The sequence below is a fragment of the Rhipicephalus microplus genome, chromosome 4 (genome assembly GCF_043290135.1).
Source record: "Rhipicephalus microplus isolate Deutch F79 chromosome 4, USDA_Rmic, whole genome shotgun sequence".
Taxonomy (NCBI): domain Eukaryota; kingdom Metazoa; phylum Arthropoda; class Arachnida; order Ixodida; family Ixodidae; genus Rhipicephalus; species Rhipicephalus microplus.
In genome coordinates, this window is record NC_134703.1 from 44,127,556 (window position 1) to 44,271,734 (window position 144,179).

At 44.3% G+C, this 144,179-nt stretch overlaps 1 protein-coding gene and 1 pseudogene across 3 annotated transcripts; both read left to right on the forward strand.

Annotated features, from left to right (window-relative positions):
* Positions 1-10,410: 10,410 nt before the first annotated feature.
* On the forward strand, positions 10,411-76,408 carry LOC119172630 (kin of IRRE-like protein 2). Of its 3 annotated transcripts, none has more exons than XM_075892653.1 (14): positions 10,411-11,038; positions 43,777-44,130; positions 45,885-45,995; positions 46,745-46,951; positions 48,304-48,621; positions 52,443-52,697; positions 57,007-57,291; positions 58,008-58,340; positions 59,258-59,383; positions 60,150-60,180; positions 68,956-69,047; positions 71,099-71,226; positions 73,251-73,424; positions 76,240-76,408. In XM_075892653.1, exons 1-13 carry the CDS (start codon positions 10,936-10,938, stop codon positions 73,254-73,256), a joined length of 2,349 nt encoding a protein of 782 aa, XP_075748768.1. In that variant the 5' UTR covers positions 10,411-10,935; the 3' UTR covers positions 73,257-73,424; positions 76,240-76,408. The 3 variants fall into 3 exon arrangements, with proteins under 3 accessions (XP_075748768.1, XP_075748770.1, XP_075748769.1); XM_075892655.1 differs by having other exon boundaries at positions 60,153-60,180; XM_075892654.1 differs by lacking the exon at positions 76,240-76,408 and having other exon boundaries at positions 73,251-74,192.
* On the forward strand, positions 64,175-68,013 carry LOC119171388 (ATP-dependent RNA helicase DDX39A pseudogene; annotated as a pseudogene).
* Positions 76,409-144,179: the final 67,771 nt, after the last annotated feature.

Here is a 144,179-nt window from a genome sequence, read left to right on the forward strand (position 1 = left end):
TGCGTTGCTTTCTGGCAGTCGACTGCAGGGGATATCTGTAGTTCTGGATTTACAAGCAGCGTTAGTGCATCGATGGATGCGAGTTTTATGGCCTTCAGGGCCGACTGAGTGAACGTCAAAAGAAAGAAAGGTCGGGGCATCGAGGATGCAATCATTCTGCACTGTTTCCGCTCCTCCACCAGATTACAGAATGATTGCCTTTGAAGGCGCCTTGGCCCGACCGCCGTGCAAGTGACCGCTACATGCACCTCACCGAACTCTCCTCTGCTTCCGGCTTTCATTACACTCTTGGGTGTCATCCATTATCTCGAAAACCGTATATATATATATATATATATATATATATATATATATATATATATATATATATATATATATATATATATATATAAGAGAGAGTGCAAGTGCTAACCCAATGATGGTCAGTGCTGCTGACCATAAACCATCTCTGCCACTAAATATTATTGCACACTATATGGGCAATCAGCTGTTATAAAAACTACCGCTTACGACACCGCTCAGTTCAAGAAAGAGAGCGTTTGCGCGTATGGAAAATAATTAAGAACCGAGTCTGCTCTAACGTGAATAAATAGCTGTTTTGAATACCAGTATGGACGTGGCCTTTCGTTTGAAGCTTGCAGTCATTACAGAAAAGACGGCACCGATCACGAACTGGTGGACAAAGACAATGAGAGCACATTTTATTTCCAGAGAATCCACAGGAAAAAAATCGTAATATGAAAAATTGTAGTTACGTACCTGCCCTCCTGAGGGCGTGTTCTCTCCGTGTCCATGAATGAGAGATCCCTTACGGTGTTCTAATAAAAATTTTAAGCTTTCAAATACCTTTTTAGTTTAGCGGCCAGCTAGAAAATAGAAAAAAAAATGTCAGAGTTTCACCGCAAGGGTGAAGCAATTAATGTGATAGCAAGAGATTGTAAGGTCATACGAAGAATGGCAACGACCTGAAAATGGCGGTGCGTTTCTCAAACACAATGAACCCACGAAAAGAACTCACGCAATACGCGCAAAGAGCTACCACTGCTCGACAATTGCAGCGAGCTACTGAAACACAAGAAAACGCGCACGAAAAGAACGCACATGTTAGCACAGTACAAGCGCCAGCTAACAACTGTCTCAGATGTTACTTCGTTGCGTTTTAGCAACGCCTCTTTTATTTCTCTCAATGGCAGTGCAAATATGCGCTTCTCAACGGGAGCTGTCGCTCCACCTCAGTTCAGGTTGTGGCCATGATGCGACGATGCATGAGGGGTAGCGCTGCCTACATCACACGTACTTCTGAGTACTTTCCCTCAGAGATGCGATAGACGTGTTTCCACCTCCAATATCATATGCCTGTCAGATGTCTTCTTTCGTGCTCCTTCTTTGTGGATGGAAGCAAAGTCACCACCACATCACAGCGCTATTTATGCAGCAGCATCGCCTTGACGAGTCCCCATTGGTTGCCCGCATAGCGCCACGGACGGCGCACGCTATCACAAAACACCACATCACTTACAAAGCCAGCGTGGCCGCCACCATTGTGATCACAAAAAATGCAAGACGGCACCCCACGGATTTGTACACAACAGAACAAAAATTACTTTATATTATTGCCGTCGTGAGGCACTGCATGAGAGGTTCTCTTCCCTACGACCGCAAACACACGCGGTGGCTATTGGCGATGGGTGAGAGCAGGAAAGGGCTAAAGAAGGGGGTGGTGAACTGCAGGATCAGGTGCATCTGGCTGGCATTGATAAGATAAAGGAAACGCTGGTTTGACAGCGCATTGTGAATTCCAATTATATGCACCACCAACTAGTCCATGTTTTGGCTCTTTTGACTAGCAGCTTACCCCTTCAACAAACGCTGCTGCTGCAACGAATGAAGTTACCTCCGCGTGGTCTATAGCTTCAACGCAAACTATGACACCCCTTTTCCTACGCCCCATCCTGTGTGACTGTGCACTATATGATGTTTAGAGACAGTCACTAGCGTCCTCTCTAGAGTACCGTGACAATAGACGAGTGTCTGCTTAATCTATTCTTGAAAGTTGTCCACAGAGCACATTGCAGCGGAAGGTGACCATGCAAGGAACTCTTGAAGTTTCTAAAAACAAAGAACTTAGACAAGTTGCTGTGACAGCGATGTCTCGTACAGCGTGAGTGTGATGGAAATGTAATTGACTGCATGTTTGTGTGTGTGTGCTGTGTTATGTTTTATTTTTCAGCTCTTTTCTCTACTTCTTTCCGTCTACTCCTTCCCGCTTCCACGTGTGTTGTAGCAAGTCGACTTTCCTGGACTGGTTCAGGTCTCTGCCTTTCATTGTCTAACAATGAAAGGCAGAGACCTTTCATTGAACCCCTCTTCTTGAACCCCTTTCCAGGAAAGGGGTTCTTTTTGAACCCTTTTCCTGAATCCTAGTGTTGGGTAGCATACCAGATTCTTGCATCTAGATAATCTTCCTGCCTTCTTCTTTTTCTCTTTCTCTTGATGTGAAAGTACAGGGTGTACAAACTTCCTCTCTCACGAGGTGAGTGGGTCAGCACTAGTGACAATGTCATAGAAAGCAATACACAAGTCCGAAGCAGGCAGCGCGAATCTCAGCTTATGCGAAACAAGCGACTGGTGATGACCTTTAAAGCGTACCAATCGCGCCATCTCGTGGGTGATGGTGAACACGCTGAAGCACCTCCGCGCTCCGCGTACCACCAGTGGTAAATGGTCTATGTAAATAGCTCGCCGTTAGTTGGGTGAAGAATATATGCTGCGTGACTTTGCTGTTTAACGCGGCGCACTACTACGGGAGGTGTCGCAGGTTCGAATCCCTGGTAGAAACCCATTTTTTAGGGGCGAAGCTCTTTAGGGGGTTGTCTGTTCATCCTCCGTCGTTGTACGTAGCCACCGGGATGCGAGATGGGAGATGGCGGTACTTTGAGTGTTCACTAGATAGACGCACGGACGTATGGACAGACAAACTAGAAGACGGACGGACAGATGGACGAACGCGCGGACGCACGGATGGATGGACCCCCGTACAGACGGACCGACGCATGGATGGACGCACATGGTCGCGCGGACCTACGGAAGCATGGGCGGGCTGATGGACGCTTCACCCCGCTCATCATCATTCACTCCGTGGATATGCTGCGATTTTTTTTTTGTAACTGAAGCCCTTTAGTGTACACTTCTTTTCTTCATTCATAGCGAGGGTCTCTTTGTGGCAGACTTGATGCCTTCAGGTAGTACACGAGCGAATACTGGTCAGCTGTCAGAATGCGTAATCAGCAGGCAGATGAAGGCAGATAAAGGGTGTTCCACACTCGACTTCATGGCTACTAGTGGCGCCCACCCGCGCTACCACGTTTAATGCCCATATATACTCCGCAAAGTGAATGGGAAACAGCCGCCGTGGTCGCTCAGTTTGTAAAGCATCGCTAGTGTTACTCGAATGTCGCAGGTTCGGTCCCAGCCCAGGGCAAGTTATCTTTTCGTCCACTTTGTTTTCTTCACATTTACATTACAATTACTTCTAATAACACCCCCTGTAGTTTCCTTGGCGCGATTGTCTGTTGGAGGTAATTATTATTGTGTCTAACACAAAAAACGAGTCCCTAAATGTACACTTTAATATATCTATATAACATCACAGCAGAAATCTATCGAGATAATTCATGTAATTGCAAGGGCAGTAAGCCTGGGAAGGTAACCAAAATACTATCCAGTTGTGTTTTCCAGACTGCAGGGTGGATGAGGAGACCGACAGTATAAAGCTGGGAAAAAGTATTCAGGGATGTACATGAGGATATTGCCGCATGAATTCGCGTGGTTTATGAGGGGTGTTTGACCGACTCTAGATGAAGAGGCGAAGCAAGATTTAAATTCCTTCAGCAGGGTATGCAGTGCGGCCTTCTTCTCGTCCGAAAGCTTCGAACTGACGTCGATGTGGTCCAGAAACTTATCTCCATCAACCATTTCCTCGGATGCGAAGCACTCGGTGACATCCGCTACACGGTCTCCGAAGGCCACGGTGGTGCCGCGGAAAAGATGTCGGTGCTCGAAGTTAAAATTTGTGACGAGTATCTGCGACCGTCCGTCACGCACACGCAGAATGCTTCGCACTGCACACACACCTTGAAGCAGTAAAAGGGATACGTTGCTCTCGGCGACCACGTCACCGTCTTGGAGGTCTTCACAGGTGACTTCTACGAAAGCAGTCGCTCGGGGAGGCAACGTCACGCTTTCGTCGGCAACACGCAGCGCAGGTCTACGACAGCTATCAGCGCCTCGATCGGTTGCAAGTTGCGTCGAGAAAGTCACCATTCGCTCGCGGAGATTTATGATCGCGCCATTCTCTCGAAGGAAGTCCATTCCAAGGATGAGCTGACGAGAACAGTCGCGTAGTACGAGGCAGGTTACCACAAACGTTGACTCGCGTATTTCCACTCTTGCGGTACAGCGACCCAATGGAGTAATAACGTGGCCTCCAGCAGTGCGAATACGCGTCCCATTCCAAGGTGTCATCACTTTCTTAAGACTGGTTGCCAATTTTCCGCTCATAATAGAATAATCTGCACCTGTGTCCACCAATGCGCTGACCTGAAGACCGTCTATCAGCACGGGAATGTCGAGTGAGACTCGGCCACTGGGTTCAGACGCACAATCCGGCATTTCTCTCGCACTGCACTCAGACGTCAATTCAATGTCTGCAGCGTTTTGTGGAAGCGTCGATAGGAGGTCTTCCGCACTTTTAGTCCCAGCGACCTCGCCCCCGAAGGTCGCTGCCTTCAGTTTTCCCGACGAGGGCTTGGGGAACGTCCCCGTGCCATCGTACTGAGACGTGGTCCAATAGCTGCGGGTCGTCGTGGAGATGGAGACCGCGATTGACGCCGTGGGAAAGGCAGACGTTGCTGCGCGAGGTAGTCCTCAATTTCTCTTGGCCTCTGACCAACTAGGGGACGAGGCGAATGAATAGAGAAACCGCGCAGTCCAAGTTGTCGGTATGGACATTCCCGGTAGATGTGACCGGCTTCACCGCAATGGAAGCAGAGGGGTCTTCTATCCGACGTACGCCAAATATCGGACTTCCGCGGAGGGGCACGGCGACCGTCGATGTCCAAACCAGCATGCGCAGATTGAATTGAAACTGGCGGCATCGTCTGGATTGGGACTGCAGGGCTTGAGACCAGCATGGAAGTGCGCAGAGCTTCGGCATATGTGCGGTTCCCAACATCAGTGGACGCAGGAGGTGGTTCTAGATTTGTAACCGTTGGTTGAGGGCGACGGCTGTGAAGCACCTGCTGGACCTCGTCCCGAATAATATTGGTGATGCTGCTTACCTCCGGCTGTCTCGCCCCGTGTAGTTTCGCGATTTCCTCGCGGACGACGGAGCGGACGATTTCGCGAATCCACTCAATGCTGTTGCTCCCGAAGCTGGCGGAAAATTCAGTAGGTGATGCAGAATTCACTTGCCGGTTGAGTAGGGCTGACCGCTGATGAAGTACCCTCTCCATCGTAGTGGCTTCGGTCAGGAATTCTGCTACACTCTTCGGAGGACTCCGCACTAGACCAGCAAAAAGCTGCTCCTTCACGCCTCGCATCAGATAGCGTAGCTTTTTTTCTTCTGGCATTGCCGGATCCGCTCGCCTGAAAAGCTGCGTCATGTCCTCCACGTACATGGTGACGGTCTCATTAGGCATCTGGATGCGTGAATGCAATGCACGTTCAGCACGATCGCGGCGGTCGGGGCTCCGGTAGGTCTCCAAGAGGCGATGCTGGAACTCGCGCCAGGATGTCAAGACATCACTTCTGTTCATGAACCACGTTCGGGCGCCGTCTTTCAAACACGCGTAGACGTTGCGGAGTTTGGCGGCTTCGTCCCAGTAGTTGATCGCTGCGACGTGTTCGAACTCGCTCAGCCAGTCGTCCACATCCTCAAACAGCTCTCCGTGAAAGGGACTAGGCATCAGCGGGTTCTGGACAGTGCAATAAATTGGTGCCGACGACGTAGGAGTTTCCATGACGCCTTGAGGCGAAGTCATAGTCGCTCTATGGATAAGCTGTGCCGGTGTCTCTGGTGGTAGGCCTCGTTGGCGGCGGCTTGTTCTGTGAACTGGCGTGTCCACGGGCACAGGGCTTGTGTTCCGGCTCCTGGATGGGCTCTTGTGCATGGGGTGCGTCGTCAGTTGTCGTACCCAGCAGCTCCACCAATCTTGTCACCAATCTTGTCTCACTCAAGGAAACCTTCCGCAGAACTGCTCGTCAAGCTAGGACAAAAAGAAAAACTGCTCCAACCCAACCTCTTCGTCTTCTTCCACACGAAAACCACGCGGCTATTGGCAGATAGAGGTCGATGAGCGAGACAGAGAGAAGACAGCGTTTGTAACTCCCGATGGGCTTTATGAATTCAGAGTTCTTCCTTTCGGCCTCTGTTCGGCTCCCGCAACATTCCAGCGAATGATGGATACCGTCCTCGCTGGCTTGAAGTGGCAAAGCTGCCTTGTATACCTTGATGATGTGGTCATCTTTGCCGAGAGTTTCGAAGAACATCTGAAGCGTCTAAGAATGGTTCTGGAAGCTATTCGTTCGGCCGAACTCACGCTAAAACCCCAGAAGTGCCATTTCGGCTACGATGAGCTGAAATTTCTGGGACATGTTGTGAGTGCGGATGGAGTGCGGCCTGACCCAGAAAAAACTGCAGCAGTCGCCACCTTTCCTGTGCCGTCAGACAAAAAAGCGGTACGGCGTTTTCTCGGCTTGTGTGCTTATTATCGCCGATTCATTACCAACTTCTCGACGATAGCCGAACCGCTCACGCGACTCACCCGAGATGATGTACCGTTTGCCTGGACTACAGAGCAAGAAGCAGCTTTCACAGAGTTACGGCAGCGAATGCAAGAGGCACCTGTTCTTGCGCATTTTGATGAGGACGCTGATACCGAAGTTCACACGGATGCAAGCAACGTCGGACTTGGCGCTGTCCTTGTACAACGGCACAACGGCGTAGAACATGTCATAGCTTACGCCAGTCGTACTCTCTCTCGAGCCGAGGCCAACTACTCCACTTCAGAGAAGGAATGCCTCGCAGTCGTGTGGGCAACGGCAAAGTTTCGACCTTACCTCTACGGCCGTCCCTTCAAGGTGGTGACCGATCACCATTCGCTGTGTTGGCTGGCCAATCTCCGTGACCCGTCTGGTCGTCTCGCTCGGTGGAGTTTGCGCTTGCAAGAGTTTGACATCATGATTGTGTATAGGTCTGGGCGCAAGCACGAAGATGCCGACGCACTTTCTCGAGCACCCGCGGGACATCCTGATATGGACTCGGAATATGCTGATGGTTTTCTCGGAGCCCTCAGTGATTCTGACTTTATGTCTAGACAGAGAGCCGATCAGGAATTGCGCCCTATTATTGATTCCTTAGAAGGCCGAAATTCTCACACTCCTCGGCGCATCGCTCGCGAATTGTCATCCTTTTGTCTAAGGAGGGGCATTCTTTACAAGAAAAATGCTCGAGGTAGCAACAAAGCCTTCCTCCTCGTTGTACCAGCCGACATGCGGGATGACATCCTCCTCGCGTGCCATGACGAGCCCACGTCGGGACACTTGGGCTACTCGCGGACTCTCGCCAGAGTGCGCCAGCAGTACTATTGGCCACGACTTTCGACCAGTGTACACCGCTACGTGCAAGGCTGCCGCGAGTGCCAGCGTCGCAAGACGCCACCCGTGAAACCTGCGGGCCTTCTCCACCCTATTACACCACCACGGACACCTTTCGACCTCGTGGGAATGGACCTTCTAGGACCCTTCCCTTTGTCGGCCACTGGTAACAAATGGATTATAGTGGCAACCGATTACTTGACCCGGTATGCTGAGACAAAGGCATTACCCCGCGGCACGGCGTCTGAAGTGGCGAAGTTCTTCGTGCAGCACATCGTCCTCCGGCACGGCGCGCCGTCATGTGTGATTACGGATAGAGGAACATCATTTACGGCACAAATGCTAGAGGACATTTTCAGACTGAGCTGCACGAGTCACCGAAAAACAACGGCTTACCACCCACAAAGTAATGGACTGACGGAAAGGCTCAACAAGACCATAGCGGACATGCTGTCAATGTACGTGGACGTGCAGCACAAAACCTGGGACGATATCCTCCCATACGTCACGTTCGCATACAATACGGCAATGCAGGAAACAACCCGATTTTCACCTTTCCACCTTGTTTATGGACGCAACGTACAAACGATGCTTGACGCTATGCTGCCGTACGATAATAGCGATGCTCTTTCTCCAGAAGCCGAGCAATACACGCAGTACGCCGAAGAGGCTCGTCAACTGGCTCGCGTGAACATCGGTCACCAACAAGACGCAGATGCACGACGTTACAACCTTCGCCGTCGAAACGTCGCATACCACCCGGGTGAACGAGTGTGGGTGTGGACTCCTGTCCGACGACCAGGCTTGTCTGAAAAGCTTCTGAGCCGTTATTTCGGACCATACAAGGTTATCCGACGTGTGAGTGACCTTACATACGAAGTACTTCCGGACGGCACAGTGTCGTCACGTCGACAACATCGGCCCGAAACTGTGCATGTCGTACGACTCAAGCCGTACTACACACAATAGTCTCTGTGCTTGCGAGTTACTTCGCAAACGTGACAGTGATCTCATGTGGTGTTTTTTTTTTTTTCTTGACTCTTCCACTGGTGCTGTTGTGTTCGCGCATGGTCCAAGTGCTTGTGCGCCCTCTTTGTTTTCCCTGGCACTCACTTTGTCATTCTCTACGTCAACGCGTGTTCTAATTATGGGTTTTTTTTTCTTCTTCTTTTTATTTAGAAGCATCGAGTCGATGCTTTTTAAAAGGGGGGACTAATGCCGCATGAATTCGCGTGGTTTTCGTGTGGAAGAGGACGAAGAGGTTGGGTTGGAGCAGTTTTTCTTTTTGTCCTAGCTTGACGAGCAGTTCTGCGGAAGGTTTCCTTGAGTGAGACAAGATTGGTGACAATATTAAAGAGAGACATGAAAGCCAAGAATAATAAAGACCCCCCGGCAAGCATAGTAGAAGCTATTCACAATTGGAACAGCCCGAAGGCTCAGCTTCATTTACCAGCCTATTCAGATCTTGCCGAGACGAGTGATGAATGCAGGGAAGAAGAGCAAGGTACAATGAGAATTCGAGGCAACTTAACCTTGTTTCTGGGACTTGTTAAGCGTTGAGGTACACAAGGCCTTTCCTGCATATGCCCTTATTACCATAGGTTCACCTCCAATTGAGGGATACCGAGAACCAATTGAATTAGCTCACTCGATTTCACAGTACGTAAAGTTCAGAATTTGACAGGACAGGTATGACAAAAAGGCAAAAGCCTTAAGGCTACTTACATTTTCACAAAACTTTTATTGCAATGAAAAAGATGGCCCTTATATTCATTTTGTTTATCTATTTTGGCCCCATGTTTCTTTTTTTTTCGGTTTCGCGCAGAAGGCTATATTGTCGAAGAAAAATTTATTGGTTAGACGACTATGTCTTTTGGTGATGATGTCTGCGACATTATTTCTTTTATAGTTTATCAGCATTGCGCAAAAAGCTTAGCATCTCCTTCAGGTCATTCATTTTTTTTCGAATCATTAAACCTACTGTAAATGGTCGCTCACTTGCTAATTTCTGTAGTAACTCATTTTCATAATCTGCTACGGAATCTTGAATAGATAACTAATGTGGTTAACATATAATTTCTAATGGTATCACACTCGTGCCATATATAACATGCTCTGTAACATGCACTCTGCGTGCGCTCTAGAACACCGGATAAAACATTTAAGAATGTGTTTATTTTTTTATTTTTAATATTTTTCAGAATGTTTTTAATTCAGAGCATGCCGAACACTTCCCTTGTTTTTCAAACTGAACATAAACAAGTATTTCGCCTCACTTACACGTCGCCAGTGTCTGCGTCACTCATTTATTATTGCTAAGCGATAACCAAAACGCAATAGTTTTTTTTTTCACATTCTAATATGTCCCTTCAGATACGTTTGATAACAGTCCGAAAACAACAAGATGAACCAATCAGCTTTCTGCACCGTCTGTCGCAAAACGTTTTCAGAGCGGCTACGAAACGCGAAACAATCTATAATACCGTCGTCATTCTACGAGCCCTTGTGCCAATATTTTTCCATGCTCTCTCTCTCTCATTCAGTCGTCTTCGCGTTTTTTCTTTCCAGCCTCTCCGCAAGGCCGTGAGATGGCGCTTGCGTCGCCCATTCGGCAAGCCCTCGCTTCCCACTTTCCCGTACAGTCCCTCTGGTCTCCGATAAATCCCTCTCCCCATTCATCCCCTTCGGCCTCTTTACAACCGCGCTTCGCCTCACCGACGAAATTCTCGCACTCACGTACGCGATCGCCACGCTGCGACTGCCGCTCCTGCCTGGCAATGCTCCGTACATGTTCCGCGCCGGGATTCTGCAGCCGGGTCGAGTGACGGGGAGCGGATTGGCTCGGCTAACAGACTGATAAAGCTTTTTCGTAGACAGCCTGCAGCTATCTTGCTGGCTTGGTAAGCCCTTTGCTGCTAAGGTAGTTTTTCTAATCCCATTGACTATTTAGGGAAAAAAAAACAGAGTTTAGCTCTGGTTGTCATAATCTTTGCTCTTGTCTACAAATTTTGACTAAGCTACTTTTCAGTGAGGACTTCTATTTTTTACTACTAAAATCTGAATATTTCCGATAATAATTAAGAAGTGCCTCACCAAAATGAAAAGACAGCTCGCAGATGTTGGCCAAATTTACGTTAGATTTATCGTGTGACGCTCGCAACGTAATCTCAGTGTTACGCTTGTGATGTGCTTCTGGAAGTCCAGCTGTTCTCCTTGAGGGACCATACCTGGACGGCAACAAACTGGGCACAACGGACTCCGCAAGTTAAAACAAGAACAATGCCGAAATTTGGGTGGATTTTGGAAACGGTGGATGTACTTTTCTCGGCGGTCGTGTTTTGCTACGTCCTGCTACTTTTTGAGCCAACAAGCGCTGCTAGTGGTACGTATCAGCTTCTATGCTGGCTTGATTTTCTTATGCATGGTCTGTAAACTAAGCTGTGTTTAATAATATTGCTTGTAATTGATCAAAAGTATGTTTTTGTGCATTCAAATGCTTTGCCCTATTTGAATGTACACCCCACTTTCCCGTTTACAGGGCTGTAAAGTCATTTCATATGTCTAAAGGAACAAATTTTCCTCTTACAATGCCGTAAAGTTTATTTATTTATGCTAACAACTTTCTTTGGCCCCATTATTAGTCCTATGGCAGCTTTGTGTGTGGCGAAAAATTCGTGTTCATCTATTCTTGCGGCGAATACGTTGGCACAAGCCGTTGTTTTTTTAATCGTAGGCATTATCGCTATTTTGGCAGTTATGGTTGAATTGCGAACGACAGGTGAGAATTTTCGAAGAACTCTGTTGGTATTTCAGTTATAACAAACTAACGTTTGAATTGACTTTTATATCATCACTAAATTGTGCTCGCACTCATTTGCGTGATTGATATGTAAAATCTCAGATTCTTCGGCTGTTTAATTTGCCAAGAAGTTCAGTTTGGAGGGAGAACGACTGATTTGTGCATGGCTGCTGTTTTTTGTCCTTACTGATACTTCATTGTAACAATCCAAGATTGGAGAATTCTGGATCGAGACGTTGCTTCAGCAAGCCAAGTGCATGCCTGTTTGTTTTTTTCTTAACAGGAAATCCGATCAATAAGCGAAGTGATATTGAATCCCTGTTTTTTAGACGATACTAATAAATATGTCCCGAAGACAAGAAAGAACTCGCCACCACTAAGATAGAAAGAAAATAAAAATAGTGTAGAGAAAAAAATAAAGGGGTTTAGTAGTCTCATAGAAACAAACATTCAATAGGCAATGAATGCTGGTGTAATTATGATACCCATGATTCCTGGCTCATTGTGGTTTTAAATGTGAAACGTCTTAAGCAGCTTCCAGCTCTTTTAATGAAATTCATCAGGTGCACCTGACTTCAAGGTTGCTCTTTCGGAGACGCGTTTGAATGATTGTATTTGTGGAGGATTATCCCTAGTATATGCAAACGAGTTGTGTTTATTCGATAAATAGGCTCCGGAGTATTTAGTATTTCCAGAAAAATTATTTACCATGGTTGCACTGGGATAGCTGTCCCACAGACGTGGATAAGGGCAAAGAAAGAATGACAAAAGTCACGGTGCGATATTTCACGCCCGAGTCTTCTTTATCAGGCTTCGTTAATGAGTCACTTGCAAGGTTTTGGCAATAAAAGAGATCGTTAAAATGACGATGATGATGATAGTGTGTAGTATATAACAAAAGATAACAGAAAATAACAGATATCTTTGTCATATATATTTACCTTTTTCCTTATGTTGTTGGAAGGTGCATATTTTCGGTGGTTTCTGTTATTATTTCTCCTGTCGTAACGAAAGTTCTAATCGTACTTTTAGGAGCATTCAAACACTCAAATCGTCATGTTTGTTTTGGGGATGAAAAACTGCACATCTACAAGGTGGCATAAATGTAAAGTCTGGCGGAACAGAGCTTTCAACTCGCGTTCTTCGCAGTGTGGAGCAAAAGTATTTATATGTTTGGAGCAACTTTATTTATGCGCCTTCAACGGTAATGCGTAAAAAAGCATTGGCACCCAGCTTAACCATCTTGCGTCTACATTGCAGTGTTTCTTTTCCTACCATTCCCACTCAAATTAGGTAATGCCAAGTGGCCGACAAGAAGGGGCCACTCCCTGAATGAATTGGTAATTTCAAAGCTGTCTGTGTGTTTTTGTCGCTGTGTCGAGCCTCTTCATGCGTCTTCTTTCTTCTTTAGTTTTTAGCGCTGCTTTTCTTATTTGAAACTTCGTGTGTTTTTTTTTGCATCACGTCTCTTTTTTGTACCCCTCTTTCAAGAGTAATGCTACAAAAACTTAAGAAAATGAAAGCTTTCATTCAATCACGGCTACATACATTGCTTGTAGCTCCAGAGGAATGAATGTTGCGTAATCAAACGTGTCAACGTATGGTCGTCGTCCTCAAGCTTTACATTCATTTCTTTTTCTCGATGATACATCGCAAGAGCTCGCACAACGTCAGCAGTGCTATCTCAAAAGAAGAAGAAAAAAAAAGTGTGGCACATCGTCGCAGGAGGTGCATATACTCGCTGAAAGAGTGCAATTCTGTACTGCCTAAACGACATGGCCCCGCCGTTCTATAGCTGCCCTCGCTATTCTCATTTCAGGGCTTTTTCGTCGGTGCGCTCATTCAGTCTCCTCTTGTTGAGCGCAAAGGGGCGGAGAGGATTTGGCCCTATCATTATTCATTAATGCACCCGAGTCTTTGTAAGCCGTTGTTCCAAAATTAGGCGGCCGAGCACTTTTTCGCAGATTCAATCTCTACTTCTTGCCGCGTTCCATTCTGCACAGTCCCGAAGCCGTTCTCTACGTTAGCTCGGGTCTTTTTAAGTCTGTAAAGCGTATGTAGACGCAGACGGCACCCTTGGTGTCCGCATGACGCGTTATGAGGGTGCCTTTAATTAAACTCTCGAAAAGGACTGTACATGCGCGGCCGACTGTATATATCTCAAAGACAATGTCGGGGAAGTTGGCATATACTTGTGTCTACGGGTGTTGTTTCCGTCAGGGAACCTGTCAGTAGACGCGCCCGGGTCTTCAAAACCCCATTGTGCTTACTAGCCGGTTTCCTGTTTTTACTTACGCCTTTTCTTTTTCTAGTGTACAGCCGTCACGTGCCGCGCTTTTGTTAGCATCTAATGTGTGCCTTCTGTACAGCATCGGGTAACTCCGCAAGCACGTCATTTGTATTCATGGGCGCGATATTGAGTCACACGGCTATTCTCCCTCCCCTCATGGGATGAATAATCCAATGGGCGAATCATTTGAGGATGCCAGGTTATAGGCGAGAAGTCAAACAGGAAGGAAGCTAGAAAAACAGGCTGCTTCCACACAGTGTTAGTGATCAAGATAGTATGGCCAAGAGGAAGAACCGCTTCAGGTGTCTCATTGGGATATCGAGGTGAATAATTTAGGGAGGGAGCCACGTGACCATGGCGCAGGGGTGAATAACGCCGCGTCCCGCTATGCCGATTCCGTGTTTCAATTAGGTCGCGTATATCGCTCGACATTTTGGCTATGCGAGAGCAAGAAAAGGAGAATCGACTTCGAGGAGGAGATTGGGGCTTTCGCAAGGTGTCGGTGATCTCGCGACTGCTTGTGGAAATTCGTTTTCTTGTCCCACGAAGACTGTTAGGAAAACAGAAACAATCAGCAAGGCCCAATTCTTTTGCAATCAGCTGTGATGAATATTTTAGCAATAGCAACGTGGTAAGCTCCTCAACCTAATATTGCAATGCTCGCTCACTTTTTGTCAATGCAGGAATTAAATTGCTCAGAAAAAGTCAGCTTAATGAGCTTTCGAAGGGACGTTGCGACGTTGTATTTCGCGAGAGTATGCCGGTGCCTCACGACTACAAAACTGTCTTATACCATGATGATGTAGAATGAAATTAAAATATTTAAGTAATAAATTGTTTATTGTTTTCAATACGCATAGTTGCACGAAGTACATGAAAACGTGGTTTCGCTAAAAGCGTCAGTGTATTTAGATAGGGCAAATGTAGTTTCCAAAAGCTCGTTTACTTAAGTTATATGTCTCCATTCAAACGTGGACTTTGATTATAACGAAAAAATATCTGTTTAATTCTTGATATAGAATACTAATAAACAATTATAATATAAAGTAGAAACTGCAACAGCGAAATTTTAATTTTGCTGCAACATGTTTTCGAAAGGAGTGCACCGGTCAGCATAAGTTTTTTAATAGCGCTAAAATGAAGGTCAACATCGTTTGCTGGCAAATGGTTTCCGGTGTTCTTACATGTAACAAGCTTTCGTTTATCTCAAAATTGGTTCCATACGTTTGATAATTTGGCCATATTTAAATGTGCGCCATATATCCGTCTTATTTATACACACATTTTCGGTTTGGATTGTAGAATGCAAAATTGAGCTTAGATTTAAACCCATCATTTTTGATGCACGATGGCATTGAGGTTGTTGCTAGCTGTTAGAAACTGATAAAAGAGGGAAGAAGGAAGCAAGCAACAAAAGGGAGAAGGCAGGAAGTTTAACCAGAAAGACATCCTGTTGGCTACCCTACACTGGGGAATATGAAAGGGGACAAGACAAATGAGAAAGAGGGAATAAAATGAAAAGAAAAAAGAGGAGATAGACGGGCAGGCAGTTAACACATATTGTACGGGCTCTTTTTATTTGTGTTGACTCAATCCGTCTTGACTCTCGGGTTCGTGTCAAATATAATAAATTGTGTGTGGATGTGTGTCAACACGAACAATGCAGGTAAAAGTTTACACATCAACACAATCTTCAAGGGTAAGCCTGCTCACTATTATTAATGTACTCTTCGTAATAAAAGATAACGCTAGCCTAACCCCACAAGGGCTGGAAATAGTTCTCAAGCAGCTAGGAAACAGCGGCGTTAATGGGAAAAACAGGTCGAGGGAAGGTGAACTCTCCACACCCCTATTCCCTTATCTCTTTCCAGCACGCCGCGCTCTCGACGTTTACCAAGGGGCGCAGTTAGACGATGTTGACACATACCACAGACTTTGTAACCACCACGACCTAGCCCGTGCTCAGGACAAAGGACAGACTTGAGCCACCACCCCACTTCAACTATGACGATGGACTGCTCTACACAACTAACACGACGCACATGATGTGTGCTGTTCCTTAGTATGCACGCTTGTGTTAGAACTTCCGTGTTTTTGAGACAACAATGAATAAATCATTGGCATGAAGCATATTTCCACAAAAAAAAAAGCGTTGAATATAATACAAATTCCATTCGCTCACAAAGCATTCCCGACCCACTATCACCCTAAATATAAACATATGAGTTGTGTAGCAGCTTGAGTAGAGTCATTATACAAAATTATAACCACGATTTTTTGTTCTGATCCAGACGGTGCTTCTAATATTACACTAACATAATAAAAAAGGCCAATGAATCGAGAGGCCTATCTCCTTGTTACATGAAACCTAACAAATTCGAGCAACAATGGAGTCAAGAAAAGCAAGGCCGGGTTATTTGTAGTTTTCAGTTGATTTGTAATACTATATGACATTAATGTACCTGAATTCATGGGGAGCACCGCCGTGTTGGTCCAGTGTCTAAGGTATACTCGGCTACGCACCCGCAGGTCGCGCGATGGAATCCCGGCTGCAGCGGCTGCATTTTCGATGGAGGTGAAAATGCTGTAGGCCCGTGTGCTCAGATTTGGGTGCACGTTAAAGAACCCCAGGTGGTCGAAATTTCCGGAGCCTTCCGCCACGGCGTCTGTCATAATAATATGGAAATTTTGGGACGTTAAACCCAGCATATGAATCAATCAATGAATTCATGGGGACGGAGGCACAACTTACCGCCTACGGCCAAACCCCACTCGAATGACACCGCCTCATACCGCACCGGCGGCAAGTTCTCTCTTCGTCGACTTAAGTTGGGTTTCAGAGAATTCAAATTTGGATTTAGTGGATCGGCTAATCCATAGGCAGCACAGCTGCTTCTTTAACGCCTTAAAAGACGAGTGTCACTGCGGAGTTATTCAGCAGAGCAGAACTAGATATTATAAGGGAGCACGTTTTACGTAGTCTGGTCTAATTAGCCCAACTTTATTGGTAGATTCCATCGGAAGGTTTGAGTTCGTGCGTTATTGAAACACTTCGAGAACTTCCATACGTGTATTGTCAGGGCACAGTCGAAGGGAAGAATTTAACGAAATGACGTGGCGTCGCAATGACATAAGGCCAACTGATGGGTTCATTACGAGCTTAACATACACCATTATGTCCAATGTCCTAAATCTATAGTGCACAGAAGGATTAAAGCAGGGGTCGACCGACTTCTGAAGCAGAGGGCCGAGTTGGATATAGCCGACATTGTGGGGAGCGGAGAAGTAGCAATAATGTACAAAGCTGTAGTAGAAATTATGATTACATTCAAGACGTATGTTACAAGGTGGCAAATTACATAGTTATTAGCAAAAATCCCACTTAAGGCCCAAACTGCCAAGTCGGCTTTCAAGTAAGACACGAGAAGGGGAGGGTCCGTGTTTCTGACTTTGTGCTGGGGGACCGTAGATTTCTGACCTCTGGATTAGAGTAAGGAGGGAGAAGCTGGAACACCTCTTGGGAGACAAACCTCGAAGCGACGATGGCAGCTGTTTCAATTAACCGGCGGACATGTCTACGGCGGATGGGCATGTCATCCATAAACACAATTTCGACACACTATTCATAACTACAGTTGCTTTAGCGTCTCTACTTTCGCGGCCAGGCCAAACGAAGAACAGCCGTTCTCTCATGAGCCTACAGTTCAGACAGTAAATAGAGGCCGTGAGCAGCCTGACAAATGATAAAGTTCAGCTATGCTACCGAGGCACGTTCACCGAAGGCCTAATGAAACCAGGTTGAAGACATCAACTGCGCGGCAGCTCTGGGCGTCAGTGGGTTGCGGCGCTGCTGTCAATGAAAAGAGCTGTTGCAATCTGTTTCGCCGTCACGTCTTTGCACACGCGCTGATTGGAACCTTTCTGGCGCTCGTATGAGACCAGTAGTTCCGGCTTGTTTACGCGGCGCTCTGAAAAGAGGCTCGGCAATGCCGTTCCGCGCCACCTTCTTTCGTCCGCACTTCTTGCTCCTAATTGATGCTTTATTCTGGCTTTCACCCCCGTGTATACCTTGCAAACACCCCGGTGCATTCAACATACGCAAGATAGAACGAAGGAGATATAGCCTATTCCATTCGCTCAGCTGTGGGGCGAAGCAAAACAGTGAGGCGATTGAACGGGGGATTAGGGATGTGCCGTGGACGAAGAGTACAAGAAACGCGGCAAAAATATGTGCAAGATGCAGGATGCTAAATAGACTTAGCAAATGCGTCAAGAATGCCACGAAAAAAAATTATGAAAGAGCAGACGGATTCAGACTGGGAAATTCCTAAATGTCATCTTCCGTTGCAAATTTAAATGAAGCAAATAAATAAATAACATTAGAAATACTCGTGGTCCCTTATGCATTCGACTAAGACGACTTCAAGGTGAAAACAATCTGTTTCTTTACTTCTCAGCCGGCTTTAATGTCACAATGACGTCACAGATTTGGTGACATATGACGACATGACGACGTCATATGGTGTAGTCATCACATGATGATGAATTTTTCGCATTACTGAAGTCGACACAAACGGTCAATTTTCACGTTTGACGAGCCATACAAAGCTTTCCCATTTAAAAATAAGCGCAAAGTTCCTAAACGGGAATCATCCGAGGTATACTGCGGACAGCATGCAATTCATTATTCATGCTTCTGGTACTGCTGCGAATGTTTCGTACGAGTGTTGTGTAAAGTGCAATATCTTCGCATGAGTGCGGCAGTGATGCCACATTCTATCGAGTAAGCAAGCGAATACCTGTCACAAAATAAGCCCCCCAAAAAGTGGGAACATAATGAGTTCTTCCATACTTGAAAATGTTTTTAATTGTAATTAAATAAATGTAACTGAAGTACGAAGGGGAGTTCGAAAATTTCACCTAGTTGTTTTTTACAACAAAATAATGCGCCACTATGAACGAAAGCACATAATTTTTTTATATTGTTTTCGGGGTAGCCTCCATTCGGTTGAATGCACGTTTTCAAGCGCATGATTAACGTTACTTATCGTTCACCCGAACGTGTGCTTGACTTCAACGCTGAACCATAGGCATGCACGCGGGATAAGTGGGGTGGCCTCTTCCCCTAGTTACCTAAAGGGGGAGCGGGGGAAGGGGGGCGGTACGTTAAGCCTTCGCTCTTCTCGATGAGGATTGCTGCTCATGCTTAAGCAGTCACCTTTCAGTCATCGACACACACACTATTAGTAAATTAGAAAGGCGCGTTAGACGTGATAATCTTATAAACAACTATATTGGCAGATAAAATGCAAATAAGCCCCCCAAAACGCGACAGTTGACAGGAAAAGTTCACAAGTGACCTGGAGAAAAAAGAAGCCCAAATCCACTAATTTTAAGTGACACTGGCAACCATGGAGTGCGGTATTATAGGCAGCGTATGCACTCAGTCGATGATGATGATGATGAGGATTATGATGCACTCAGTCGTGTATTTCTCATTCGCTCTATCTCCCCCACCCCCACCCGCGCGCACGCACTCACACACACACACACACACACACACACACACACACACACACACACACACACACACACACACGCACGCACACACACACACACACACACACACACACACACACACACACACACACACACACACACACACACACACACACACACACACACACACACACACACACACACACACACACACACACACACACACACACACACACACATACACACACACACACACACACACACACACACACACACACACACACACACACACACACACACACACACACACACACACACACACACACACACACACACACACACACACGCACACACACACGCACACACACACACACACACACACACACTCACTCACTCACTCATTCACTTACTCACACACTCACAGACACACACTCACTCACGCACACACACTCACGTACTCACTCACTCACTCACACACACGCACGCACTCACACACATACTCACTCACACACACACGCACGCACTCACACACATACTCACTCACACACACACGCACTCACTCACTCACACACACACACGCGCACTCACACACGCACTCACTCACACACACATACGCACCCGCACACACACACAGACACTCTCTCACACACAAACGCACTCATACACGCACTCACTCACTCACACACATACTCACCCGCACACACACACACACGCACACACATACTCACTCACACACACACATACTCACCCGCACACATACACACATGCACTCACTCACTCACACACACATACTCACTCACACACACACACTCTCTCTCTCTCACACGCACACACAGACACACACACACAAATACACATACGCGCAGGCGCGCGTGTTTGTGTGTGGGACGAATTTTTTTTTCGCGTCTTGTACTCCCTCATATGTTCCTTTGTAGACCAGTTTGCGAAATGCGGGCAAACGGCAAGCGTGCAAGCGGTGCCAGCGGAGTGATGTGCAGAGAGGCTACATTTAACTATATCTGAACCACAGGCTTCTATCAAAACAGAGATTTTTGCGATCATGTACAGTATCGCTCACCAGAACCGACGGCCGTGCACGCATTAATGGGCTTGTGGCGATCCACTGGCATGTTATGCGAATGCTGTGTGATCGAGAGCTTTCCTCATTTACATTTTTTTCTTTTTCTTCTGCTATTCATGTTCTCCAGTCCTTTCTTTTTAGCCCGTTTTCCAACCTCTCCTTTGTATAATTTATCTAGGTTTATTTTTTACATTATATATGTAATCATCTGGTCTTGCTTTTCTAGGGAAGTAGCTAACTGAAACATGTGTTTAGTATCGCAGAAGCGCACCGAAACCTAATGGGCGTATCTGAGCAGACTTCAAATGAGTTTCGAGATTAATCACGAGAGGGATCAGGCTGCGGGGGGTGGTAGGCGTTGAAGCCTTCTTTTTTCTTTTTGATGAATATTAATAGATGAATAGAGTTAAATTTACCAGCCGTCTGAACCACTCTGCGGATATTAGATCAGAAGAAGACGCAAGAAAAAGGTGGTTAAGGAAACTGATTGTTAAACTTCGTTCTCTAAGGCAGCTTCCGCAATATTTTTTTTTATCTTATCGACATGATTGAACATAAAGAATGAGGCTGGGTCTCTTTGATGTCGTACGCGATTGCGGGTTTCCCACAAATATTTGAAGCACTGAGGGCAGGCTATTTGCAGCAAGTTTTTAATTACACCACTTGGTAGATGAGACTTCAGAACTTAGCAATCCCGTGTTGTTCCGTCATCCGAATTTCTAACGCTCGTTTTCCGTTTCCTGTTTATTTGCTGTGAAACCAAAGCCATCAAGATATGCCTGATTTTGAATTTCCTTAAAGCTAGCCTACAATTTATGTTATAAAATAGAAGACGTGAGTTGAAACTCTTAAACGTATGGGAAGATGGCGACTTGATTTTTTTGTCGCTATAATAAACCTGCAAGGGTATTTCTTTATGTTACTTTGCTCCGTTACAGTTACTGATTAATCAAGCAGACTCTTTGTAGTATATGTAATTGTAGTATATGTAATTGTAACGTCGTAATAGAGAGAGAGCGATGCAAGGAAAGATAGGGAAGTTAACTAGGCCTACGTAGAATATCTTGCATATACACTACAGCGTTTCGGTGATAGAAGAAACGTGAACTCTTTCTTTCTTGTCGTTTGCTTTTTTTTTTCTATCAATTACAATATGCCTGAAGTGAATTCTGAAGAGGGGTATATGCAAGGGCGTCGAAAGACTCAAACAGGCGTCTAAATTTTTCATCGGTATGCGTAATCACGGGCTTCCATAGTAACGTCGTGGGGTTAGTATTGGTGTTTCGAACTCCTAGCAACGCTGATGCAAACGCGGGTTGTCGATGGCCGCAGCGTAGGGGTGGTTTCCTTCGTTGCGGCAAATTTGCATCTCAGTGCATCTGTATTCCGCACCCGTAGAGCCAAAGTACAATTCGAGTTCGTTTCCTTTTTTTAAAAGGCCTTGCAAGAATATCTCTCTTTTTATCTGTTTTCTTACTCACTCAACCATACAAAAAGCATTTGTTACATATGCAATATAAAGGACCGGTCAAGTGAACAAGGTAGGTGGCTCGTGTTTCCGGACTCGATAGGCTGAAATCACTGTACACTGTGAGCGAAGTGAATGCTCTGCTTTGTTTGCTGCTTATTCCTTCCCTCGAGCAATGAATTCAACAGCATTGTTGTGTTTACGTGTTTCCTGTTTAGTTGCTGGCGTGTCCGTGTCTGTACAAGTGGCGGGAAACGCGCAATTGTGTATACAATCAATCGACCGATTGATCCATCGGTAGGTGAATGAATAAATCGATTTGTGGTTTGATTGATCAATCAACCAATCAATCAAGTTGCATATTTTAGTGTGTGATTAACTGTAGAACAGTGATAGCCGCAACAACTGTAGAAAGTTTAGCAGTGTAGCAGAAGCTGTACAGATGGTGCACATTCAATTATTCACGCGCTTCATTGGGGTTCTCATGTCATAATGCGCCATGTACTCGAATATAGCCTTAATGCGAAATGTCATTGCGTAACTGCGTTAAAAATTCACACTGACGCTACAAGCATAGAAAGATTTATAAAGGTTCTGAAAGATTATACAGAAATGAAAAGGCCGAGTGCTAAATTGATTGGCGTTCAATTCTGGCGAAAACGCTGCCTTTATTTACGACCCTCATTTTGATGCACTTTTCTTCCCTTTCTCTTCTTGTATTAAAAACGAGAATAACTCCGCTTTAGGTACCACGCGGAAGTTCAAAACATGTTCAAGTTCAAGACAAAAAAGCTGCTATAGCGCAGCTTTTTTCCTACTTTCCATGCCACAATTGTTTCTTGTTTGTGTAAATCACGGTGTATCGTTGTGGTGAAATAAATTTCAACTTTCAACTTTCAACATTTGAGTGCTCTCTCAAAGAGGGAAAAATATTCGTTGCTTTCTTTGAGGAGACCTGATTTGTCACATATTGAAACCTCCGGCACTCCACGCTTGCAATCAATCCATCGCGTGGATCGGACGTACCCGGTGGCATAACTAGCCGAGAGGAGGTTGCGCTTAGTAGGACTCGTAGCATCGTGCGGGCGCCGCCTCGGCATCATGCCATTCGGGCCTCGCGGACATCCGAAACACCGCCTCTCCCAACGACATGCCCCTTCTGCGTTGCCCCAGCTACAGATGCAACACTCGAGAGGCAATGCTAGGGAGCTGTTCGGGCCTTCACAAGGTTCGCATTCAGCACCTACCCGGCGTTATTTACCAACCTGGTCGGCCACCTGACTTGACCCACTGGACGCACTGTCCTTGTATTGCGTGCTCTTGAACTTAACACAAGTCGTCCAACTCTTACTAATTTAACTTATGCCGCATAAAATACTCGTGCCAACCAAAAAAAAAAACATTTTTACTTACTTCTGAGTGGCATGCATGCGTGAATTTCTGCAAGGGGAATAACGTCTGCCTTTAAATTTAAGTAAATCAAGGCCCACCAAAGGGCGTAACAGGTACACAGGTAATCTTTTGCCTTTTTTGTTTGGCGTATATCCGTGTTTTATTTGGTCAGAACATTTCTCTATTTGAACAGCCGTTTTGGTGAAAAGCTAAAATGAAATAAAAATCTCCGCCATACAGCTTTCGTTATTCGCGCTGAGTTCGATCCGCTGCCGATGAATAAACGAGCGAGGGGTCAAATAATCTAACGAAGTGCATGGGCGGAGCGGACCTATAGAAATAAATACAATACATCGGGCGTCCACGTTTGATTTAGAGCATAAAGCGCACGGTACCCGGTACATTGCCAACCGACTGTTGTATACGACACTTCTCTGTGTCGTATGTATATACATATATATTTAGGGCCATGTAGTGGGTGCATAGCAAGTTAAATAACGTTACATGAGCTATAAGTGTTTCAAGTATGCACTAAAAAGAGTGCATGGCTATCGCGTTGAAGCTTAAAGGCGAAGCTTAAAGCTTAAAGCTTAAAGGTTCCGTTTTTTTTTGGGGGGGGGGGGAGGGGGGGTGTTTATTGTCAAGCGTGTGTCCATGAGTGTGCGCTTTATGAATATTGCATGCTTTCGGTAACACAGAAATCTTTACCATTTAACTGTATCTTGGGCCTTTTAGACCGCCTCGCGCAAAATAGGTATGTGATTAAGATTCTATTTACACATTTGGATGCAGTTGGCAAACTTCAACTGCACCTTGAATGCAAACAATGAAAGACTCTACTTGTGCATGTCATCTGAAAAGGAAAAAAATACTGTCTCAATTTTTAAATTATATTTTACCGTGATTTCCGTGAATGTTTCTTCTCTATATCCCTGTCCTTCCGTCCCAAATACCCTGCTCTATGCAGTGTTACAAGTGGGTGATTTGTATACGCCGGCTAAATTATATGCCATTCAATAAACGTTATCTCTCTTCCTTAGGCCAGGGTGTAGATACGGAGTTCAATACATGCTGAACCTACAACTGCAGTAAGAACACAGAGTAAGAACACATGACCCTACGTGATTTATGTCGACGAACGCCTCTGAGACCTGTCAATGGCTTGCAAGTTATAAAGTATTCAACTTCGACTAACGTGTTCGATGCTTTAACCAAAAATTATTTAATTAAATAAAAGCATTAAACCATCCTTTAAATTGGATGCAGACATTTCTGTGCATGTGTAGTTAGAATACTTCTTTGAAAACTTAGATTAGACTTGAATCCAAGAGAAAACTTGAACCCAAGAAAAAACTTGGATTAGATTGGAACAACTGAAGAGACCCTCAGCACTTCTATGCATCATCAAAAAGAATAAGAACACCGTAAAAAAGTGACCGAGTCAGAAAGTAATCAACCCATGGCATCATCTTGACGTGCAGTTGAAAATTCTCACGATGACGGTAGCAAATGAAACATTGGGGTTTCTCTATCCTCGTAAAAAGAGCATACTCAAAAGTTCAGGCGATTTCCTACAAAAGTGACACACATAAGAAATCCGTCACAAGTTGGCTTCAATAAAGGCAGGGGCCGCAGGCGTCGACACTGCACTGTGGTGTTTGTGAATTGACTGCTCGGATGCTCCAGGTTGGCGCCGATCCAAACCCATACAGCTCGATTCAGATGTCGTGGGCAACGCGCTTCAAATTAGGCCATGAAAAATGATGCCACCCCGCTTGAACCAGGATAAAAAGAGAGAAAGGAAAAGAATGGTGTGAAACCAAACAGGATCGTTCAAAAGAACAACAGGGGAGATGAAAGCCGCGGAGAGTGTCATCACCACCATCGTTGTCGTTTTCGTGGCACTCGACAAACGACGTCTTGCCCGCCACTACCGTTTTTCTCGCGCCGACGTCAGTGCACTGCCCCAGCGTTCTTCGATGTGTCTAGAAAACGTCCAGAAAGTCCAGAAAACGCGGCCCTAAAGGTGCCCCGTCTTGCAGCAGTGGTTTTTTCGTTTACAGTGCCACCGACGGTGCCTCAATATTTTCTTAGGCTCATATGACTGGGATATGTACGTTTGTAATTTCAGCTATGCATGCACTAAGCTTTCATTCAAAGAAGCGCTCACTTCCCTCTTCAAAAAAAGAGCTCATTGCGCGTAGCGCCAAACAAGGTCCGTTATATATATATAACGCGGACCAGCAGTTAAGAATCCATAAGTCCTTACGATATCCTTCCGACCTTTATAGCAACTCTTCATTGTGACTTTTCTATTTTGTCGGTTTTCGAATTGCGCTCCATGTACTATGTGTCGCATATATTCTAAGTTTGTGAACGTGTGTTCGAAGAGCACGAGCTCACCAGTCAAACACCATCACAAACTTGCCCAAACGCACCTGCGTAAATATCGCAACCTTGAAAAACATCAGGCACCGAGTATAGTAACGTCATTACGTATTACAGTTTTAGCTTGATCATTTCACAATTGCTTGTTCACCCCCTCCCCCCATTCTTATTTACGCACGCACGCAGCTGTTGTTTATGCACGGCATATTAAATTATTTATTGGCCATGAAGGCGTCAGAGTCGGCAAGAAAACAAGAACGACTCTGTTACGGAAGCCCTCATTCCTATTTGCTTCTTTAGCCGCTTAGTGAAAGTCGTGCAGTGGGGCTGTACCCAGGCCTCTCACCTATAAAATGTCACGCAGCTCAATTAAATGGCTACTGACACAAAATTGTTCACTTATTGTTTTTGTGTGTGTGTGTGTGTGTGTGCCAAATGATAGGCCGAATCCGAGAACGCAGAAACCATACCGGTAAGCGTGAGTGGTGCGCCTTTAAAAATTGATTACAGCATGCTTTTAGAAGCTAGTTTCTGTTATTGCTGTGCACTGACGTCACGACATGACATGAGCAGTGCCAGCAGGTCCTAGTATGCGTACGCGCAAGATTTCGTGACCTATCCTCGCCAGCATGTCGCTTTTTCGATCGTCTGCTTCTTCCGCTGCGCGCCGCACGTGTTGCAACTGTCGCAGCAGGGAGGTCCAACGTTTGGATGACGGCACTTTAGCGCTGGACAATCGGTGCGAATTCAGATGCGATTTGTCGATCGGCTGTTCGTGCCAACTGTCGCATCTGCGCGGGAGTGTGACAAGGGGCGCCACTGGTGGGAGCCCGTCGCAGATTTGTTCCTCGCTATCTCGATAGCCCCGATCGCCCTGGTATTTGTGGATATCACCGTTGCTGGTGGCATGAAAAGTATTGGATAAACTGTTTATGACGGGAAATAACTCATGATTGATTAAAGTGATGCTTGAAGTGTGCTATTTCAGCAAGGCAACGTTTGTTCCCGAACCACTAACGAGATATTGAGCCGTAATGGCAGGCCATTTCGCAGGCGCACAAACAGTGGCCCCGACTGTCTCGGCAAACCGGCCCGCTTCGTTCCCACCTTTGCTTTTTACATCGAGGCCGTCAAGAAAATCAGTTGCACGTGTAGAAGCGTCCTATAAGTGCACAATTTTTATCATGTTTGCAAAAAGAAGCGATCAACAATGAGCTCACGTTGGAAAGCGATGGCGCCACGAGAACGTCGGCCTTGCTATAGGACTACACTCGTAGTTGAGAATGAATGTTGACTGCGGCGATGTCTCTCGCTCGCGAAGGCATAGCTTTTTTGGCAATGTTATTAGACAACGAAGCATGGCTGAGCGAGGTTGTTTACTTTGTGTTTATTAAAGAAGCTGCGATTTTTCCGAGCGTGCAAGGTGTGGTGCCGTATGTGGGCGGAGACAGAGCGCTGATGACTCTTTCTCCCCATACTCGTGAATCGTCGTACGCCGCGTGCGCCGTCGCAAGTCGAATCGAATGTCGAATCGCACCATGTGTCCAGCGCTCTTTAAGGTGCCGGTACTTCATGAAAAAATGCGATGTCGGTCAGCAACTGAATGTTGTGCGTGTACGCGTCCGAAACGACCAGATTAAACTCCGCTTGGTTGGCTTCCAGTCTACGCCTCAGCCGCGGTGCACAAGGTTGACCCACGCTTGCCTCAGGGCCGGAGAGAAATAAGATCGGTGGAACTTGTACCTATTGTCTCCCGTTTCACTGGCGCAAGCCAATTTACAGAGCAAAATATGTGTGTCACTGTAACGAATTTGAAATAAAATGATTCCTAAATTTGCCCTCTGATAAGCGTAATACTGTATTCTTGCGCACGTACACCATATTTTAGATTGTTACATGCCCGCAAGTGGCGGGATTGAATTCCGGCTGCGGCGGCTGCATTCCCGGTGGAGGCGGAAATGTTGTGGGCCCATGTGCTCAGATTTGGGTGCACGTTAAAGGACCCCAGGTGGTCGAACTTTCAGGAGCCCTCCACTGCGGCGTCTCTAATAATCATATGGCGGTTTTGGGACGTTAAACCCCGCATATAAATCAATCAATCCACCATATTTTAGATTCCGCTAGCTCGCTTCACAGGTACGCTGGATGTGTGGCCGCACGGCGCTTAGAAGATGACCGAGAGATCGATGCGCAAGTGCAATTTTTGTGTTTTTGTTCTTGACGTCATCACAACTTGCCAAACTGCTGCGTGCGAATTCAGATGTACGTAAAATCACTAGAATTAGCACTGTAGCTTGACGTCAAATTAGTGTCGATGTCAGTCGGTGCGCCACCAGAAATCTGAGTTTAATATCAAAATAAATTATCTTATCAATCTTTGCTCAGCGTCATACTTGTTCAGAGCCGTCTCTGTACACAGAGTGTGTGCGCGTGTGCTTCTTAATGTGCTGTATTTCTCTTCCTTCTCTCCTCTCTATCTTTCATCTACCCTATCCCCCCTGCGCAGGGTAGCAAACCGGCTGCCTATAGACTGGTTAACCTCCCAGCCGTTCTTTTGCTCCTATTTTCCTTCCTCTGTATACAGGAGATTTGTATGGCAAAGTGAACTCGCCACCAAAAAAAAAAGGTGTCAGTACGACTTCAACGTCAAAGCATAGGCGAAGCAGTGAAGCGATAGATTCACGGAAGGGACTGGCGCTGGACAATGCGTGCCGTTTTCTTTATTGTCGACTATGGAGTTTGTTTGGCAAGTTGCGCAAGTGTGGTACGCAAATACGGGGAGGTATTAGCATTGCGTTCCTCCCTCTTTGTTTGTTGTGCTTGAGCCACCCTCAGTTCCAGTGGCTGCGACCCCGGAAGGAAAGGTTTCTCGTCGAAAACACATAAGCAGACAGGCAACAATGAGGCACGACAGCGCGCAGCATGTTTAGAAATGAAGCCTTTAGGGTGTTAGGTTGTATGCTGTCTGGGGTTTAACTGAATGTACGAACAGCGCAACCTAAAAGTAGTAACAGCGTGATTACGGAAACGTAAAAACAAAAGTAGAAAATCGCATTTTTTCTATTCTTGTTTTTTCGTTCTCGTAGTTACGTTGTACCTACTTTTAGGTGGCGCTGTTCGTACATTCAGTTGTGTCCTACAAACTTGCCCAAGTTTCCACGCTGTCTGAGGTGTCGAATTGCATGCTGCACAATGAGCGGGAAAAGAGGAATCGTACTGTGATACCATCCCGTATTCCTCAGCTTGCTTAACGACCCCAGGAAAGCTGGAGAGGTTTTATAATGCGATGAAACGTGGAGGTGCGCAAGGAAGGACACTATTGTTAATTATGCCGTAATTTTTTCCCGCGGTTGTTGCAACAGGAGCTTCGAAATGCGCGAAAGAAAAGTACATACTTGTTCACCCATGCGAGCGCGCCGAAAACTGAGGGCTTGAAAACCTAAATTATTTTCAGTTCCTTTGGCGAGCCATGATGCACTTCGACAGGTGGTATCCGCCACTCGTTTATTCGTACTGCGAGAGCGCTGTTTATTTGGCAGAGGCTTAAGTAAGCTTAGCGAAACTGGCAGTTCTGCAGCTGATGTACGATATATGGAATAACGACCAACAACAGAGCGCTACGTGAGCAAGTGCCTCTCGTATCTTCAACCATGGCCTTCGTGATCAACTAGCGACGTACCGTTGTCCGGGTTAATCGAGAAGGCTACGCTTCAGCAATGCGGTTGCTGCAGATACCTCGGCGTACCGAACATGACGTCGCTTTGTTCGCTGATGATCTCAAGAAATTCAGCGGCAACAGCTTTTTCAGTTTTTAACGACGATAGACCTTCGATGCAAAAATTTTGCTCTGTCTGTCTGTCTGTCTGTCTGTCTGTCTGTCTGTCTGTCTGTCTGTCTGTCTGTCTGTCTGTCTGTCTGTCTGTCTGTCTGTCTGTCTGTCTGTCTGTCTGTCTGTGCACTCTTAACGGCACCAGGTACTTGAAACGGCCGACCTCATCCGCAGCGCCCAACAATGTTGCTCAAGATTTAGCGTTCATACTTGTGCAATAGTCAATTAAAAAGCAATTATTGCGCATGTCTGTGGCACCATAACAACACGTATATATTCTGCATGCGAGTCTTTTACTAGAAAAGGCATACATAAGTAATTTTAGGACCGTAGCGTTTATCACGCTGCGCTGATCATGCAACGCTTGCACGAAAAGGCGAGTGTTTCCAACGCTTTGCTAAGACGAGATGGTGGAGGTACCTGCCCGTCGCTTTGCGTTCTACACCTTATCATCTCCGAGATAGGCACTCATCTTTCTCCGCGGGCGCGCACGCCTTCGTTTTCGAAGATAGCTACCAGGTGGCGCTCGTATCTAACGTGCCTCGTTGCGCTTGTTCACCTCCTCTACACGCTCGAGGCACTCTAACACAGCGCCTACAGAATACCATTCACCGATTTTGTTGCGCAGAACATCAAATAAATGCTTTGTTCACTCTCTCCAGACGCAAGACTATCGTCTTTGGCGACATTTGCAGTGTAACATGCAGATTCAGGGCCAATTTTTTTTTTCGCTAAATCTTTCTATTTTCCCTCACTTTTGAGAAGTTTCACGTCTCTTGTTCATTTCTACAGAGATCAAACTCTCTCTACACACTCCAAAGTCATGTTTTTATAACGTGCTTAGGGTTTTCTTCAACAAATTCACTGGCCTTGGTCACTCATGACACGTGCGCCTACATAACTGCAATGAGCGCAATTCATGCTAGCACTGGTTGTACCTTTCACGGTGCTGCACTGTTTTTGTGACAACGCATAAAGGCCAGTTATCACCGGCCACCAACGCTGTCGAGGTTGCCTCCCCAGACGCGGCCGCTTTTTTCCGACGTGGAGGCGAAAATCGTCGCGCCAGCCTGCATTCTCGCGGCGTACATTATTCGTTGCTCGCACTGTGCTTTCCCCTTTTCAAGCAGACCTTCCCACCTCGCATCTTGCCATTTCATTCAGCGTTAACACTTCTGATGTTCGCGATAAATGTAGTGCTCTTATGACCCCTTTTTCGCACTCCTCTTTTTTTACGACTTGCTGGGGCTCTGAGAACGACATTTTCTTTTTTCTTCTCCTCTCTCTGGGTATCCTTTTCCTGAGTGCTTGAGCCTAAGGGTAAAGTATTGGGGCAGCTTCTGCCATTATACATAGCACGCTTCGCAGTGTCGATATCTCTGTATACAGAGATATTGACACTGCGAAGCGCGCTATGACGCCACAAATGAATGGCTCAGACGCCGGAAGGACAGCAAGGCGTGACGTTTGACAGACGCCGTATATGCGTGATCGATTCGTTTCGAGATATGCCCTCGTGGAACAACATTGTTGCTGGCTCTTGGCTCAAGGCTCTACACAATCACAAACTGAGGCCAAAGAGGAACGTTGATGGACAGCCTTGCTCAGTCATTTTGATAGAGGTTGAATCTTTTTTTTTATTTTACTTCACCATTGACGCACTTGCACAAAACAAGGCAATACTGCTGTTGACCTACTTTTGTCGACTTAATGGAGTTGCTGCTGTTTATTCCATCATTGCTGTCGATAACTGCTGGGACTTAGAGTTGTCGATCGGCCTACATGTAGCCTACATTTTGTTTTTTTTTTGCGGGCGCCTCAACTGTTAGCTGTTACAGTGTCTAGGCGCTTCCTTAGACTGAATATCCGGTAAATGATCGACCAAAAAAAATTTCCTATAGGGCTTAGCTGCACAGTGGATATATACAGTCATCCGCTGACTTAACTTGGATGCTCCCCGGCGTGTACTGAAACGGTTTGATTTACGTCAGTGGCCCAAAACTTCCGTCCCGTTGCCGAGATGTTGCCCATGAATGCTTACATGCTGTCCAAGCATTAGGAAATATTATTTCGGCAACAGCAGCTAGCGCTTCACGGCTGGAATTTGTCAAACTTGTCAGGGTCACGTTGCAGAGCGTTTGAGTTAAGCTTGCTGACGATTGTAGATAGTACTGCGGCACTTTCACACAGCATCCAACTTTATGCGCAAGTAACAAACACTCACGCACAGTGTAAACTAGAGATCATTATTCGGGCATTCCTGAGTTCTGCGAAAGAGAGAAGAGACGGGGAGGCAGGGCGGTTAACTAGTACTGAGTAACCGGTGCGCTACCCTGCACATGAGAATGATTTGGGACAGATAGGAAAAGCGCTGTTTAGGTGTTGATTACGATTGGGGCTAACTGTATATTACAGGTGTTTAGCGGTTCTGAGAGGAAGGCTTCTTTCTCTATTTGTTTTTTTTTATTTCGAGGGTATTCAATACGCTGGTAACTCATGCTACCAGCTCATCTGACCATGCGACCGCAGCCGTGCCATGCTTATGTGGGCATATGGAGACGCGGTACATGTAGCAATGCGGCGTGGTACATCATCATCATCATCATCATCATCATAATCATCATCATCCCGACTAGGTCCACTGCAGTGCAATAAAATATTTTAAATGCCTGAAGTGCTAGGAACGATGAAATCATCTTGCTACCCGCTGGTGCCATTTCGCTGATTGCATCTGAGGCTCGAATGAAATGAGAAGGAGCCGGCAAATTTCGTATTACATTTATTATTTAGCCTTTCGCCAGTGCACCTCATTTAGTATATGCCAATAAAAGGCAACTGGTACGATTTTTACGATTGGAATAGGTGGGGGGGGGGGAAGCGTAGGGTTGGCACAGCTAGGATCTTAAAAATATTAAAAGTTAATATGAAGCTACTGAAACCTGCTCAGTCTGACAGTAGGGGAGGCAAAGGTCTCTGGCAATCCCACTCCTGCCATAAATGAACCACCTGCACGGAGGCATTAGGAACCAAAGAAAAGTCTGCGTCGTTAGACTTACGACCAAGTACATGTTTCTCGCATAGCAAGAATTGGAACTTCAGCGATGAAAAAGCGTACTAAAACTAAATGATACAGAAGATCTATTAGTTTGTAACAACGATGCAAAACTAGCGACGTATCGAATACAAATGAGCGGCCGGGCATAGTGCTTTGTGTAGGCTGCGAAGACACTTCGGGAATTACGGATGTATGCTGCTTTTTACACGAATAAAATGCTCATGAAAAACTGCTTTGAAAAATCAGAGCTGTAAATTATACCACAGTGGTTCGAGCGCTGCATGGAGAATTTCACAATTTAGAAATTACTGTAAATTTCCAAACGTGACCGGCTCTTCACCCGCCTATGAAGAAGTAAATTTTAGGTTGTACTAGAGCATCGCAATACTCATAATCGGTGTCCTTGTGCAGAGTGTGAGGAACAGGAGAAAGTGACCTGCGTGATCTCACACGACCGGTGTTCAGTGATAGTTAATGCATTTATTTTCGGATACTGGGGCAGCTTTCGAACGTTTCCACTAGTCCGGTTTTCGTTCATGACTTACTATATTGAGCATTGATATCGATACGTTCACGACAGGTTAACAATAGCAGCGAAGTTGGCTTGAACTTACAGCCCACACACATCACCGCTGTGTGAAAGAAAGATCGGGCGGAAATAAATTTTGCTACCGCAAAGGCTAACCAGTAAATGCGATAGCAACAAATTTTCTTTATATACAAAGTAAGGCTAGCAGTTAACTTCCTTATCGTTCGAGCGGGCCTAACTGAACAATACGTTCGTTAAACGTGGCTGCTTCAGTGAACAAAGCGACCTTCGCGCTTTTTATCGATCCGAGGCAAACCGAGTGGAGAAAACACCGCATATACAATGATGTGAGCCGTCTGCTTATCCCGGTCAAGATAGGAATCGCGCACTATGACGGACCGCTCAACGGAGGGAGACTGTGCCGGAACCGGGCAACCTCCTCATACCTTGTAACAATACTGATTGCTGGCCTAGTTGGTACTTGCTTAATGACATGCTTTGGCCACAAATAACACACACACAAAGAAAAGGAGCACTCAAAGACACTTGTGCTTCTCGTTGAGTGTTCCTTTACTTTGTGTGTGTGTGCGTGTGTGTTATTTGCGGCCAAAGCATATCATTGAACTCCTCATACCTCCTCTTTGTCCGGGAACCTCCGTAGGTATCCAGCACACGCGACGAAATATGACTGGCATGTTTGCTTTCTACTTGTGCTGTGATCTCTGGCTGCTCCCACACGCTGTCACTCGCACATTACGCATACAACTTGTGCAGTGACGTTATCGAAGTTTCAATTTATGTGGGACCTGACGGTCAAGGCGAAAGAAAAATGCACCTAGAGTGACCTCACAATTATTATAGCAATAAAGAGAATGGAAAGCAAACCCGCCATTGTGGTCTAGTAGTTAAGATGCTCAGACGCCAATCCGCAGGTCATGGGACCGATCCCTGGCCGCGGCAGCCGCATTTTCGATGGAGGCAAAAATGCTTAGGATCCATGTGCTTAGGCTTAAATGCACGTTGAAAAAACCCAGGTAAGTGACATTTCCGGAGCCTTCCACTGCGGTGTATCTCATAATCATTTCATGATTTTGGGATGGTAAACGCCAATAGTTATCAAGAACGGAAAGCGTGGCACATGCAAGTTTGTCCACTTTGCTACCCGACCGGTGGGCAGCTAGATGATGATTTAGACAAGGAAAAAAGTGAACGACTGGAACTTAGAAGATATGTCAATATCTATAACCATGTACTGAAAAGCTCTTGCTATGGATGCGCAACATAAGCGTTCCTTAGCAGATGGGGCTGAAATTCGCACAAAAAAAAAAAAAAGGCATCAAAGCTGTGGGCTTTGCCTCAGCAACTGTGTTCTTGCAGTGAAACCACATCTACAAACTTTACGCCCTGATCTCAAGAAGTTTCAAAAAGCAGGACCACGAAAAGAATGGTTGGACATTCTCACAATATCTGCGCCTCCATTAAAAGCATTAGGTGGATAGATTTGAGTACATTAACCTAATTTCTTGTTTAATGTTATAAGTACTTCCAAAGTTCGGCTTACTCAATGTCATGAGTTTGTCGTCTTTATTTACTTTTTTTGTACAATGGACAGTCTGGTGACAGGAAAACTTCGCAAAAGTTGTATTCTAATAGCTGTTGACCTTGGGTAGCTTATTTAAACAGCGTGAAGCTAATTCCACATAGTAAGTGCTTCCCCTCAGTTAAACGGATCCCATTCGGTACATAGACAGCTATGTTCTCGCGTTTGGTTTCGTCGACCGTGCATGAAAATGCGGCTAATGTTTTATTCGTAAAACACTGGACTTCGTGTCGAACGACGCTTCTCACGGCGTTGCAGCACAAATCGCAAAAAAAACGACATCGGACTGAGAAAAGAAACAAAGAACTCATCGGAGGGTGTTCGTTCGGGAATAAATGTATCTCAGCTGCAACTCACACAGTATGATTTCCCAAGGGTGTCCTTATAAATAACGTGTGTAAGATGATATAAGCGATATGCAAGGTCTTCGTTGTCTCCCAGCGGGCACTTTGAGGCTGCGTTTTACTACTTTGTTCACAAGGAGCGCTCTTTCCTGAAGCGCCATTGAGCCGAAGTGATCGCTCGAACACATAAACATGCCACGTTTTTTCATTCTTTTATCGATGCTTGTTTTATTATACGAAAGTTGTAGATGTTTACGTTACACGCAAGTTTTTTTTGCGTGCTTCTTTTTCCTCATATCTGGCAGTTGTATTCTCGTTTTAACTGTCGTGCACGCTGAACGTTAACGTGAAAAAACCAGTTATAGTAGTTCAGCACCTATGGTAACAAGCTCCTAAGCTCTAGGACGCGGGTTTGACTCCCGGCCACGGCGGCCGAATACATATGAAGCCGAAATGCAAATAACACCGGTGCGCTTGAATTTATGCGTGCGTCAAACAATTCCGGATGGTTGCTATGAGTCAGGAGGCTTCCACTACGGCGTGTCTCAGAATCGTATGATAATTCTGGCCCAGTAAGAGCCCGGATATTACCTAAGTCGGTTATTTATAGGCAATTATCTGGGTGCGTTAGTCTAGATGGCAAAAAAACAGCTTAAAAACAAATAGTGTGCCAGCTTTCCACCAGATTACCGTGAGAGATATTTGAGACCAATAAGAAAACCACATGTGGTGTAGAGCAGTGCATCGACGTTTTTTACCCATCTTTAATTAAAAAAAAAGAGTGACGACAACCATATTCATTAAAACTATGCATAAATGTGTTATGTAAACAGGCAGAAGATGTAACAAAACAAAACAGTGTCACACGTGCTGCATGTGCACGGAGAGCACTTAACGAAACTACGCAATTTGTTATGCGTTTGTGATTTAGAGAGTTCCCATGTGAACACTTTGTTTCGAAACTTTACCCAGGGAATCGGTGATGGAAATTAATCGCGTTTCAACGGAGAATCGTAGAGATCGAAATAAACAATAAACATGAACTGGCGAAAAAACGGCGCTTTTAATTTCGTTGGTTGTCGATACGATTACATCGAAAATGAAAATGAAGCGCGCACGTGAAGAAAATGTGATCCAACAACCATGAATATGATATATGGAACATCCGAGTGTTAACACAGCGACATTGTACCGCTTCGCTTATACAGACTGCCCAAATGTACATGCAATATGCGCGTAATACATACATTTACGCAAACGCAAGCGTAACCCCCCCCCCCCCCACGCACACACACCAACACACAAACAGCGCGAAAGTGGAAGTGTAAATAAGCACGCGGGTACGTTTCCATCTGTGGGACCCCGTACATAAATCTAATTATCCTTCTTCGCCGGGGAAGAGACGACGCCTGCGGCGTTTGGGGAAACGAAGTTGATGCATATCCTGCACGAACTCTGTTTATGGTCGCACATATTTGGACAGGCAAAAGTAACGGGTCACTCGGCGCTTCTTTGCGAGGTATGGAGGGGGCCAAGCAACTCGCCTTCCATTACGGGAAAGCCCCTTGGCTATTCAAGGAAATGCAACAAAATAATAATTAGAGGGTTGAGGTGCGTTTTGCAGGGTGTTTCGAAGCTTGCATTGGGTATATCCTTGCATTCGCTTTCCGAACACGAGCGAAGACGCTTCCTGTAAGGAATGTGAAGTGTCGGATATGCTTTTATAAACGTATCGTTATTCATTCTTGTTGTAGTCGCGTTGTGCCTGAAAATCCACTGTTGCATCGTTCCCATATAAAAATGTGAGGACTCCCTACACGCGAGCGAATTCAATTTTCTGGCTGCATAGCCATGGTACTTCGGAGAGTTGAGCGATGCATTGTGAGAAACGCCGCGTGAATGTCCACAACAAATATCTCCTCATTCCTATTTGAATGACCGGATACTGCGGAGACTCGGCTGTTCGCGTCCGCAACTGGCAAGTTGGCCATTACGCACTATACGTTGAGCACGAATGCGGAAATGTGGTGTAGAATCTGTTATCATAGTTTTTGCCATTTCTGAAGTTCTTGACAAAATTAAGTTCGTGCATCCGAAAGAAAAAGTAAGGTGTGGAGCTGGTCGAATGTTTGGAAGTATGAAACGAACGTAGACCTCCTGAATTACATTGCCTCCTACAGCACACTTTGAGTTGTCGCGCTGTGGAAAAGTTCTCCGAATCTTCCGAGTACCTATCGTAAGGAACCTTTCGCTTGCTGTCAGGTTTACAGACAATTGACACACAGTAGTAATATTTACACTTGTAAACTTATGAAATGCATTTGGATAATGTGTGTGTGCTGAAAAATGCGAGATATATCAAAACATATTTAAAGATTTTATGAAGCATCTATCAAGATGCTACATAAAAACTATGCTTACTGTATTAGTTGGCTCTATGTTTCAATGGCATCGAAGCACGCAACACGTGTTCGTGAAGCTCAGTTCCCTGCATAAGCTCGAAGAGATCACAGAGATGTGGACCACTGACTCGCTTCCATGGATTACTTGACTGATAATGAGCCCATTCCGAACAATGAATACTTATACACGTATGTCCTGTGCTCCCTCATCGTTGTGTATATTGCGAAAAACCAAGTTACTGTACAACGACACACATCAAGTCTCCTGTAGTAAGGAAATGGACTGTTGTGCAGTACGGAAATAGACTTTTCTGCTTAATGGTTTGCATGCGAATAGTGCTCTTTGGCTCCTATCTAAAATGTCGGCGGTGAAAATAGGCCGAAATTACCTTTAGAAATACTGAGGAGTTTTGATGCCTCCCAGACTTCTTTTGGTAGTTGTTTTTGTGAAGATGGAAATACGTAGTGACTTTGCTTGAAATTTAACCAGGGGACTCCTTTTTTCCCAATGTACACAAGCAACGTTGCGTTGAAAGTCGATGCTCGATTGGCCATGCTAAAGGAGTAAAAAGATACGCCCTTTACTTGCAACCTAATCACGGCATCTTTTTTTTTTTCCGAAGGCAGGTACTCACTGTGCGCAAACTTCGCCCGTACGCTCACGGATCGATATTACGCCGTCCGACCAAGCAAACTGCTCGAAGAGCAAGATACCTTTTGGAAACCGGTAGATGACTTCTGCAGCCAACCTGATTCTTGCTTGTGATCTTTTGCCAGGACACATGCACTCACGTAAAAAAATGCCAGCAAAATGTGCACCTGGGAGACATTACAAAAAAATAATAAGAAATTTGGCGTCGACACAAAAGCAAAAAAAAAAAGCCGCGTCGTGTGATTTATGATGTTTACACTGCGCATCTTGACGCTCGCCGTCGGTAAACAGCAATAATAGCGTAGAAGTTGAAGATGGTACTTTGGCATCGTGTGCGGCAGTGAAGTGCTTGCATTTCCTCCTCAAAACATCTTTTAGAAGAAAAAAAAAAAAGATCAAGCACTCTTTTCTTCTTTTTTCTTCTTTAGAGCCGAGAAGAAACAAGTAGTGGACGTATCCTATGCCTCGTTTTTCGCGCACCAGCTGTCTTAGAGAAGCTCAATAGAATACTCTAAGAGCGTGTTTTAACCCTGTCTTTTTTTTTTGCCATTGATGAATTCTTAACGTGAACAAGAGGAATGGCATGTGTATAATGGTATTGAATGGAATGAAATGAAAAGAACTTTATTTGAATGGAATGAAAAAAACGCATGTGCATAATCTCAAGTTGTAATCTCTAATCTCTGCAGGACAACGTAAAATTTTGATGAATACTAACAGGCTAACAGTCATTCTTGTTATCACTTTATTTTTTGATAAATTATTCCAAATTTTTATGTAATCTTTGTAAGTGCCTAAACTGACTTTTTGTTGAAAATGTTTGTGCCAAATTATCAATCTTTACTTTTTTTGACAAAACAACGAACACTTTCAGGGGCTTTGTTACAAAGGAATCTTCATATTTAAAGACCGTTTTTAGTTCTCAGTTTTCTGAAAAAAATATTTTATGACTAAATATGATGTCTTGTCATAACATGAATTAAATATTTACGATTTTGAAAGTTTATGAGCCTAAGCGCACTATGAGCAAAGCAAATTTTATTTACCTATATTGATTTATTTGTTTGTTTCTTTCCTATTCCAACGTGTGAACACAGATGAATTCGGTGTGACATAGAGGAAGTGCTCTTCAAAAGTTGCATATTTTATAGATTCAAAAAGCTAGTCCTGTGCAATAAATTGTAAAACTGAAATAGGAACGACTGGACACAGTGGAAGCAAGACCGATTTTAATGAACCTTCGTACTATTGACTAGTAAAGTATTAAGCTCTCTTTCTCTCAACATGAATGTTTAATTCATGTAGAGGGAGCTTCATGAATAAAGCTTTTCATGAATAGAAAGCTCGTTTTGAAGATATTATGGCATCGGTGTCGTTTGTTGTGAGTGAAAAATGATCATCTTGTGCATGACCAACAGTCAGGAAAGATGCAAATAAAATAAACAGTAAAACAATTTAGGTCCGACTGGGTGTTACACCACACAATCACGAATATGTTTCTTTTTCTTTATGAATCTTCTTTTTTTTTATGGTATTTATTATATTACGCACTTCGAATTACAACATCGACGTAGTGATACATTCCCTTAGCGACAGCAATCACACAACTAACGCGCAAACATTCAGAGGCTTACATACGTATATACTCACCTGCTTGAGGATACAGTGAAGATACCTTCCTCTGCTTGGAAATGCACTGAAAGTAACTCTCAAGCTCTAGAAACACACGCGTCCTGTATACGTGATTCACAATACAAGGCGAAATATTGCACTAATAATGCGAAGTACAAGTGCACATTGTCAGAGGGCGAACGAACAGGTGATCATCACAATGACTTCATTGTTTAAAGGCAGGCCCCAACTACAAAGGCACGCACGTTACTGCGCCTGTATTTCCTTAAGGCCACGTAGTCGGTGCATAGCAAGTTCGAAAAGATTTCATTCACTAAGTGTTTGAAGTAGGCACTAGGGACAGCATATCACTACCACGTTCAACTCATAAAGATGAAGCTCAAGTGTCGCCCCCCCCCTCCGGTTTTTTTTTATTTAAACACCGAAACAACTATACAGATATGTTGCGTCGTTGTTTGCACTATGCCCGCGAGGGCTTCGCTGTCCTTCATTGACCACAAACCACTTGTCTGTTTAGAATGATAAAGAGCTAAGCTAGTTGGTGTATAGGTCTTCATGTAAGAAGGATTGGCGTGCAAAAATGGACACGGCGAAGTCATTACAACGCAATGGCCGGCTAACTGATTCTGTTGGAAGTCAGGGTTTTAGTCATCATTACTTTGATCATTTCCGTCTTTGCATGCCCAGTGTTTCAGCATCGAGGCCTGTTCATACTAATCATATTCCCAGCATGCTGTATACGTCAAAGTTTCCTGTGCTGCGTTCATCATAACTGTTTGTACAAGCGTATCAGCCTTTTTGGTGTTTTATTGTTAGCTTGTTTGATGGATTGCTGTGTCCGTGGTGGATATTCTGCATCAATGACGTTGCTATAGTTCAGATGTGGAAGCTATTGATCCATACATAGGATGTAGTACTTTCTCTTTCACTGATAGGGCTATTGCGAGTCAAATGTGCATCTGCGTTAAAATTGTGCTGCAAGGGTTTCCTGCAGTGTTGTTGAACGTGCGCCACTCTAGAGAAGTGACAAAAATGAGAGACTGTAAATGTACCCGTTAGTAATTATATCGGTAGTTTTACGTCCCAAAATAAAGATATGATTGTGAGAGAGGCTGTATAGTAAAGGGCTGATGAAAATTCCACCGCCTGGTGTTGTTTAACGTGCATTGACATCGGGAATGCACAGCTGCAGCCACGCCTCTGTAAAGGGCTCGAGCAGCCAGTTTGGCTCAGTAGGATGACACTCTGGGGCAGTTCCGGGCTCGGACGTGGTTTCATGAACATGCGTAACCTAGCAATCAGGCTGACCTCATCAGAGCCCGAAACTGCCTCTAAGTGTCACCCAGAAGAGCAAAAACTGGCTGCTTGAGCCCTCTACACAGACGTCGGAAGCGTACTCGCCATGGCTGTACTCGTTAGCCTAGGTACGAAGGCACGTTAACGAAAAAAAAAAACTTAAGTTGTTGAAAAATTATCCAAACAACCCTTGAACAAGTCGTTTCATATAGCTAAAAGTGCAAATATTGCTTTGATACAAAACCTCATCTTCATTAAAGCCTTACAATAAAGCTGCAATCGCAATATTCGGCATCCAACACAAACATGTGCCTTTTTTTTCTGCATGGTACTCACAAAATTGCGCTTGCGGCTGTAAGCTCGAGAAGTTCTTTTACCCTGCGGCCGTTTTGTGCAATCTGTGATAATTGAAACGTAATAACCATCGAACAGCCGCAGTTCAAATGTCGTAAGCGTGTGGCTGGGTCTTACTACACAAGCTTCAATATATTAAAGGCCCGGGGGATGACTGCAAATGTGCGAGAAACCCTAAAATGAAGAAAGATGATCAGAAAAAGTTACTTTCAATGTAAAAAAAAACTGCACACCCAGGCTTATGCGCGATGTGGTGAGGAGGGCGCACACCCACAAGGCAAACACTGAAGCGAAGATGTGGACAGAGGCAGATGTAATTTAGGCAGCGGAACTTTTCATAGCACGTAGCACCGATTTCCAAAACGCTATTAATCAAAAGACAGCCCCCCCCGCGACCACCACTCGTTTTATTGATCCCCTGTGCAGTACACCGGACAGCTTTTTCTACCTTGATACTAAGAGGCAATTCTTTGCTTTCGTTTAAGTTTGCGCATCTGGTAGCTAGCAGAAATATCTGTTGCATACATTTTTTGTAGATTTTAATGTTCTTCGTTTTCAGCTCTCTGGCAATATTGATGATTAAGTCACGCAGGTAAAGAGACTGAAAATGTCGCACATTTTTTCGCTGCACTGAAGCAATGAGTTCCGCTGAAAATCATTTGGTAATGTGATGTCTAATCAATGTGCACTATTACAAAAAAAAAAGCTGCGAGAAATTGTGAAGGTATAGTTATGAATACTTGCAAACGGCCGATTTGGCGAACCGGGGACCAAACTCTGAACTGAGACCGAAAGCACAAGGCAACGCCAGCAGCCGATTTTTCTTGTGGTTCGGTGCTGTGAAATGACGGTTGTGAACTATTCCGTTCGTAACCTAAGCAGGGGCAGTTGGGCTAGTATGGGCAAATTCATAATTGAAGAAAGCACAAAAAGAACATCACATGGAGGCACGAAGCGGACATGACGATGCGCTACTAGCCACAGAAGTTTAATTAAACGCGTAGAACGCTATCTATACATACAAAGCCCACAAAAATAACAAGACGAAGGACTCAAGCCACAAAAAATCACTTAGTCTCCAACAAAAAAAGCCTGATGATTTTGCTTTGTTTTTGGTCATATTCATTTTAATCAATCATTGCTTCATTCTTTATTTGGTATTTTTCTTACCGTGTGCCTACATATATCCATGTTTTTCAATGAAATTGAGTCGCTGTAGTAGCACGTCATCCTGACCCTTCTGTTTACCAGTTTTGTGGCCTTTTCTGAGTTTTCTTAATATGTGCTTTCGTAACCCTTCCTCAACTTACGAAATTCTACACCACTAATTTGCCGTATGTTGCATTTTATATTTCCTTCTGATATTTAAATATAGCTTATCTTTCTTCACGAACATTTTTATAAACACAACGCCGACAACAGTACCAACCACCACCAAGCAACAAAGGTCCAGCAACAGTAGTAATAAAAACGACAGCCCCCCCCCCCCCTAATGCCCTGACAAACAATTAGCTAAATAAGTGCTCTTTTTAAAGGACCCCTGAACCACCTCCGATATTTTTTGAAAGATTTCAAGTAAACGCGCACATCGTGGGCAGAATGCCATTGTGATCACTGATTTCAGACGCAGCAGCACTATAAGCCGACGCCGCACCACAGATTAATAAAAAAACGAAAAAAAATCTCTCCTCCTCTGTGGGCTTTATCGGGCCTCCGCGTGACGGTAGTACGAATATGGTATGATTGGTCGAGAAAAAACCTACGACTTCTGGTTAGTCCGCAAGCAACTGTCCGCGCAGCTTGTTGTTCGTCGTGTGTGGCTGTGTGCGTGCGCCCGCTCGCGAATCAGCTACTGCGGCCCGTAACGCAACTGCGCGAACTAAATACGAGTGTTTTGCGATGGCTCATACGTATGCGGTGATTGGCTGCAAGAGCGCTGAGGGGAAAAAAAATTGGCAGATCCCACGTACCTTGAAAATCAAAGTTATGCGAAGAATGTGGGGGCAAGGTAGTCGTGTTAAAATCTTTTATAGAGCGACACGTCATGAAAAGACGCTAATTATATGCATAAATGTTGCACGCACCTACAGTTGCTGAATAGTTGCAGGTGTTTATAGAACCAGTTCTTTGTACTTGAGCAACGGTGCGAACAGAAACATGAGTATTAGCATTACCAGAGCCCATAAGCTGTTATGACGCACTGGTGCTCGCGAGGATGGAAGCGCTTGTCCTCTCTTCCTTTCTGTTTATTCGTGCGCTTGAACTGACAGTTATACCATGCATATCCAACCAGCCCAACTTTCGATTCTACTGTAGAGCGAAAGAGTAACAACGCGAACACACACTATTGATCACGGCTGCACCTCGTACGTGTAGAATTTCTTGATCGTAATTGGCTCCTTGGCACAAGCTACACAAAGAAATTTTATCACGATATCGCTTAATTGTGATCAGAAGTATGTCAAGTGACCCTGCTATAGCGCGCTTGTTGTTTTGATCCCCGACGACAGGCAACACCGCCCTTCTGGAGATTACCTCTGTGGTTGGAGGTGACGCTTGGCTGCCCTGCAACGTCACGCCAGCGGCCGGCAAGGAGCGTCCTGTAGCGCTCGTGCTGTGGTACAAGGACAACGCTTCGACGCCCGTCTACACGGTGGACGCCCGGTGGGGAAGCCTGTTGCAGGGGGCGCGGCACTTTCCTGGAGAGGAGGAGTTGGCCGACCGCCTCAGCTTCGACGGAGTCCACCAGCCGGCGTTGCTTCGAGTGTCCCACGTGGAGCCCGAGGATGCCGGCATGTACCGCTGCCGTGTGGATTATCGCCAGGCTCGAACCGCGGTCACACTGTCCCTGCTTCATGTCATAGGTGAGTGAGTGAGTAAGTGAGTGAGTGAGTTTTGGTAAAGAAGTAGTTGCCATACCAGGGAAAATCAAAGGCGGCGATTTGTGGGGTAACTATGGGGCTGGTCCTGGTTGTATTGGCGATTATGCTGATGATGATGGCAATATTTACTTGTTTAAATATAAATAGCCAGCAAAAAATAGTAGTCAATCTTGGCTCTTGATGGCTGCCCATTTTCGCTTGATGAAGTGTTTCAGCGGTTCCGATGCTTCACCATTCGCAGATATGTTTGGCTAATAAAAGTTGCCGGATGATCTTAGCGGCGTCTTGTGACGAGTAGCCTCAACAAAGTTATATACAAGTTCCATTGAATTCGACGGGCATTGTTGCCGAAAAGGAAATTTAAGAAAATAACGAGTTCATCATTGTACAGCTGCCAGTACTTTGCACTGGTAGCTAAGTGGAAAACACCTTGTTACTGCTATTACAAGAAGAGTTCTGTTATGGTAATCTTCCGACATTCTTGAAAAATAACAGTAACGCTTTTGGCGTTATTTGGAGCTGCGATTCGTAAAGTCATGAACCTAAAATCTTATATACAATGAAATATCTCTCGCTTAGGTGATCTAACGAGTGCGGAGCTAGAGCGTTTCTTCTTCAAAAGGCGAACAGCGTAGCACAGCACGTGTTCGAAAATCTCCTGGACACCACCGTTGTTTCACTATAGGTGCCAGCCCTATTGAATTGAAAGGAATGTGTGTGTCTTAAGGAAACGTTGAGGCGTATAGTCTGCATGTTGTCTGCATATCAGTGTATCTTCACATTGGCAAAAACCAAGAATTGAACAAAGTTGCAATAATGGGCCAAGACAAGAGGTAAACGTTGAGCTGATTAATGCCAGTGATCTATGACTTCAGCAAGGCGACTCGTAGCAGCAAGTCTTATAACATTTCCTGTAGACGCAAAGAGTGTTAATGCGTTCGCTTCATTACAGTCAGTATAACTTTCTCCTAAAGCTGTATATGGTGGAACATTTGCCCAACATGTCAAAAACTTCTGTCCACGGCTGTCGTCTGGCGGATTGCGAGGAGGGGGGGGGGGACTAGAAACTTGGTGAGTAAGTTATTTACGAGCCAAACATTTGCTTAGAAAAATAAAGCCAGCAGGTTCTGTGGATGACGGGCAGGCTTGACGTTTGTCGAGCCGAACGTAGATGACTTCACGTGTCATCACGCTCTTGATGTATAGCTTGCGGTTAATGCGAAAAAAAAAAACCTAACATCCGCCGCAGGCGCGCAAACAGTTTAACACAATCAGCTTCAGATGGCGACATGACGCAGATAATGATTTCAAACTAAAGAAATGGCATAAATAATAAAAAACTTGTGACGATCACTGTTTACTACTTTGCTTTGGAGAAAGCTGATAAATAGAGGTAATTGAAAGAGAAAGACGAAAAAAAAAAGCATTACACCCTCCAGAACAAGTGCTACGGACGTTCACGTGCACACTTAACGTTTTAATAAAGTGCCCTGAATTTCTGTATTTAGCATCGAGGGTCAATGTTTGTTTTTTGTACACATGCCCTGTGTTAACGTCAGTGCTTATGCGGGAAGTGGGAAGATAATACTCAAGGGCAGCCAGAAAAAAATATTACGCTAGGTATTTCGTTGGTTCACGTATTTTGGGCCATTCTGATGAACAAACGTCTTTCTCAAATAATTTTTTCTAAGTTTCTGTCGGCACATTACAGAAAGCTTTATACGTCTGTCTTGCAGTGCCTCCGCGAGCCGTAATAGTGTTGGACGAGCACGGCCAGAGGCAGGTGGACGTGCTGGGACCATACAACGAAGGAGCGACTGTGATGCTTGTCTGCGAAGTGGAAGGCGGTGAGCTGGGCAGCGCCCACGAAGTTGCTTGGACGGGCTATGGGCGTTGTGCTGGGAATCCAAAAACTCAACGGGACGAGGAGAATCCGCTAGAAGGCGTGATTGAAAAAAAAGTGTATGATTCAGCCAGCCATTTATGCATTTTCGGTTTGGGAATAATGACAGTTCTAGAAATCATTGGTATCTTTTTAATTTTAACTACGCGCCATCTTCTTCTTGGCTTGTGTAGACAGGGTGAGCTTTCATCGCGACGGCTTTGAATTATTTATTCAGCACAAATCGTCGTGCATTTCTGACATCCTGTTGCAAATGAACACCAAAATGATCCACTATTAGAATTCTTATTGAGGCATTTGAAATAAGGTCAATTATTTGAAATACTATGTATTGTTCATGATTAATCAGTAAAGAAAACTAGGTAGATATAGGCAAAGAAAATTCATAGAGGTTATTCAGATTGCACCCTGTTTGCTACCCTACACGGGGTAAAGTGCAATTAAAGTCACGACCGAATTTAACCGAAAAGCTGAAAGTTTATTCAGTAGTCGGTATAATCAGTTGATAAAAGCACAGGTGGCTTTCTACTTGGCAACATAAAACAGAAGGCAAGAGTGAAAGTGTGCCTGCGCCGTCGTGCAACAAATTAGTTGAGTCGCAAATTTGAAAAACATGCCACGTTCTGCTAACGCTAAATTCCACAAGATGGTAAATAGAAAGCGATCAATACGTTTCCAATTTGCATTACGCAGGTGATCCTCCACCCGAAGCGCTTTGGTTCCGGGACGGGGAGCTTGTGGATACCAGTTTTTCGGTGCTGCGACCCCAGGGTGTGGTTCGCAACGAGCTGCGGCTGGGTCCACTACGACGCCGAGACCTCCTCGCTGAAGTTGTGTGCAGTGCGTCTAACACAAACCTCACGGAACCACTGACGAGCAGCCTCAGGCTTGACTTGAACCGTGAGTTCTGGTGACGAAAAGTCTAAACTATGCTCAAGTGTGATGCCTCTGGACTTATTACTTGTGCAGTGTACTACATCCAGGGCAGAAGCATGAAACTGATGCGTGAGACAAACTTCGCACCTTCGCATTGCTTGCGTCACAATTCCATGTTGTGCCATACGTATCGTACATGTCAGCATCCACCCTCCGCTTGATGGGTAGCATGAAATGTTTGATGACGACGAAATGAGTTCCATTATTTGTATGTTTTTTTTATTTTCTTGTAATTGTCGATATCCAATCCCTGTACAAAAACAGTGCGTCAGAGTCTGAGGTGAGAACAAAGCCAGGTTAGCTACCCGAAAGCTTGAATACGCTACTCTGGTTGAATGACTAATGAAGAAGAGAAGTGGAAGTAATGGTGGAAAAAGTAAACATTTTTAAAAAGCTAAGCGCGGCCATGGGAAGCGGCTTGATTACAATCCCTTATCACCGAAGTTTAACATCCTGGAGCTGCACATGAAGTCATTACAGACGCCAGATGTTTTAGATGTGAAGCGTCTCATGGTCGAGCTTAATTCGGTGTGCGGCGTGACCACCCCTACTTAACATTCGCGTCTTCTGCCCCTTTCTCTCCTCTAGCCATTTCTCCCTGCGGCTATTAGACCACCAATGCGCATGCGCGTCCTCTCCCCCTTTCTCACCTCTCCTACGCTCCCCCTCTCTCGCCTCGCAACGCCGACGAAGGCAGCGTCTGCTAGCGAGTTTCTTGGTTGAGAAAACCAACTGCTCGCGCTGCACAACCTCCCACTAGCCACCCCGTATATATAGCCTCTGTATCTTGACCTCCAAAGTAGTGTCCGTTGGATATTTTTCCTGTGGGTTGTTAAACAATAAAAAATCACTGCGTACGCGTTAACTAAAAGTGGACTGTCGGTTTCTGTGTCCGATCAGAGTCTTCTGCCTGGCATTGCCCATTAGCAGCGATTGGCATGTTCCAGTAGGAAACACCGGTCCATCAGTGCGTGCTTCGCGCCTGCCCATGTTTCTCCCCTGCGCAACGCCGCGATGATCGCCAGTGTTAATGGCGCCGCAAGTGTAAGCGTTAGCGTCCGCTGTTTTGCATCTACTTATGGTTTCCTTCAGTGGCAGATGGTGTAATCTTTTTACATTCTCATTTACTTTCATGTGAGCCCGAATTGGCTGACAGTTCGACTTTCACTTTTGTGAGTTCAGCGCGAAAGAGATAAGAACAGGAGGGAAAAAATTTTGTTTAGTAGCCAAAGGCCATGGGAACTCATCCTGCGCTACTAATTAGTGCTCTCCAATTACCCAAAATGTAAACACGTGAGGAACTTTACCATTCCCAGTAAAGCCGACCGAGGTGAAGGTGACACTGCCAGCGCTGTCCCTCTCCAAGTCCGGTGACTTCACCCTGGTGGCCGACGAAGTGGCCGAGGCACAGTGTCTCGCCGTGGGAGCGCGGCCGCTGGCACAGGTCGCGTGGTTCAAAGGTGGCCACCGTTTGCTGCACGACCGGCTGGTGTCACAGGACGCCGGCTCGACGCTGAGCGCCATCAGCTTCGTGGTGCGCCCTGAGGACCACGGTGCCGTGCTGACGTGCCGCGCCGACAATCCGAGCCTGCCCGGCAGTGAGATCAGCGACTCACTGATGCTCGACGTCCAGTGTCAGTACTTTTTTTTTCAATGCACGTTCGCAAAAGTTATTTCATTAACGCCCTTCCGTACAAAGGGTACAAAGTATTCGTAACAGTCTGTTTACAATCAGCAGATGCACAGCAGTGATGGTTAATTAAACATGTCAGTACCATTTATTGCTAGTTATGACTTTGAGGTAGTTACTGTATCGTATAATTAAAAGTTTGAGAATCAACACCACGATAATGCAAATATTACGAAATAAAAGTACTAGTTTTAACAAAAGTACATATTTACAACTGAGCCTATACATGTTTCTTGTGAAAACAACGTGCTATGATATAAACATGTTGAAAAAATGAGCACTAAGAAAACTTTCAGTAAGCCGAGATATCTGATCATATTCCACCTCGCGCTTCATACCTAAAATACAAAGATTCAGAACATCTTCGATGGAGCTGGTCAAGCGCGCCCAAACGAAAGTTTCTGAAATTTCTCAGCTGCTCAGCATATATAACGACAGGTTCTTGCAGCTTCAAGCGTGAATGGTGTGTGGCAGCTTGGGCTAGTAGGTATGACATGACGATGGTTATAGTGCGAGAACAGAACGACGACACAGAGACAAGAAGGACACGAAGGACACGAGCACCTGTGTCCTTCGTGTCGTTGTTGTCTCTTTGTCGTCGTTCTGTTCTCGTGCGACAACTATCGTGAATGCTGTATTCTATTGAAGCACAACTCTTCAGAATATGGATATATGAAGAGAACAAAACTAATTTTATATGTCGATAGAATTGGCATCTGAAAGACGCCACTCTGACAGGGTCGACATATCCAAACGCGCGCACGACCGTTTTCATTTCTGTATATACAGCTCGGTAGTAGGACGCTTATGGTAAACCTCGAGGATCAGAATTCATACCATTACCTCTACATGAACATATCATTGCCTTAGTCAACTATATATCGCAGTTCTCATGGCTGGTATAAAGAGGATCACCTTCACTATTGAACAAAAATTTTCGTTTATTATCGGCGAGCGTAGTCTTCGCTTACCGCGAGGATAGTGATATCACATCTTCGCATGAGCAGTGTGAATCTAGTAGGTGGATGTCGGGACTAATCATGTAGATTCTAAAGGAGGTTAAAATATTCTATTAATATGAGTAACTGGCATACTAGCTGCAGCGTGCTTTGTCAGTGAGGGGTGGAAGGGGGCGGAAAGCACAATGGCTTTCAATACGCTTGTGTATACAGTACCGCCATTCTATACGCTCGTCTTTGTTTATCCGTATTCGCTGTGATTTTACACGATTTAAAAAAATTTTAAGAACTTCCCGAAAGATACAATTGCTTGTATATGATGCAAGCCTACAATGCGCCCGCATTCAACAACCTCCATCACCTCCTCTTTATTCATGCAAAGCCAGAAAAAAGATTTATTTTTGTAAAAAGCGGTTTTCTTGCACTTTGCTTTATTCGTTCCGTCGGTATTGTATTAGGCTAGCGAATATAGTAAAAGGAGAACCCTGAGTTGGTAGCTCAAAAGCTAAAAATTCATATATTTTGTACATGAAGTTTCACAAAGCTGCGTACGAAGTGCTCCTGGTGTATTTAGACTTATACGTAACTAAGTAACTAAAAAAAATCAATGCACTTTGTGACATCGGCGAGATAATATAATATAAAGCGCTCGTGGTGAAACGCAGTGGAGCAGTCCAGCTTACACGAGTGAAGCTTTTCACGGCTCCTCGGTTATGCAATGTTGGCTTTGCGTATATACCTCGTGGATTTGCAGAAACCATTAAGCAGATAACGTTGCCGGACGCCAGCCTTTTATGGAGATGTCGAGATGTCTTTGTTTTCTTCTTTACTCTAGCATGTGCACTTACTGGTATCGAACAACTAATTTTGTGCTTCGATAAGAAAGTACCGTCGAAAGTATGAGGAGGCTTACGAAAGATAACTAGTGTATAGAGGGCAGTGTTGTTCATGAGTAGCTCATGGCGTGTGCGAACGAAAGAATCCCAGCTGTTGCGTTGCTTCAAATTGTTATTCCCTGTGGGCACAGCCCACAATAAGATCTTTTCGGTGCAATATTCTTTTTCCAATAACGTAAAGGAATTAACAGAAAGATTGTTTTACTTCGATTATATTACAAGGCGTGCACCGGCATCTTGCTCGCCTTTGCACAAGACGGAGCTCTAGCTCTAAAGAACGCAAATCCAATTTTCCTATGAAAGAAGCGTTTCAATAGCTTGAAACAATTAGTTATTATACTTAAGAGCTAACGTACAGATTTTTGTTGCATGGCGATGTTTCATCGCATAGTCACCGTATGGAGTGCCTAATAAAACAATTCTTGAGGGTAGTCTCTTTGCGGCTTACCGTAGGAAAGTGCTAATAATTGCAGCGAGTAAATAATGCAATTACTAATTATCAATGGGACAAAACTTCATAGCTTGTAAAGCCTCTGGTTGCAAACCGAAGGTCTGAGTGCTGCTAGGGAGCCCTGGGGTAGAAGGTTAGCTGGTTCGACAAAATTAACCTCACGGTCTCAAAACAGGAGCTTTTAGGTATGGCATATTCAAGATCGTTCTGAGAGACCTTAAGCAAAACGTGATCAAAATGATAATGATGAGTGCTGCGTACTGAATTAAACGCACGTGTGAATTGGAGGAGTGTCCCAACGCCGGCTTTTCGGGACGATGTTCATATGTTTCCAGCCGCACTCACAAAATTGGCGAGAGGGGTGCTCTGACAAGAACTACAGCTGCGAGTTTTCGTTTCCTAAAGCTTCCGAGCTAACGCCACAGCACGCGCCCGAATTTGGGGAGCGTTACCGTGCCACGCCACACGCACAACATATATTGCATCAGGTTGGAGCGTGCCTATGTTTACATTACAATGAGAAAGGTTGTTTTTGCGAACTTTTTTTATGTTTAGTTATGATACGCACTATTTCACAAATCACCTTGTAGTGAGCTTTTACCATGTGCTTCTCAAAGGACTGTGCTCAGCCGAAACGTCTCGGAGGTAAATATTTGGTTTTGTCAAAAGCAATCCCCAATGACCTCTATACGATTGTATATGGGAATCGATTTTTGTTCCCTATTATTGCTCAAGTGTGATACGTGTTCCAAATAAAGGTCGTTGAAAGTTACTGTAGTATAGCCATGCAGTTCTTTTCTTTCTTTTTTCAGGTATTCGGGTTTCACTCGAAAAAACTGTTACCGACACAGGACGCAGACTGCACCGCTGGGTTTGAGAAGCTTGGTGATTGTTTGAAGTCAATTTATGAAGATTGCCATGCAGGACAAAAATAGTCAAGTTCATCCGAAAGATTACGAGAGTACCTGCGATAATTCTGGACAAAATGATGGCTTCTGTGTAGAAGGCGATGCGTTGCACCGATGAACAGATTACCAACTGGCGACGCCCTATACGCCACTATAAGTGTAGAGCGTGAATTGCTAGTTCCTCGTATTGTCAATATCTTGGCAAAATTTCACCCAAAGAATAAGTTTAGTCTTGAACACACCGAATACAGCCTTCGTCAACGTCCCGACCTCGTGATAGTATTAACTGGCGAACAATATTTCACTTCGTACAGTCAGCGTAAAAAGTTTAGACGCCACAATGTCCGAGAGAACTTCAAATTTCTCAGCACGTTTTGGCTGTGTTTGGTTCAACGGCACAGTGCACCTTTTTAGTGCGTTTAGAACAAGCAAGAAGTCTAAATTAAAGGACGCCTATCGAGGCAGCGGGAATAAGGAATTTTGGATTGCGTCTCATGGTCACCAAAATTCCGCCGCAGACTGTACATACGGTGGACCGCATTGTTGCGCAGATCCGCCAAGAATGTCGCTCACAGCCTCCGACCGAAGACCACGGGAGGGTGACAACGTCACCATGCGCTGTGACTGGAGCGCCAACCCCGCCGTAACCGCCATCTGGTGGCGTCACGATGGCCGCCTGTTGGAGTGGCGTGATGAGTTTGTCGACCTGGTGAATGTGACGAGGGCGCAGTCTGGACTGTACGAGTGTCTGGCCTCGAATCGTCTGGGTGAAGGATACAGCAACCAAATTCGCCTTTCCGTGCTGTGTAAGTTTTGATAACGACCTCTAATACGACAGAGCAGCAAAATAAAGAAAAAAAAGACGAGACAGGGAATGAACACTGCGCAAAATGCTGCATCTTGTCTCATCGCAGTCCCGTTCTTTGCGGTGTTCTGTCGTAAACTTCATTGATTGTCTAACCCGCCTTAGTGCCTTCGCATTGAAATGCAGCGTTAAAGGAGAAGAGGTTGCGGCGGTGTTGGCTAGCGCAAACGAACCTTAGATCTGATTGCCGATAGCCTAAGGGAAAAAAGGAAGGGGGGAGGGGCTTTTAAGTTTCAATCACCGTACCGTAATAGAGGTCCATGTGCTCGCCTACAGTTCTAACCACTAAGCCAGCTAATCGTTCTTTATATCTCATGCCAAGGCCTACTGGCTGTTCGAGACGATTTGTACGGATGCAGCTAACAGTTAGCAGGGAAAAAAGAAAAAAAGAAGAAAGAAAGTATTCATTCTCAATGATTGTCTAAGCTATGCCAGAACCCATTTTGCTTTATCATTTTGTACACTACAGCCGATCGAATGGCGCATTACCGAGCGTCCATTTACTTAATTTTAACTTTTAGCTTAATGAACTGCGCGTGTCAGTAGACATTCTAAACATCCACGAGCCAGTCACCACATACACTGAAGTGGTTGTGTGCCATTTCAGCCTGCTGGAGCGCTTAACTTAAGTCTCTTTCTCTGATTCTTCTGGGAAATCTGGGATGGGTACGTTTTTATCACGCTGCAGATCCAGGTTCTATTTCTTGTATGGGCTTGATTTTCCCTTTTTTCTCCGCGCAGTTATCGTTCCTGGTCAGTTAGTCAGGATGGCCATGGCAGCCAGGTGTAGCCAAACACATTTTACATACTGTGTACCACTTATAGACGATTTTACGCGTGGGTTTTGGTATCCATCCAATACCCATTCAAGTTTGTAGCCAATGGGTCCGTATTATTCCCATATTGTACTCGTATTATGCTCTAACCTTGTCGTAGGGTGCATTTAACAACTAAACTAACAGTGCTACTGTAGAACCACAAATGCTTAGTTTGGTGCATTCGACGTTCCATGACTTTATTAATTTATATCACGATGCACAAAATAGAGAAAACGTTTGTCTTACAGGTCAACTCTGCGGTGACCATGCGCGTGACGCAAATCGGCGTTGACATTATGTGATTCAGTAGCCATGAAAATGACCTTTTCTCAAATTTGGTTTCTGAAGAGTTTTGTGCGTATAACGAACCAGTAAAAAGCGTAACGTGGTTTCGCGGTTGATCATAGCGGGAGGCACCAGCGCTCCTTCCCCGGTGACATCAGGGACTTGTGCATAGTGTACACGTATCCGCCATTTATGTTTTCTGATCATTCAAAAAAAAAAAAAAACTGTCAAGACGAGCTTCGCTTGGCCACCAAGTTCGGCTTGGTGGTCCATACGTGGGACTATGGCTAGGTGTGTGGTGCGGGGTCTCCATCGCGCGTGTACTCTGAACCAGAACGAAGGTAATTACAACGACAATAACAACCCTCGAACAAAACCCAATATTCGAAAAGAGGCTGAAAAATTTCTTCGCATAGATGAATTACTTTGATTTTCTATGTTTCCATAATGACGTCGCATAAGTATATATTAAAGGGTGAATCAAGTGAAACGACCACTGTCTGATTACTTGAATAAAAAAAAAAGAGACCAAGAGAAAATTCATGGGAGGGAAGCGCTACTTGCAGCAAGGACACCTCCTCTCCCTGAGAGTTTGAAGGACATAGAGTCGAGAAAGCACTAATTCATCCCGGACGGACACGGTTAGCTGCCGCTAGACAAGGACAAAGAAAAGGAAAAGCCCTTGCAGCGTTTATTTCCCGAGAGAGCTATCTCTTGGGCGACCGATAAGCTGACGCGTAACGCGGTCATTTTACACGCCCAGGGTGTTCAGGGGCTTGGCGAGTAATTGCTGTATCCTCGAAGCCGTGCATGATTGATAGACTCCAAGACGCGACATAAAGGACGACACACTGTACTGAACCCGCCTCGACGCTCGCAGATATGCTTCCTTTGTTTAAGAAGCTCGCAGACCCTAAATGGCGGGAAACCACCCCTGCTGTATCTCCTTTTCCTTCTTACGAGAGAGTTCATTGGAGCCGAGAAGAGCGCCCTCGCTGCGAACTGAACGTAGTGGAAACCAGTTTATTTTTATTTATTTATTTTTCACAAAGAAAGAGTAAATTACGTCGAATGTGCATTGCTTCTTCCTCGTTCCTTGTGGACATCACCTTCATGGTGTTTCTAATCGATGTAGGACGTACCGTATCTTTGTTGTTTTTATATCTGAACCTGGTCATGTCGGTAGGGGTCGTTATTATTTTAATGAATAAATAAAAGGAAAAAAAATCTCCATTTAAGGTAACGTCAAGCTGTGGTATATTCCGGTGGAAGAAGTATTACATGATGGTCATAATGTATATTCAGTGGAAAAAGGATAATACTTATCAGTTTAAAACGTCATATTGCTGTGGCATCTTGTTTATTAATAAAAAGAAAACTTTGCACTTACAACCATGCTCTATAATAGCTCACTATATTTGTGCCTTGCAGTAGCTAAGCGATATACTTAGATATGTAGCACCGAGATCGCACGTTTACGTAGGCTGCAGCACGGACTCTAGGCTTAATGCACTCGAAAACGGGAAATGCGACATCAAAATATGAGTAGTCATTTCGCTTGATTTTCGTGTGGTGTAAGTTCTCTTGCATGGATACGATGCGTGTTAGTCTCTGCATTTTATTGCCGCATGATGCTGACGCAATTACAGGTCTGTAGCTGATCCTAAATTTTTACTATACGGCGGTTTCTATCCTGGTCGATTACGTCATTGTCGGAATACAATACATCACAGTTTATTTAACCCCTATATTTTCAAGTTTTTCGTGTTATCGCGTAGTTGATCCTACCACGGTCACATATAGCCTGTAGGGATATATCAGTCACTTTCGACATGTCTTCTGCTTTTGCTGGCGCATGTGAACCTATTATTATTATTATTATTATTATTATTATTATTATTATTATTATTATTATTATTATTATTATTATTATTATTATTATTATTATTATTATTAACCTAGAAAAATCGGCTTCATGGGTCTAACCTCCTTCTTCTCCCCACATGGCAAATAAGATAAAATCCTGACACTTGTTGATAAAATCTGGACACAGAGTTTATCAACAAGTTTATCAACAAATTTTGTTCGAACCAAAGCGTTGGAACAAAACTTCAAGAAGTGACAGAAGACAAGACGCAGTTCCATTAGTCGACCCACGTAGCTCGAATTATTTGAGAGATAGCCCTGCTTTTCCAGCTACATCATGAGATAGCATCTGGCTACGCAAACGTCCCCTTTAATGTCAGCTAAGGGGAACGCCGACGAAAGATCTGCCGTACCGAGAGCGATGACGGCACTGAGAACTGTCTGTCGTATGTTTGTGCAAACACGTAGTTTTTATTGTCGCGACGTGCAATCAAAACGCGCAGACTTAACATCGTCCTTGCCTGAATCCAGACACACAATAAAGCAAAATGTCTGCAAACTAATGCTATCACCCTTTTCCAAAGTAAGAAGAACGTTTACCGCTTGACCATGGATTTCGCGATAAGCAACGGCGCACTGTCGGAGCTAATCGCGGATGTCACGGCCGGGAAAAACTTGTTTAACCCATTCAGACGTTATGTACACACTTGTACACCACTCGTTCTCGTTATTCTCATCAAGTATAGGCTCAGAAGGAGCAAGATATATCGTACATTAGATGAATTAAACGTTCTTCATGATTATTTGTCTTCATAAAACCTCATTTTGCAGTGTACTCCTACATATGATCACGTTTCTGAAGGCACTACCACGTTTGACGAGTCGTGCGATGTGCCGCTTCCTGCAAGCAATGAGAGAAGTAGAAGCTTTTGTTGCTCACAATTGACATAACGAAAAGTAAATTTGCGCTATGTTTCTAGCCTGATAATACATTCTATATATGCCAAAAGTACGTATCAATGGCTTCAGGATAAAGCGAGATTTTTTCTTGATTAGAACGAGTTACTATGACACACATAGGTTCAACAATTATCTCGTTATTTTTGTTGCAATTAAATAGTGAGTACCTTGAAGTAACGTTGTAGTGATTTGACACATGCACAGACATATCCTAATAGTTGCTGTCTCAAAGGGTTAACAGCTTTAACGCATGGTGCGTTTTCTACGCACTACTTGATGGCGCTATCCCTTTTCTTTTTTTTGTGCCCTTTACGAGCACAGTTGCTCCCGAGTGCGCCGAGAGTCAGACGGAAGAGTACGCGGCGTCGCCCGAGCTCCGCGTCGCATGCGAAGTACGCGCCAACCCGAGCGACGAGCTGCACTTCGAGTGGCTGGCCAACACCACCAAGCGCACAGGGCGCATCAACAGCCTAGCGGTGAACGGAACCCGGGCCCTGGCTCGGGCCGTCGCCAGCAGGGAGCTCGAGTACGGCCTGCTCCTCTGCTGGGCTTCAAACAGCGTGGGAAAGCAGCGAGAACCTTGCGTCTTCCGCATCGTGCCTCCCGGTGGGTTGCCAAGCAGGATCGCGCAATTGTTAGCAGCAGCATTAATATTTTCTCTCAGTCTCATGGAAAAGAGTGTAAAAATAAAAACAGAGGCGTATAGCTAGTAAGTTCTGCCAGTATATTGGCCATCCAGGGGACGGGATGCTGTGAATAATGAGAATAACAACAGAAACAGCAGTTGCAACAACAACAACAACTTAATAATAATAATAATAATAATAATAATAATAATAATAATAATAATAATAATAATAATAATAATAATAATAATAATAATAATAATAATAATAATAATAATAATAGAAGTAGAAGAAGAAGACGAAAAAAACCTAAAAAACCTGTTGAGAAGGAAACTGCACCGCAGACATTTTTCATCGTGAAAGGGAAAGTTCTAAAAAGCAGAACTACTAGCAGACCATCTAGCATAAAAGCTACGTGATGAGCTTTAAGTGAAGATAACCGCGGTCGTCGGCGCACAGTGACAGGGGATCAGATTGATTTAGACTTTTAATCGTCAAAGCTGAAGCAGGGGCTGCCCCCGGCTCATGCGTGCACAATGAAATGAAACAGGCGATGTCAATCATGTGAACTGACCTATGTGGATGCATTAAACTTCCACTATATGCGCTGAGAGATTCAGAATACTTTCATACAATGCAACCACTGCCACTACAACATAGCTCTGATTTACTTTTTTCTTTTACTTCGCTTTTCAGCGCCACCTGGCGATCCTAAAAACTGCACCGTTGCCAGGAAAAGCCATGACAGCGTTGTGGTCAGGTGCCATTCTGGCCATACGGGAGGTTTGCCGGTGACTTTCTTCGCCGAGCTTCTCTCCGCGAGATCACCGCCCCCTTCTCTGCTGCTGCCGCTGACCAATGCGACTGCTGCCCGATGGCCAGAGTTCGAATTCGCTGGACTACAGCCGGGAAGGGTGTATCTCGTGCGCGTCTACGCCGCTAACTCTCACGGCCGTAGTGGCGTCATGGAGGTGCGATTCTCCGCAGGCCGACGACTGCTGATCGATTCCGAGCCCGCGGCAACCACTGGTGAGTGAAGTTTACGGTATAGTATGCATAGGCTGTTTCAGAGGTATGTTTGCAAACACAAGCTGCCCACGAAAGAAAAAAAAATTAGGCGTAACTCTGCGTATTCACTGGTTGAAACACTGAGCCTACGAGTGTGTTTTTACTATCAAATGGCCGACTGTCTTCTCTGTTTGGTTGTGTATCGAACACTGAAATAAACAAACGAATAAACGAAAGAGGTAGTGAGTGAGCGAGTGAGCAAATGAGCGAGCGAATGAACGAGTGAGTGAACGAACGAACGAACGAGCGAGCGAGCGAGCGAACAAACGAATGAAAGAGCGAGCAAGTGAACGAACGAGTGGAAGAACGAACGAACTAATGAGAGCAAAGTGTTTGTTTTTTTGGAGCGTTTGGGAAATTGTTGATAATGAGAACAAGAATTTAACCCATTTGAGATAATAGCTTGAGTCACTGAGCTAGCAGAGGTTTACGGATGGTTCGCCATCACCTTGCAATTAAATAATAATGAGAAAGACTTCAGAACTGTAGAAACAGGATGAAATACCTCCTGGAAGATCTCGATTGCTGGCGAAAAGAGGCAAAAGGTATTTGGCGATAGCTTTAAAAACAACGTTGTATACACGACACGTAAGCGAAAGCGACAACGAAAGTTCGAATGTTGCCTTGCTGGGGAACCACTTAAATAGCTTTGACTCAAAAGGACACGCATAAACTAGGTGTAGTGTCCATATGTGTCTTGTGCATGTGGCGTTTCGAGCTACATCAAAGCCATTAAAAAGAGAAAAATTTTAGAAGCCACGAAAAAAAAAAACTAACAGAAACAAAACTAACAGAAACAATATTGCTGCAGCAGCTACAACGCAAGCCGACGGTTGTATAATCACTTTGTAAAACTTCCACTTTTTATAAATGTGCAGATGGCAACGCAACCAGCCTGCCAGGCCACGTTTTAGGCTTCCTCGGAACAGTGGTTGTAGCCCTTGCCTGCGCCATAATCTGCCTCACCTTCGCAAAGTACCGAAAGCACAGGCGAAAGCGTAAAGGTACGTTCGAAAAGCTTCAACATTTCTTCTACAATAAAGGATCATATAATTTTTTCCGTCTGAATTTTTTTCCTTCTGCGTTTTCTTTTTCGTTATGTACGTGTAAAAAATAAACTTCCGGGGAAGCAGTGTGAATTACACCTAAAGTTCGGTTGAAGAGAAAAATCAGCGTTGTAATCAACATTTTAAAACTTATTCACTATTGAAAAGAGCAAGGAAAAAAAAAACTGAATGAGTCTTCTCTTTTTTATGCGAGCTCAGTACGCTAGTAAAGGGTGCCTTTTTCGTTTCTTTTCGCTTTAAGAGCTGCTCAGTCTGCTTGATTGTGGGGGAGCTGATTTATCTTAATTACGCGCTGAGCTGGTTGCAGTTCTTAGCAAACGTTCTCGTTCTACTCATACCCCATAGAAAGTAAGCAGACATGAATTTAAGCACAATCTTTTTTTATGTATTTCTAACATTTTTCTTGGGAAACTTTTCAGGGGACGTAGCGATAAGCGGTTAATAGGTGGAAGTAACATGAATGGGAGAAACAGGGTGGAAACATAATGGTATGCTTTCACCCAAGCCATTTTGCCCAAGCCATTGCGTGCTGCCTTGCAATATTGTCCGATGCGTTCTTTGCACTGAACCTTTAGGTAATTGAAGGCGTCACAAAGGATTGCAAGGAAGCTTTAACTAACGTTGCGATATCGTTGCCATACTCTTCTACGAAAGCTTGAAAAGTTCAAATATGCAAAAACTTACGATGTTTTTTTTTATTCAGCAGGTATGAAAGAGACCATCCATCTTCAAAAGTAAGTTGCACTAGTTAGTCTATATCACATGTTTGTTCCGAACAAGTTGTACGCGCACACTTTCTGTAATAAGCAATGAAGCAGTTAGAATTCGCGAAAACACTACAAAAGTTGTCTTCTTACCCCGTTTCCTTGAAATAGATCGCGCAATGGGAATAACTGAGCTGAGTTATTTATTTCCATTTATTGAGGGCTTTTCGGGTCGTGGTTTCAAGCTCGAAAATTATCAACTTTTGTGTTGCTGTTACATTTTTGTTTATGCATTTTAAACGAATAGAAAGGCAAGCTTGGAGTCGACTATTTCTAGACATCATCAGAAAATTAACGCTAGCACGTTCGTCTGATTATACGCTACCCAGAAACGTTCTAAGTTCATGTAAAAATGTACCTCTCCTGCTATGAAAGACAGGAATACAATAGTCGCACGCACAGATACTACTGTTGAAGTGCTGGTAAATCACACGTAATATACGTAGTGTGCTAACAAGTGTACATATGTCGATTGTATGTTGATTCGATCCTACATTGATTTGATGATATTTACTTCTTGTGTCACTTGCGTCAGCGTAGCGTAACGACGACGTTGAACTACGAAACAGTACCAAACACGAAAGAACGGTGGCGTGGAAAACATCTTTTGGCCTGAATGTTCTATCAACCCTCTTGCCCCATGCTAAATATATTCACAATGTTTTTTACACTATTTAGAGTTTACTCATCTTCATCATCGTCATCATTTACCAAGGTGTCATCATCATCATCATTATCATCATCATCATCATCATCAGCCTGACTACGTCCACATCAGGACAAAGGCCTCTCCCATGTTCCGCCAGTTAACCCGGTCCTGTGCTTGCTGCTGCCAATTTATACCCGCAAACTTCCTAATCTCATCTGTCCACCTAACCTTTTGTCTCCCCCTAACCCCCCGCTTGCCTTCTATGTGAATCCAGTTAGTTACCCTTAATGACCAGCGATTATCCTGTCTACGCGCTACATGCCCGGTCTATGTCCATTTCCTCTTCTTGATTTCAACTATGATATCCTTAGCCCCCGTTTGTTCCCCAATCCACTCTGCTCTCTTGTCTTTCAAGGTTACACCTACCATTTTTCTTTCCATTGCTCGCTGCGTCTTCCCCAATTTAAGCTGAACCCTCTTTGTAAGCCTCCAGGTTTCTGCTCTGTAGCTAAGTACCGGCAAGATGCAGCTGTTATATACCTTCCTCTTGAGGGATTGTGGCAATCTACCTGTCATAATTTGAGAGTGCTTGCCAAATGTGCTCCACCCCATTCTTATTCTTCTAGTCACTTCAATCTCGTGGTTCGGCTCCGCGGTTATTACCTGTCCTAAGTAGATATAGTCTTTTACAACTTGAGGTGCACTATTACCTATCTCGAAGCACCGCTCTTTTCCGAGGTTGTTGTACATTGCTTTCGTTTTCTGCAGATTAAATTTTAAGACACACCTTTCTGCTCCCCTTGTCTAGCTCCGTAATCATGAGTTGCAATTTGTTTCCTGAGTTACTCAGCAATACAATGTCATCGGCAAAGCGCAGGTTACTAAGGTACTCTCCATAAACTCTTATCCCTAACTGTTCCCATTCTAGGCTCCTGAAAACCTCCTGTAAGCACGCGATAAATAGCATTGGGGAGATTGTGTCCCCCTGCCTTACACCCTTCTTGATTGGTATTCTGTTGCTTTCTTTATGAACCACTAAGGTAGCAGTTGATCCCCTGTAGATTTCTTCCAGGATGTTTACATATACTTCATCAACGCCCTGATTCCGCAGTGTCTGCATGACGGCTGATATTTCTACTGAATCAAACGCCTTCTCGTAATCTATGAAGGCTATGTATAGTGGTTGGTTATATTCTGAGCATTTCTCTATTGCCTGATTGATAGTATGAATGTGGTCGATTGTTAAGTAGCCTGTTCGAAATCCTGCTTGTTCCTTTGGTTGATTGAATTCTGTTTTCTTCACTCTGTTAGCAATTACCTTTGTAAATAGCTTGTGTGCTACAGAGAGCAAGCTGATCGGCCTGTAATTCTTCTAGTCGTTGTAATCTCCTTTCTTATGTATTAGGAGGATGTTAGCGTTATTCCAAGACTCTGGTACTCTTTCCATCAGGAGACACCTCCTAAACAGGGTGGCTAGTTTTTCTAACACAATCTGTCCTCCATATTTCAGCAGATCTGATGTTACCTGATCCTCACCAGCAGCTTTGCCTCTTTGCATGCTCTCCAAAGCATTTCTGACTTCTATCATCACGGGTGGGGTGTCATCTGGGTTACTGGTAGTTATTATATTATGGTCGTGGCTGTCCTGGCTACTGTACAGATCTCTGCAAAACACCTCCGCTATTTTAACTATCCTATCCATATTGGTAGTTATTTTGCCTTCCTTGTCCCTTAATGCATACATCCGTTACTTGGCTATCCCAAGTTTCCTCTTCACTGCTTTGACGCTTCCTCCGTTTTTCAGAACGTACTCAATTCTCTCCATGTTATACCGTCTTACATCGCATACCTCACGCCTATTAATCAACTTTGAAAGCTCTGCCAGTTCTATTTTGTCTGTTGTAATTGAGATTTATAGATTTGATGCTTCTTAATGAGATTCTTTGTTTCCTGGGAAAGCTTACCAGTGTCCTGTTTAACTACCCTGCCTCCAACTTCCACTGCCCACTCCGTAATGATACTCGTCAGATTATCATTCATTGTATCTACGCTAAGGTTGGTTTCCTCACTCTTAGCCGAGTACCTGTTTTGAAGCGAGACTCTGAATTTCTGTACTTTCCTTCTCAGTGCTAGCTCATTGATTGGCTTCTTGCGTATCAGTTTCTGTCGTTCTTCTTCAAGTCTAGGCGAATTCGAGACCGTACCATCCTATGGTCACTGCATCGTACCTTGCCAACCACTTCAGCATCCTGCATGATGCCTTGGTGTGCACTCATTATAAAGTCTATTTCATTCTTATTTTCGCCATAAGGGCACCTCCACGTTCACTTGGGGTTTCCTCATTTTCGGTAGAAGGTATTCAATATCCGTAAAAATTGCATTCTGCGAATTCTTCTTGTAGCTCTCCTCTGGCGTTTCTAGTACCGATGCCATAATTTCCTATTGCCTGGTCTCCAGCCTGCTTCTTCCCTACCTTTGCATCAAAGTCTCCCATCAGTATAGTATACTGTTTTTTTATCTTACTCATTACCGATTCCACGTCTTCATAGAAGCTTTCAACTGAAGCGTCATGCCAGGATGTAAACGCGTAAGCCTGTACCACCTTCATCTTGTATCTTTTATTCTGTTTAATTACAATACCTACCACCCTTTCATTATTTATATAGTATTCCTCTATGTTGCCAGCTATGCTTCTGTGAATTAGGAACCCCACTCCCAGTTCTCTTCTGTCAGCCAAGCCCCGATAGCAAAGGACGTGCCCATTCTGTAGCACCGTATGGGCCTCATCTGTCCTCCTAACCTCACTGAGCCCTATTATATCCCATTTTACACCCTCGAGCTCCTCGATTAGTACAGCAAGACTTCCCTCACTAGATAATGTTATAGCGTTTAACGTTGCCAAGTTCAGGTTCCAATGGCGGCCTGTCCGGATCCAGAGATTCTTAGCACCCTCAGCTGCGTTGCAGATCTGACCGCCGCCGTGGTCAGTTGCTTTTCAGCTGCTGGGGACTGAGGGCCGTGAGTTATTTGACGTATGCATGTGGGAGGTAGTGGCCAGATACTGCACCAGGGTTGCCAATCCTTCTTTGGTGAGGGAGTGCGTTCCCGGCGGTGGTTACCGGTGAGGCCGCACCCCAGGCCTCTTAATGCAGTTCCATCACCACGTGGATTTTTTTTTATCCGGTTGAGAACTGTGCGCCATCGGTATTTCAACCACGGACCTTTTGCATGCGAGGCGGGTGCTCTAACCACTACGCCTTTGCCGTAATTCACAATAGGTTTTCAAAGCTAAAAATTGCTTTCCTTTCTCGGCAAATGACACCACAAGCTCAAAAGTCACTTGTCACAGCCATTGGCTGGTTTGAGCATAACACACTCGCCGTTACCGGGGCCGCCGCGGGAGACCGCCACTTGTCCACGAATATCTGCGTGATCACACTGAAAAGTCCCGTATTCGAAAAAGAGGTACTAAAGGCCACGAGGTGCCTGTGACTTATTTTCCTTCGCTGTGACATTCATCCCTGCCCAACTTCCAGCTATTTCGTCAGGACGAGAAGAGAGAATGCAATTGCAGTGTGCCACCAATCTTCAGAACTCCGCTCGTACCGGAATAACTCCAGAAACTCTGCGGCGGCAAATCTGAGGCAACAAGCATGTTTACTGGCTCCATGGCTACTTGCAAAAGTGTTGCAGGGTCCCTTTAAAGGAACATGTTACCCTCAAATCAATTCTCCATTTTATTAAGCTTGTTATGACGGCTTATATAATCCAAGTATTATAAATTCCGAAACGATAAGCATCCCACAGGTTACCACTCGCATCCTACCAAAACTACCACTCAAGGTTGCGTCGACCTTCCTTGAACGAAAAAAAAAAAGAAATTTGCGTAGAGCCCCTATTTCAATTGGAAGGAAACACCGTGCGGGCCAGCCAGGTCATGACAAATATCCCCCATTTTATATGTTGTACACACCATCTGAATTCAATTTGAAATGGTTCGATCAAAATCACTATTCACTTCGAATTCACTTCGAACCTAAAATTCACTATTCGCACAAGCCTAGTTGTGACCTTCTGAAATGCATTTATTTTACACCAGACTGTTTGTGAACAGTTTGATTATTTACGAAAATATTAGTAACAGCGGTGACACTATCAATCTGGCTCGTGCACACACACAGACACGCGAGCCATTTATTTGTTCGAGTTTCAGAATGGAGAATCCTCTATCAGCGCCCATCCGCTTAAAGTGACAGAAACGCAATCTTAGCTAACTGCACGAAGTGGGAGATAGGCATAAATATTAAAAATAGGAAGGTGTTCCTTGTGGCATTTCCGTCAAATAATAAGGGGACGTGTTAGCGCCTAGGCGCCCCCATGCGCACCCTTACTATTAGTCGAGAATGGCTTTGGAATGTGTTTTGGACCCGCTATCATATTCAACTCTTATTTATAGACATGGCAAATATAGACCCCGCAGTTGATTTGTTTATATACGTGGATGATAGTGTTTTACTACTCACAGGAAAAGATGCGAATGAACTAATAAGATGTAACGCACTGCTTATCAAGCTATCAGATTGGTCTCTTTCAAATGTGATCAAGATTTATCCCACCAAAACAAAAGCGATCCTTCTTAAAGCCATAAATAAACCTTTTCAGTTGACGCATTCAGTCACTTCAGTTTAAATATAGAATTGGTTAACGAACATAAAATGCTTTGAGTTATATTTTCATGCCATCTGAGTTGAGATGCTCATTTTAATAAACTTCGAAACAGGTTTTCTGCACAAAAGCCAAATTACAAATTCATCACGTATTATTAACTTCGCAGTTTGAATTATCGCAGTTTAGTATGGGCGACCACAACGCGACATACATAAAGTAATTACATTACAAAAGAAAGTTCTCCGGCACATTGCAAATATCGAAGCTCGGGCGACAACAAACTCATTATCACAAAAATACAAAATCATTCGTGTATAGATGGCTACTACGAATGACGCGTTTTGCAGATGTTCCATTTTTGCAACGAAGGAATACAGAGATTTTCTTGCATCCGTAGCGACCTTAAAACACCACTACCTACCTCTGCATCTAAGAAACCCTGAACCTTGGTTTGTGCAGCGCTTTCGCACTGAATAAGCTATACAATCCCTCAAACACAATTCACCGAAAATTCTAAACATGCAATTAAATTATCTCGCAAGGAATTGAAGATGTATTTCGCTAACACGCACGCATGTGTACGGCATATTCACCTGTAACGACGAAAATCAAATTATATTTTTAGTGCTTTGCTACTTATGCAAGTATTTGTATCATTAGGTGTTCAATAACTTCTAATCGTGCATATGAGTGTCAAATTTCTTTTGTACTAAAATTTTTATGTTCCCGCGCTGTCACGTACAACGCCTCCCGGGCCCAGTCAAGCTGCTGACGACAGATTTTAGCCCCGGAGGACGTTTCTAGTTTGTACTAGAAGAAATAATAAAGTTGAAAGTCAAAGTTGAAATATCAAGAAATGCATGAGCTTAATATCAATGGAAGAGGAGGGCACAATATTATTAGCTGTCTTTCGACCACGCGCTATCAAACGGGAAAGCGCGAAAAAGCATGAATTGTTGTTACACGAGACGTAGACGCACGTGGCGTCGACTCATGGAACGGTTCCACTACGCTGGGATGGGTAGGGTGGAGACACGCGTCGCTAAAGTCCCTCTACAGACAGGCGAAATGGAAACGCGTTGGGCGTCTCGAATCTAGCGCGTGGGGTGTTCTATCAGCCTTACCGACGCCTGCATTCATCCAACAGGGCAGCCTGTCGGAACGGTCCACAGAAATCTGCTCGCGTCAATCGGCGAACTGCACGCATACTGAAGCACCAGGGCTGACAACGATTTGTTGGACTACGAAGAAGATGAAGAGCAGGAGCAGGCCGCTGAGGAATCCATACAGCAAGTGAAGAAGCCCACCGGAGGCTACGTGTCCATTCACAGCTCCGGGTTCAGGGATTTTCTTCTGAGGCCCGAGCTTCTGCGCGCCATCGTGGACTGTGGCTTCGAACACCCGTCCGAGGTACAACACGAGTGCATACCCCAGGCAATCCTGGGCATGGACATCCTGTGTCAGGCCAAGTCTGGCATGGGTAAGACCGCCGTGTTCGTCCTGGCTACTCTGCAGCAGCTAGACCCTGTCGACGACCAGGTGTCCGTGCTCGTGATGTGCCATACCCGAGAGCTGGCCTTCCAGATATCCAAGGAGTACGAGCATTCCCGCAAGTACCTGTCGGCGGTGCGCATGGCCGTGTTTTTCGGCGGCATGAACATCTCCAACGACGAGAAGGCGCTCGCGGACAGCTGCCCCCACATTGTGGTGGGCACACCCGGTAGAGTCCTGGCCCTCGTTCGCACCCGCAAGCTGCAGCTGAGGAACGTAAAGCACTTCGTTCTGGACGAGTGCGACGAGATGCTTGAGCAATTGGACATGCGTTGCGACGTCCAGATCTTTCGCGCCACTCCTCACAAGAAGGAGGTCATGATTTTCAGCGCGACCCTGAGCAAGGACGTCAGGCCCGTGTGCCTCAAGTTCATGCAAGACCCAATGGAGGTGTACGTGGACAACGAGGCGAAGCTCACGCTGCATGGCCTGCAGCATTACTACGTGAAGCTGCGGGAGAACGAGAAGAACCGCAAGATGATTGAGCTGCTCGATTTTCTCGAGTTCAACCAGGTGGTCATCTTTGTGCAACCGTTCAGCGCTGCGTGGCTCTCGCGCAACTGCTGGTGGAACAGAACTTCCCCGCCATTGCCATCCACCAGGCCATCCACCAGACCCAGGAGGAAAGGCTGTCCCGCTACCAGCAGTTCAAAGAATTCCAAAAGGGGATACTCGTGGCCACAAACCTGTTCGGACGAGGAATGGACATTGACAGAGTCAATATCGTCTTCAACTATGATATGCCTGAAGACTCCGACACGTACCTCCACAGGGTTGCCAGAGCTGGACGTTTTGGCACCAAGGGGTTGGCGCTGACATTTGTATCTGATGAGCAAGACGCCCACACCTTAAACCAAGGGCAAGACCGGTTTGACGTTAGCGTCTCTGAACTGCCTGAAGAAATTTACATTTATTTTTACATCGAAGGCCACTGAGCTATACTAATGGCTCAAAGCCGCTTTGACAAGTGGTGAATCGTTACGTATGAACATTTTCCTCTAATTTTTTACTTAATGCGTTTTGTGTAAAATTGTCTGTTCATCGCTATTTTATTTCAATACATATTGCTCAGATATTACGATTTCAAAGCCATATTAGACTGAGAATAAAGTTTGAAAGGAAATAAGGTGTCAGTGATATAAGTTTTGTTTACACAAGAGGTATACTATAGGCTCGACTCAATCCTGTGAAATCCTAAGTATTAAGTTGAACTGCGAAGTTGTTAAACTGTTCGAATGGCACTGTTTGAATTGTCTACTGTGGGCCCTGACACTCCCGCAGCGTGTGACTAAGAGTGGAAACCTCGCCACACGACGTGCACTGTTTGTATTGTCCCTTTTTTTCTTTTGTATTCTTCTTTTTTGTATTGTGCCTTTTTTTTCTACCATGGTGTAAGTAGGCTTTAACTGATGGTACATTCGACTGATCGTTTTAGAGTGCTCTCCAGGTTCTGCAAAGTATACGCAAAAATTGCAACTAAGCGCTGCCAATAAAATAATTGAGGAAGTAAATAATCAGGAGGGGGGGGGGAAATTACCTGCATTCCTTCTTGTTCTCGTCGTAGAGCCTCCAAGCTGCTGAGTTTATCACGTTGAAACACAATCACAGCGCTCGTAAATGATCACCCGAATGGACCGAAACCTTTTTACTTGTGTCTGCGTGTACGAAATAAGACTGTTTACTCAATGACACAACGACATTCCTTGGTTCAGCTGCGCAAAACTCAGGCGCCACCGACGACGCAGAGAGATAACACTTTGTGTAATCGGTGAAGTGTTTCAGTAATGATGACGGAAGTCATGTTAAGAGATTGATAGAACACATTTTGACTAGCGTTAACCGGATGTGTTCACTTTTACTGATGCATACGTGCACAGGGCTTCACCACAGAAAAGTTTCTGCGAGTGCGGCTCTGGTGATGTCGTCTACCAGTCGCCCGACCTCATCACGAGCAAGTGCGGAATGTCGGGTAAGTTTTTTGGCGTTTCGTGCTTGACTTGCCGATTGCGTATCATGTAACGATTGGTGGACCAGTAGAAGTGAATCATCATCATCATCATCATCATCATCATCATCATCACACGCCACACATAGACGAACGTTATTAGAAAAGGATATACCCTGGCCGCTTTTCCAGTTACGGCACAGCAGTGAGCCTTTAAAATAGAGTTAGTGATACTGCATAGCAATTTTTTAGCGCAAAATGACATCATGAGGAACAACACCGAACAAATCTCTACTCTTGCAGACCAGAACCAGTAGAACATGCGTAGTTTACACCGCGCGCAGCAACCAGCACAACTTGAACGACCGAGTCAGTGCACCTACGGTGACACATTCAGAAAAGAAAATTCCGTGCCAAACAAGGGTGACGAAAGAACACTATTGTGAATCCAACGATTGAATAAAAACGGCTTCGTATATTTTCTGGTAGTGTCGCGGCACTTCTTAAAATGAGTTCCTAATCTAAAAAAGCTGCTGAATTGCATTTTTGCAGAGTGGAGCTAACATCGGAGCCAGTACCAGTCCGCAGGTATCCCTAAAAATCACCATGAATTCACACCAGCTAAACATTTCAAGAAAATTAATAATAACGGGTATTGTAAGGATATGATGGTGTACTATTTTCTAGTAAGTTCATTAATATTTGCTAGTGATGTTTTAGCTCCACTGCTTTTTATCATTAAATGCGTGCATGCGTTAATGTGTGCCTGCGTGTGCTCAGAGCAGGTAGTGTTTTCAACATCAGCGTTGAATAGTTTCGCCATCGGCAACAACAGGAGCGATCGAACCAGAAAGTTGAACAGTTAGTTGCGAGTAGACGCTCTTTCCTTTTGCCTATTTTCCCCCGGTGATTTGCGTAGTCTGATTTTCTTGTAACATGTACCAACTAGCTCAACAACAAGTTCTACTGAAGCATTGAACAGTACAGCTTGTGTTCGTTCATTATCTGTATTCGAGAAAATCTTGGCCCCCCCGATTACTTTTTTGCCTTTGTTGACAGTTGTTCTGAAACCAGTGAGAGTTTGTGATACAAAAATGAACGACAAAAAAACAACTTCTTACAGTGGTTCGAGAGGTCACGTAGAGTTAGGCACGCTACATAAGTGAAAAAAAAAAGAAAACTCTCCAGCGCTGTTAACTAAATGCAAAGGCTTCAGTGGATGTGTAAATGACTAAACTCGTTAGTGGTGAGTACTTAACAGAACGCCCCTAGAACACGCACCCAACAGCTGTCTGAAAAGGCCGACAGAAAGGAGCAATTTGCTGCCACTCTAGGTAGACGGGCCGGCCGGGGCAGTCGACCTACTGTATAGAGGTGCGCTGAAAGCAGCGAATGGTGTCTACTACATCTATCTGCTCTAAAGCCAAGCAGTTGTCGATTTGCCTGAAGGAAAGAGAGAGAAAAAATGTCCTTCGTTCTCTCTCTCTCTCTCTCTCTCTCTCTCTCTCTCTCTCTCTATATATATATATATATATATATATATATATATATATATATATATATATATATATATATATATATATATATATATATATATATATATATATATATATATGTGTGTGTGTGTGTTGCAAGAACGTTTATTTCTACCCGTTTTACCAGGAATGAAGGAAAATAGGAGAAAAAGAACGGCAGAGAGGTTAGCCAGCCTACAGGCAGCCGGTTTGCTACCCTGCGCATGGGAGAGGATGGGCGAGATGAAAGAGTTTTACCAGCAGTGGCAATGGCGCACCACTGTAGAAATGAACCTCATGCTTGCATGATTTTTTAATGACTTGACTGATTTACGTCAACTGAACCTTGATGCAATTTTATGGAGTTTTTCTTTCGATTACTGTAATCTTCACAGACTTTTTAACCTGTGAAAAAAGCAATTGGAGCTATGTAAATGCACTAGCAGCTCCTAAGCAATGTATTTTTTTGTGTTGGCGGCATACGTGCTTAGTATTGTACGTCGTGTTTCTACGTTTGCTACATGTAGGCTTGCCTCTTTGCTGTTTTTGGTTGCTGGGCAGGTCAAGTCGACATCGCAGCAGTGGCAACTGTTCTTCGTAGTAAATCGAGTGGTGACAGTGGGTCGGATGGGTGCTACCACGAGACCAGGGTTATCACCGGATCCTTGTCTCCAACAGTACCTGGAAAGGTTTGTACCACAGAACATTGCCGTTGTTTAGAGCATCGCAGCAACCGATGTGCATATAGATTCCAGCTGGTGCGTTGAATTTCTACATACAGAAAGACTTGTACATCATCGTCAACATGCAACGTGGAAGAAAATGCCTGTAAAAGCGCTACTGCGCTTTTTGCAATCGACTGACCTTTCTGGGCGATTGTAGTTAGAGCGCGGCCTTCCTGTGTGTGTGTGTGTGTGTGTGTGTGTGTGTGTGTGTGTGTGTGTGTGTGTGTGAGTGTGTGTGTGTGTGTGTGTGTGTACGAACGTTTTTTCTCCCTTTCCTTCTCTCTCTCTACACCCTCTTTCTTTCCCGTGTTTCCCAGTCCCAGTGCTTGGTAGCAAACCGGGTGCTATTATCTGGTTAATCTACCAGGCTTCTCCTTTACATCTTTCTATCTATATATATTCCTATTTCTTTTCTCTAATTAAACATGTAGACAACTCGGCTAACTGGCGAAAATTCGCTTGTTTCCTATTTGAGCATTCTGAACAATTACTGGAAAGAGTAAAATCAAGTTTGCTGAATTGCAAGACAAACAGCTACTATCAGCCGAAATTTTCCAAAGCAATTTCTTCCGCAAACCAAAATCTTGGTAGTCTTACTACGCTTAGTTACTAAATTTCTTTTTGCTCTTGAAGGCCATAGACCTGTCTAATCTTAAAGGGGCCCTGCCCCTCTTTTTGAGCATGATCAGCAAACGCTGCCGATCGGTAGTAGAGGCTCCCGACAACACGCGAGCCAAATATTATACCGCAGCACGCGGCCTGTAATTCACAAATTCACAATAAACAATCAAAGTCAGCTGAAAATTGCTTTCTCTTTTCTCGACAAATCACGGAATACAGCCAAAAATCACATGTAGCAAGCCCATCTATCAGTCAGTGGTTGATTTGAACATGGCGCGCTCGCTCGTTACAGAGATCGCCGCGGGAGGTGGCTACTTGTCCACTCGTGCGCGCGCGACCACACCGAAAAAAAAAAAAAGAGAAAAATATCACAAGGTCACGAGGTGTGCGTGACGTTTTTCGGTGGCCTTGCCATCCCTCCCTGCCTAGCTTTTAGCGTTTTCGTCGGGACGAGAAAAGAGAGAACGCAATTGCAGCATGCGACAAACCTTTGTAACTCCACTCGCACTGGACGGATTCTCAGAATTTTTGCGGCATTGAGTCCGTGAAAAAATGAGCTCTTACAGTGAAGTCATTCAATGGTTACTTGAAAATGTGTTTCAGGGCCCCTTTAAGAATTAAAGACATCCCTAATATTTTAGTATTTAGAGCTTGTGTATTGTGTTATGCTAAAAGAGGAGAGGCGAACAAGATGTGCTGGTAAATATATAACTGCGAAGCTATACCATAGAAACAGTGTGGTAAAACATGCGGCTATGTCTGCTTGTGTTTCAAACGTACAAAGTAAATTAAGGTAATTAAAAAGTAAGATACAATACTGAGAAAGCATAACCTAACACAAACCACGCTAAAAAGGAAGTAATGGCCCCTGATTTTCACGTAGTCATTGAGCAGAATTGCAGTCAGACTACAGCATCTGCGCAGTCAGTACGCTCAAGGTTCTGCCACTGTGTTCTTTCACACAAATAGACGAGTTTCAAACAAAACACACTGTGCGCGATGCCGATGATCTCTAAAGTCACCTGGTTGGCTTCGTGGGCAGCTCTTTTGTTGCGTTTGGAGACAGCGCCACCGCGCTAGTACAGACGGCTTATATCGTCTGGGGAATTTTATTTTCTTCGGCGTATTCTACATGATTCGCACGTCTTAATAAGATGCGAGAATGGGTTAAACACTGAGCACGTATAAGTGCAGTAATATGTGTGGTTATACCTGTAAAACGTCCAACGTGTCAACGAGGTGCACAAGCATGTGGTAACGTTGCGATGAGAAGAAAAAAGTATGTGGCACCTTGCAGGCTTAAGATGGAACCGGGATGTCTCGCGCTGATAAAAAGGAAAGCGTGATTTGCTATTTTTCCTTTTCAGCCGTAAATCACCGTAAGAGATCGAAAGCCAGCAAGCCGGGAGCGATGGACACCGGCAGCGTTAATCCATGTTGGCTGGAGGATGGAAAAAGGATTATCGTGTTCCAGTAAAGGATGGCGCTGAAGGATACCGGATCCGCCGCTGATTGCTCAAGTACTCCTGAAATCACGAGAGGTATTGCTCTTTAGCTACGTCGCGTGATTCCGCAGAAGTCACTTGCAGTATTCGGTCTTCGTGTGCTTCGAGTTGTTGACTAATGCGGTATCACCTTGCATGTTGCTAGCATGCTCAATTAGTTGAGCAACCATCGAAGAAAGACGTTAGTCCTCGGTTCGATGCCCGAAACAGGACTCATTTTTGTGCGATGAAAAAGCTCTCATTTCTGAGTAATCTGTCCAGATTGTCTTGTGGCCAGTGCTACAAACAGATGATTGTCGATCACCCCTTTCGTAATCATTGAACCACGTTGTAGATTTACTCAAAATTCATTTGCAACAATCGCAAAAAGGGATGCTGCCTATGTTGAAAAAACTACTTCTGCAGCACAGTATAAGAGAATAATTAACGTGATCGAAGTCTTCAATCTTAGACAACGTATAGCTGAATTATTTCATGTACAGCGCGTGAAGGTTCTCATATATAGCAGCAACTTTTCGAGTGCAAACTTGGGAGTTTAGTGACAGCTGCTGGTGCACTACCCGCAGCGCTTGCATTGCGGCTGGTGTAAAACGACAGTTGTCCGGTATGCAATTAAGTTAGAAATGTACTAAATTAAAACAAAGGAGCCTTGTAACAAGTCCTTGCATGTATACTGTCAGAAATTTGCTTTTATGGCATATGCCGAAAATTTTGATCTCGTTCATATATAATATAAATGCAGCGTTACTAATTTGTTATCAATCGTGTTAGAAAGCAATAAATTTCGCCCGTTTTCCACAAGGACATTTTTTCGTAGTTTGGTTTCATGCGAATTATTTGTTTTTACCTTCGTAGAAATCAAACAAAATAGATGAAGACATACTGCTTCTATCCTTTACAGTTGTGATTCCTTTTGCTCATTTTATCATGACGAGATGCATATTTTACGTTATGACGCCTGCTTCTCTAATTGTTGCCCCTCACAGCTTTCAAGAACTACGAGACTAGCACAACTGCGGACAGTACCACTTCCGTACGTAACTACGTGAAATTTTGATGCGCACGTGGAAGCGTACAATGAACAAAACAGCATTGTCAGTATAACCCACGCTTGCTTTTACTACGGTGGTTCATTGTTACTTTTAAAACGCGAATCTGCGTCCACAAAAAGTGGGACGCAGGCTATCATCGGCGCGTGGCTGTATCGATTAGAGAAAACCACGGAACATTCAATTCACTCGCGAGGGATGAAAAAAAAAAAAGGATGATGAAAATGCAACATTGTCTTCCAAAACTGCACCTTCCCAAATTTTTGTTCGCGTTTTTATTGTGATCGAATGAACAAGTGACCCACACACGAAACGCTTTGTGCAAACGAAGGCCAAAAATGACGCGTGCTGAATAAATGACGCAAAAATAGGCATTTCGCCTAAGTGTGTATAAAGGGAAAAGGCTAGTGAATAAATAATGAAAGAATCCACCGGCAACTCAGTACGAAGGAAGGTAACAGTCGCAGACAAGAAGCACAGCATGGCTGCGCCGCGCTTTCAGGCGTGCCTCCATAACTCCCGCTTACTTCCACGTGAGCGCTGCCTACTACAACGAAGTCTCTCTGCTCGTGGATTCTGGTTCGCGCTAGCAACGGGCTCACCGGGTCGTAAAATAGAACGACTGAACGGTGTGTTTGCCGAAATAACACTTCCGCTCACGTCACCAGCGGTTGCACGCTGCCAAAATGTATACACGTTGCGGTAATGCTTCCTTGAACGGCGACTGCTAGCTGTTGTCTTGGTCCATCGCGTTTTTCGCGCGCTTCCTTAAGCGAACGCCGAGTTTTCTTCCGTAGCGCCTGTAATGCGCTCCTCCACGCCATTTTAGGTTTTATGTTTTTGGTCGGTGGAGTTGCCAAGACTAAATGTTTAAGTGATGAACGGTGGTGTAGCTCTTACGCCGCGATCTGTGCCGCGGAAGTATTAGTGTGGAAATGAGCTCACTATAAGAGCACATTAACGGTAGGTTGGTTGGTGTGTAACTGGTGCTTACAATTTCACAGAAAGCGCTAATCAGTTACATCAGAAAACTGTATTTAAAGTATAATGAGGTTAGTAATGTGCATCATCGCGCAATCATTGTTTTATCTGTTTATTTATTATGTTGACTTGGTTCAATGTTAGGTCGAGAGTTTTCGCTTTCATAAGTGGTATTGTGCTTTTACGTGTGCCCGTCGGGCTTGTGCACAATTGTACATCTAACTCACTCCTTCCTGAACTCCAAAAAAAAAAAAGTGTGCTGCGCCCTTCGCGCCCGGTAGAACTCACTGGTCTGGGCTCTTTGACCTTTCGGACGTTTATGCTTCTGTGTTTCCAAGGACCACTGACATTAGGACTGTCACACTCCACCTTTATTATGTGTTTGGAAGGAGAAGCAACGTGAACAAAGGCTTTGGATAAAAAGCAGAAATACTCTCTTGCGTAGTAATTGTGAATAAATGTCTCGAGGTCTATCAAAAAAATTCGAAGGTTTGTTTTATTCGCAAAACTACCGAGCTATGTCTCTAAAGCCCATTACCCTATTAATTGTTTGTCACGCAAAAATGCAAGCAACTTTCCATAAACTCTTTATTACCACTTTCCTGCTTCATTTTTCTTTTTGCCGCGTAGCAAGGCAGCATGTTGCGACTCTTTATGTTGGTTTCGGGTCATTTGATTAAAGATTGCTACCTCTCTCTCTCTCTCTCTCTCTCTCTCTCTCTCTCTGTGTGTGTGTGTGTGTGTGTTTGTGTTTGTGTTAACAAGCCTCTCGTATTCTCACTGTGCTTTCTTTTTTTCCGAAACCTTCCTTCTACTTACAGTCTTCGTCATCCGGAAAAACCTCCTTCTGAAGTTGTCTGCCACGCATCTACTGAACTGCTGAGACAGAAATTCCCGTTCAACCACAATAATAACATGACGCGGCGGGAGCTGTTTTGGACCTTTCTTCCTTCACGACCAAAAGTAATAAAACCATGCTGGCCACCAGTATGGCTTCGGTTTCAATCTCTGCGCTGAAATATTCACGACTGGAGCGAGGAACGTGTTAGAAATCACCAAGCATTTTAGCGCGATGATTTGATATCGCAAATATATGTGTCAACTCCTACTTCCTTCCTTTCTCTTAACTCTTTCAGCCCTCAAGCTTTTTTTACTTTGGACGGAGAAATTTTTATGAGTGCTTTCGTCGTAGAACCAAGAAAAGCCACAACAAAAAATTGAGCCAGTGGTCCAAGTGGTTATGGATTTACAGAAATACGCAATCATAAATGCGCGAAAAGTGTGGCTGAAACGTGCTGCTAAGTGCTATAGAATGATACATGTGCCGTATAATATTTCTGCGGATGGCAACAATAAAACACAAGCAGCATCTTATTAACGCACATATACAGGTTAGTAAATACAGAGATATGACAGAAATAAGTTTCATGCAACGCTACTCAATGAGAAAAGTGCAGGACTTGACGCGAACCTCCCAAAGAGCCAACGTTTGATCTGGCAGTGAGTTTAGAGTAATTTTTTACCGTAAAAAAATTACCGCCTAAAATAAACATGATAGTATATTCAGCGTTAGGATGTCCCAAAAGTGCCGTTAGTGTGACAATTGTTTTTGATTGAGAAATCTTAATCCTAACCACATGTGAGGCTGCAGTTCCTCAGAATTACGGTCATTCTTTTTATAAGTTCGAAACGGTCGCTGCAAGACGAGGATTAAAAGATAGCAAAAACGTGAGCTTGACTGACGGACCATATTGACAGCTATAGCGAGGTTCAGCGTTGCCCTTGAACTTGTGGGCGCATCACTCAGTGCATTTCCTGCTATTGCGAACGAACAACTTTGAGGCAGCTTAAAGCCTTATAGATTTTCGCGCGACGAATACTGCCTGCAGGAGTCACGTAACGCTGACGCGTCGAGAAACCGACGGGGTTGTTTAACCCCAGAGAAAATCATACATAACGTAAGGGTAACCTGTGCTTCCCTTTTTTATTCGGACCAGCAAACACACATGCGCAGCGACACTTTCTATCACTTCTGCAGCGCAAACCAGACACACAAATGCACAACAAAAAACACAAAGACAGCACTAGCACTAATTTGTGCCGCTAAAATGCTTGAAAATTCCAGCGACTAAGTATTCCGCATCACCACTTTGACACGTAGTAGCCCGGTACTAACGTTAGTATGATGAAATCTATGTTCACGTCTGTACTACTAGCATAATATGATGAATGCAGCTGAGAACTTCCAACTGAGACGTTCAAGTGTAGTGGTTATGATTAGTTCATTACGCCTCATCGCCTCTGAAACCCAATGCACTGCGGGTGCAAGCTCTACGGAAGGAAACTGGCACGAACTAAACGAGCCCAAGAAGGCACATGAACGAACGCCTTGTATTCTTCTTGTGTTCGTCTCGCTTGCACCTTATGCCTTCCGTAAAACATGCGCCAACTACAGCCCAAGAAAAAGTTCTACTTGTACATGTGCTCACTCACGCAACCGTCGAACCCTTTGTTGCGTCACTGCCATGTCGAAAGAAATAAAACTAGAGCAGACGTGGCATATAGCCGTGTACGAGCAGACTACGACGGTTCCATTCTCGACAGCAGCACGTTTTTGCACGGTCTTGACCGACTCTCTTTTGACCGACGTGGTGTAATGAAGTGACCTTTTGAGTAAACAAGTTTAGTCAACTTTTGTCGGCATAATGTGAATGTGAACAAGAAATAACCAATTATAGTACGTTATCAATGCAATATGATTGTTATTGTAAAGCAAGAAGCCCAACGGTATTGATCACTACAAGTGGCAACACTGCCGTCATGCGTCAGTGACCCAGTAGTTTTACCACTGCGTTCTTAGGTGCTCTCCATCCTTTTCCTGTTCGCCAGGTTTGCCGAGATGGAACCGGCATTGATGTGATGAAAGGCCAGGCTTGGTTCCTGTGGTGCCGGTGACGGAAACGTTGAGCAGCGCTCTACGTCGTCGTCTACTAGTTCTAAATGCGAAGCATTTCTTTGCGAACTGCAAGCACTTTTGGCATATATCTATTCATCTATCTATAAAGCCGCGGATACGTCTTCGTGCTCTCGTGTTGATCCTCTTAACTTTGGGTAAACCAAAATTAGTACGGGAGGGTAAGTTGGTTTAACGAATGCGACTGGCGATTTCTGACATGAATAATGCCACAATTGCGTCTCGTACGCCGTCAAACAGTTTCCGTCAGACAGTGGCACATACCCTCTGGCGTGCATGTTCCAGTAATATATTGGCATTATTAGGAACTAGCAGGCAATTAGGCCAGGAAAAGTGTAACGAATGTTATTAGAAATAATGTTAATGTAAATGTGGAGAAAGGAAAGTGGACGAAAAGATTACTTGCCACCGGCAGGATCCCAACCTCAAATCTTCGACTACTGCGACCGATGCTATAACCACTGAGCTACTGTGGCGGTGATTCCTCCGTCCACTTTATAGGATATCTATTTGCATTTAAAGGCCAGAGTGCACATATATACGAAAATGTGGGTCGTGAACATTTAGAGAGCAGGAATTATGCAAATTCAAGATAAAAAATTAGGAAACAAGCTTGCAAGTTTGGACAACGGCCCCTTAAAGAAATTACTAGAGCCACGGGTAGAAATGCATTTTCAGAAAAAGGGGAGCATCTTTCTGAAACACTTCATAGTAAATAACAAACAGTAGAATCACTTGTAATATATATATATATATATATATATATATATATATATATATATATATATATATATATACAGCTATGTGTGTTGATCAATGAGGAACGATGCGTTGGTTCATACTATGCGCAGAACTAGATAGGCGGGCGTGCGAACGTCAATGTCTGCGTGCAAACTGTACATTACCATGGTATATTAACTTGTTTCAGTGCGGCAGTATGTTTTCCTTTGGCTGATAACTTTTCATTTGTGGCAACCTTTGCTATTTATTCATTTATTTTTGCTGCAGAACTTATATTTGCATGTAGGCGCCGTTATATGAACCTCAGCCTCTTCAAGACAATTGCAACACAACAGAACAGGATGCACCGCAATAGTATTATACTCGTTTTTTAATATAGAGTGTATACGTAATAAATGTAAATTAGTGCTCGCAAGACACAAAGACTTGCACAAAATTAACCGGTCACTGGCAAATGGAATTGTGATAACAAAGAAAGACTCCGTGATAGCTGAAGGAAATGACGTTGACAGTCACTCATGAAAAGCGCACATTCTACGGTACGACGTTTGGCATTGTACAATAGAGGTGCCGTTAATTTGCCAAGTAACTGACTAACATACGAAAAGCGATCGACAGGATGACTTCAGGGCAGATACGTGGTTTCTGAGTTCTCGATCTCCGGGATCCGGGAGGCCCGAGGAAGGGCTTTCTGCTGCGCACACTGATCAGCTTACGCATACAACAGCGAAGAAATAATGCTGGTTCTCAGCAGGATATCCGAGTACATCACTTGTATTCCATCCTCTCGACGAACTCGGGGAACCCTGCAGTTGTTCCTACACGAAAAACAAACTGATGAGCCAGTAAATGACATACAAGACGGACACTAGGGACAAGTACGATGTTTACGATTTCCTCCTCCATCCTTCTTTCGCCCTGATTTCGGATAGCGATCATTTTTTTTCTTTATTTGCTTGTCACTCTGCAAACCAAGACAAACGACAAACAGGGAATGGAATTGGTCAGGCCGTGTTATGGGCGTTTTGTGCGGATAACCAATGGTCTGGTGGAGTAACAGAATCAATACCAAGGGTAAAAAAACGATGTTGCGGATGGCAGTGGAGATCGATGGATGATGAGATTACGAAGCTCGTCGACATATAAGCTTTTTTTTCGGTTCGCGTAGTATAATTGAACATTTATCTTTAATACTATCGCCTTATAGGGAACTTGGGGGGCAGAACAAGATGGGAGTGATTGCAAGTAAGGGTAAGCTTTCTCTATCGATGAAGTTTTATTTATCACATATTTCATTTATTCTCTTTGTTTTTGTCATGAATGACTATGTGGGCTTTAACTACGTAAATTTTTGACATTTCTCAATTTACTGCTTCTGTACAGCGTGCGATCAAGAAAATATTTTCTTTGTTTCGGTACGCACTATCCTCAGCAGGACAACCCCGATATTTTTTTGCTTGACGCTTTCTTTGTAACTTATATATTGCGAAAGTTGTGGAGGTGTTGGATTAGAGAGAATGAGGGTATTATGAGATAGAAGAACAATATGTGTTTATTAGGCACTCGATTTAGGAGGAACTTTGTTTACTTCTTCACTGTGGCGGAAATCGCTTTAATTGATTGAGTAAGCTATTTCGTTGTCACAGTCTTGGAAATGTTAGCAATGTTACGCAGCGACCTTAGTTCACTGAAAATCGAGGTAATAAAAGAAATGAAGGTATAAAATCAGTGAAACCACCTTGACGTTACGATTTCACCGCAAGGGCAAAGCGATATGCCATAGCAACAAATTGTATGCAGTTTTGTAATTAGGATGTGCGCTGAAAACTCCACTTTCGCACCAACACTTCTTTAGGGCGTCGAGAAAGTCTTCGTGAATACAATACAGAATGTTGTAACTTTGGAATAGAATATATCATCATTAACAATCAATAAGGCTTTGCTAAAGGAGAAATTGAAGTACCTCTGTGGCCCCGCCAAAGACAGATTCTGGTTGGAGCTATGAACTCCTACGTATATACCAAGCCAAAAAATTATCTGCGAGAAAATAACTAAAAATAAAGCAACGCCATTACTTCATCGATGTAAAACTAGTCTTTCATAGCTTTACTCATCAGTATGATATTTATTGTGCATATAGAATGACCATCAAGGAAAGAACAGCGCTCTCGTCCCCAAAAATAAGTAGAATAACATTAAAGGAAATGCTGCACTGGCAATAAGTCTCCGGCCATGCAACAATTTTCTGCCGCTGCCCGTTAACAAACCTCAGGGGAGTGTGTGACCGTAGAATAAACGAGCTTTAGGCCTGGCATGGAGGCGGTGGGAAGGAACTATTTTTACTAAATGGACGAGGTGCCCGACTTCGGTCGAGTCAGCGCGATTACTGTGCAGCCCGTGTCGGCGAAGTCGGTAATTTACTTATACGCAGAACGACGCCGTTTCTCATCTACATGGAGCGACGCACAAAACGCGCGCTTTTCTGTCATTAGCGTCCGCCGAGTCTATTGGCCGCTGTGAAACGTGGGTGCCCCAGCCAACGTCTCTCTAGAAATATTCGCTCCTGTTGGAACCATAGGGAGCGTAGAGGCTATAGGGAGACAATACGGCTTGCTTTGGCACTGTAACAGTCGGCTGTAGCAGTACAGAAAGCCCGAGGACGCGTTTGTATTGTCTATTACGCTTTACCTCTGGTCATGAATGCATGCCTAACTTTTTGTAGACAATGCCCTGGTTGGCCACCGGCCCTCTATTCTGCAACAAGGCTGGACACCTAATTTACTCTCGTTCCGCCAACACCGGTTCACTCTCGCCAATGCTTTCTGCTCGCGTCGACTATAACGAACACGAGAAGTATATTCACCATTGAGCAGACAATATTGCGCACTAAATCACTCGATAAGTTCCCTAATTGGGGGTAAAGGTCTGATGAACAATCGCTAATTATGTTTAAATGATCCTTAATGTTCTATACCTCCAAGTGTTTGCTGGTATTGCTGATTCATGGGCAGTGTTTAACGACAGCCCTCGTTGGTTATTCGTAAGTTACACAACCAACCCTGTCTTCATCCACTCTTAATCCAATCACGTAGTTGTTTTATAAAGTGCTTTATCAATTCTTGCACGGCCCTTTTATACCGGGAAGTTTTCTCGTGCTCCGGGTCCAAGCAAAGAGAAGTAAATAAATGTAAAACTGTCTAATCAACAAGCGAGCTAAAATAGTGAATGGTGAGCTGTGATTCGCCAGCTTCTGCACGCGTATATTTAATAATAATAATAATAATAATAATAATAATAATAATAATAATAATAATAATAATAATAATAATAATAATAATAATAATAATAATAATAATAATAATAATAATAATAATAATATAATAATAATAATAATAATAATAATAATAATACCAAGATTGTCTTACGGGTCCGTACTTTTTCACTAAGATTTTTTTCTGTGCATCAGTACCTATTTGTTTAACGCCAACTTTAACGAATGCGCCAGCTTAGTAACGCAATACGCCAGCTTATCGCCGGTTCGCCTGCCTTTCCGCGTGCTTTGTCTGCGAGCGACTGAACTTTGAATACACTTTGCTTATCTAATATTTACGTTTCATAGTCAAGACATGGGCTTGCGCACATTCTTCCACCGTACTTCAGAAACGAAGCTACGTGCACGTAAACGTGAGGAGGCTTGCGAGAAGTAAACGGCAACCGATTCTGCCTTGCTCCCAACTGGGAGATACATAATAGGATTGAAGCCTTTATTTCTTCTCGCGCCTGAGCTGCCTGTCTATCTTTCTTTCCGGTCTCCTTCGTGATTTCGGCAAATGCTGCATTCTTCGGATCCAGCTTATATTGTTGTTGTTGACACGCAGCTCGAAAGTGGTGAGAGATAGCTACGTCGTCTTTCGAGGTTCACTGAGCTCTCAGCGGAAGGAACAGAGGAAGCGAAAGAGGAAGTGAGCAGCACAGCTTAATGCGCAGACAGGGACGAAAAAATTCCCCCCCCCCCCCCCGAGACGCGATCTTGAGACAAGGCTTGGCAAAGTCTGTGAGCGAGAAAAAAATGTTTTTTTTTGCATTATTCTCGCTTCCACGGGAGAGATTGTTCTAGCGAATCGAGGAAGCAGCAAAAGACTGATTTAGAAGTTATATCGAATGCCGAGCTCCGCAGTAATTCGGTGAATCACAGAATTCACACAAAAGAGACCTGTCAAAGTTGCCGTTTTTTACGCTGGTTTTTCAAAGCCGGAAAGGCGGAGCTTGAACTTCATGAAAGAAGAGACATGAGTGTCTTAAATCCTGCCAAGCTTCTACTCTTTTTTTTTTTTGACGTGGTATTCTGTGTGGGTGTGTACTGAAGCCTACTTCTTGCTTTTGAGCGTGAGCCGTTTGGGATAATTTGTAGTTTCATGTTTGTAGTATTCTGACACTGACATTCAATAAACTCGCCCGGACTGTGTACGTCTGAACTCATCACGCTGAGACAAAGTAACAGTGCTGTATGTAGACAGCGCTTTAAGGGTGAATAAATACAGTCAGAGAACGCTTCCAGGAAGAGGCGGGAATGTCTTAAAAACATGGAAAATTCTGATGTGAAAATAAATGAAAAACAACTCTACAGTGGAATCTGCTTGTTAGTTTTTATTTTATTATTTTTTGTTAGAATATAATGGTCCAATGTAGCTAACACCGATCTTTCTATATGCATTGTAACATGGATAAAATGTTGACTACATTTTATTACCTTATTGTTATCATGGAGAAGATGGATAGGATATGATTTGGGATGTGTGTATCGGATGTGCCATGTGTTCGTAGGCTTGGCGTATACAGCTGCCGCCTCATACCAATTTCAACTTCAGGATTTAAAGAGGCAAAGACATGAGGTGGTGTTTACCTGTTTGGTTCTGGAAATTGTATGTAGGACGCAATGTGCCACGGTCGTGTTCGTCGACAGGTCCTCTTAAATGTCCAGTGGAAGTCTGATATTGATATTGGGGTGTAAGCATTCTGATGCCTGGAGTTTCTCACAAAACGACGTCACGCATCAACTGCAGAAAGTCAACATAACTTTGAATCATGGCGTTCATATAACACGCAACCTGAATTTGCAAAAGGTGATATCTATTCTCATTGCTGTTGCTGCATAAGGAAAGAAATAATTTAAAAAGAAAACAGAATTTATGACCGCTTCACGTATGTCACGCAGTGGGTAAACGCATATGTCAATAGCACACAATTTTTTTCGATCAAGTATGGCTTCTGTACGCCTAAAGCCGTATATATGTCACAATGTTCTAAGATCAAGAAGAGCCTAACGTCCATACAATGCTCCCTTTCAACTGTAGCAATGTCACTACAAATCACTTTATAAGTAGCACGTCTGCAGGTTCATACAACCATGCACACGGCTAAGCGAGCAGTGACTGACGTGCCCCCATTTCAGCAGAAAGCGAGCCAGTATATACAACCAAATTGTATGCATATATACACAGCAAGTCATTGAAGGAGAATCTCCTGTCTTAGTATCCTCGCAAACGATGGTGGCAGCACTACGTATACTCTCGGAGTGCATTACAAGTGCGCCACCTTGGTCAGCCCTTGCTTAGGGGCGAATGCTCGACCGTCGTAATCGGTCTCGTGTGCCGGCCATCAAAATAAGTGCTTGCGTATACGCAGCGCAAAGTATCGCAAAGATGTAATCAGCATAAGCACCGCCTGGTGGTATACGAGGAACGGCAATTGTCGTGAGTGGAGAGTCGCACTGGACGATGGCGAAATGCTTACGACGGTCGTAACGTATCTGCCTATAGACGGAGGCACAAGTGGAGTCGAAAGGAATGCAATACGGGCGCACCCGCTGTATTGCTCTGCGGCCTTTGCTCGCAACGGCGAAGCCTATGCTAGAACGACTTCGCGCAACATTAAGCGATCGGCTTTTCATTGAACGAATCGGTCGTGTGAGGTGAGTGCACGAGCCTCCCCAGATGAAAAGAGAAACGTTAGAGGGAGGAGCACGTGGCGGTTTAACGTGTTTCCTCAATAGGCGCCTGGGGGCAATGCGTGAAGTCCGCTGTGGAGCGTTAAAAACAACCGCCGGAGAACATTTGACGGGGACAAAGAAAAAACGAGATGCAATGGTCCCCTTTACTCTGTTCGGCCATTCTCACTCTCGTGGTGTGAACCAATTCCAAGCGAGCAGCCTGCGAAGCGTTTAAAAAGGCCTGGAGTGGCCCAATAGCGTTTGGCCATGTATTTATGCGCTGGGCAGAGCGCTGCAGTTGTAGCCAGTCATTGAGAGGTGGCTGGGCTTTTACAATGCAGAGAATGAAGTCGGAGCGGGGAAAAGCTTCTTCCCTCAAAAGCCCACAGGAACAAAAACAAAAGCAAATAAAAAGGGCATGCCTCATGTTCTTCATGTTTCCTTCCTTTCTATATCTCTATTTTTTCGTCCCTAAATCCCGTTTCCCCAGCGTAGCATAGCAATCCGGACGCGCTTCTCGTTGAGCTTCTGCCTTTCTTCCTTCTTCTGCCTTCTCCTCCACCTCCCTCCATTATTCTTTTCTAATCATCTGTATACATCCGCGTGAGTTTTTTTACCATAGAATGCGTGCTTGTGAGACAGTCGTATACGACATAAAAAGGTGTGTAAATGAATAGCAAGACATCTGTTCATATATACGACGGTGAGTTGGCTAAGCTTTGTATATTTACGTGTATGTTGCGGCCACTCAGTGAAATGAAAAAAAAAAGTCTTGCAAGGATTTGATTGCGTGTAGCGATGTCTTCGGCTTTTCTAACACGTGCAGCGTAGCTTATGGAGCATGACCGTATACCGCACATGGTTCTTGTGACATAATGGCACAACATAACGCACCGGAATGCGTCTGATTGGTGTAAAAGTGGATGGAAGAACTGAAAAAACGTGTAAAACAGCTTGTGATTGCATTCTTAGACGACGTGTTTCAGTTCCTCAGCATTTGAGATCATTTGCCGGCGCTACGTAAAACGAGCCTGTACGTATTTACGCGTTTAGTATATGCTACGTCATGAGGGTCTACTCTTAGCTACAAACTACCTCTTTTAAGGACACCACATTTGCGTTAACTCCTATGCTTTTTCCAGAATTTAAACCATACTTTTTAATGCTTTTGTACAATAGCCTTATAGGATGCTTTAATGTATATGCCCTATATAAGTTAAGCATATTTCTAAGGGATCAAAATGTAGAGCATTTCTTTAACGCTAAGTGATGCTATGAGATTGCTGATTTTCAGCATGAGAATCACGTTGCCCTTCTCACATATTATATTACCGTTGGAAAATCAAAGGCTCCGTGCAACTCTAGAACACCTGAATGAAAATGATTTTCCCATGGACAAGATTTCGGCACCTTGGGGCCGCACAATTAGTTTCGAATAGTGACGGAAGCTTTGCTGAAGTATCCGAAGGCTACAGGATCTATGGATATAGAGCCTGTGATTTAAAGCACTGAACTAATGTGTCAGTGTGAACAAAAGCCATATATTTCTCTTTTTCCCTCCAAGTTATCCCCCCCCTTTTTTTCCCCAGTGTGTACAGTAGCCAAACAATACACGGTAGCCAAAGGGTGTACAAGTACGAAGGTTAACCAGAGCGAAGCTCTGGTAAACATTCCCGTTTTCTTTTTTTATCGGCTTTTTTGTTGCTCTATTAGCACTCTTGGCGTAGCAAAGTTTAGCATGAATACACCTTCAATCACAAAAATGAATGGCAGTGGGATAATTAGGGTGAACAGTGGAAGTCCCTCAGACTGGCTGGCCAATGTTTAGATAGGAGGACCTATCTTTTTCAAAGGTTCCGTGTCAATTTTGGCGTGTTAGTTTTAAAGAGGTTAGTGGTGATGTCATCTCCTGGTGGAGGTGCGTGTCCCTGTTGATAATCGCCGTCTGAAAAAAAAAAGTACTATAAAGAAGAGGAGTGTAGCCCTCACTTTTTTCAAGTCAGGTGGTAGCGATTCAAAAATGTTCTCGGAGAGTGGAAAAAGAACAAAGAAACAAAATGGCCCCGTATCTGGATGTAACCTGCAAATGTCTTCGAAAGACGATAGTCCTACGTTTGGAGAGAGTGAACAAAACATTATTTATTGTTCTGCGCAAGAAAATTGGCGAATGATATTGTGGAGGCGCTGCGTTAGAGTGCCTCGAGCGTGCAGCGGAGGCGAACGAGCGCATCGAGGCACGTTAGACGCGAGTGCCATTCGAAAACGAAGGAAGGCATGCGCTCCTGCGGAGAAAGGTGCGTGTCATTCTCGGAGGCGATAAGGTGTAGAACGCAAAGCGACGGGCAGGTGCCACCACCGTGTCGTTTCAGTAAAGCGTTGGTAACACTTGACTTTCTGAGCACCGCGTTGCACTGTCAGCGCAGCGTGTTTAACGCTATGGTTCTTAAAATTACTTGTGTCTGCCTTCTCTAGTATAAAGGCACACATACAAAACATCGACGTGTTGTTATGGTACCTCAGATATGCGCAATGATTGATTTTTAATCGACAATCGCACAAGTATGAACGCTAAACCTTGAGCAACAATAATGGGTGCTGCGGATTGGGTCGGCCGTTTCAAGTACCCGGTGCTGTTAAAGGGGACAAACAGACAAATGTATAGATAGACAGACAGACAGACAGACAGACAGACAGACAGACAGACAGACAGACAGACAGACAGACCAAAATTTTCGCGTCGAAGGTCCCCAAGAAAGACTATCGTCCTTAAAAAAACGTGAAGTTGTAGCGGTGTGCTGCAAATGTGGTTGCCGCTTCAGACACGAACAAATGAAAGAGCTTGAGCTTCGGAGCCGGCAGATGGTCGCCGCGTACGGCTACCCCAGAGGGTTGCCGACGATAGCGGCGTGCGCCTGCTCCCGAACACCTATCAATAGAATGAGTTACAAACAGGGGGTGAAGCAGGCAGCGTACTTTTAAACGCCAAAATGTCAAAGGTAAGCGATACCGGATTGGGTCTGAAAAGCGCGTGTTTAAGGGGAAAGGACAGTGTCGGCTGCCATCTAGAAATTAAAAGCGTCATTTAGTTTTCTTTAACTGTTCATAACTTTTCGGCGCATTCCTCACTGCATCATCTATATTTACCATAACATCGTAGCATCCCAGACGCTGCGAGTTCGTTGTTTACTTCTGTACCACGGTGCAGAAAAGGAGCGTATACTACCCTCCTCAGCCCCTTTCTGCATCACTCCTTTTGTTTCGTGGCATCTGGAGCATGCAGCGTACGCCTCTTGCACACCATTGTCGTTCACACACTAACAATCCGGTGAGTCTACGCTTACCGGCTGACGGCCTATGGGTGTCGGACAAGGCTGTCACCGCTACTATATAGTTCACTCGCGTCTACTTCACATCCCGAGCAGTCAAAAGACGTGCAGTGACTTCAGACAGCGTATTATAGCTTCATGCTTTGAGTGCGTCCACTCCTAGTGTTCTACCAACTGAAACTCGCTGTGGAAGAAGTAGTTTTTAAAGCATTCTATACGATGCGTTACAGGGGACTTCGTATGACGCGTGGCTGTGGCGCAGTAGCGGGTAGCAGCTGGTGCTTCTTGCTCGTCCTTTTATCGAGCTTCCGCGTGGCATCGCGTGGGGGACGGTCTTGTCACCAACAGCGGGTCGGCAAAGAATGCACCCAGCTGCCACCGTTGAAGGCAGGGAGAAGCAAGGGCAGACGCAGAATGGTGTCGCGAAACCCGTGGGGCAGCTGGCGTGTGTAATACCACAAGCGAGCGAACGCTTCCTTCCTCACGTCTGCTACGAGAAGCAAAAAAGAAAAAATATATATAAAAATAGGGGACTTTAAAGCTTCGCTTTTAGGAGTTTAACGCGATAACGACATCCTGTTCCTAGAGCGTATTCCCCACACTTATTGCATGAAAATTTTTCGAATCCATTATGCACCCACTCTTTAAGAGCTAAATAGGCGCAGTGGCGTGTGTGCCTTTTGTATTAGGGTACCGGCTTTTTCACGGAGGCATTAAGATCATCACATATTCTGACACCCTTTGTCAATAGACAACGTATTATTACCATGTACCACGTGCTATTACCACGTATTACTACGTGGTAGTACCACGTATTGTACCGTATTGTACCACGTATTATTACTGCAATATTTCATGTTGCATTAGGAAGCATGTATACAGGACGCGCGTGTTTGTGAAGCATGAAAGCTGCTTTCACTGCATTTTCAAGCAGAGGATGTTCTTTCACCTGTTTTCACAAGCAGAGGCGTGGGCGTGAGGTAGAACATCCGCTTGCCATGCAAACTACCCGAGCACGATCCCCACTTGGACCCAAACAAACCTGGTTCAATCCGCGCTCTGCTCCAGCATTTTTGTCATTTATTTATTTTTTTAGCACTGTTCTCAATTTTTCGGTCACGCATAAGATAATGATTTTTCACTCACAACCAACGACGCCCACGCTGACGCCGACGCTGTCGCCAGAATTTCTGCAAAATGAGCTCTTTAACGCTATCGCGTTAATAAATGGAAGGAGCGCCATACAGAAATGAGCGCGTATACGCAGTTTATAAACTGGAGTTCATAAACTATAGGCTGTACCACAAAAGCCTTCTTATTTATTTATTTATTTATTTATTTATTTATTTATTTATTTGTTTATTGGTTAGTAAGTAAGTTAGTTAGTTAGTAATTTAGTAATCTTTGCATTACTGAGTGCTACTCGAGGGCTGGCTCCCACAACCGTTTTGTTCACGTTCATTGTTGAGTGAAAGTAAAGCAGTGTCTTTGGTAAAGTAAAAAAAAGAAAGTTAAGAAAGTTACCAAGGATACTATCACCAACTTTTCTACGTTGCGTTGGGAACAAAAAGAAAATAGCCCACAAGTTCTTCTCATATGCATGCGCGAGGTCATCCACCAGGGGAGGGGAAGGGCAGCTTGATTGCGGTGGCCCCCTGCTTTTCGCAAACCGCCACCACTGAAGCCCATTATATACGACAAAAACGCAGTGCAAAGACGATGTATGGTGGGAGGCTCACCTCTCCCCACTGTGCTCACGCCTATGGTCATTCTTATATGTGAAAGACAAAATAAACACTGCTTTCATTACGCATCGACTCTGATGCTTCGATAGAATCCTTCTTCTTCAACCGAATCAACATTTCGGTGAAGTCCATATATACGTATAATGTAAAGTAAACATTCAATGCAGATTGACGTCAGAGTCCACGGTATCCTCGTTCTCATCCTACGTCTCTGTAGCATCAGTTAAGCAAGTCTTAGTTAAAAATGACGGGTCTCATTTCGATAGATGTGACAAAGCAATGCAAGTTTCCGTGTTTCTTTTTATGCGTGTAGCCGCGACGCGTTAAAACATTATAGTGGGCTCCGAGGATAGGAATAATGATAGTCGCAAAGAGGAAAAAAATAACTTCCATGAAACGGTGACTATTAACGCATCCGTTCGCGTGAAATTTGAACAGCCTTATAAAGTTGCCTTACGAAAAAAAAAAAATGCTCCCGTTTACAGCCCCCGTGTGCACGTTACAGGCTGCGTAAACTTCGGGCTTGCTGTATAGGCTTATATCCTAAACACCGCGTGAAATCCGGCGAAATGGCGTGCCATAAAGGCAGGCCATAATGGTGCAACCGGAAGCGTCACGCCGAGGCTGATTTGTCCTGGGACAGTGACGTTCATGGTTCGTATTTTCGAGCAGGCAACGCAGGAGACGGTCGCCCACCGAAGCGCGCGCCGCAACGTTAAACGCTCGTTTCCCTAATTTTCGTCGACGCTCCAATGGAGACACGGGAAGCGTCGATGCGATGTGACCTCGATTCTACTCACTCCGTTATTCTTTGGCGACCGTGCCGAGCGCCGAATTGTCGGAATGTTCTGACTTAATGAAGATGAACTGTCGAGCTATATATAGTTGATACGAATGTATCTTGAGCAGGCGACACTGATTTAGAACGAGACGCACTTGAAGTTGGAGCGAAGCAGTTCTGTCTACCTATTTCTTTGTATTTACTGTTTTTTGAGAAGTTTCGTGCTTGCGTTACCTCTGCCAGTGTCGCGCCTTTTCTGCGCCGTTCTTAACGCGTTTACCGTCTTGAATAACGCAGGCTGAGAGGTGGTGTGTTGACAGAAATTGTGACTGAATGTTTGCAGACCAGCGCGTGCACTTCAATTGGAAGACTTGTCTCACTTTTTTTTGTGTGTGGAAGTGGTTCGTTTTTCAACGGAAATAGATTTCCTTTGGAGTATCATCCTTCTTTTTCATGCGCTGTGCTTTAATTTGTAGCTTTTTGCGCTTCTTTCGTTCAGGATATATTCAGTAGCATTCCTTTCACTGTATTGTTGATTGATATGATATATAAGAAGATGTTGGCGCACCATTATGGCGCCGGCTACTCCTTAGCCGTTGATTGAAACTTGAACACGTATCTTGAAGCAAAACATGCAAAGCAGTGAATGGAAAATAGAAAACTTGGGCACAGATATGCAAAGACACACTTATACGCACACATCACAATGGTAAGTAAATGTTCGAAAGTCAATGTAAGAAGTCTCCGGAAATGTCCCTCGTTAATATTCGGTCCACCAGCACAAAAAAGCAAAGCACACGTCTGGTCCTTATAAAGATGCATTCGCTCCTATGTACATAATAGTCGACACGTCATTCATTTCACAACACACACGTGATGGATGTCATATGATATTGTACATAATAAGTACATGTGTTACAAATGAAAGTTTGTTCTTTCTTAATACTTATCAGCAATCCCGCTGTCTTGTAAAAAAAACGTGTTAATGCTTATAAAGCGTGGGACTGTAAAACACCAGTTGGCCATGGGCCCAGAAGTTAAATGCTGAATGGTCTGCGGTCCAATGCGAACAGCTCGGACTTAAGACGGCGTCTCGGCGTGTCATGATGTGGACAGTCTATGAGAAGGTGACAGACGTCTTCATCTATAAATCCACATTCGCATTCGGGAGTTTCAGCTCTGCCGATTCTGTGCAAAAAATGTTTTGTGTATGCGGTGCCTAGCCTCAATCGGTGAATTAGAGTTTCCATCCTTCTATCTAATGCCAGCGTAATTTTGAATTCAATAAATGGATCGATGTGATATAAATCGCAGCTCTTTGTACTTTTGTAAAACCAAGCAGTTTTGCTAATTCTGAAAGTTGTATTCTTTATAATACTACGCAATTCATTTTTCGAAATTGGTAAAGAAACAGTAACGTCTTTACGATGTGCTTGTCGTGCTGCTTCATCGGCAGCTGTGTTTCCAGGAATCTTGCAATGGCCAGGTATCCACTGGAATTTGATCTCATGTTGCGCCTTCTTTGCTTTGGTGAGCTCCTTCAGCGTTTCGTATGTCATACTATCACTTATTACTGTCCTGTTTGTACTGCAGAGTGATCTTAATGCGGCCTGTGAGTCACTGAAAAGTACCCATTTTCTAGCGTCTGCTACCGAGTTTATAAACTTTAGAGCATACAGAATAGCGAAGAGCTCAGATGTAGTAGATTACGTCATGCGACATAATTTAAACGATTCCTGAATATTGAGTTGTGGTATGATAAATGCCGATGTTGAAGACGTTGTAGTACTTGAGCCATCTGTGTAAATATGTATGTACCCTGGATACCGCATGTGTATCTGATAAAGCGCTAGTTGTTGAGCAGCTTGGATGAACATGTCTTTTTGATAATGCCATCCACTGAGAATTCTATGCTTGGTATTACAAGCAGCCATGGAGGATAGTCCATTTCAGAGCTCCAAAATTCATTTCTGGCTAATATATGTACATTACTCTGTACATCATTATGAGCATTGCTTTTTATCTCTTAGTGAAATCTCCAGTGCCAATGGGTGGTCCTTGTGTTGAGTCTGTAAGCGAAAAAAAATGGCGGCATGTTTCAATTGTTCTCATGACTGGAAAGGGTGGTTGCCGAGTTTCTGCTATGACAAGGCTGCTGGAAGTCGCTCGTGGAACACCTATGCAGACGCGCAGTCCCCTAGCTAATAGTCTTTGAAGTCGCTCCTCTGAAGTGCGGGAAAGGCCTTGTAACACTGCTGCAGATTATGCAGCTTTTTGTCATATTAAAGCATTGTGAACAGCGAGCATGGATTATACAGATCCGCCCCATGATGTCCCAGCAATTCTGCGGAGTATATTCACTAGCGTATTCACCTCGTTTTCGAGTTTCTTTATGTGAGGTGCCCATGATAGCAGCCTATCAAGTATTACTCTGAGAAACCGATGCTGTGTCACAATCATTAGTGGTTCTTCTTCTAAATTGAGATTGAAGTTCTTTAACTTCTTACGGGTGAAGGGCAATACAGCTGTCTTTGCGTGCGATAGAATCATTCCTCTTTCTTTTAAAAAGTTCTTGATAATATTTATTCCGTCTTGCAATGCAATCTGAATTAACCTTCCTGTCTGACGTCGTGTTCTGCACTTTTTCCTTCGCTCGTCTGAATGAATATTTTACGACCTGATAAAAATTTGGATACCCACCGCAAAGACCTGCCGGAGAGTCCGAGTTCCAACATACTCAGCAGACCATGAGTGTGACTGACTGTGTCAAATGCCCTTATGATGTCCAAGAACACTGCGACCGTCAAACTACCGCAGGCGCGTTCATGCTCCACATACGTTACTAAGTCCAGTATAGCATCCATTGTGCCTCTCTGTTTCCTAAAACCTGTCAAGTAGTTGGAGAATACACCAGTTCTGTTGCACCACCATTGAAGTCGCACATCAATCATTTTTTCCATTACCTTACATAGCTTGTCAGACTGATTGGACGGAAAGATTCAAGGTTCAAGGGCGTCTTAGCCGGTTTTAAGATCGGAATGATGCTAGCAGACTTCCAAGACTCGGGTACAATTTCTTGCGTCCATAGATTATTGTAAATATCTAAGAGAATAGTTGTGCCTGTGGGCCCTAGGTTCTTTAGCATATTGTACGTAATGCCGTCCGGTCCAGAGGCTGATTTTCGACGACATGATGCTATAGCACAATGCAGCTCCCTTAACGTAAATACAAGGTCTAGTTGAGGATGCTGGGCCCAAAAGCAAGCATTAATTTTCTGGCTGGCTACCGCGACAGAATTATCAAATAAGGCACATTGTGATGCGGCGGGCCTACTGATAAGTTGACAAACTTCATCTGCTACCACAGCTTCCGGTTTGTCCAAGGCTACAGCAAGAACACGAAATGGGAAGCTCTGTGATACAGGGCCACTAAGGGCTCGAATTACAAGCCAAATTCTTGGAACAGGTGTGTGGGGAGAGAGCGTGCCACAGAAATCACGCCAGCGTCGTTTACCTAAATTTTCTAGCCGTCTGCGCATTACACTGTGGATTTTCTGTGCATTTTGTATGCTTCTAAACTTCCGCTTCTAAACTTCCGCTGTACTTTGTTCAACATGTTGCTGATCTGCGTTGCATCGATTGCCGTTGAGGTATGCACCCTAATTAAATGAGTTAGAAACAGGAAGTTCTTTTATTTCTGTGTAAATAACGCACGAAAAATTTGCGGCCCAAGTTTTTACTTGTTTACAGCACTTTTCAAGCAGGCTGAATGACACATGTTTTTAAGTCTGTAGTGTCGCCTTTTTAAAGTAATTACACTTAGAAATTCTTGCGATGAATTTCAATAGCTTTCCCAAACAAGCTTTCAGAGTAAACAAAACCTTACAGAGGGTCTTTTGATGGTCAACAGATGAATTCCTGCTATTGTTTTTGTAAGTGGTGTCATTGCACACCACATATTACCAGCATGCTATATAGGACGTTCTTTGAATCCATATATGGCAACGCCTGCCGTACATGCTAGCATATATACTCTTGTATATTCATGTATCTCCGCAAATAATTTATGTGCCTTTACGTATGAAAAGAGTCCTTATTGCCCGTAAATTTTGTCGATTGTGAACAGTGGAAAACAATAATGACACACGGTGGACAGATGAGTGAGGCACGCACGATAAAGCTTGCCGGAATCGCGAGAGTTGCTGGGCACAGATGAGGGCAGACAAAGAAAGAAAAGACACGGCTATGCGCTTCACATTCTCCGTTCGTGTTTTTCATTGCGCGTTTCAAGTTTTACCTTGTATAACAAACATGTTCATTTTTACGTTTTTTTCAACCATGCCTCACTATCGACTTTTCGCTTTCGCCGTAATAGCCTAGCCTTCATTCTTAACCACGTATTCTATCGATAAAAGCAAGGAAGGAGGAAGGAGGAAAGAAGAATTAAGCGGAAGAACAGGAAGGTTAGCCAGTTTTTAACCGGCTGGCTACCCTGTGCTGGGGAAGGGGGTAAGTAGAATAAAAGATTACAGAAAAGAGATGGTAAAAAACAGACATCAATAATAGGAAAAAAATGAAAACAGAATAAGACACCGCTTTAAGTCTCTCGCGCAAACAAGTTGCCCGCACACATACACACACACAAAAGAAAACCTAGTAGTGCTTTCAAAGCCATCTGGGCTGAGGAGGGACTCAGTCAATGACCCAGAATTCTTTGTTCGACCAAGGGCAATCATCCAGTATATTTAGTGCATGGGTAAGTTCTTGTTTTGGCGCATTGAAACAGGCGCACTCACACAGATTATGGGTGATGGTTTCTTTGCGGCTGCAGTTATTGCACGTAGAGGCGCTGGTCATTCCAATTCAAATAAGAGTATACGCGTTTGTGAACGCCACACTGAGCCACAGGTGGTGCAGAAGAGTCTACTCACATCGAGATATTCCTGATGGAGGACGCTTGAGATCGGGATCCAACTCATGCAGGCGTGCGTTCGGGGAGACCATCGAGTTCTACTGTGGAAGTGTGAGGTCACGTGCCAGTAAACGAAGCGGTGTAGCTTCGTCGGCAGTTGAGAACCGTATAGCCATGGCCGGGGTACGGTCATGTGAAGATCGAGTGGCCTTATATGCACGGTCGTTTCCATATATTGAGCAATGACGTCGTATCCACTGTACGCTATGCTGTGTTTTTTTCTAGATTGCTTGGTGGTGAACGAGCCCTATATCGGCTACTAAATGCTCATAAGGTGAATAAAAACGGGGTGACATAAGACATTAAAAAGGTGTCTTTGAGACGTAGATGTACGAAGCTTGCGAAAATTTTTCAACAATAAACTTTGGTGCAGCACCGATGGCATCAAGTTTTGCAGCCGTCTGAGACGTCAAATGCGACGTTCCGAATTTCATTGTGACGGACTTTGCGGGAATAACCCCCACCCTTGCTGACCTTACTGAGGAAGTAGGGCCATCCATGTAAATTTGAAGGCGTTCCTTGTGTTTCTCATGCCGAAACAGTGGTGTGTCCTGTTTCAGGGACAGATTTGACGACTGTTTTTTCTTGTTTAGATGACAGGGGTGGTTAGAGTAGGTAAAAGTGGGTCTAGGCACCATAATGGTGATGGTGGCAGTGCTGCGTGCGTGGAGTTCGATGGTATCACTTCACGATGCATACCCACAGTATCACTGAACGCACAGTGGCGGCTAGAAGTGTGAAAGGAGGTGATGTAATGGAATCTGAGCGAAACACCTCATGTGCTCTCTGAAAGCGTCGATGTGGATGTGTGTGTTGATTGGATCATCACTCGCGATGATGACTGCTGCTGCTGTGATGCGCATCTCGGAAGGCCGAGTTGTATTCTCGGGGCTTGAAGTGGCTGAAGTACTCGCACGTTTGTTCTTCGGGACCCGCAAAGCACAGGTAAGCTGCAACGCATAAAACTGAGAAGTATAACAGTGTGACGTTGAAGTATCGCTATGCAAGCCATGTTCTTTCATCTATAACTCTTTTCTTTTCCACGTCTCCCAATCTGCCTTCTCACCACGGCTTCCCACTGTTAATCGCCATTACGGCTGTTATCACTATAATTTTGTCCCCCTATTCTCACGTATACGCAAGTTCAGTGCATCTTACTGATGACCACGCCAGGTGGACTAAATGACTGTTCGTGCATAGAAACGGATCATTACGTAGAGCGTACGATAGGTGCGACAGCCATCATAATTTGACAGGGAGGCTCGTAAAAAGTAATACCTTCCCGTGCGTGGCTCCTAAAGTGCACACAGCGTAAAAACGATATCAAGTTTTTATATGAGCTGTAATCTCCTTGATTCATTTTTCCCTGTTTTTTAGTTCGTACTATTGGAGCATGGGGATCTGTTATTGCTGTTTATGTGAATGCTCACCGAAACAACCGGCACACACGGTGCGGTGAGTTTGTGCGGTGAGTTAATTCTGGTACATCTATACGGGGGTTTGTTTTTACATTTGTAATGAAATGTGAGAGGTTGGCGCTTTATGCCGTAGCCATTCGTTGTTTAGAGTGCGAAACGAAGAAAAAAGACGAAAATACAGAGTAACAATAAAACGCGCCAAGAGTGTACTATGACGTAAACGGGTGTTTCTGCATTTGGTTCCTTAGGGATTTGGTCGCCATGACCAAAGTTAAGCCTAAGAGCCCTATACTACCCGAGATACCTTAGCATGTAGAGCGTCGCGCTGCTAAGATCGAGGGCACGGGTTCGACGGTAGTCAACGGCGGCCAAAGTTTGATGGGGGCTGATTAATAAGAACACCCGTGTTCTTAGATTTATAAGCCTGTAGTAGAAACCCAGGGGGTCGAAATTCATCCGTAGTCTTTCATTCTGGCACGGCTCATAATGATATCGTGGTTTCGGCTCGTAGAACCACCGTAATTACTATTGAATCCTATCCGTAGGACATATCTATGGGTGCATTACATAGCAGTTCAGCTAACGCGGTTATAGTTTGTCCAAGTTGTTTAGCTTCGAATCAACAATTGCGCAAAGGAGCGCACTAAAGCAAACTATATTGAAACGAGTCAGACACAAATATTTTTCTTCCTACGCCATATCGTATCGTTTGGTGTTCGAATGAGGAGAGTAGTTGAGGTGGAGGGCAAGATGAAGGTAGCAAACGAGGCTTGCCGTCAGCTGTGTCTGAAAAGCTTGCCCCCTCTGTACATAGGCTTCGAGCAGAGCATCGAGTTGTCAAAATATGCGGCTCTGAGGCTGGAAGCAGGTGAAACTTCGGCGCGGGTTTTCTTTTACCATCCTGGCCGCCTCTCATCTCAGAATTTGTTCGACTGAGTTCAGTCACGCGGACCTCTCTTGTCCAACAACTCGATCAGCGAGCCATGTGGTGACTGCTTTCGAAGTGGAACATTCCACGACTCGGAAAAATATGGTTTGCTTTAGGACCAGCCGGATGGAACACCCGTGAATAAGGCAGAAACGCCGTTGTATTCTTCGCGCTGGTGGTCGTAACCGAAGCCTCAATGTGAGTGGAGCACCGATGCTATTTAATAATGACTGCTGATTTTAATAATGACAGCTGATTTTAATAATGGACCTGGTAGGCAAGGAAAATGACGGAGTAGATAGGGCACACATTTCCCATGCATTCAGCCAGTCTTGCAGCGATTTGGCTGCCCATCTCATTTGCGCGTATTTATGGAGCCACTGTGCTGCCGTCGTCGTTCTGTTCGTTTGCCTGTGAACAAGAATGGGAGAAACTTTATTCACATCAAAGACTAGTTTGCAAGATTAGCGCTAGAGAGCGCTAAAGAGTTAGCGCTCTCTAGTCTTTACTGTGTGGTCTCGGTAGAAAAATGAGATAACAGTCATGGTAGAAGCAACACATTTAACACGAATTAGCAGCACGTCGATAATCACACTGAACGATAGAGGCCACGTCTGCAACTTGTGGTGTCACTGCACAAATCCACTGAACACTAGCCCTGTTTTCTGCTTCCCGTGTTTTTGATATCTGTAATTACAGACAAAGCAGGCATGAGTTAGTGATTGAAATCAAACATACATGCACTCACTCACTCACTCTCCCACTCACTCTTCTGCAGGTCTGGGGATCTAATCCCGGCTGTGGCAGCTACATGTTTGGTGCAAGCGAAAATGTTCGAGGGATGTGTACTTAGATTTAGGTGCAGGTTAAAACACCTCATAATAAAGAGTAAGTCTTGAGGTTTAACGTCACAAAACTACCATATCATTATGAGAGACGCCACAGTGGAGGGCTCCGAAAATGTTTACCACCTGGGGTTCTTTAACGTGCACCTCATCAAAAATTCGGCCACCGCGGCCGGCATTCGATCCCGCCACCTGCGGGCAGGCAGCCGAGGGCCTTAGCCACTAGACCACCATAGTGAATGTCAAAGGGCCACTCACCAGGTTTGACAATTTTGAGCTGACAAGTGCAATTCGTAGACGAGGTGTTCATGATCACGTCTGCCGAAATTCGCAACGCTACGCGCCATGGAAGTGGGTGAAATTTCAAGATGAACGCTGCTCCCCCTCCCTTATGCCGGTGCGCGCCCAGAGAATGAGGCCATGACGTGCGCGTATGAATGGCCCTACGCACACGGCATTACAGTGACGTTGGTCCTCTACGTAGACGACTCTGCTCTGACGTTGCAAACAGTGGCACGTGACATGGCAAAAAGTATTTAACACGACATGCGTAGTTTATGTAATTTGTTGCTTGTAAAGATTAATAATGCTCTAGATAAATAATTAGTCGCAATAAGGGAATGTGAGCGTCGTTTCTCCATTTTTCTCCCGTGAATTACAAAGAGATGCGGGACTAACGTGTCGGCGTTTCGCATGCGTTCATGTAGCCGCGGTCAGCGCATCGAGCTGACCACCACCATGGAATGCTCCTACTCGTTCGCGCACTTAATGTGTTCATCCATTCTACCGCGTCTGAGCCAGCGTTGCCAAACCATCCCACAGAAACACGCAGAAGACCACAAAATACCACTAGTCAACAAAGCAACACCGCTCGCGTGCTCGGGGGTTGGACTTGTTTGGGCACGTCATGCTCACGTGACCTCTTGGTCGGGTGCCTGAGAGGATGGAGAAGAGATTTGGCTCGCGAAGGCTACGCGGAGGAGCGGCAAGGGTTTCGACCTCGCCTCCTCTCATCCTAGCTTCGCGCCGCTTAAAAAAACCCCGTTTTCTCCGCCCGTGATGAACCGATTAAAAAATTTTTGTAACAAAATGTTCCTCATCGAACACTCAACAACTTCCACTGTTTAGCTAAAATTTGGTATGGGGCCTGGTGAGTGGCCCTTTAAAGCACACCAGGTGGTTGAAATTTCCGGAGCCCTCAAACACGGTGTTTGTCAGTGTGGTTTTGGGACGTTAAACTCTAGGTCATTTATTATTATTATTATTATTATTATTATTATTATTATCACTGTCTCACGCACTCGCTTTCTCACGTTCACTAAATCTTCTGCCCACTTACTCGGTCACCCGATTGATCAATCAATGACTTAATGAATGAATGAATGAATGAATGAATCAATCAATCAATCAATCAACGAACCCAATCTCTTTAGCGTTTGGTTAAAGTACATATTCCAGAAGTTAGTGACGAAAATTGAGAGTCGTTGTTGCTTATTCAGTTATCTAGATTATCAGTTCTATCTCTCTATTCTGGTGCTCTCGATGACCGAACGAACGTTACAGTGGTAGCTCGGGCTTGTTGGGGACCCATAGTTAAAGCAGTGGTCTGCTTGTGGCCTGTCTGATCGCTTGCCTTCGCGTTGTTTCTGGATTGGCTCAATGATACTTTGGTTCTAATGATTCTTTAGTTGCAGAGCCATTGGTCTCTCACGTGAGGACTGTGTTATAAGTTGACTGCGGGCATACTCATAATGGTAATATAGAGTGCTCACACGCTGTTCTCTTCTTCATTACTTCGGAATAACTTACACCCTTTTCCTGTAACGGGCAACCAACCGCATATTTCCTGTGGATATAATCATGTCAATACAGCCTACTTACTTCCGTAACGTCCTAACATAAACTAGCAAATTTAATATACTCGAAGCATTCTACTTGCCACGGAGATTCTCTTTCAATTATTTTTGAAGTGGTGGCCCCCATCAGCTCCTGTCCCCGCGGCAACACGGTATACTTGCAAATGAACTTCGAAAGTTGATCCTTGTATACAAAGCGAATTCGCTTCATATCCACAAAGCCATCTAGAGTTTGCGAAGTGCCTGCCAGAAAAATTCCATACCCTTATGACTAAAAACGTTAGGCCCACGCGCGGGTGGTGTTCTCCAAGAGTGCAGGCGCTTGCGGGCAATAATAATTTTCCCGAGTAACAGCCGGTCACATACAGAAGCACGCAGACATAGCCTACTTCAAACACACGGGCGGCGTAAAGGGGACGCTAATGAAATGCTGCTTTTCTGTTTTCACGCTGCGTCGTGAGGCTAAGACTACCGCTGCCGTTGCCTCTAAGAGCACTCATTTGGATGTGGTGTTGTTTTACTATTTCTCGCCAGAGGGCTCTGCGTTTGGCCGCAGCTTCTGGTTTCAAGATTGCACATTTGACGTTACTGTCGTCGGGGAAAGCTTTTCTTAGCAATGCGGTGTGTAAGCTGTAGAACAGACATTCAATGCATACTAGCGCGCTAAAACATAGTTAACTTTATTGATGATTATATCAGTTTACTTGCTAAAATAAAGACTGTTTTATTTATTATCGAACAGCTGCCGGAAGTGCTGGGCAAATTGAAATTATTATTCACTCTATAAGGGACTGTCTTTCATGGTTTCTTTTTTTAGATTTCTCGGACAGCACCACGTTTTCTAATGTATATTTGCCAAAGTAAACAGAGTGTTCATGCCATTTCTTTTTTCCATGCGAAGTCAAGTGCAGCTTCGAATTCACGGCTTAATTCTCTAAGAAGGATATACTCCACATGTTACGCTGAAATATGCACCCAACCATCAAAATGTCTCTCTCCCCATGACTTTTGTCGCGTTGTTTAATGTGTTGATATATACGAGTACGCACAACGTTGATTGGAACTGAAATTGGCTCTATGCTCTCTCTCTCTCTCTCTCTCTCTCTCACACACACACACACACACACACACACACACACACACACACACACACACACACACACACACACACACACACACACACACACACACACACGCGCGCGCGCGCGCGCGCGCGCGCGCGAGTGCGCGTGTGACGAAAACACGTCATCTGACTAGGTGCTACAGGATTTGGGTCAGGTGACTAGTTGTACGGTTTATGGTGGGAACATGCGCCACCAACAGTTGTGTGATGTGAGGTAAAATTTAGTGACGTGACAAACTATTACGTGATGCAGGATTTATTTTAGTCACATGACTAAACCTTACCTGGTTTAGAGTCGTTTAGTCGCATGGAAAGAAAAAAATGTAGGTGTAACCTTAAGACACAAGAAGAGAGCAGTGTGAATTAGGAAACAAACGGGGGTTAAAGATATAGTTGAAATCAAGAAGAGGAAACGGACATGGGCCGGGCATGTAGTGCGTAGACAGGATAACGGTTGGTCATTGAGGGTAACTGACTGGATTCCCAGAGAAGGCAAGCGGGATAGGGAGAGACAGAAGGTTAGTAGGGCAGGTGAGATTAAGAAGTTTGCGGGTATAAATTGGCAGCAGCAAGCACAGGACCGAGTTGACTGGTGGAACATGGGAGAGGCTTTTGTCCTGCAGTGACGTAGTCAGGCTGATGATGATGATGATGGTTTAGTCGCATGGCTAAATGTTCCGTCGTTTTGTCGCACGGCTAAATGTTACGTGATCTACGCCACGTGACTAGATGTTACGGAATTTTCAGTCTCGTGAGTGATTGTTATGCGATGCTACGTAGATATAGAGAGGTGACTAGCTACGAGATGCGACGTGAACATTGGTGACTTGACTAGAGGTCACACGACTTTGCTCACGTGATAAGATGTTACGTCATGTTACCTAATATTTACGAGAGTGAATATTGTGAAGCTGTTTAGGTCAAGCCACTACAGTTTTTTGTCACGTGACGAGTTGTTACTCGATGCTGTGTGAATTTTGTTCTGTGACTAGTTACTGATGTTACGGGATGTTTAGTCTCTCGACATTTTTAGCCCATGGCAGTGATGAACTTCCATGGCCAGACAAAAGGGCACCCTGCCGTGGCAGAGAAATAGAAGGGGGGATGAAGCGAGCACGTGCGGGTTCGTGGAGATGATGGTTTCTGTTCACACTACCCGGTGCAACAAACAGCTTAAATAGCACCACTCCTAAAAGTGCGAAATGACACAGACACTGAATGTAATATTAGCGGTAACCGTTACCTGAACTGACTTAAATTTAAATAGAGGCTGACGCATGCTAACGTGGAGAGTGCCCGACTGCGCATGTCTACAGGGCATGTGCGCTCCTTGTTCACGGTAAGCAATGACAGGCATAGAGTTTCTTGATATACACAAGAGGGAACTCTAGCGCTAGTGTCTATGGGAGCTGCAACGCACGGCGCTTCAGCGAGCATGGGAATGATGGGTAGTACACACATTTGTCTAATCTTCGTACTTCTGGCCTTCTTTTGGCTCCGTGTGTGTTCGTGTGGCTTGAAGCTGTTTTCTCACGAAAGAAAAATCAGCAGATGTTCAGTGGTTGCGCTTCACCACCTTACTTTTTTAGACTTATCTTTCTAAATAGGGTCACGGAGTTCAAAAAGGTTAAATCTTTCTTTCAAAACGAAACCAAAACACAGCAATAAACGAAGTCGCAAGGGCGATTCACCACCCGCAAGTATGAAGACTAGGCAAATGTGTGTACTACCCATCATTCCCACGGTCACTGAACGATCGCAGCGACAGACTCCCCTCTAGTTAATTTTAGGAAACTCCATGATGACAAGTGACAGACTTCAGGAATGCGAAGCGTGTCATCTCAATTTAGCTTCATCCGACGGCTCAGTTCTGGCTTCTACCACTATACTGTCAAATTGAGTAGCTTCCGCTTGAGGCACCTGTAAGCCTCGCTCTTCGCTCGACGTCGGTCTCACGGAGTGTATGGGCTGTCAGGCTACCATCTCCACGTCCTAGCTCTGGACGTGAAGACCCGGCACAGTCTTCGTGGCTAACAAAAGAAAAAAGGAAGTGAATCAGCATGACACTAAGAACTCGGTAGTAGCTACACAAACGACCGTTGGTGATAACGAAGAAAAAAACATGACCGAACCCTGCAGTGTTCAGCGTGCCCAATAAACGAAGACAAAATGAAGTGCTCCAATGTATTTTTCAGGAACGAGTAAAAGTTGCTGTAATGTAGCTGGTTAGAAACTGTTAGCACAAATAATGAACTTTCGTCTGCACCAGTTTTGTTATCCATAGCTATGTTTCTTTTGACCTTCCTGAAAGATTACACGTCATATGTCACGTATTTCCTTGTATCCTATGACTTAAGAACATGCAACTGCTGTCTGCCCATATCTGTGCTTCGTTTTCCCAATATTTCGACTGTAATGTACCACACCTTGTTCAGCCCTTTACATTCTATCAGCTTTAAGTAATCTGTTCAGCCGGTGACTTATGCCCGGGACTAAGCGTAAAGCAAGTACCATTTTCTGCTGTCTTTTTCTCTGATGGTAGTACTAAAATGCGGAGCTGTTTGATTGTGCGCTTCAGGCACCAAATTATGGGATTTCCACTGCTTTCTAAGGTTACTTCGCTATGACTCTGGTATCTCTATTATTTCTTTCTTTATTAGTATTCACGTTATCTTGTGTTAAATAAAAGCAATCGGTAATGATTGAAGCACTGCGAGGTGCAGTGGCATGTGACGTAAATTTGAACATTTTGCATTTTAGTCAGTGTCCAATTCGAATATTAATTCTCATAAGGAAGCGTGTGGTTAAGGTTAGTTGGTCCTATTTTAGTAGAAGAAAATATTTCGGTGGGCGTTCCAAAAGAAGAAACGCTTTCATTTTTTACTGAAATAACTAGTCATACAAAGGACCTCCGAAGCACGCTTCTGAAGAACCGTATGCGTACAACCCCAAATCAAATCTTTATATGTGCGTGCATATGTTCTGTATGTAAGCTCCGTCTTTTTATCATTATAATTCATTTTTCAGTTTGAATTTGTTCAGGTGATCGCCCTCCGTGCAGGTGGATATTAATTTTGGCCCAATAATAATAGCCTCTGTGTGGATATCGCTAACGCACTCGTGAGAAATGTGAGTTAAATAAAAAAAGAAGATAAAAAACATACAAGGAGCGTACCTCATGCGTCGCACCTTGAGCTAAGACGTTATTGAAATCTGTAGTGTCCACTAGGTGTCTCACAGTGTCAGGTTAGTCCGCGGGGCAAGATTACGTCTGCCAGTTTTTCTTTTCTTTAAACGTTCTGAATCACGCGTGCCGGTATGACTAGAACCTTAAGATTCATGCGTGGCGTACGGTGTTTACATTATCCCACGTTCGTTTTCGCAACCAACCTACCTAAACATGTTACTAAGCGAAACGTAAGGAGGTGTTCAAGTCTGTGACTTCTTCCAACGTCTGGTGAAAATCCAAGGAAGTGGCTGCTTAACTACGGCTTCCCAAGTTGAAGAGGCGCACAGCTGAAGGGCTTGGTTGTTATTTGGGGATTTTCTGTGTCACTCGAATACTGATGTAGGTTGAAGACCTGAACGCTCTAAAGCTCGCGAGAAGACAGAAATTTTTTATTTTCATATATTGTTCTGGCAACTTTTGTGCCAAGTGAAGATGGCATTTTTTTTCTTTTTCTGATTTGCCTCTTGGAACCAGAGACCGTGCGGCCTCGCGTTGTGCCGTAGCCAGCTTTGACAAAACGTAAAGTTATATTGCGGGAAGCCTACAAAAAAATTCATCGCAGAAAAAAAAAATAGCGAGGAAGAGAAACTGGACAATGTTTAGAACGAGCATACTTGAGAAGTCAGGCTTTCTCTTCTTTTATTCTATTGTTTTTCTTTATTTTATTCACTGGTGAACCGAGATGTTAGGCATCCACTCTCCTTCAAAGCCATTTCTCTCGCTTTCAGTTTTATCAAAAAAAAATTTGATGTTCTTTTTCTGCTCATAGGACTGTAGTTGGGCTAGTATTGCAAAAGTAAACATTGTACACAAAGACGCGCACACAGAGAAAGTAGATAAATAAAATAGACACGGAGTCAGCCCAGCGCAATTTCTTCGCATCTGTTGTCGACGTTTCCAGTTAGTGCTGCTAGTTCAAGTGTGTTCAGCCACCTCACCTTGCTTAACGTTAGATTATTTAAATTCAGAAAGTCTGAGCTAGCACCTTCATCCTCTTTTACTCCCATTTTTTTCTGATTTTAATTCACCGGGCGAACTGTAAACAACTTCAGTTTGCCCGATGTAACTTTTTTTATCGTTTTGTAGAGCCTGGATAAAGGGTACAATACGATGTAAGGATAACAGGGGACGTACTGCTTTTTTCTTAGTGCGTTATAGTTCGTTAGATGTACTTGGGAATCTCACCATGCCCACCGTTAGGGGATTTTAGCTTGGACGTGTACTCCTTTTCGTTACCGTGTTACCGGATAAAATCTGCGCATGTGCAGGTATTTACAGAACGTAAACTTTTACGTAACGTTAACTACCTGCTGGATAGACATTACGTTTGAGGCGCTAACTCGCAAATCCCCCTTCGTTCGTGGGAGCTCGCGATATCTGCACTGTGGAGACTCTCGACATTAGTCAAAATCAAGAGAAGTGCGAACACCAATAGTGATTACATTGTTTCAGCCGGATTACCAAAGCTAGAATGGCCAGAACATCGAAGCCCCAAACGTGCTAGCCCCCGACACACTGAATAGGTGGCGCCATCTAGCAAGGTCAAAATGAACCGTGTAATCACAAAATGTTCATTTCAGAAACATTGCGCATCGTACGTTTTGTGTAAGAACCGCACAGCAGTGTTACTTCGAATGAGGTACCTTTTCAATCATTTTCAATTCATTTATTTATTGTTGAGTTTAACGTCTCAAAACCACCATATCATAATGAAAGACGCCGTAATGTAGGGCTCCGGAAATTTTGATCACCTGGAGATCCTAAATCTGAGCACATGGGCCTACATAATTTTCGCCTCCATCAAAACTGCCCCGTTAGATGGTATCTTGGTGTAATGCAATTACGCCGTAACACAAACTGTCACCTAAATCATCTAGGAGTTCCAGGTATATGAGGGCTCCTGGGGCGAAAACAATGGCCTGTTTGGGTTATGAACGTGGCATTCTTGCGCTGCTTGGAGGTTGATGCAAGTGCACCTTATGATTCACTGCTCACGTCTTGCACCCAAAATAAATATGATATAAAGGTGTCCTTGGTGGTGCGACATCATGCGATGTAACGAACGCGGGCGCGAAACAATGGTGCCATTTTTATCCTCTCGAAGAGACACAGCAGTCTAACGATGACAAAGCATTTTTTGTTTAAGTAAGGCTAACAATGGTCTTTTTTCAGTTTAGGGGTTCGACACATTCCGTGAATCATCGTTAAAAGTTGTAATTTTCTGTGAACAAGATCAGCTAATGGCCAAATATCGGGAGTCGAAAAAAGATACTGTCACCTGCTGCGAAAAATCTGAGAACGAAGAAATCACTAGATAACCCTAAAGGTTTACGTGCACATGGTGATGTTCGTGATATAACTCCGTGTGTATACTCCACTTTTGGACCAAATGAAAACTTGACTGCTGGAACTTGTGTAAGGAATTGAATGAATGAATGAATGAATGAATGAATGAATGAATGAATGAATGTTTTCAACATGTTTACCTGCTACCGCTGCGTTGGCGTGTAAGCCTTTAGTAGGAAAAAAACTCAACAACCGTTTACTTTCTACTTGTTCTCAATTGGCTCACCATTTAATGATCGTCCTGCAACACGATATACATGAATATTATAACTATAATATGCAACCGTACTATTCCTGTTACGTTCGTTTTTCCCAGTGTGGTCTATATAGTATCAATTTGCGCGCGCGCACGCACGCGCACACACACACACACACACACACACACACACACACACACACACACACACACACACACACACACACACACACACACACACACACACACACACACACACACACACACACACACACACACACACATGATGGTGAAAGTGGCCGTATGCAGGACAAGAACAAGGCACACGCCCGGTTTGCTACCCTATGCTGGGGGAATGAGAAGGGGGAGTATAAATGTGTGAGAGAGAAAGAGGAAAGAGAAGAGAACAATACAAAGAATTGTCGGTCAGTAAGCTGTCGTGGATGCAGCTAATAACTCCCCCTATACCTTCCTTGGCATTATTGTCTGTTAGATCTCATTAATATTGTGTAAACACGAAAAACGAGCCCTTAAGTGTACACTTGTTTCTCTTTTATATATATATATATATATATATATATATATATATATATGTATGTATATATATGTGACGTATGAAGCGATGGTTAGGAGAAGTAGATGAGGAAGAAGTCAGAACGGAGTAAACATGGTGTATGAGCCAGGCCACGTCACCCAGTCATCGTAGCGTCACACGAGTCGACAGGATGAAGACCTCCCAGCCACTTCATCAGTGTCTCATCATCGACGCAGTTTTACACAAGACGCCCTGACCATACATCGACTACGGAATCATCTCCTAGCCGCACACAGCGACCAGCACCATGACAGAATCCTCGACCGACCTTCCCATCCCCAAGTACACCGGAACAGCGGACGATGGACCTGTACAGGACTGGTTCGACCTATTCGAGTTCCACGCTACCGCTGCATCTTGGTCGGAACGGGAAATGGTTACGAACTTCAGCGACTACGTCACCGGTGAGGCATTTAAATTTTACCTTACCCACATATTCGACAACGATGAGTCTTGGCAAAAGATAAAACAAGAAATGATCGTTTGGTTTAAAAAATACGATGACGACTACGACGAAGACTTGCTTGTAACCCACCATTTACAAACAACTGCACTCAGTCGTCAATTTTACAGGCAGTCTTCAACCATTCGAACGCACAACAAGATTCGACCTCTGACAAAAGACAAAGTGGCACACGAGTTCAGTGGTAGACGACAACGCGTATTTTGGGAAAAACACAGTCATCGAGCGCGCCTCCCTTCTGCCCGAAAGTCGCCATTTGCGAAGTCATCGCTTCAGCATGCGACCCGAGACGTTGCCCAACCACCTGATGCCGTTCACTCTTCGTCTGGCATACGTCGTCCACCACCTGGGTTTTCATGACGCGGTTCTTCAAGCGCTCCTAACGCTCACCATTTGCCTTATAAGGACGCCGTATTTATGGTAGATGACTTGGCGCATCGGGAAAACACCTTGTCAAGCCACTGCCGTTCCGAAAGCCACTGTATTTCAGGAACGCGTAGCTTAACTTTCCCGCAAAGAAACAAACATACGGAATCGCAACCACGTCAAGTCATGTTTGCAGCAATGTTATCCTCGGGAACTGGACCAACCCAAAGTCGAAACAGTATGGAGTCACCATTGAATGAAAGTCTCGCTGATAAAAACGAAAATGCATCTACTGCTTTCCTTGACACAAATGATGCTTGCAATGCCCTCGTAAATAACGCTGGGACTACCAACAGCGTCTCCTCCTTCAACGACGATGACCAACCACAATTTTCTCAGCGCCATCACCACACCAAGAAAAAACGACGACGAATGAAAACTTCAAACCATCCACAGACAACCGCAACCAGTCGTCACAGTCAAAAGCAGCCTTCACGCATTGACCAACCTCCTGCTTTTCCGTCGCGTGGATCTTCGGTCGCTCACAACGGCAACCTCGCGTCTCACGCGTTTACTATGGTCGGAATAGAGCGGAGAAGGCCCGAGCATACTCAGTCAAGCCCGTCACCTACAGTTCAGTTTCATGCGCCAGAAGAGCTCGCATCGTTCGTTCCACAGAAAGACAGTCATTCACAATTAAAATATGACCAAACCGATCCTTCCGCAGTGTCGCTGTCGGATTCCCAGCCACCTGAGAGCCCAACCAACACAGGAGGCTCGGAAGGATCAACTCTCAAGCACTGCCCTGTGCCAGAAACATCCATCAAAAAAGGCATAGCAAGAGCCTCAGAAGATTTTTCTGCCAATTCTGGCACACTATCTTCATTGCCTGACACAAATCGCGACACCCTAACAAGTATCAACTATTTGCTGGTCACGTCAACCTACCAAGAAAAGCGGGCTCGTGGTTCCAAAGGAAGTCCACCTCGTCAGACAGTGCAACATCAGCAATGCCAACAAAAGCAACACGAGGAACACGAACAGCTAAAACGCCCACATCAACATCGGCCACGAACAACTAAAACTACATCGCAAGGATACTTGCAGCCTGAAGAGTGTCGTGATCAACATACACTAAAGAAAAGACTGATTCCGCATCTGAGCTATCTTCGCAGAAAGAAAAGCCAAGGAACTTTTCTGCACCAGCGTTCAAGATTGCGCCTTTGGTCTGAACATCTGCGTCATCACCACAGAAAACTCCCAAAAAGCCACAAAACAACTGCTTGTGCTCTGCAGGAACACAAGCAGCGCCTAATCAGCCACGATCAACGGGCGCGCAAATTGCATGCACGACGTTTGTATGACCCACGACAAAAAATGCGACGCCTACGAAACATTCAATCCTGCAAAGCGTTCCAACCTCGTTCGTTCTTTGAAAGAATACCGGCTGTATTTCCATCTGTTTCCATGTCCAAAGCGTTTTTGTGTTATCCAGGACGTAACCACCAGCCTCGCCCACCAGAACTCCTGCGTTAACCGGACTGCTGCACTTTGCCCTGAAGTCTTTGAAAGTTTACGGAACTCCCCTGGAGCATAGAACCAATTGTGAATTATTGACAGTTGTAGCTTTTTAACCTCTACTTGTTAACTTTTTCTTGTTCCTAATCCATGCCTTCTTTCGGGGGGAGGGGGAATCGTGTGACGTATGAAGCGATGGTTAGGAGAAGTAGATGAGGAAGAAGTCAGAACGGAGTAAACATGGTGTATGAGCCAGGCCACGTCACCCAGTCATCGTAGCGTCACACACACACACACACACACACATATATATATATATATATATATATATATATATATATATATATATATATATATATATATATATATATATATATATATATATATATATATATATATATATATATAAATGTGTTATGTTTCGGCAGTTGGCCCGGCCTTCTCCATTCTTAAGAAGGCCGGGTCCACTGCCGAAACGTAACACGTTTTCTTCCTATATTATTCCCGGATTCAGTAACAACCTTTCCTCGTTTGGATATATATATATATATATATATATATATATATATAATGTGTGTGTGTGTGTGTATGTGTGTATGTGTGTGTGTGTGTGTGTGTGTGTGTGTAGTGGGTAGGTTGCTGAAAACGGCGCTGTTGGATGCCACTTACACGTGCCTACATATGCCTAATTGACTAATTGAATAATTGATTAGGTAGCTGCTTGTCGATTTGCAAAAATTGCTATAGACTAAGCAAATTGTCTTAGCGAGAATATGCAACGGGGCCCTCCAGTACACAAATACTAGTTATATGTTAATTGGCTTTTGTGGCCAATATGCACTTGGGTACGCACACACAAACACACAGACCCAAGTACATATACATGCATGCATGCGTGCAAACTCACGCACACACGCACGCACACGCACACATAAGCACTTAGCAATGAGAGCGTGTGCGTGCTTTACTGGAGATGTCTTCAGCCTTCGTTTTATTCCACTTCTTTCCTTGCTATAGGTGCCCTTCAACGGTTAAAGGAAAAAACGAAGTCTCCGATAGTTTTCTAAACCAGTTTGTTGACACTATTAATTATTTTCTCTTAAATATCTTACTTCCTCGTCTTTCCACCCTATGGTATAGCAAGCCCGAATGCATGGAGTAAAATCACATTCGCGACAGGGAGGCCGTATCGCACCATGCCCTCAAAGGACCCAGGATACGTCGTTCAAAGAGCAAGGAAATGCATCGTTTATCATGCGATGTTAGATGGGCAAATGCCATCCATCACCGAGTTGCACCGGTGCCAAGGGGTATAGAGCCGAGGGATAAAAGAAAGCATTTCCTCGCGATACTTCACTATGCACCTTGGTGCTCGCGACGTTCAAGCATGCTGATGACGATTGATCATCACCATCTATAAAAAAACCATAACCCAAACTTTCAAGTCTTAGTGTCTGGTTGTGCTCATTTAGTCTGATCGAAATTGTCAAGTCAAGATCGGCAGAATAATGAGACAAGGGCCACCTTTTGCTCTGGTGCTGCGTGGGAAACGCGTCTATAAACAGACTCTATACTCGGCTTGCGTGATGTGCCACAGGAAGGCTCGTTTTAGCATCACCACGTTCAACCTGTAACGCGCAGCACGAGCTGCTTGGGGCTTCGTTGCGTTTTCTACACCGAGATGGACGGTGATGCATGGGTTATGGAAATGACTAGTTCGTAGGCACTTCTATCAGCTAGTGCTCTTCCTTCATTGATGTGAGCACTAATCACATAAGCTATCAAATAGAAGCATGCGCCCGCTCGCGGCAATACCGAGTGACTCGTATGAAAGAAAGAAAACAAATTCTGCGGCGGTGTTGAAGTTCAAACAGAGCCTGTGGGACAGGAACCAATACGATGCACACGCGTCTGGCAAATGCTGCTAATATTAGATGCTGTCAATGTTAAATGCTGTAAATGCTGTTAAATTCTGTAGTGTTAAACTTTAAAACAAAACAAACAAGTGATGCAGAAAAATTTTACGAATGCAAGTTTCATTCTGTTGTTTAATTTGTGCAAGCCCCAACAAGTGTCCTTTAGCTCATATCATCACGTGTTCCCCACCTTAAGCATCATTGAACCACAAGGTTTTCAATCATGACCTCGCGTTGACGCTAATTGTATGTCACGTATATTAACCATGTAGTTACTCTTATTATGTTACTCTTATTATACGCTTGCGGTTTAACGACGTCGTAAACCTGACGTGTCGTCGCCATCGTTATGGTTGTAATGGCTGTAAACTTACTCGCTATGCAGCCGAGCTGTCGCATCGCATTTTTGTGGCCAGGCCCCGCGTTAGGGCTGCGGTATCTTCTTTCCTCGAACATCGACCGCTTTCAGCTCATTTTCATTTCCCCTGTGTTATTAACGTCGTTCACAGCAGCAGTATGTCGCTCTGCGGGCAGCCGATCCAGGCTTATCATAACTGTGGGCTATTCTTCGCAGTTTCTGGATGTCTGCGCATTTTCTGGAAGTCATCGAAGTGTCTGGACGTGCTCTGGATGTCTGCGCATGTTTTTACAGCTAACGAGTGCATCGCTGACATCATCTGCTATCGCAGCGATTTCGCTCACAATATCCTATATATATGAAGCTCCATCCCAGTTCGCGTGTGTTCGAGAGTTCGCTGGCTCAAACAGTGCACGCGAAGATCGATGCCACGTGTCACAGGGGGAGCTGCACGCCCGATCATGAGGTTTGCAGGGTCTTCACCGTCCAAAGCGAAAGTCCTAACCCTAAGTGAAAATAGGGTTGACAGTGTTCCCCGGCTTAGTGTGCATCTGTTTGCGGGGAGAGGACCGAGCGGATGAAGATGTACACTGGAATTCAGGCGGACTGTTGTGTTTGTTTGCTCTGGCCGCGCCTCCTATAGTTAGCCCCCTTTTGTGTACACGCGCAAACAAACGAAGATAGCCCGCTGCACTGCACTGCGTCGAACAATGGCTACTGCGTTGCGGATCGCGAAGCTGTATCTTCGGGCTTTGTTTCCAACTCTTTGTGCTCCGTACTCTGACGTACTGTGCTACTCGTGGGAAAGACCAAGCTGCAAGGAAAAAGTGGAATGTACACAGAACATTCCATGCGAACGCCTTGCGAGGGATTGTGTGTTGTACCTGGTACTAGTTGTTTTTCGGCGAACGTTTTGGGTGCGTCCGTACCGCAAGTGTGCGACGAGGTGTTTGCCAGTGCGGTTTAGGAGTTCGGGGGAAAAAGTACTATATCATTCGGAAATACATGTTCGCCTATAGTGTACAGATGACGGAAGGGTACCGGGATGGAAGGTAAACATGAGTTCGAGGAAGAAGTTTGTGTTGAGTCTTACGAGCATTGGGCTGCAAAAGCCCAATGTTCTACGAGCGTTGACCTTTCTTTTCTTTGCTTCTCACACTCGGTTGCCGCATAGAGAGGGCGTACGTATGCATGGCTGGTGGTCATCTGGGTTTTTCTACGAGCGGACGTGACGTCAACCTCTCTCCGTTTTGTTGGATGCTTTTTTTTTTGGATAAAATATTGTCACGGTGGCAAGAGAATGATTGAAATAAATATATTTACAACATATAAAGTGAGAGTAAGGGGCAGCTGCGGCCAAGATGGAGGTACATTAGCAACAACAACACGAGCGCAATCGCATTCATCGTCTTCGTTGTCTACCTGATGCTCTGTTGTTGCCGATGTCGTGTAACAATATGAAATCCAGTGTCCTAAAATAAACATCAAACATAAACCCAAAAACATCATAAAACAAGAAAAAGAGAATAAAGCTATTTATTGGCAGAGGAAAAAGGCACAGGTATAGCTCCTTTGCAGCAGAAGATTGTTGTATTAAACCGTAGTGGTTATATAGTGAGTATGGTGCTTTACTGTTCACTCCATGGTTGCGGGATCGAATCCCAGCCGTGGTGGCGGCATTTCCGATGGAGGCGAAAATTCTCTGGACTAGCTCATACGCTTGGATTGAGGCGCGCGCTACAGAACTCTAGGCGGTCGAAATTTGCGGAGGCCTCCACTAAGGCGTCTTTTAAAGTCATATTGTGGTTTAGGAAAGTAGACCCGCTATACCCCAAGTAGAAAATATTTCAAGTAATTTGAAATTCCTTCATCGCGTGGATGAATTTCACGTAGATGAACAGCACCATCTCCTTATTTAGGTATTTATTTATTTACTTATTATTTATTTATATTATTTATTTATTTATGAAGTACTGCGCACACCTAGACCAAGCACGCAGGGCAAATAAATGGTACAACAACGGACCTGTTGAAAAAACAAAAACAAAACAAAAACAAAACATGGTGAGTCTATCTTAACGTGTTGTTAAAAGGCGACTCCTAGATACTTATGTTGGGTTACTTAATGCAGGGGTGATGAACCTAATTTATACGTATGAATCAAACGTGATTTATTGCGTGTCATTCGCATTAGTACGCCTTTGTCTGTGTTTAGTGACATTCCGCAGTACATGCACGATTCAAGAATATTCCCTAAGCTACGGCGTAAACTTATTTGGTGATTGACGGAATTATGTCTTTAGAAAGCATGCAAACATCTGCTAATCACAAAGTCTGGACACTACCTTCGACTATGTTAACAATGTCGTTAATACATAAAGTAACATGAGAGGACCGATGGCGCTGCCCAGCGGCACACTCGATGTGACTGGAGGAGAGCCTGAGTTTTCACCATTAATCTCTACAAATTCATGTCGGTTTGACATATACGCAGCAAGCCATAAAATAAACAATCCTAAAATTTCTTAATTTTCAAATTTCAGAGTTAGTTCATCTTGAGGGACAGTATCAAAGGCTTTTCGAAAGTCTAGGAAAGTTAGGTAGATTTGTCTGTTTTTGGCAAGAGCTCACGTAAAGGAATGAACAGTGTTCAGCTGTCTGACAGTCGAATGTTACCTCCTAAGCCTATGCTGACCCTTAGTTAAAACAGCACGCTTCTCTAAATATGTAGTTTTGCTGCTTGCGATAGGTTGGCAGCACGATGACATAAAGAAATAGGATGGTAATGTTATACGAGAAGACGGTCTCCCTTCTTATGAATTGGTGCAATGTAGGCTGTCCTACAGTTACTCAGTAATTTTGACAAAACCGTGATGAACAAAATATTATAACAATAAAATTTGATAATAGCTACCGCATATCTACAAAGAAATGAATTAGGGATATTTTCAGGTCCGCTAGAACATGTGAGTTTGAGGTTTAGCAGCATAGTAAGTACACCTGGCTCCAATATAAAATTCACATCAGAAAGTTACGGCACTGCACAGTTGTGTGAACAATCACTAACATTAGAAAAAAAACACTCTAAAAAAACGTATTAAAGTGATTGGCAAGTTAAAACTTCTCATTAACCATCTGTTCATTCCGTGTCACTTGTGATATAGGTTTCCTTTTTTGACAACGTAAGTATAACAAAACTTACTTTGATCATTTTCAATTAAATTGGGCAGAGGCGTCGTAAAGTACTTGTCCTTCAAACTACGTATCGCAGGGTAGGTGGATTATGGTGATAACGTAATCGCACCATCACTTTGATTCCTGCACAATCATAAGAATTCTTGCACTCGACGGATCTGGATTTGATACTTCTAAGAGTCTTCATCGGTACGTCATATTTATTCTCGTAATCATAATTTTTTCCGTTCTCACAAACGGTGTTAAAGGTAACAGCTTTCAATAAGGCCGATCTATTGTTTTTTTTCTTTTCTGTCTTACTGTTTTCCTACCTTTCGAAGGCCCTCATTACTAATTTCACCCAAAAAATAACAGTGATATAAGGCAGATTTACAGAGATATAAAGCTGACGTCCTCGATCTATCATTATTAGATGCTGTCATGGCACCCTACGAGAGAGATAGAGAAAGAGACAGAAAGCTTAAGTAAAAGGCATAGAGATTAACCTCAAAGTGTTTGGTTTGCTACCCAGCACTGGAGAAGGAGTAATAAAGTGAAATAGACAGGTAAGGAAGGAAAACGAATATGTGAGCCAGCGGCTTTCGCATCTAGCTAGCTAAGTTAACAGCCACCTAGGTTATCGTTAAGGTTTTGGTTACGTCAATCGAGCTGAATGCACTTATTTTTCTTCGTAATATGAAGTTGGCGACGTTGTGGGCAAGCAGCTGAAAGCCTGTAGGTTCACTGGCAGTTTGTGCGAAGAAATTTTGAACGTCTGTGGCCTCATGCTTTATTCACTCCCACATCTCTTCTTTCGGCTCTGAAAGCAATATCGATGCATAGGTTCCGCCTGTGTAAACAAGCATTTTCCCGACTGAAAGTTTTAGCAGCTCTGCACGAGATTCTCCTCACGTCACACCACTATCCCTCGGAAATGCTGAGAAAGATGGATTTCATTTTCTGCCTTATATTGAAGAAAAACGAAAAGACGAGGCAGTGGTTACTTGTAAGGATTCTGAGAATTCTTGGGCTGGAAAGATAGCGAGCAGGAAGCCTGAGTATAGATTGAAACGTGAGATCTAAGTAAGATGAAAAAGCAATACCTCTTCTTCAAATGTTGCAGTCCCTGAGGATGACGGCGAAGTACTTATTCGTGTTTTAATGAGTCTTCCCTGCTTCACCGGTATCGAAGTCTGGTTGCTTTAGCAGTACACAGGAGATGATGTCAAGCGTCAAGTACCAGGCTTTATGCCTCTCCATGTCTTCGAATTTATGTTAGAGGTTGTTTCTGATCTTCTAGGAGCCTGGGTTTCGCAATTAGGCGGATACTGCCTACGCATGTTGTCGTGACAGCGTTGAAGCTGACACTCCTGTGTTGACGAGAACGTCGTCTCCTCCACACACAAAAAAGCGTCGTATGCCTCTGTACTGTTTAATATTACACAACATGTTCATTTGTCATGAAGAGAGTGTTATTGTGACTGCTTTGTTTTTTTTTTCTTTTTTTTTGCAAGCGAAGTTCGTTTTGAATTACAGGAACGTCACCTCCTCCGCACGTAAGACCGTCGTAAGCCTGCATGCTGTTTAATATTACACAACGTATTCATTTGTCTTGAGGAAAGCGTTATCGCTTGGGATTTTTTTTTTTTGCGAATTGAAGCTAGCTTTGAAACAGGGAAGTTTATTGCCTAACATCACTTCAGGTGGGTCCAGCTGTCTGGTGTTACAAATCACTTGAGTGGCACGTACAAAACAACAGAACATAGACACGTTGGAAACCAGGTGCTAGCGAACGTACTGAACTGCAGCCCGTAAATCTAATACAATTCATTAAAATATTCCATAAGATAATTCATTAAATCTTGATGCCAAATCTGGAACGCAATAGTAGAGCGATGCATACCCTGATGGTTGAATCTGCCCAGTTTTCACTTTTGCCGCCTGGTCACGAAAACTTTTTGCAATACAGTCTTGCGTACAAATGATTGAAGCAAGTTTCAATGAAATATAAGTTCATATTACTTTGTTTTACACTGGGAAAAGAAGCGTCGCGAATTTCAGAAATGCAATCCACCCGAAGTCTGTACATCCTATAATTCCCATGGGAGTACAAACGCAACTGAAAGAGCCCGCGTAGACACTAGCGCCAGCTTCCCCTCTAGGTACTATTGTATGAAACTCTATGGCCTAAATCTACAGGGTGGTCAATGAACGGTTGTGCAACGTGAGCAGTCGGTTTTTTTCTTTTTTACTTGCAGACGCTGTCTGCGTTTGCCTTACGGGGTGAGAGAGGGGGAGGAAGGGAGCGACAGTTTGCGGGTGTCTTCCTGGGCCGGCGCGAGACGCGTGGGTGCGCAGGAGGGGGGGGGGGGGGGGTGGACGGCGCCACCGCCGACGCCGAAGCGTGACATCGTGCGACTAAGATGCTCCGCATTTAAAAAAGGTTAGGATGTGACGTTCCGCCATTGGAAATAAACATAAGAGAGAAAGAAAGAAAGAAGAAAGAAAGAACACACGAAGCTCTCCTTGCTCTTCGCTTGCCTGAAGGAGGAAGGACTAATGAATACTTCTGCTCCCACTTACGGCTAGGCGACAGGATATCTGGCGGTTACCGAACATGCGAGTGGGGTTGAAAACAGGAAATCATTTAGACATCCTGCATCCAATTAATAATAATCAGACGGTGTGTAACCTCACTTTGAACTTGTTAAACTTGTTCATAGTGTTGTGAATGCTCTTAATGCAAATACGATTTGTGCAGCCCTCATAATGCGTGCACAGGGAGCTGTCATAAGATGGTCCCACATAAGCCGAGTGATTCTCTTCTATTCATTCTTTACAGCGAGAGCTGTATATGGCTAGGAGAAATTAAAAAAAAACAACAACCTTTGGCATCTGTATCACGAGTGGTCTCCATTGTCCTAGCTGTTAGTTACGTCATTCACAGCCTCGTTCCAAAGCAGGCGTGCCATTGGCTGCGTCGTCAGTGACTTCGTCCATCCTGTCACAGCCGTGGCGCCGAGCAGGCACCCATGTTTCACTAAGGGCCTCCACATGCGTAAGCCGCGCACAACTCATGAAAAGCTCTGAGCGTTCTCGCATTCGCCAGACTGATGGAGCAGTCCGGGCACAAAAACAGGGCTGGGAAGACGAGTGCCGCCAGAAACTGCGTGCCCATGATCCGGAAGCCTCCCAAGCAGCGCTATATCACAAACGAGAACTCAAGCGCCGGTGGCGGTTGGATCCTGCAAACCACGCCGCCGAGTTAGCTCGCGATGTGAAGCGCTCCCAACAACGCCACGCCGAACAAGCGGCTTTGCGGGCACAACAGCGTCAACCTGATGATTTCGGGGGCAAGTTCGGCAAGGCGAACGCCCGCTGTCAGCGGGAGTTTTATCAGTGGCACTTTTAGGGTCGAAGCTCCTTATAGCGGCACCCGTTCGTCTCTCGTAGCAGTCGTAGTGCGTAACAAGTATAACATTTTGACCTCCAAGGTGGTGCCGGTGAGAGATTTCTTCTGTGCGTTGTTGAACGATAAAAGATAGTGTTCAATGTACATGCCAATGCCTGTTAATGGGGAATGAGAGACAGGGGAATTCGGCTTGAAGTTAACGTGCACGCTGCAAATTTTTTTATTGTTCAACAACGCACAGAAGAAAAGAAAGGGTTGCTACGTTATACTTGCTGGCCGTAGCCTCCTAGGTTTTAGAAAGGTTTAGTGAGCGTTGGGCCACAGTGCCATTAACCCATATATGTCCAGTATCCTACATCTAGGACGCTGGAACTTTTCAGTGTAACTCAAATGTTTTTTTTTCTGTATAAAAAGGTAGCGCCACATGAGGTGTTTATGATGCCTTGTCCTCGTCACATGTAAGTCTAGGTGATCGCTGGGCAACAAATAGCCACGTACTTGCAGTCACAAAATGGCTATTTCACGTGCCTGTGGCTGAGCGCCATACCACAAAAAGAGATATATGTAATTAAAGTCAAATCTTTCTCAATGCTGCTGATATTTTTGTCGATTGTTTGTCAGTTATTGGGTGTGCAGTAGCTTCCGTATGACAGTGATAGGGGCAAGAGTTTTTTGTTCGCATGTTGTCAAACATTGGTGTCCTATATATAGGACGGCTCCAAAACTATTGTTTGAAAGTTTTTTTTAATGAAAGCCCTATTTTGTATTCTGAGATCGTAGAAGCAATCATTTTGGGGAAATAAATTGGTTTTGTCAATCTTTCAAAGTTTGGGCATATATGGGTTAAAACAGTGAACTAGAATATACCCTGAACTCAAAGTGGTTAAAGGTGGGAAGTAGACACGAAGTGCAAGCGATAAGAAAGTGTGCGTGTGCCTGCTCTCGTTCAGTCCTTGGAATGTCCGCTGGATGGCGGTGCTTCTATATGAGGAATATATGATGAAAAGATGCGAGATGGTGGTACTTGGAGTGTTGAATAGGTGGACAAACGGACACACAGACAGATGCATGGACGAACGCACGGATGGCTGCACGGACGGATGGACACATAGACGGACGCAGGAGCGGATGCATGGACCAAAGCAGTGACAGACGCACAGATGAACGTGCGGACGCATGAACAGACGCACGCACGGACGGGCGGATGGACGCACGGGCGGCCACACAGACGCACGCATGAACGGATGGAAGAAAGAACGAATGGACGGACGGATGCTTCGCCCCACTCTCCATCATTCACTCCATGGATATGCTGCCATTTTTTTCTTCGGCTGCTATGTCTTTGAATCATTTAACAGGTTTAGCTAGACAGTTCTTTCGCACAGTTATTAAAGTGGTTTAGTAGGTGTGATTGCCCAGTTTGACCGCTCATAGGAAAGCAGAAATAGTATTGACGACAAAGAACCTGCTGTGACAGTGTCTGGCATAACACTGCATCTCCCCATGTCGCTTCACCTCCACAATTACTTTTGCGTAGCGTCATAGATGCAGTTACGTCTTTAAACGAATGTTCTCATAACTGTCATCACATTTTCTTATACGGGCTTATACGCGGAGATGATTTACTATTTGTACGCACTTTATGTGTGAATATTGTGTGCTTTGGGTGCCACATTGTGGATAAATTAAGCGGGTTGCTCAACTTATAGAAAACGTCTTTCTTCCACATCCCATTCAGGACTTCCGCCAAGAAATTTCGGCGTGGCAGGAACAGCATTTTCTTCCTTCGACGTCTTGTTTTTTTTTAACTTCCTGCCGAGAAAATGGTTTCAAAATAGAAACATGGTACAGAGAATGCAGACCTAGCAACCGCCGAGCAAAAACAATCTCGCGCGTCAACGTGTCAGTTGCCTTCGAAAAAAAAAAACAACGGATCTCTTTCGTTTTCATCAAGAACTCGCTCACTCTTCTTTCTATATCCACTCTATTTTTCGCGCGTTCGTTTTGCCATGGGTCTCGGTTCTGTTCTGTCACGCATCTTAATAAGAAATTTCAAAGTCGCGGTTCCTTGAGTGTTGTTTTGACTTGACGCGTAGTTTATTGCCAGAGCTTGCAACTAACACGCTAGCGTACACCATCGCTCCTTTCTTACATCGATCGCCACGAGCTCTTGACATCCGCGTGTTCTTTCGCCTTACTGAAAGGCGTGCATTCCGGTTTGATTATCACGACGCTCCTGTGGCATGTTCGAAAAGGAAGTGATTTTGCGCTGAAGGAAGTAAACACGCACATATGTACCGCAAAAAAATGTTGCGTGTGACTGTTCTCTCCTTTGTTATTTTTAATATTTCACAGAATGATGTGGATGCACTCAAAAATTCTTCAGGCTATTTTCGAAAAAAAAAAACAGGATTCTCTCCCGCGTGTCAACTTAAGTTAGGAAATTTATGATCCAAAATCGAAAGCGGAAATACACAAAAAAGCACATTTGCTTTTGAAATGGGCCACTTTTGGGCAGAGATGCAGAGTTTATGTTCATAAAAACATCAAATTGTAACTACGCATGTCTTAGTAAGTTATGGGTTGCTACTTCCTTACCGTAATGATCGGAAAAGCCGTATTGGGTAGAATGCTTGGAGCGATTTAAAATACAAGTATTCTACGTTAGTCGGTGTCTGAAGTATAAATTATGAATGAAGCAGAGGTGAGCTTTACAAAGTTGAAGATTGTCATCATTAACACCACAAGCACCGCTTGTAAAAAACGACATTCCGGAAAAGCAATGGTTCGTCAGATGATTCCTCAAGTTAACAGACCTTCTCATTAATGTCTCTTTGATATACCCAACGACGAATAACTCCGGGAACAGAAAAATACAAATGCTGAACTTCAAGAAAGCTTTAAATTTCACGACCTAAAATTTCACGAGTCAGGAATAGTAAAACGGGAGCGTCATGTGAACAAACTTTGCAACACACAAGCCGGCTCTCACGAACATGACTCGGCTTCCGTTCTCGACCATGACGGCCGCCACATTTCTATAAGGGCGGAATGGCAAACCAGGCATCTATATGTACGTTTAGGTTCCTCTGAAAATTAATCAGGAGTGCGGCCACACCTTATGAATGTGATCATTATCATGGCATGATCGTGATCGTATTATTCGTCATTGTATTGCCCTTTTGGAACTTAAATACACATACTTAGATTGCGGTTGATCATGCGCTGTAAAATGTCGATTAATTTTATTTTCGCGAAAGTAAATAACTAAAAATTGTTGTTTTAAATAAAAAATGCCACACATTAGCGAAGTGCTCTTCTTACACTTCAAAATTTTCTGTTTATTTCAGTTACTGTACAACGATTTCTTAGGCTATTTAGGAATTATTCATTATTGACCTGGAGTAAGCCACATAGTTCCATCTGGTAGAGGGTGCCCTGAACATCTGTGGTGCTAGTCGTGGACCATAAATAGGAGAGATCGAAAGAGACAGCTTTGAAGGTGTTTGCCTTGCACTTACGAATGCGTGCAATTACCAATAGTGAGAGTGATTTATCTACGTCATGCGCATAATGGGGGACTTGACAATTTTACCTGTAGATGAGTAATTACTCACAGTATGAGTATGTTTATATTTGTTGCTCATTGGGTAATTCGATGCCTTGCCCCGAATAATATCAAAGAGCGAGATGAAAAGAAACAATTACTAAAGCAAACAGAAATTACAGGATTACTTGACGGTTCCTGGACTGGGATGGAGTGTTCAGTGCGAGACTTCTGCAAATTGATCAAAAAAGTTGGTGGTTATTAGAGCTGAAAAACGAGCAGGCGTCGCACTTCGTACACACACGCACAAAAAAGCGTTTCCTTGAAGTTGGAAGCACAAGCGCCACACCTGCTTCATTTATTCTTTGAATAAATCGCCTTTAGTTCCAAGAAAATTAGTTTTCATTTTTTCATATAATTTCAAGTCAGCCATTTCAAAATATATCTTGAAAGTGCTGGGAGTATTTCTGCAAAATAAGACAGAGTTGCTCAATGCTGTCTTGAATGGAAACGATTATGCAAGTATTTGCTCTCACTCAACAAATCCCTTTCTTCCTGGGTCATCAGCCTGGTAATTGTATCTCCAGCCTTCAAACTTTGCACGGAAACTCTATCGAGGCGAAGTTCGCACCAGGTGTTACCATGGCGGCATTCCGAGCGCGCGTTCCCTGCCACCATGAGCTACTGACGACAGGGAAACATCTTAACACCGCACGTTCTGCAGTTGGCCGGTGGCGGTGCGGTGCATTGTACACTGTACGGAAACCGCGCTCGCTGTATGCGTTTTCGCGTGGCAAAACACCATTTGTCAAAGCAAGTTTTCACAGCGCACTTCCATCCATCACGTTATTGGCCAAACGCGTGGTATGGTCGCCTCCGCCATGAAAAAACTTTACTCATACACGCACGAGTGCGGCATCCGACCCAAATTGCATCGCCCTGTGTTTGCGCACGAGCTGGATTCAAGCGGCGAGTGCGATTGATCATGCAGATTTCGGCGCTTCGTTAGATTGGTACCGGGTGCTGCGTTGTTATGGGTCTTGTCGGTAAATTGTAAAAGCTCTCCGCGTGGGCTACAGAGCAAATACTAGGCCCAGGCGGAACACCATACAACCTACACTATTTGTTCAGCTTTACCAAGTGGAGCGAACAAAAAGCAAAGCTATTATATAAGAAAGGAATAGGGATCATTACTTGTATGTTTCATTACGTTTATATCTAAGCTATAATTACGGACGAGTAATAAAAAACGAAATGTATTAAATTGTGATAAAACAACTAGAACGATCGTTTTTACATTTTTACATCCTTTTACATGATCACACAACTCAATGAATTAAGGCAAATAATGAAAACATTAAACGCATGCCACGAGATTTTTGTCTGTGGTTCTCAGATCATGTTCGCCGCTTTCACTGCGTTTGTTTCCTATGTATTATGGCTGCTTAGGGCAATTATTATTTAAAAAGAAAGAATTTAATAAAAATTGGAGTGTGCGAATAAATAATTCTTCGTGTTTGCTAAAGACTCGCATAATAGCATGTGTTTTGTGTTTGAGCACGGTTTATTTGCATTTGCATATTTAAAATACTCTCATGAAAAATCCTCTGTACATATCCTAACTTCCATCACCAATGTTATTCTGCGTACTGAACCAAAACTGAATTTGTAGAGCAATAAAGGAAAATCAAGTGGTTATTTTACGCGGTGATCATACGTTACTACAAACTTTATTATTGTGATAGCAACTATATGACACTCTCGCCTGATTGTTGCCATCGCCGTTGCGTCCCCGATATATATATATATATATATATATATATATATATATATATATATATATATATATATATATATATATATATATATATACAGAGAGAGAGAGAGAGAGAGCGGAGAAAAAAATTAGAACAAAACTTTCAAGGCAGCCACATGAGATTCGGACCAGCAATTTGACGCTCCTCAGCGCTCTGCATTAACCATCTAGGCGACACCTCTCATACTGTCCATGTGAGTAACAGCGAGCTATGTTTATACCTCATTTACCACTGGAGTACTGTCAATGAACCCAAAATAAACATTCTTTAACAAAGCGCGCACTTTATTTGGACAAGCCATACATGCTTTCTCTAAACATTGACGTGTCCGATGGCATGTGCACGCAGCGGTGGGTTCACTGAAGTACATGTCGTTAGATGAAAGGAGCATTCCGAAACGTCTCTGGCTCCGCTTTCATTCTGAAGCAAATTAAAAAAAAATGCTTGCATGAAGTCCTGGACTATTCTTGAAGTTGCTGGTCCTGCTTGTGATTCCAATCAAAATGCTCATCGCCACTATCACATTAGACGAACAAAACCAACCCGCTTTTTCATATGAGTTTCGGTGACGCTGTGCCGTTAAAACATCGCACGGTTTAGTCGTCACAACAATGTACATCTCACCAGAAACCTTGCGGACTGTCGTCATGACTTTCTGGCTACACAAATTCCGTGCGGTGTGCCCGCAGGATAGGCCGGTGATGGTCACTGCAGACTTCAACGTCAATGAACTTCGACATGAAAACCAGTGGCTTGTCGCGTTTCTCGATGGCAGACTTGGACTTCGTCTTCTGTCGGGAATCACGCAGACAACGATTCACAACAACATCTGTTTAAATATTGTAATTACTGCATTACTGTCAATTCAAGCACAATCAGCCGTGTTCAATACAACTCGTATGGTTCCCAAATCTACTAGCCTTACTTCTTATAGCAGTCTGATGTGTTGTAATCGCATTGATTGCTTGGGACTTGTACCGAAACTGCAACTTCTTTATTTTTTTACCTTTCAATGTCGTGTCTAACAATCCAACGTAACCGTGATGAAGGTAACTGCAAGGTGACCGTTTCATATATCAGCACCTGTTTAATGAAACAACCTGAGTGAAGTAGTCAGCAATGAACATGGTTGTTTAATGAAAATACGAGTACGTTGCTTTACAATGTTTTATTGAAATGATATATATTAAAGAAGTCATTTACAACTAATAAACATGAATGCCATAAAAGGTATAGGGCATGTTGTTTGTAGTAGATATAATGTAAATGTGAATACAGTAAAGGGGACAAAAAGATAACTTGCCGTTGGCAAAGATCGAACCTGCGACCTTCTATTAAGCCGTCTAATACTGCACCAGCCAAGCTACAGATGCAGCGATCCCCCCGTGCACTTTATGGGGTATATATGCGCATGTAAACCTGGACTATTAGTCAGTGCCACTGGTAGCCATGATAGATACTAGCGGCACTGACTAACACTTTCGCAAAGTTTTAGAGTCGATTAGTTTTGGAGGCTTGTACCGAGCCGCGTGGTGTATTTTGTGCACGTGCTTTCATGTAGCGCTTAGCGAACAATGGCGTCATAGATCTTTAGTGTTAGCTCTCTGAAATTGTAACAGAGTCTGCAATAAGCTGCATGTGTGTCCGCGATATTCAATCCCTCTTACACTGCTCCAGTAGACACCGCCGCTTCCAATTGAAGCCGCTGTGTGGTAGCCTGACTCCGGCAATTATCACCTACCTACGATAGAAGGGCCGAAGGAGGTCAGGCAGCAGTGACCTGTCAAGAAGGATTTGCGACCGTCGCTCCTAATACCAGTGGCGTGCTCTCCTAATTTGCCTGGCCGTTGCCGTGGATCAGTGGCTAATGAGCCGACCGCTGTGTACTTAACAGGTGTGGTGCTGGAAGGGCGCCCAAACCACCCGTCTAATACTGTGCAGCGCCGTCTGAGTTAGAGCCTGTTTGAACAAACGTAAGGCGTAATTATCTAAGCTGATTTCCTTTCTCGCGAATTTGTAGGCGTTGGAGCACTGAGATGGCTTTGGACGTTGTGTTGTGACATAGAAACTGCCGCCACGTGGTCATTATAGAGAGATTGCGGCCGTCCATATACAGTCAGTGCAGACCACGGAGAGGTTCAGGCAGAAGCGTAGCGAAGATACAATCTATATTTATCGCTTTCACAATTGATTCTAAATGGCGGCAGATGTATACAAGCGTAGCGGAGACGCTGTCTATATCGCTTGAACGACTGATTCTAAATGGCGGCAGATATTCGAGGGCATGCTGTCATCTATGGCAGCATTTTCTATTGGCAATTTCTACGCTAATGTAGTGCGTCATTAACCGACATAATTCACAAAGCTATTTCAATGCTATAGAAGCTAGAATTCTACGAAAGTAGAAACTCGAGATTGTAGTTCTATATACTCTAATTAGGAGTGGACACTTTCGAAACGACTTCGGTGACACCTCCTCACGGCCATTTGTCATATATGAACATGGCAAGACAGCTATGTGCCATCTTCCGGCTTTTTACTTTGTCCGCTGGGGAAGCACAAGAAGCTTATTATGCAAGAAATATTATTATTATTCTGATTATTCTATTAATAAAAGTGCTAAATGTGGAGGACAGTCTCGAACATTTCATTTTTTCGGAGGCGGGGTTAAGTGACATACCAGTCTTTAGTGTCATGTGCATAATTAGTGATTGAAAAGTCTTTGGTAAGATGTTCATGACTATTTTTCAAAAAAAAAATATTCAATTGTGAGCTTGGGCTGTCAGACATGTATGGTTATGCCTGCGCATTTATTTATTGTCTCCAGCGACGCAGCAGAGAGACTTGGTTTTTCCGTTCCGATGTGGGAGCGGCCCACAACGTGCTAAAGCACGTTCCGAAAGACCAATTAAAGGTCATCCAACTATTAATTCATCTACCATCTTGATGAATATTTTCTTGTCCCCACTTGTTTGCCTCTGAAGTCTTTCTTGTGTAGACAATAATTGATAAGTAATCGTAGACTGGAAGCTTTTCAAGCGCAGAACGGAAGTTGAAACTGGGAGTGAAGCCGTATGACATGATGTGAAGGGAAGATCAGCGTGAAACTGCGTAACACTGTATGTGTATACCAGAAAACAACTTTCCCGACAGCAAGTGACATAACCAATTTGTGTATGACGAATTTAGATCGCATCTTTAAATCTTCGAATGCGACCGACTAGACAAGATTGCAGAAGCAACAGACCCCCTGAGGAAACTGGGGAAGCTCACAAAGGAGAAGGTGAGATATTATTATGCTTCTGCCAGAAAAAAGATAGTTGAAATAAATTATTTGAAGGAATGATAATCAGGTGATTTGAGTAAGCTATGAAGAAAGCAATCATAAGTTCACAATGAATATTATTAGAAACTGTTGCTGGGACTTAAAAAAAGTATGAGCACTAGAGAAAAGGCAGAATGCCTGGCACTAATATTTTGAGCACGCCAGAAGATAAATGTGTTTAAGGCGGATCAAAATACTTAGAAGGCGTGTGTTGGTGGCAATTTAGAACGACACTATTATTAAAGGCAACGGGAAAATGGTAATTAAATATAAGCTTCACGTCTTACGAAAGTTTAGAGTGGGTGACAGTCTTGAGAGCTTCTCAGAATATTGTGAAAAATGCATTGGACGCGAGGACAAATATCAAGCGCCAGAGGTATGTCAGGAGTAAGTTCACGTACCTGATTGATGATGGAGAATACGCGCTTAATTGTGTTCCTAACACTGGAGAAGATATTGCTAGGATATAGAATAATGATATCTTTGTAGATAGCTTGCACAAAGAATGACGTTAATTATATAGGATCGTAACTGAGGAAAAATTGCTTTTCGTCACACCATACAAGAAGGTGGCCTTCTGCAATTGTACATGTGCTGCATAATTTTTAAATTATTTTTATGATTTGCTGGAAAACAAAGAGTTTCTTGAAAGATGGATGCAGAATCGACCATAGGTGGACAAAAATAATTGGGCTCACTGAAACGCATTCATGAAGCACATTTTGCGCTTGGGACTCACTCAACTCACTAAAACTTCCCCGAGTCGGACGCACTCGAACTCACGCTCACAAAGAGTTTCTGCAGCTAGACTCACTCGAACTCAAATTCCACAAAATATTACCCACCTGGACTCAGTCAGACTCCGACTCATGGTTCGATCTGAGTCTGAGTGAGTCCTTAAGAACAGATTTGCTTTTCCAATCATGGCGTCAATGCTGTTTCATCGGTGCACTTTATGGCGCCCTTCGATATAGTACCTTCAAATACGAAATCTGAGGCATCGCCAACCAGCAAAGACAAGTTTTAAAGAAATGACTACATAAGCTATATTCACCAAAAAGTTCAAGAACTTCAATGGAAAAGTTGGCGAGGGTTAGGGGAGTACAAGGAACCACCCTAAGTAATTCAGCCCTTTGATCAACAAATATTGAAATGATGTATGATCGATGCTGTTTTGGGATATTTGTGAGTTAGTGTAAGTGTGAATATGATTGCAGGTAAGGCTCACAGTAATACTGAAAATTAGTAGATAAAACCATAGGTCGGCAAACATAACTGGAACTCGCTCAGATTCACTCAAGAAACATATACTCCGCTTTGTCCTCACTCAGACTCAGATTCCCCAAAATGTTGCTCAGCCAGACTCACTCGAACTTAAGCTCACCTAAATATTGCTCGCCCGTACCCCGTTCAGACCCGCGGCTCAGTTCATGTCTCAGCAAGTCCGAGTGAGTCGACTAATGAGTGAATTCGCCGACCTAGGGAATCGACAGTGACAATCGAGTCGCATCAAAAGGTGAGGAGATTTTAAGTGTGTGATCATTTAGAGTGCATACAAGCATGCCTCGTAGTATAGTATACATAGACATGTTAGCATGCATAGTATTGAGCAGCGCGAAACAGAAACGAGACACACAATGAAGGTCAACACGGGATAGGCCTACAGTACTATGCATGCCAACCGACTAACCCAACTTACCACTGATGTGAATGCAACAGGCAAGTGCTGAGAGTGCCATGTGTAGAGATATGGGGGAATCCAGGAAATAATTGAGTGACGCCTGAAATATGATACGTGCCTTAAAAAATCCGATTTGGACACACCCCTCTGAAGGCAATATATTCAATGCTAACAACCTTTGTTGTTTTCATGCTCCTTTAAATAAGCAGTCTATTGGCACCTCAGCTTAAGTAAACGTGAATTAAGAACTTTTCTTTTCGCGCACACATGGCTTACTGCTTTAGATTGTTTATAGTAAATTAATGTAGTAATTTTATTTCTCGAGGTTTCTACAGGTTCTGCTTTTATTATCACAAAAACAAAAACAAAAAAGTGACCGTAAAATTGAATGAAGCAAGACAGAAAGAAAAGCTAGAACTAAACCAGCAGTATTGCTTAACTGGACTCCGTTGTACAACCACCGACACTAAACGGCGTCTCTTAAGTTTGAGAGCATTACGCTGGCGGATGATCGTGCATTTCACGCCACCAGCAAAGCCTTCCTAAATTTTCCTTGTGTGCCTTGTGCCTTGAGCCGAGCCACTCACTGTCGCGATTTCAAGGTTAACGTATGTATTCTCGATGGCTTCTATACATGGCTTCACGGAGGAAATGTGTTAGGAGAATGGTGTTTCGTGAACATTTTGGCATAGGTTTCGAGCTCGCAATTACCGCCATAAGCGTTTCCTTCAGCCTAAGCAGCGGTCAGCGTGCATCGGCAGCATGACCGAGATTAGAAGTGTTTGCGTCACTCGAATTTGTTTCGATACAAAATGTGACGTGGCCCTGACAACAAATTTAAGCGAGTCATGGATACGAGATTGTCCACTGCGAGAGAATCTATTTATCATCCCTTACAAGAACCTCGACGACGTAAACGCGTCGGCTGGTGTCCGAGTACGCCTCTGGTAATCGGTCTAAGTTGCCTGTTCAATGCATAGAGGCTGCTCTTTTCCGTTACTATGACCCCTGGTGCTGTATGGGAGAACCTACAAGGTGAGGGACCAGTGGAAAGCCCGTGTACAGTTAGGTTCTGCAGATTTACCGGAACCGATAAACAAGTTGGACGTTGCTACTAAGGTGGCTAACAAGAGTCCAAACATCACTTGCGATGCAACACGAACCTTGTAAACAATAGCCACTTGAAGCAGGGAAGAGTAAAAACGTCTCAAAGATTCTATTCGCTGAATAAGTAAACCTTTGAAGAGAAATATACCCGATGTAGTGTATTCCAGTTCGTATTAGGCGGAAACAATGCGCAGTTAATATGCCGTTCTACTAAATAAATCTAGCTGCATAGAAACTGTTGATATGAAACTCAACTTTCATAGCAACCAAGCTTCGTAAAAGTAGCAAGACATGTTTCATAGCAAAACAAGTTTCATAAAAAGCAAGTTTCGTTGCAACCATGTATTATGAGTGCGTTTAAAAGCATAAAATGTGAACACATCGTCACTTAAATTCCTATTAACAATTCGTCATAAACTACATTCAGGTCTGGGATACATGGGTGTGCCGCGTTCGCAACCGAACGCTCGATGAAATCGGCCCAGAACTCGGAGCGCCGCATTACATTTCGCCTCGGCGTTCGGGCTACCGCATTGCATATAGCACCACATTACAAAGAACAGCTGCCCATCGGCGACAGCGTTATGAATATATAGCGGTAATCTGCCTGCCCCCTCAGACATCTTAACAAATAGGTCGTAAAGCATGTTCAATGGTGTCACCCTGAGGTTGAACAGCATATCATTAGGTTCCACAACACCATTCGGCTCCACTGCACACGACTGTTTATAACCGGTGAGGTTGCCGAGTGAGGGTGCTGCTTTATACAACAGTTGAATGAGGGCATCGCTGATCTGTCCTCCAAGTGTACTGCACTTGATGCTTAACGGCGCTTGTGGATGATAAACTGGAAACTCAAATGCTGATGGAAGCAGATGAAATTCGTTTCCCTTAAGGTAGTACAAGCGTGAGCCCTCGATCTCGTGGAAACGTGCCATCACTGTGCTTGCCTCGGTGAGGCGCCGTGCTTGAGTGATGAGCTCAATGTTGACGATGGTGGATGGAGTCATATCCGGGAAGCGCCTGTACAGCTGATCCAGGTGGTCATGTTCAGCATCAGTGAAGAGGCTCAACGGGGACAATACACCTCTGTCGTTGCCATTAAACGCAGGAAGCACAGCGTCAAAATCGTTCCACTCAGGCGCAACCTCTTCTAGACGTGCTTTCAACGATTCTCGTATTGTATATAGCAAGGCGGAGACATCCTCCTTAATAAGAGGGGTGAATAAGGTCTGCATATAGCCGGCGTACAAAGGAAGGCCAATGTAGAAGTGGCAGAGGTATATGCAGAATGCCGAGTGACCAGCGATCGCCTCAGCTTCCGTCTGGTAAAAATAGTTAACCAGCTCGGCGTTGGACAGCAGCGAGGTCGGTTGCACCAACACCCAGCCTATGTAGTAAGCCATTTTGGGCTCACCCTCACTATTGACCAGCTGGAAGAACGCCTTCAAGAAGTCGGCGTTCGTGATCGTGAAAACGTAGTCACCATCTGGTGTGGCGTTGAAGTGTCTGCGAAGCTCGTTTTTCCAGACCTCATTCGGAAAGCTTCCCATGGCTAACGCCGTCAGTTCCCCCAAGCCGGCATTCTTCATTTTGTTCCAGGGAACGGCATTATACGGCTTTGTGACAGCACGAAGCACAGTGGATTCCAGCTCGATCAACTCCTCGTAGGAAGGTACCTGGCCTTCATCACGTCCGAACGCTTCGACCATTTTGTTGAAATACTTCTGGTAGGAGTTCCCATCCTTCAACATGGCTTGCCTTCGTTTGAGGGTTTGGTTGAAGTAAAGCGTGGGTGCGACTGTTAAGCGACCAGGTTGCCACGAGGATATGTGGATGAACGAGCCCCAGTTCCAGGCGGCTGCCATGGAGAACAGGATACGAAGTATGCTCGACTTGTTGGTCATCTCGGGCCAGAATACTCCGAAGTCCAGAAGTCGCATCTTTACTAACTCAAGCTCACTCCGTCGGCCCGTGTAGATACTCCTACATGACCGGAACAGTGCCGCTGCTTTTTGTACTGCTGTCTGCCCTTTCTGGGGAGATGTTGTGGTGGACACCTTCTCTGCGACCCTGTCGATGAAGCTGCGTAAAATGAACGTACTAGTGGTGAATATTACGTTCATTACTAGTAAAAGAATATTACTAGTAAATGAATGTTAGCTTTGTTTAATTCAGTTCCATTAAAAGCATTTCTACTTCAGCTTCACTAGTGGAATTTAGAGCATTTGTACTCGTGAATTAGTCACAGAGTGGTGGTTGAGGCATTCACCGAACGGTTTTCGGGGCCCTCGGCAGGACCTGGTATTACTTGAGAAGCACTTAGAAAACGCCAGGCACCCACCCACCCACCCACCCACCTACCTACCTACCTACCCACCCACCCACCCACCCACCTACCTACCCACCCACCCACCCACCCACCCACCCACCCACCCACATGTAGAGCTACGCGAAGTAGTTCGTTTTGACGTGCGCGCTGTGGAAAGTGACGGGGTGCACCATCAGCGTTTCATGTTCAGACGCAGACTCCGCTTAGTGTCTGAGGGACACGTAAAAAGACACGACTTTCTCACGCGTTCAAGAACGCGTAGTCAAAACAGATAAATTAAAAGAAATATGAATATCTTACAGGTGTCAGCTGCGTCCTGTCTCAAATATCTCCACGTAGAAAATAAAAGAGTAACATTTCCCGTTGAAAATACAGGAAACACTTTTGAAGTACCATCACTAGTGGTATCATATGCTTTATTTGGCTCCGTATACTTTCCCTTCAGTGCCAAAAAAGTTGTCGCTGAGTATAGTTGAAACGTTGCTCGTTTTAGTGGTATCCTAGTGCACACCTAAAGGGTTACAGAGTGACATTTATGTATTACAAGTATAAAAAAAGTGGTAACAAGGAAATCATGACATGCATGCCGTGGAAGGCATGACATACATGTCATAGTGCACTTGCAGCCGTTTCGTTAACCTGATATATACCAAAACTGGTATGACTTCAAACGAATGCGGAAAAAACGTAAACTACAGGTCATGCACTGTTTGTATTCTACTATACGTTTCATTAACATAGTATCTAGCAAAGTTTATAGACATGCATGCATGACAATGCCTTGCCGATTTATTCACATTATGTAGATTTGCCAAGTGCGTGGGTTATACCAGATACCTTTCCATTCGCGCTCGTCTCCGTAGATGCGTTCATTTCAATCAGAATACGCGGATAGCGTATAGTTTACTGAATGCGTTTTCCGGCTCCACTGCGTGTTGCCTTCAGCTCGCTCCGTATGACAGAAAGCACTTGCTATTGCATCGCTTACTGCTCGTAGACGTTGTCGATGACGGAGATCCTGTGCGAGCGCTCCCAGCCAGCGCACACGTGGGCGTGGAAGTCTATGCATGGCGGTAGCGTACTGCTGATCGTGTCATCCAGGAGCATGGCGTAGTGGCGGCAGACCGGTGTCTCGCACACGCCTCGGGACCACATCAGGGGCAGGAATATAACGACGCCCGCGATCACGATGACCAGGATGACGGCGACAGCCCAGCACCTCCTAGTGCAGGGGTTCGTGTTGACGGGAAGCGCCGGAGACGACTCTTGATATGGGGCACCCCGCAGAAGTTGCTGAAGAGCCTTGTCGTCCAGCTTCTGTACGTGCAGAAAGGTGCGCAACCGACAAGAATAAGATGGACGGGTGTAATTTTGGAAGAAGAAAAGCACTCGTCACGTAACATAACTGTGTATACTACAAGCATAGGTCGACAAAAAAAAAAAGACTGCAGCTCAGGCACACTCACTCAACATAAATATTTTGCACTAAAGGCTCACTCAAACTCCATCACCATTTTTTTTCATCATCACTCACTCGGACTAAGAGTCACCAAAAGTTTTGTCAACCGACTTGCTCCGTCTCGTGCTCACCCAAATATTAGGTAGCCACACGCACTCAAGTAAGACTCATGGCTCAGTCTGAGCCTTAATCTTAACACGCCTCTATCTGAATAAGTCAACTATATATGAGACAGCTTGGCGGCTTATAACTGCCAGGAAATACTGCAGTCTGGTACAACTGTAGAAGACCTCCTCAAAGGTGGATGATCGCAGCTCTGCTCCAATGGGCGTGCAGTCCTGACTGACATCACGTGTTGGACAGCCGAGAATAACATTGCCGAGAGCATGAGCGGTGCTATATTTTATTTGATGCCGCGCATCGGTCATCTGGGTGGAGCCTCTCCAATCGCATCCGACTATACAAGTAAAAAAGCATATGGGCACAAGCTGCAGCGAAAGCACGAAAATGAACGAGTGCGCTTGACACCTGCGAATAACTATTACGCACTCGTAATTAACGTGCTGAAGGCTAACAACTGCGTAGATAGTCGAAAAACATGGCTTCAATGGTAATGGTGTGTATACACTTATACAAAGAAGCCGTAAGTAGCCTTCTGCAAAAGTTATTTAGGACTCGTGAGCGCGTGCACGTCGGGCTGTAAAAACACAAAATGTAGCTCACCTGCGCATTCACAAAACACGACATGTTTGTGTATTTCGCCTGAACCACATTATGCAGCTTATGCACAATCTCGCAAACATGAATCATAACATAGTTATCTGGCTTCTCGTGGGTGGTGCACATTCCCTATACAGATCTAAAAGAGAGTACTGCGCTGGTTTTTGAAAAAAATATTTAGGAGAGGGCAGATAGTTTCTTTTTAAGATGATGTGTGAGCTTATAAGCCGAGTGCCTTACTTTGACTGAAGTATGGCAACGCATATTGCTTCCTTTTTATTTTATTGCCTAGGGCTGCTGCGCTCTATGTAGTCCTAACGGAATCTCTACTCGAGGAAGCCCTAAGATATACAGTATCACCCAAGGTACATCTCTTAATATGAGCAGTATGTGTCCAAATTATGCAGCGCATCATGAATTGTGCACAGTGCAGTAGTACAACCAGTTTTTTTTTAACTTTACGTGTCATCTTCTATCGTTTTTGTTGAGCTGCACGTACCCGTCCTTGTGGTGGACCACCTGCTGGTGTTTTGCTCACAGCTTTGACCTTGATCTTTTCCTTACTGGTTGAGTGAAGTTTCTCCAAGAATTCTGTGAAAATCTGAAAAGTAAAGAATTAGAAAGGTGTAAGATTGTGAAATTGTAACGCCAGAAAAAAGAAAGTGAATTGACTAACATTGCCTAGGGATTTCAGAGAAGCAGGGTAACAATGCAATTAGAGCGAATATCTGCACACATGGAAATACAATCACCTCATTAACATTCTCGTAGTGTGCCCTATAGACACATGGCCACATATTGAAACAAGTATAGGGGAATGTTGGGAACTCTACTACTCCGAAAGCCGAGGAAGCGAGTAGCGCGGGCACTCAGTGATTCCCGTTCATAAAGTTTTCACTGCTCCTTTTACCAAAGCGTCGATGTCGGTAATGTTGGACGTAAGCCCGAAGGGTTCCTCCGGCACCGGTAGGGTTAGGGAGCTTTGAAAACTTGACCTGTGACATGAGAGCTTCTCTCAGCTGCACTTTAAGCACTTGCTGCTTATCACGGCAGTTGAAATGCACACCGTCTCCAGAGAGTTCCGTCAGGTTGTTTCCGCTCAGATTTAGTGACACAGCGCTGGCGAAGTGTAGAGAGTGGGTCGTTTGCTCACTCAGCGAGGTAGTGGCACCTCCTCTTGCATGGCCTTGGACACCATCCGCAAGTGCGTGGTCCTTGATACCAGCCGCAGATCTCCGAAACGTTTTCAATGAGAAATAACAGACAATGATGCCAAGAGATTAAATGGGACCAGGTGTAATTGTATTGCAAATGGGCAGGAAAAAAAAGCAGACCAAAGAATAGGTTGCCACCGGCAGGGTTTAAACCTGTGACCTTCAAATAACGCGGTCGATGCTCCACCACTGAACTACAGTCGCGGTCATCCCCCGAACTACTTTATAGGGTATATAAACTGGGAAGCACCAGTCAGTGCCACCTGGTTTTATTACAGTGAGTGTGGAACACTCGCCACACGTTCGGATTCAGCCAGTGGCAAGTTATTTTTTTGCTCACTTTCCTTTCTTCACATTTACACTACAGTTACTTCCAATAACGCTTCCCATACTACTCTTGGCATAGTCGTCTGTTATTTCTTATTCATATTGTGTCTAACAAAGAAAACCGAGCTTTTGCATGTTAAATTTTAGTGCAAAATTTTTTATCCACTTTTAGTTTATTATTGTGGTTACTTCCTTCTTATGTGTGAATTATATAATTTTAAACATTTCTGGTTTCGTTTAGCTAGTTGTTGACCATTTCTAACCTTAATATGTCCAGTAATGAGCGATTGACAATGAGCGGGATCACGCTTCATGAGAAGCGCTCCGCACTCGAAATAAATTGTAATGCCTGTTAATTGATTTCGGACTCAATGCATTATAGGTTAAAACTACACACTATGACGCTATAATCTGAAAAAACCTAAAGTAGAGCACTTTTTTGTTACGGCTAGTGACCTATTTCCAAGATGCCTGGTGCAGCAGATGTTTCTTGCATCCTTTTCGGAGGCATGGATGTCCAGGCGGTGCACGCTAAACAGCGTTCGCTAAATGCCGCAGTGAAGCGTACGAAATTGAGCCGCTCCGTCGAACTAGAGCTAGCAATATCACGCCTCGACTAGCCTCAATCCTAGTCCCTCGTCTCACGTTCTATAATTTTGATTGTTGTTTTCTCATGCCTGTAAAATTATTTTAAAGCTCGCCCACACTGCGTCGGAGTGCATTTTCTATGTTATGAAGCAGATTAAAGTGTTGCAACGCTACTTTAAAAGAATTTACCATTACAAAAGACTGATTCATTAGCAGAAAGCTCATTAAATTCACGCATACATTATTCTATAGTTTTTATCAGCATGCCAGTTTTTCCTTTCTCCTCACTTCTGTTCTAAATATCGTGTTTTGAATGTCAAGTATAACACATATTTTAAGCATATTCTGCAGATATCGCATAATACATGAATATTTACACTCCCTCACACTTAGCCTAACTGAAACTCGGCTGTTTACATTTGAAAGAACGTATTTATTGCGAGTTGGTCAAATGACTTCGTATTTCTAAGGCACGAGCCTGAAGTGTCTAATCGCGCGGCTAGCTACAGTGAAAGATGGCAGGCAAGACCACGTCCGGGACTTTCATCGAGTTAGCGGCGTAGGAACAGTGAACAGCTTGCTGTAACGTTATTCATGACGTAACCGATTACCCTGATTTGATTGTGATGACATCAAATGATGAAGTCACCACACCATATCTTCGCTTGGTCAATTGAGGGCCAGCGCTGGAGGTAGTGCAACAACACGGGTTGCGCAGAAAGCTTTGGCAGTTAGAGGGGGGAAGCTGAGAACAATAAATCAAATTTCAGCGTCTATGGAGAGGCCCGTAATGTCGCTCAAGAAGCCTAATCTCTAATTGTGTAACTTAACGCATAACCAAGTGTGTAGCTTTCCTCCTTTTAACAGCGCAACATGCTGGCCCAACATTTAACAGCGAAGTAGTTCTCGGTAGAGGTTTTCATGTCCAGGGACCATCGTAAATAGTAGATCGTTGCGGGGTTTACTCAAAGAGAGCAGGTGAGTTCCACTACTTACGCCACTGACTTCACTGTTTCACCAGTGCCCACCAAGCGGAGCAGGCTAAATTTTTTACACCCTTTTACATAGCAGTGTGGCGGTTTGGGCTAGTTGGTATGCCATGACGGCAGTTATAGCGCGAAAACAGAACGATGACAAAAGGACAAGAAGGAGACGAGCGCTCGTCTCCTTCTTGTCCCTTTATCATCGTTCTGTTCTCGCGCTTTAACTACCGTCATTTTACTTAGCCTTCTACAGCTACCTAACGGCAGTGTTTTGGGGCAGTAAAAAATGAATACTCACAGATATTCTTCTTTTCTTGACCAACGGCTTGCTTGTAGGGATCGGCGCAGAAACTTCGACTTGGTCGGACTGCGCATGGTCGGCTTCTTTGGCTCCTGGTTGTTCCTGCAGGGAAGATTAGGTATGCTATGCTAAAGTCAAGGCTAACGAATTGCAGAGACGAAAAAAAAAACACCACTACACTTCGATATGCGTGGGCATGGATTGACACGTCTCACTCCGAAATAAAGTTGACTCGTGAACAAGGTTTTGTCCCTAAAAGGCTCCTACGCAATAGTAGAGTTTGAGAACAAAATTAGACTGACGGCGACCGCGAACCTGTTGCTATCTGACCATCAAAAGGTGCTAACAAATAAACACAATAATAAATAGTTTCGTGAAGAAATGTTTGTAAACTTTGGTCACTCCGTTCATATTCACTGAAACACTTATGCATGCTTGTAAGGGGAAATAAAAACAATTCAGACCCTAGAGATTTTGTTGACGAAGTCAACGTGGAACTGAGAAAGAGCGTTTGCGGAGCCGAAATACCGCGAATTCCGCCCTCGTAATGCACCGTTTGTCATGTCTATCTACCCGCCGGGGTAGCTTCGAGGCTGAGGTGCTCAGCTTTCACAAGTTCCACAAGTTGCGAAGAAGGTGGTTCAATTCTCAATACCAGAAGCCACACCTATAGATTAAAGCATACGCAAAAGAAAAAAATAAATCAAAGAAGATGAAAAAGAGAACAACAAAACTGGAGCATTACACTTCGTGACACGTTAGAAGAAATTGGCCCGAATCTACATGTTACACTGTAAATGTCGTCGAAAGACGATAGTCTTGCGTCTGGAGAGAGTGAAAAAATTGTTTATTTGATGTTCTGCGCTAGAAAAATCGGTGAATGGTATTCTGAAGGCGCTGCGTTAGTGTGCCTCGAGCCTGTAGCGGAGGCAAACAAGCGCATCCAGGCACGTTAGACCCAAGCGCCATCTGGCAGTTATCTTCGAAAACGAAGGCGTGTGCGACCGCGGAGAAAGATGCGCGCCAGTCTCGGAGGTGATAAGGTGTAGAATGCAAAGCGACGGGCAGGTGCCACCACCGTGTCGTCGTAGCAAAGCGTTGGAAACACCTTCTTGAGCATCGCGTTGCACTGTCAGCGCAGTGCGATAAACGTTACAGTCCTTAGAGTTACTTGTGTGTGCCTCTTCTCGTATAAAGGCAGACACACAAAATATAGACGTGTTGCTATGGCACCTCAGATATGTGCACTATTTGCTTTTTTCAATCGACAATCGCCCAAATATGAACCATAAACCTTGAGCAATATTGGTGGGCGCTGCGGATGGGGTTGGCCGTTTGGTGCCGTTTGAGGTATTGCTAGAACGTACAAACAGACAAATGTACAGACAGACGGACGGACGGACGGACGGACGGACGGACGGACGGACAGACAGACAGACCAAAATTTTTCCGCCGAAGGTCCCCAAGAAGGACTATCGTCTTTAAAAAGGATATATGCTGAGAGTTAACGTGGATTCTACGTCTGTGATGTTCCTGAATCATATGTGGGTTTTTTCGCATAAAACCATAGATTTTTCGCGCATCTTGAAGAACTACTTTTTCGATTCGACTAACATAACACGATTCATACGCAAGCTTTCTCGAGTCCGTATATGCCGTGGTATTTAGAAGAACACACCATTCTTCAGTATTCCCGTAAAATGCATAAAGGCACGAGTGTTCACGCAGAACAAGTGGGAAATGCCCACCTGCGCTTTGTTGGGTGTCGGGTCGGCAGGCTGTCCCGGAAGCTTCACACTGGAACCGTTTGCGGTGACTGCCTCTTGGCTATCCAGCTTCTCCCGCTCACGATTCTGCGTCAATTTAAAGAATGATTACGCACTGAGCGGTGTTGCGACATTAGACATGTTCGCGTATGAAACCCCGGAATCGTGAAGGTTAAATTTGCCCTGGGGTGTTTTTGTCGTTGTTTGATGGACACATCAAGCTGGTAGTTGGTGTGTATTGCTTCTCTGTAATACCGATTTTTGCGTGAAGTGTGAATAAGGTATGAAAAGTAAGCTAACCGAGCTTTAGATTTTACGCTAATTTCAAAGGTGGTACTATTTTGAGAAATCACTCGTGAGGCCGATATTGGAAAGATATTGGGCAATATTGGGCGATATTTAGCCGATATTGGAAAGACCCTAACCGGAATTTGCCATTTTATAGCTAATTAATCAATAGTGAGTCGGTCCGGTAGTATCCAACCAAATAGCGTACAGTCTATAAAACCGCCGCTCACCCTTCGCCTTTCTGGAATCGTGGGGGACTGGCTTTTGTATATGATGTAGCATGCAAGAACTCAGTTACGCTTAAACTTACTTGAACCTCAACATTAAATCCAAGCCAACTAAATCGCTAGAATTGCATTCAATTCAGACAATAAAGGCGTTATATGCATAATTTTCCGCAATCTAGAAGTCATTGACCAGCGCTGAACAGTGTTCGTAGTATGCAAGTAAATGAGGTAGTTTGAGTCACTTGACTCGTGCACTCTCTGAGACTGCACTGGCTTCGGCATCGCCCCAATTTTTCCGCCAGAAATGAGGCGTCCAGAAGATGAAGATTTCAGAGATTAAAACAGAGCATCATACCATTTCCGCATATACGATGAGTTAAAAACGTGATCTGTTGTTTCCGGTACAACCGAACTCTCTGATAATACACTCACCGTTGCCTTTGCGTCTGCAGGCTCGCCGGTCTGTTCAGGAAGTTTTGTCGCAGGAACGTCGGATGCGTTCGTTTCCTTCTGGTCGAGATTTTCCCCACAGATTTTCTGTACAACAAGATAATGATGGATTCGTATTGTCTTTGTCCACAGTAATTGTAGTATACAAAACAGCCACGTACCAATGCGTTGCGACTACGCTAACCCAGCTTCAACACGAACATCAACAAGTGCCTTAGGTGTTGCGCTGACAAGCTCGATAACGCGGGTTCCATTGCCTGTAGCGGTGGTCAGCCTGATTTCCGATAATTGAAAACATACTCGATATTGGTGCACAAAGAATTCCGTAACTGCGCCTCCATATGTTTCTTTGTTTACGTGCCAGCTTGGGGTACTGTTGACGCAAGATGGGTTAAGCTCTTCTAGTATCCGTCGCTGTGAGGCAATTGTTATGACACTCGAGTGCCGATTAGAAGGCAGCGGTGTTGAATCCCTATCGCGAAGGCCACACTTCGATGGATGCGAAAAGCTAGAAGCCCGTGTACATGGATTTAGGTGCGCCCTAAAACACCCCAGGTGGGGAGAATTGCCGGAGCCTTCCACTATGCAACATTCCTCATAATCACATCGTAGTTTTAGGGCGTTAAACCCCGGATAATATGATTACTACTTTGAGATCACAATAATCAGAATTGAGTGTACCTGGCGTACAAGTAAGCCAAAGATTGTGGTTCCCATGAAAAAAAAAATCACCCCAAAGCTTTTCCGTTTGCCTTACCACTGGCTTCGTCGTCTTCTTACGAGATCTCCCTGAAGGGTAATTTGTTCGCGTACTTGAAGCCTTGCTAGCTCGAGACTGCACCTCAAGATCCTGCAAATGGTTCGAGAGAGAGAAAAAAAGGATAAAATGTCTTAACGCGAAAGGTTTAGATGCCTCACCAAACACGAAATGTTACCGTCAGCATCATGGGCGTCAGTCAATACGAGTCATGAAAAAAAAATATGAAGTGTGAAGTTTGAAGTTTCAAATTCATTGCCAAATAGTTATAAAAACATCAATAAACGCCCCCGTGTCACGTCATTATGCATGAGGTTATGTGATGCCTAAATTCGGGACGTCACGATTACCTTATCGTGATATGATGTCATCGCAACACATCCTCTTGATCAATGATAAAGGGCCGATTAAGGACGCGCTGCAAGACTATACGCGTGGTACGGAAAGGTTTCAGAAGGGATTATAATTGCTTCCAAAAAAGAGATGATAGTGTTTGAGTTTCTGTCGCCTCAGGTGAATGTTTAGCGGTACGCGCAATTTTTCTGTGTTATTCGAAAGAAGTACGGACGCGAAACTGAGCCATTTAGGGTAACGATAACCGGCGCATGTTTATCCTGAAAGAAGGGCTTGAAGGGACACACAACCAGTTTACATGTGTGTTCATTTATGCAACGGAAAGCTTGTCGGACCGAGTGCGTACCTTCAAAATGTAAACGTGAAAAATGCCGTGCAACATTTATTAATATTCGTAATCTCGGGTGACTGGGAAATCGTACGCAGAACACATGCATAAAATATCTGAAGGTGACTGTGACAGCGGCTCGTGTTTATGCGGTTTACTCTACAAAAACTATACGGCTCGACATGCTCCAGTAATTTCCGCAAAAGCGCCGCTAGGCAGTTTCAACTTCATTTACGTCAAAAACAGCAAATATGAATAACACATACACTCAATAATTCTGAGCACTAATTATGGTGCTCTTAAAACATCCGACAATAGACTGCAATGGAAAAGACTATATAGTGCCGCATCAAGGCTCTTTCGCTAGGCTGAATGACATACAATTTTCTTTGCGACATTATAGTACGGTATCACGATCTCTTCTGGTTTAATCAAATTCCTTGATCATTATTGGGGTTAGATTCAAAGAGGATCCCATCATTTGAGAAATTCGATCCAGAGCTCTCTTAAACGCGATATGATGTGCCCCGTATAACAACTATAATATCTGCCTCTGGCGTTAAACGCGATTTAACAAAAAAAATGATGGGCAATAACGACAGTCATTGATGTGAATGCTAAGCTCAGCTTCGTTCTGGGCCAGCGGAAACAATGATGTTTTGGTTGTCCGCATTGCAGCATTGTTGTAGCAAAGGTTCACGCATAGGTAAACAGAAAGTATTCATTTTCTCAAATAAAAATGCAAGCTCTTTTCCGCGCTCGCCAGGAATGCCGCATTAATACTTCATTTTAAAGTTTAGCTAGCATCTAAACGTGGGAAAGAGACGCTACATTTGGCTCATCTGCGAATATATGTAACTAGTTTTAATAGCATACAGCCACAATAAAATTTCATTTGTTGTGCCTGCACATCATATAAA

Coding starts and splice junctions, on each gene's coding strand:
- LOC119172630 (XM_075892653.1), top strand. CDS start 10,936: ATGCCGAAATTTGGGTGGATTTTGGAAACGGTGGATGTACTTTTCTCG. Junction 57,292..58,007: donor CTTCCGCATCGTGCCTCCCG/GTGGGTTGCCAA, acceptor TTCGCTTTTCAG/CGCCACCTGGCGATCCTAAA. Junction 59,384..60,149: donor GCACAGGCGAAAGCGTAAAG/GTACGTTCGAAA, acceptor TTTTTTATTCAG/CAGGTATGAAAGAGACCATC.